Raw genomic sequence first — 144,179 nt, forward strand, 5'->3', positions numbered from 1 at the left:
TCAGGTAATTTGTTAGGAAGTACTTGTAGACACAAAGGGTGAATGTTGAGAACTCTCTTCCATAAACGGATTAGGGAGAACTCAAAGGCATTTTACACTTATGTGAGAAATAAGAGAATGGTTAAAGAAAGAGTAGGGCCGATCAGGGATAGCATAGGGAACTTGTGTGTGGAGTCTGAGGAGGTAGGGGAAGCCCTTAATGAGATTTCTTGCTTCTGTCTTCACGAAAGAAACGAACTTTGTAGTGAATGAAACCTTTGAAGAGCAGGTGTGCATGCTGGAATGGATAGAGATAGAGGAAGCTGATGTGCTGAAAATTTTGTCAAACATTAAGATTGACAAGTCACCAGGCCCGGACCAGATTTGTCCTCGGCTGCTTTGGGAAGCGAGAAATGCAATTGCTTCGCCACTTGTGAAGATCTTTGCATCCTCGCTCTCCACTGGAGTCGTACCTGAGGACTGGAGAGAGGCAAATGTAATTCCTCTCTTCAAGAAAGGAAATAGAGAAATCCCTGCCAATTACAGACCAGTAAGTCTCACGTCTGTCGTCTGCAAGGTGTTAGAAAGGATTCTGAGGGATAGGATTTATGACCATCTGGAAGAGCATGGCTTGATTAAATGCAGTCAACATGGCTTTGTGAGGGGCAGGTCATGCCTCACAAACCTTATCAAGTTCTTTGAGGATGTGACTAGAAAAGTTGATGAGGGTCGAGCTGTGGATGTGGTGTATATGGACTTCAGCAAGGCATTTGATAAGGTTCCCCATGGTAGGCTCATTCAGAAGGTCAGGAGGAATGGGATACAGGGGAACTTAGCTGCCTGGATACAGAATTGGGTGGCTAACAGAAGACAGTGAGTGGTAGTAGAAGGAAAATATTCTGCCTGGAAGTCAGTGGTGAGTGGTGTTCCACAGGGCTCTGTCCTTGGGCCTCTACTGTTTGTAATTTTTATTAATGACTTGGATGAGGGGATTGAAGGATGGGTCAGCAAGTTTGCAGACGACACAAAGGTTGGAGGTGTCATTGACAGTGTAGAGGGCTGTTGTAGGCTGCAGCAGGACATTGACAGGATGCAGAGATGGGGTGAGAGGTGGCAGATGGAGTTCAACCTGGATAAATGTGAGGTGATGCATTTTGGAAGGTCGAATTTGAAAGCTGAGTACAGGATTAAGGATAGGATTCTTGGCAGTGTGGAGGAACAGAGGGATCTTGGTGTGCAGATACATAGATCCCTTAAAATGGCCACCCAAATGGATAGGGTTGTTAAGAAAGCATATAGTGTTTTGGCTTTCATTAACAGGGGGATTGAGTTTAAGAGTTGTGAGATCTTGTTGCAGCTCTATAAAACTTTGGTTAGACCACACTTGGAATACAGCGTCCCGTTCTGGTCACCCTATTATAGGAAAGATGTGGATGCTTTGGAGAGGGTTCAGAGGAGGTTTACCAGGATGCTGCCTGGACTGGAGGGCTTATCTTATGAAGAGGGGTTGACTGAGCTCGGACTTTTTTGATTGGAGAAAAGGAGGAGGAGAGGGGACCTAATTGAGGTGTACAAGATAATGGGAGACATAGATAGAGTTGATAGCCAGAGACTATTTCTCAGGGCAGAAAAGGCTAACACGAGGGGTCATAGTTTTAAGCTGGTTGGAGGAAAGTATAGAGGGGATGTCAGAGGCAGGTTCTTTACGCAGAGAGTTGTGAGAGCATGGAATGCGTTGCCAGCAGAAGTTGTGGAAGCAAGGTCATTGGGGACATTTAAGAGACTGCTGGACGTGCATATGGTCACAGAAATTTGAGGGTGCATACATGAGGATCAATGGTCAGCACAACATCGTGGGCTGAAGGGCCTGTTCTGTGCTGTACTGTTCTATGTTCTATAAACAGCAGTTGGTGCCAGATCAGTTGTTTCTTATAAATTTGAGAGAGATAAACATTTGTTAAGCAACGGTATTAAGAATATGGGCCAGAGGTAGCGTTATGGAGTTCGACCACAGAACGGCCATGAGCTCACTGAATAGTGGAACAGGCTTGAGGGGCTGAAGGACCTACTCCTGTTCCTGTGTAAAAGGGATGAGTGTGCTCGGTCAATGATCCTTTCCCTAAGGAAATCAAGAGGCTATGAGGTTCGCCAGGAAAGTGACATTGGTCAGCAATGTCTAACTGAACAACACAACAGACCTAAGGGCCATGTCGACACTATTTAGGAACATAGAAGTGGGAATGGGTCATTCAGCCTGGTGAGGCTTTATCACCATTTAGTATGATCATGGCTGATCAGACATTTCGGACATCTTTTTCCTATATCTTATGGTGTTACAGCTTCACTATTCCCCATAATCTTTTGTGCCATTGGTAATCAGAAATTGATTTATCAATCTTGACATTAAACATACTCAAAAACTACTCAAGGACTCCGATTCACAACCCTCAAGTAAAAAAAATTCTCATCTTACTCTAAAGTGGCGATTTATTTTGTGCCCCTGAATCTAGGCTCCCTAACCAGGGCAAACATCTGCATCTACCTTTGTATGCCTTTCAGTATTTTGTAGGTTTCAATTAGATCACCACTTATTTTTCAAACACTAGAGAACACAAGCCTAACTTGCTCAATCTTTCTTGAGTCAACTTGTATTGCACTCCTTCTAAGGAATTAATTCTATCGTTAACCGAAGAGGAACCAGATTAAGAGTCTTGAATATACTTTGGCTTTAGCGAGAGTTGAGTCCTGAAACAATGACCATTAAGTCCTTTGTGCAAGAGGAAATTAAGCTTCCTGTTGCAAATTTTAACAATTAGAAGATGCAAGTTACATTTGGAAGAGGAAGAGAGTCAGGTACAAAACAGGAAGATGCAAAGGTGGTGCAAAGGATCTGAAATTCTCAGTTCACCATATAAGGGACCGGAAGATACTAGTTTTTAGAAATGGATAAGCATTCCTGACATTATCTGTCAAAAAAAACATGGAGATAGAGAGCAGAATCAGCCATTACAGTCTTAAGCATGTTGGGATATGCAAACAAAAGGAAGCTTATGAACATAGATCTGAATTAGCAAGAGAGAATCAGGATTGGGGCTGGCGGGCGAAAGAGATTGAAATGATCAGCAAGAAGACTAACTTCCTCAATGGTTAACTTCAGCAAGTTTTTGGTGAAGTATTAATTCACAGCTCTTAACCCCTTTGACATGGAGTGCTGAGGTTGCAAATGTTTCTTGATCAATTGGGCCAATGGGCTGAGGAGTGGAAGATGGAGCTTAATTTGGATATGTGTGAGATGTTGCATTTTGGTGAAACAAAGAAGTTTCACACAGTTAATGATAGGGCCCTGGGTGGTGGTGTTGTCATTGAACAGAGAGAACTAGGGGTTCAGGTTCAGATTTCTTTGAAGATGGCAAGACAGGTAGATGGGAAGATGTTTAGTATGCTTGCCTTCATTGCTCAGAATTTTGAATATAAAAGTTAGGACATCATGTTGAGGTTGTACAGGTCATTGTTGAGGCCTCTTCTGGAGTACTGTGCACAGTTCTGGTCATCCTGCTTTGGAAGGATATTATTAAATTGGAGAGGGTTCAGAAACGATTGACAAGGATGTTGCTGGGACAGAAGGTTTGAGTTATAAGAGGCAGCTGTTAGGCTTGGACTTTTTTTTCCCCTGGAGTGTAGGAGGTTGAGCGGTGAACTTATGGAGGTTTATAAAATCATGAAGGGCGTAGATAAGGTGAATAGCAAGGGCCTTTTCCCTAGGGTGGGAATCATTCAAAACTAGGCGTCATATTTTTAAGATGAGATGACAAAGACTTAAGAAAGACCTAAGGGGCAACATTTTCCACACAGAGGGTGGTTCGAATGTAGAATAAACTTCCAGAGGAAGTGGTAGGTGCAGGTACAGTTACAACATTAAAAGTTACTTGGACAAGTAAATGAATCGAAAAGGTTGAGGGGGGATATGGGCCAAACACAGGAAAGTGGGACTAGTTTAGTTTTGCGAAACTTGGTTGAGTTGGGGCAAAGGGCCTATTTCCATACTGTATGACTCAATGGCTTCCATGGGAAAGTGTTTTTAAACCAATCAGTTGCTTTTGCAATTACAAATGAAGCATCTCTCATCACTTTCTTTTATCTCCTGCCTCCTCCTTCCAAGCCCAATTCCTACTGGCTTCTGTATCTGGTGCTTTAAAAAACTCAATTCACTGCCAACTGCACCTTCAATATTCTAACCATTTAGGTCCCTGTGTGCCACATTTCATCAGCAACTGATCAGCTGAAATGTACCCTCAAATTCACCTTGCAGGTAGAAAGATTAGCTTTCTAGTCCCTGCTAAAACTATTACATTCTCTCCTGGTAGGACCCTTATCTTCATTCACTTACATCAAAAGGACACAGATTTTAAAGGATCCAGCAGGCAATACTGTCCACCACCAGATCTGGCTGGATCAAAGTATTCTTGGATCTTGTTTTCATATTTTAGAGCTGATCAGTATACCAGGATTATTCTGGAATTAGATTTAACTTTGAATGTAGGAGGGTTAAATCAGTAAAAGCACAGATGATATGAAAATGGGTGTCTTGGTGCATAGTGAGCAGGTCAGCCCTAAATTACAGGAGGATAAAAAGATGGTCAGAAGGAAACGGAATTCAATTCAGATAAATGTGAGGTGATGCAGTTGAGCAGGACAAACAAAGCAAGGGAACGATGAACAGTGGGACTCTGGGAAGCATCGAGGATCAGAGGAAACATGGAATGCATATCCACCAGACCTCTAAGATGGCAGGACAGGTAGATACAGCAGTTAAGAAAACACATGGGATACCTACCTTTTTTAACTGAGACAAAGATTTTAGAGCAGGGAAGTGATGCTGGAACTATATAACGTCAGTTAGGACACAGCTAGAGTGTAGTATTACTTGAGAGGCTGCAGAAGAGATTTACCAAGACGTTGTCTGGGCTGGAGAGTTTCAATTCTGAACAGAGAATGGATAGATCAGGATTGCTTTCCAGGATTGCTTTCCTTGCAGCACATCTGGTAGAGTAGGGAAGAGATGCAGAAACATGATTGCAGGGGCATAGGCAGGAAGAAATTTTGCCCTTGATGGAGGGATCAATGAACAGGGGCATAGATTTATGGTAAGGGGCAAGAGTGTGAGAGGATGAGGAAAATCATTTTTCACCTAGAAGGTGGTGGGTATCTGGAACTTACTGCCCAAGACCTTCATCCTATTTAAATATTTAGATATATACTTGTGTTGCCATAGCTATGGGCTAAGTGCAAGCAAGTGGGATTAGAATAGTTAGGTGCCTGTTTATGACCAGTGCAAACACAATGGGTCAAAGGTCCTTTTTGTATAGACCTCTATGCTATACAAAGCTAAGACCCTGCTTACTCTCTTGATTGATAGCTGTCTTATGCTGCCCTTCTCCCTCCCAGGAAGAAGTGCAAGCACCTCATGGATAACTTTGTTGCCCAAACCAAGACAATCTGATCAGCTGCTTCTGTTGGATCCCTCTCTTCCACTAGTCCACCTCCCCAAACTTCTCATTAGGACCTCCATGCCACATTCCCAAACTCTCATTTCTTCTCCTGCACTGCCTTAGCTCATCTCACCTACCAGACCCATAATCCTAATCCCTCAAACTTAAATCTCTCAGAACAGATCAATCCAATGACCCCTCCCATCCCCCATGTTGCCTGATAAACCATTCTCTTCAGATGCTGCCTTTTTTTCCTTTAATCTGCTGTCATTACTACTCTCCAAAACAACCAAACCTTGAAACCATTCCTCCAACCTCTTGGATCTTCTAAGTCCTTAGAAGATCTGTCACCTAAATACATTCCAATCCTGCCCCGAATTCCATATTAGAGTCCTTCAAATAGGATTCAGACAACATTCACAATGCCAAATCACTTCTCAAAGTTAAAAATGGTGAACTGTGTTCTTTTTTGGGTTGGGAGGAGCGGAAGGAGTCTACTCTTGCCTAGCTCCATTCTTACAAAATTATAGACAATCACTTGCAATGGCTTCTCTTCCTACTCTTACTGTGTAATCTCTGAGAATACACAGTCAGCCTCCTCCCATTTCTCATCTACACATCACCCCTTTGTAAAATCATCTGAATGCAATTTTGGTATATAGCAACGATACCCAGCTATGGTGCACCATGACCTCACTCAACAGGAAAGTGGTATTGAGGACCACCAGATCAGCCCTGATGTTACTTTAAGGAGTAAAAAACTCTAGCTGAATGGCCTACTTCTGCTTCTTTTATGATCTTAACTTCTCCAATCTGTTGTTAGACCATCCAGCAGATGTATAGAAATTTCTTCCCATTAAACATTGAGAATCCATTATTTTCTACCTCTCAATCCAAACTCTATAAGCTGCTGACATCATCCCTCTCTCTGGCAAATAATTCAACCTACGTGCAACCATGCTGTCACAACCTTCATTTGCACTCTTACTACAACCTCTGAAATTACCTGACTTCATCCTGCTCATCAGTGACTGAAACCTTCATGTCTTTGTTACTCCACTACTGAAATGAACTCTTGGCTAGTCACCTAAATTGTACCCTCAAACTCCAGCCATGCAAAATTCTGCAGCCTGTGCCTAAACTCACACCAAGTGCTCCCCAACCCATACTGGCTCTCAGTCAAGCAAAATCAACTTTTAAATACACATCTTCGTTGTCAGATCCCTCACTATCTATTTCTGTCACCTCTGCCAGCATCCCTACCTTTGGGGATATCTGCACTCCTCTAATCCTGGCCACTTGCATATTTAATAGTGGTCGCAGCTTCAGCTGCTTAGGGCCTACGTTCTGGAACAAACCGTCTCCCAACCTTTTCTACATTGTTTTTGAGCCTTAAAGTACTTAAAATCTACCTCTTGAACCAAACTATTGGTAATCTGATCTCCTGATAAGGTTGCGTTTCACTTTATTTGAACATGCTCCTGTGAAGTATCTTGAGACCTTTAATTACATGAAGGACATTACATAAAATCGATCGCTTTCTAAAATCTTTAAAAGATTGTTGAGAAAAACAAACAAGTAGATGAGGGAAAACAAACAAAATGCCTGCATTCCTAACCAGGAAGCATGTGATGGCAGCAAATTGACCAGCTGCTCCAGTCTTGTGCTCCAGACGTCACAAAAATCGATAGCAAGGTTTTGGTCTACAAACAAGCAACTCAAAGTTTGAACCAAACAGCATCTGGATTAAATTAAATAGCATTAGATATAGATGGGATGGAATGGTTTGTTTTAAGCTGATACAGCAAGTTTCCTATTCCTCACCACTCCTACTCAGAATAATCGTAACCTGCCTGAGTGAATTATCTGATAAAATTAGATGTGTTGCCTTTTTTAATGTTATTCCAAAGTCAGAGCTGAGCATCATCACAGCTCTTGCACTCTAGTTTTCCTGTTCTTGCCCTCCAAAGTCAGTCTATAGAAGTTTCTTATAATATCTGATTTATCCCAAGATTAGAAGACTACAATAAGCATAAAGACGCGAGGAAAATTAGGCCAATCAGCCCATTCAGTCATGGCGGATATATTTCTTAACCCCATTCTCCTGCATCTTCCATGTAGCACTTGATCCTCTTACCAAAGACCTGCCTTAAATACACTCAATGATTTGGCGTCCACAGCCTTCCTTGGCAATAAGTTAGGCCTCCTCATCTCAGTCCTAATGTTTCATTCCCATAGTCATCAATTTCAGCCCTGCTTAAACGAAGTTGGGCACAATGAGGGCAAGGTTTCTTTTAACTACTTTTGCAGTAAACACACAAGACAAATAGCGCATCTGAATCGGCACGTTGCATTTATTAAATACAATAAAATCTGCAATGTAACAAAACTTTATGCATATGAAATTCAAAACACCATTTAAATGAACAAAAGATGGCTCACTCCATTTTTTTTCCGACTAGCACTTAACACTAGCTTGAATCCAACAGCTGTTTTTATAGTTTAATTGGACATTGTTCACAGACTAAACTTTTACAGTAAGAGTGCTCAGTAAAAACATGAGGTAAGAAACTGGTTTGATAAAGGGGTCATGCAGAACATGCGAAGAGTGTAAAGGAAAAAATGTTCATTAAAGCTTGAAAGAAAAATGTAATCTAAAATAATGCATATAGAACAGCCGTAAAAAATAAATGAATTCAGATACATAGCTTAGCTTCTTTGGTTACAAAGTAGTTTGAACAATTTCACAGCTTTTTATTATCCTCCCCTCCCTCAAAAACTCGAGGGAAAAAGAAAAAAAAACAGAAAAATCATGGCAATTCTTTTTTTCCACAAAAATCAGCAACAGAAATGAGCACAGTTTATTTTTCTTCATCAAAAAAAAAGCCCAAATATCCTTTCAAGGTGTTAGGTCACAATGTCCGGTGCCTACTTTTACAAGTCTTCTATGTTCTTCCTTATAATACTTACACTCTATACAAAATTTACATTCAAACCAGGATTCGACTATCGCAGAAGAAAATCCCCATGGTAAAACTGCCATTAGTGTTAGAACTCTTAAGCCAGGATTTTTTTTTTGCAATTTTATTATTGCCTATATTTTTAAACTAATATACGCAATCCCAACTATCACTTGCTTTTACCAGTAATCTTATAATCTTTAATTTCAAACTTACAAAACAAAAGATTCTATGACATTGTTCATTTACATATGAAAATAGCAGCCCCATAATAAATAAAAACAAACAGTAAATGAAAATTCATGTATGCAAAAAGTTACTATAATGGTGGCTCCTTTCAGACAGAGCTGCTAACCAGGTCTTAATATTAGACAGGTGCAATGACCCAGAGATTCCTATTTTTCATATATGTATGTGTGTATATATACATATATAATTATGTATAAAACCTTGGTAAGCCAGAAAGATGTAGGTACCCACTTGTCCATAAACCTGATGAAAATCAGCTTTCCTCCTACAAGATACAAATCCTTCAACCACTTCTCGTGCTGTCACACACTTGCGGATGCCAACTGCAACATCGCACGTAGAAAGCTCTTGCGGGTGATTGTCTAATACTGAGAAGGCCAAAGAGCAAAAAACACATTTAAGCATGGCTATTTGCTGTTCACTGTAGAGTGGTAAGAACACCAGTGGCACACACACTTTATTTATTTTTTTGAAGATTTCTTTTCCTATGCAGGCGAGCAAGTTTCATGCAGAAGGGACATTAGGCTGCGGTGGAGGCGGTGTCTGTTGTGCGCTCTGTTGAGGTTGTGCTACTGTTGCCGGCTGCTGTGCTTGCGAAGTGCTACTGGGATTGGTCACCTGGGTCTGAAGCTGAGATAGCTGGTCATTGTTCGCTAGTGATTTTAACAACGAATTCTCTCGTTCTAGTATACAGTTCTTTTCAATCAGCTCTTTGATCTGTTCCTTCAAGACTTCCACTTCTTCTCTTACTGCATACATCAGATGACTTTTTACCAAATCCTGCATTAAATGAAAACATAACCAATGACTTGCGCTTTCAAACAGATTTCACATCAGAATTGTCCCATTCACTTATTCTGCTAACAAGAGAAAGTGATGTCAACCCTAGAGCATTTGTTGTTCAATGTACCTTGATTAAAACCAAAAAAGGGCTCATATTAAATGTATTTGTTTTAAATCGAAAAGCCAATTTACCCAGCAGCATGGAGACATCTCATCAGGCATCTACTGTTGCCAAGTACTGAATTATGGGAATAACTTGGAGAAAATAGGGGATATGATTGTCAGTTAGCAAGGAAACTCTTTGCAATTTGTAGTATTCTAAAAATCATAAAGCCAGCATGTAGACTTGGTAAGTGGCAGTTCAGTGAAAGAAGGGAAGCTGCTCCTTTCAAGTAAGCTAGGCGAGCAACTCACGAGATGATCATTTTCTGCTACAGAACATCTTTCAAATGCGCAGCCTAATTTCCAAAATATGAGTGTAATGATAAATTACATAGAGGTGTTCTGAAATGAAATGTTGATTCTAATGGCAACAACTACTTCCAAACCGGTTTTACCAAATTTACTTAGACGGTGTCTTTTCAAGAATAATGATAGTTGGCAATGCAAACACAAACATGTGACTGGAAGGAGAATTAAAAGTGCTTCAGTTCAAACCATCAGCAGCCATATAATGGTACGGGAAAGAGTGCAAATCAGGGTGACGGCACATAGTGTCACTCAATTCATCATTCCTTGCTGTTCTGTCAGAGTTGACCTAAACTAATGTCACTAACTCTTGGGGTTCCATATCATCACCTGATTCAAGTATTTCTACTCTCTTCCCTCACCAGATACAATTATTTCTAATTCAATTGCTCCCAATGATGATAAGGTCCATTCAACTATGGTTTTTTGGTGGGGGAAGGGGGCTGCTGGTGGAAAAGAAAGAGACTGTTTTTGTTCTTTGATGGAAGAACAGCACAGACCATTTACAAAAATGGTCAGATTGATTTGTTTGCTCCCGTATAGTTCTATCCAGTTTTGCTTCTGTCAGAAAATAATTTGAGATGCAAATCAACACTTAGATAACGTTTGGGCCAGTCTACAATCAGTTGTAGATATCCTTCCATTTGACTACCTTAGTGATGACTATGACAACCTACTGGACAAACCCTGTGTTGCATTCAGCTCCATGTAGGTGCACAATGAAAGTAGCCGCTTCTTAACAGGCATGGCATGGCAAAACTCCAGAAAAAATAAAATGCTGTTTGGTAGCAGGATTATAAATCACTCACTACAAGAACTTGTAATGGAATCATCCCATCTAGTCAGCAGAATGCAATGACATTCAGATATTTATTCAACATAAGATATGACTGCTTCTAATAGAGACAGAAGTCAAAGTGATTGTATAGAAGGCTGTTAAATCTGTACAGGCGAGGAAAACTCCAGGTTCTATATTCCTGTTTTGCAACAGACTAACTGCTGAGTTTTGTTGAGTTGAAAATAGTGGGGGGGCAACCATGGACACAGTTGGGGACAGGAGAGGGAGAAAATGCACTTGAATGTTATACTAGAGTGGAGACCCAGACTAGAACATCCATTTCAGTGAAGGCACAACAGTTGAAGAGGATTTTGTGTTTTTGAAAGTGAATACTGGAGCAGAGATTGTCAAATTGTTTATTAATTTCCAACAATAAATTCACAAGTAATTTTTCCAGATGATGAAATAGCATTTTAAAAATCCTATTGGGCTCTTATTGATGTTAAGTGCATACACATGATGAGCACGGGGTTATATACAGAATGACTCTGGAGCATTCGAGAAATGACAACTTTCAGCAAGAAATGAAATTATTTAATCTAGAATATTTGTTATGTTGACACCCACCCCACTCCAACCCCTAGTCCCAAGTTTATGAGCTGTAATACATTCGTCACATTTATTGCAGTTCAGTTAAATTTTCTAAAATGCCCTCTGTGGGAACATGATGGCACAGTGGTATTATCATTAGATTATTAGTCCAGAGACCCTAGGTAGTGTTCTGGAGATATAGGTTCAAATCCTTGTATAATAGATGAAGAAATTTGAATTCATTAACAAAAAAATCTAGAATTAAAAGTTTAATGATGACCATGAAATATTGTCAGTTGTCAGAAAGACCCATCTGGCTCAATATTGTTCTTTAGGGAAGGAAGCTGCTATGCTTCCCTAGTCTGGTCTACGTTTTGACTCCAGACCCAGTACAATGTGGCTGACTCTTAACTGCCTTCTGGGCAATTAGGGAGTGGCAACAGATACTGGTTTAGTCAGCAATGCCCACATCCAGTGAATGGATACAAAAAGCCCAATACATCATGACTAAAATTCAAATTGATAAACCAATTTGATCTGTTCCACCTTGTGACAAGTTGATCTCTCCTGAGGATGGGCAAATTGGACATGCAAGTAAAATTTGCATATTAGTATTGCAAATAAGTTAGAAAATATTTAAGAAACTCATTGCTAACCTGAAGAGGGAGCAAACTGATTATTAAGGATTCATTGCACTTACCATTGCCTGTTCTATTTTGTTGTCAATTGCTACCACACTGGCTCCAGAAGCACTGTAATAGAAACAAGAAGCACCATGAAATATAAAGTACATTTTAGAATATCCTGAATTAAGAACCACAAAATTCTGATTAGTTGTGACGTTTAAAAGCTTAAGATGCTGGTGAAACATTTCACAGTACACCTCCTCAGCCTTCAGTAGCAGCACACACTAGAATATAAAGTATTGAGACTGCTTATTCATTTAAAATTGAAGCAACCAGCACATGCTGTAAAATAAGCAAAAAAAAAATCAATCCCAATAGGATTGCAAATTAAGTTTTAATGCCAGTTTCCTCCAGAAGGACAGCTTCAGTTTTACTAAAAGTCCTCCAATTCAATGTAATGTAGTTATCAAATTCAGAGGAATTTATTTCTTTTTAATTTTTGTTGCACTTTTGCATCTTTTGGGATGATAAAAGTAGGGAAGTTGATACAGTGCAATGGAGAAACTGTATGTGGAGTGGTATAGTTTTGGTCACCTTAAGTAGTGACATACTTAATTTAACAAATTCAAGAAAGGACCATTTCGGAGAGACCTGGAACAGAAGGTTTGCATTCTGAGGAAAGACTACTGAACACAGGAGTTTAGAAGAACTAGGAGCAATTTTATTGAAATGAGATTCTGGGGATCTAACAAGGGAATACTGAGAGGATGTTTCCCCTTAAGAGAAACTGAGAATGGGCGGGGAAAGAGTGAGGGAGCAAGCGAGCAATTTAAAAATAAGGTCTCTTCCACTTAAGGCAAGGATGAGGAAGTGGTACTACTTCAGCATTCTCTTCCGCTGAGAGCAGCAGATGCTGGGTCATCGAATAAATCCCACGTTGAGTGACGCAAAATTCCACCTAAAAGGGAGTCGAGCACACTATCCAAAATACTCTTGTATTTCAGGCACTTTGTTTTCTTTGGTATAGCATTTAAGAAACAACAAACCACATTATATATTGTAAAGGCAAAATACTGCAGAGGCTGGAAATTGGAACAGAGAATGGAGAAACTCAGCAGGTCAGGCAGAATCTGAGAAGAGGGGAATACATTTAGACCTTCAAGTCTGACTTCTTCAGAACCATTGCGTCGTATTGGACTCGAAACGTTAGCTTTATTTTCCACTCCACAAATGCTGCCAGACCTACTGAGTTTCTCCACCATTCTCTGTTTGTATTTGGTAACAGAGAGTCTGGCCAAGTTGCTTAGAATTTGTCAGAATCTATTATTCTCAGCATTATGCTAGATGCATCTTTCCACACTTAGTTTCCAATGCATGGAAGACAGTAGGCAATAATTTGACTGGAGCAGCCATTACATGGGCAAAGCTACAGCAGTAGTGTCACAACAGAAAGACCATAAAACCTCCTGAGGATCATGTGCATTGAAAATACTGTAGAAGGTATTTAACAAGTTTAAACTGAAGAGAGGCTTTAATTGGATCTTAGCACCACTGGCTTCTGAAACACAATGCACTTGTAACCCACATCATGAGTAAACTTAGCATACTGAGAAAGCTGCAGGCTAGGAGCACTTCCTTTTTTGATTTTAAAGTGTCACCAGCTGTGCATTGACATTATCACCAATGAGAACATGAAAATTAAAGGTGTTACATGTTTAAAGGCATCACCACAGTGCCAGTTTCTTCCTCAATCTGTCTGGAACCAAGGCATATAGAACAACTGTGCATAATTACAGTACCTAAAGAACCAGTTTGCACATTCGCAGTCTGAATATGGTATTTTTGAATCTCACGTTCAAGTGTTCCAGTCACATATGCTGGTCAAGCAGTAATAAATTAGATTTAGACTGGAAAAACTCCAATCTGATCAGGTTGTTCTCAACATATTTTAAATCTTCTACGCAAGAGGAAATTTATTGTGACAGCAATTCATGCTGGTTTCCTGACATTGCTGGAGCATGACGTATCGCATACTGTGGACAGGGGAACTCTGGAAGGAGGTTAAAACTTAACACACTCTGAAGGTATTCACATTACTGCATCTAATAATAAGTTGAAATATTTAAGAATCTGAACTCTTGACTGCTCAAATCACTGCGACATAATATATTGTCCAAGTGAAACTGGATAATGCTTGTACATTTGGCTTCATTCTTCACCTCTCCTCATATCATTCAAAACCTAGGATCAACAAGGACAAATACAAAGAAAAAGGCAGTTACTAAGGAATGGCCAAGCATATCCCTAAAGGTTGGAATGTTTTCAAAAACCTATTAGTCACGATGCTCCAGACATCCTGTTCTCAAAATCTGCAATTTACCTAGATTCATTAGATTGAATCACCTCAAAAGCACTTAATTATTATTAATTATACACTTAATAAAGTGCATGCGTATTGGGAATATTGTGCAGCCAAATGCACAAAGCATTCTGTGTAACATGAACACATGACTAGACTAAAAATTAATACACATAGGTGACATGAGGATATGAACTTAGTAAGATGTGCTGCTGAGAGTTGGAATGGACTGTCTGAAAGGGGTGATGGAAGTAGATTTAATAGCAACTGTCGAAAGGGGAATTTGGTAAGTATTTTCACACGGACATACAGGGTGGAAAAGTCTCTTTCTCTGTACTCAGTCTATGATTTTATTGTTGCAACTTAATTGGTCACAAGGAAAATGTTGGCCAGGGCATCAAACATTCTTGGATAATGCCATGGGATTTTCAACACCGTAGCTAGAGGAAGCAGATGGCCACAGTATTAACGTAATTCCAGGTTACCAAATGGAAGAAACCCGATCCAGTAAAGACACCAAGCATAAATCACAGGACATCAAACATGTTGAAAATTTTGGTAGTGACTTCCACTTTCTCTGAGGTTCAAATATTATGAGCACATTAATTGCTGGAAGCTGTAATGTTCCCCTCAAAATTTGTGTTATAATCTTTAAAATAAGCTGCAGCTAATTCACCTAGATTGACAGCTGTAAAACTTTGCCCTGTAAGTGAAATCAGAACTGCTCCATTCACCCTCAGCACTAAAAATAAAGTGCATCTGTTAAACCAAACTGAGCTCAACTGATTCCTCTGGGTAAACTAGTCCAGAGTTTGCCAGAAACGCAATTCAAAACAGAATTAATCAACTGTCATTTTAAACTAGTCAGATAGGAACACTGCCATTTGAATAGGACCAAAATCTGAGATGAAGGTAAGCTCTACAAACCTTTTAAATATTCACTCAAACTGGCTTACTTTTACCAATGCATTTCAGTTCTTTGTCATTTCAACCATCATGTTCCTCTGTGCCAGGGCAACTTTCACTATTTACCATATGCAGGGGAACTCTCATCAACAGACTCCATTTGCTCATGTTACCAATTTTATAAAAACCAAAAGAACTGTGGATGCTGTAAATCAGGAACAAAAACAAAGTTGCTGGAAAAGCCCTGCTGGTCTGGCAGCATCTGTGAAGGAGAAAACAGTGAACGTTTCGGGTCCAGTGACCCTTCCTCAGAAGGGTCACCGGACCCAAAACATTAACTGTTTTCTTGTTTAGCTGTCTCTGGTTTGAACCAAACAGGAACCTCATCTGGATTCAAAATATCACTTGTACAATGCAGCTGCTGGGTACAGCCCTCACCGGCAACTACTTTGCTAGCAGGCCATCCAGCCAGGTAGGAAAAGCCAAGCAAGATTCTCAGTGGTATTTTGAAAAGCCACCCTGTAATTTTTGTCTCAAATAAAAAATTAAATTTTCCAAACTTATGGATAGTCTGATTTCTCTCCCATAGTTTAAAAAAAATCTGCTGAAAAGTATGGATTAATTAACAAAATGTCATGAATCTTTTCCTGAATTTAGTGGTAATAGATGGTGGAATTTGTCACACAATAGTGATCATGAATACAGCAAAATACTTTAGAGAATCTATGACAAACATTCATTTTCTTCGTTCACCTCTTATCATCCCTGCCAACCAGACAGTATTAGCACGATACATCTCAACGTAATCAATTTCTACATTTTTTTCTTTCTAAGTTTTAATGAATTCTGTTATTAGAAAGTTCCTTGTACACAAACTTGCCTCAAATCTTTCCATAGCTCCAGTTCAATTAACATGAAGTACGCCAGGTACCGAAACCTCAAATTGAATTACTTTGCCAATCCTCAATTCGTTAAATTAAACGCTTTAATGGTCATAAACTGGAATCTTAAAACAAACACAATCTCAAACGCCTTTAAGACACAAGTGGAAGGGGTCCTCACATACAAGTCACAATTATTATGCTGACAACAGGGCCCCAATAACAAAATAATTACCTCGCAGTCCATTTTTTTAATCTGTGAGAATTCTGACTTCTGTACATTGTGCGCAACTTCTTCATGCTCAAGCTCCAAATTAATGAGAACAGCAAAAGCTGTCTGTTAATATATACTGCACACATCCTGTTACTGAAGCCGGAAGCATCACAAAGACAAAAATGGTAATATCATAACTAGTAAAAGGCAAGTAGAGACAAACCCAGGCATTATATTTGCATTGGCACTCATGACGAGGCGACACAAACCACAGTGCAGGCTAAACCATCATACTTCAGCTAATAACATCCAGAAAGACATGCAAAAAGCAATACTTATCTACACACAATAGTAATTTCAGTCACCTTCACAGAAAGCAAGTCTAGCTGGTTGCTATTTAAAATGTTAGAAGCATTGAACATTACTTTAGGAGCATCTCCTACTACCTTTGTAAAATAATGATTTAATTACCTGCAAGTTTCATGTCTAAGCTCACACCCACCTCCTCCAGGTGACTCCAGTACCATGGCTAGAACTAATGATTATAGAATTATTCAAGTGGCTGCACATAGCTCAAGTCTTCCATTATGAATTTTATGAAAGCATTTTTTCCACTCCTGTTATAGCAGAGCAGCTAAAAAGCACTGCATGCATTGCACTTTTGTCAATTTGCATGTTCACAATTACTGTTTCTTCCAATTATAATGCAATTAACAGAAGTAAAAATCACAAATGGTGACAAAGTTTAGTCATAATTGATCAGATCAAAAGCAATTTGTACAGGTCACTTCCAGATGCACTGCTATAAAGTATGAGACTAAAATTAAAAGACTTCTTTTCTTAAAAAAAACTTATTTATGCAGCAACTTATTTCCTGAGGTTGTCCCAAGGTCTCCAAGAGTTTTATTTTACATGAAGTGTACTAAGTCAGTTTTGCACATAGAAAGCTCCCACAAGTAGCAATGAGAAAAAGGATCAGATAAGTGGCATTGGATAAAATGTTGACAGAATGCAAGAACATCTGTTTGCAAATAATGCCATGGTATCCCTTGTGCAGAAGAGCAAAATGATACCTTGATCTAAGATCTCAGTAAAAGATGGGCATTCTGATACCCATTCAATCCTGCATGGGAGTGTCAAGCTAGATTATTTTCTCATGTTTTTAGAACAGGGGCTTGAGACCATAACCTTCTGACCTATAAAGGCCTTGTTTAAAAGGCATTTTGGCAGGTGGGGAATAGAGAGATATGACCATGTTCAGGCAGATGTGATTAGTTTAGAATGGCGTAATGGCTAATACAGTCATGATAAGCCTGTTCCCGTGTTGTTCTACATTCTATGACTCAGCCGAGACTGCAAGCACACACCAAGACCGGCAGCTGACGTGAAAATGGAATTTCCCCAGCTGTACTCTTGCAGTTCAGTTCCATTAACTATTACATTTCAGCCAAGGGCTTTCTATGGTATGAAAAGATTGCCAAAAAAAACTTGAAATTTTAGTGAGGGAGCGGTTCTTCTGCATGGTTAGAACAAGAAAATAACGAGAAAATAAGGTAAAAGCAGACAACTCAGGAAAATTAAAACTCCAGAGATGTTGGAAGATCAAATCACGTTAGCATGTGAAAAAGCAGTTTTGAAATCAACTGGTTAGTCGTATTTTAAAATAAAGTGGGTTCTACTAACCCATTTGGGCCACTGCCAATGGGATCACTTGTTTAGAGACATGAATTCCCACTAATTCTCATTTGTTTCCTGATCCCATGGAGCTATCATAGACATGCTATTTATTACCAAGGTCAGCCGGTAGTACACATAAGGATATTGGTTCAAGCCCACTCCAGAGACTTGAGCACTTCATCAAAGCTGATAGCCCAGTGTAGTATTGAGGGTAGTCTTCAATTGTCAGAAGTGCTATCTTTCAGATTAGACACAGAGCTGTTGAGGATAGGTCTTTGAATATATTCAAGGTTGAGTTGGGTTAATTTTTAAACTAGAAAGGGAATATCAAAAATTTATACGGATAAGACAGGAAAGTGGAGTTCAGGGTGCAAGAACAACTATAATCTTGTTGAATGTCAAAGCAGACTTGATGGACCAAATGGTCTACTACTTCTCCTACGCCCACCTGAGGGCCCTAAAACATGAAAGCACTGTTCCAAAGAATAATAGAAGCGCTCTCCCTGGGACCGCGATCAATGTTCATCTCCTTAACTATCATTCAAAACTGATGATCTGGTCATGGGATCACAGAATTCCTACAGTGTGGAATCAGACCATTTGGTCCATCAAGCAGCACGATGGCTCAGTGGTTAGCACTGCTGCTTCACAGTGCCAGGGACTCGGGTTTGATTCCACCCTCGGATGACTGTCTGATGTGTGGAGTTTGCACGTTCTCCCCGTGCCTGTGTGGGTTTCCTCCGGGTGCTCCAGTTTTCTCCCTCAGTCCAAAAATATGCAGGCTAGGTGGATTAGCCATGCTAACTTGTCCATAGTGTTCAGAGACGTGTAGGTTAGATGGGTTATAGAGGGATGGGTCTGGGTGGGATGTTCCGAGGGTCAGTGTGGACTTGTTGAGCCGAAGGGCCTGCTTCCACACTGTAGGGATTCTAATAAAAAAATTCACACTGACCCTCTGAAGAACAGCCCACCCAGATCCACCCTTATCTTGTAATCCTGCATTTCCCACGACCAATCTGCCCAGCCTGTACATCTTTGGACTGTGGGAGGAAATCGGAGCACACGGAGGAAACGTGCAAACTCCACACATGCAGTTACCCAATGCTGGAAGTAAACCTGGGTCCCTGGCGCTCTGAGGCAGCAGTGCTATACACTGAACAACCATGCCTGCTGTTATCACAATGGCTTGAGAGCTTGTTGTGTGCAAATTGAGTGTCTTGTGTCCTACATCTCAACAGTGTCAGAGTACTTTGGTGATTGTAAAGCATTTTGGACATTTGGTACTCATGGCAGGTGCTAGAAAAATACACGTCTTCCTTTCTCTATTATAATTTGCAAAGGTGACAGGAAAGACACTGCATAAACCAAAAATAACAACTATAACACTTAGCCTGTACTGACTAAAATGCTTTGTCTTTAGAAAGAAAGTTCAGCTGATCTGAAACTATATTTTAAATATGGGCCTGCACCATAAAATTGAGGCTACAATTAATAGAAAAGGAAAAGAAAGATACGCAAACTAAACCAGATGGAATAATGTCAAAATGAAGTGTGCATCTTACAAAAACAAAGGGAATTTAGTTACAGTTCAACTATAAAAACTATTTATCCTGTCTTTAATGTAAATAAACTTCCCAAGCAGTTTGCAGGTATGTAAGGGAAAAGTGGATCACAAACTGAAGTTGCAAATAATAAACCAAATTTTTGCAGGTGTCAGCATTAACCATCATTACTTCATGAAAGTGACAGCAACTCCTGGCCTTTGAACTCTGCGGTTAGATACAGAAATGCTAAAACTGCACTCAGTGCTTCCAATCTCCTGCTTAGGGTGCACTGAAGCTTGACACCTGCAAAGCCATTCAAAAATCACTGATTTGATAGAAGCGCCTTTTTTTTTTAAACTCTAAATTTATGCCTTGCCAAATGAGTTTCAACTGAGATTTTTAAGCAGCTGATCCAAGTAATATTTCTGTTGCATAACCGTTCTGGCAATAAAAATTAACTTTTTATTATGCAATGTCAAATTTTTCCTTCCATTCTAAAAGCTTCCTATTTTAATAAAAATTATGTTAAGGTTCATTTTATATTTCATCTATCTTACTTCCCTACATGTGCCCTAATTTATTTGTCATGAAAACTTAATTTAAAACATGGGCAAAAAATCTGGTTACTTTCTGCACACTATGTTCTGAGAGAGATTTTCAATATCGTACACTCATACAGCATAGAATCAAGTCCTTCAGTCCACTGTGTCTATGACAGCCAAAAAGCAAACTATACCAATCTGTTGAACTGCACTTGGTCCACAGGCTGCTACGCCCTAGCTCCTTCACCTGTTTTTTCTATATGTATGGCTGGTGACTTGGGCACAGAGAGGGCAGATGGAGCTTAATCCAGAACAATGTGATAATGCATTTTGGAAAGTCTAATCTAGATGGGAAATATACAGTAAATGGCAGAACCCTTAAGAGTACTGATAGGCAGAGGGATTTAGGTGTACAGGTACACAGGTCACAAAGCGGCAACACAGGTGGAGAAGATAGTCAAAAAGGCATATGGCACACTTGTCTTCATTGGCTGGGACACAGAGTTTAAAAATTGTCAGGTAATGTTGCAGCTTATAGAACCTTAGTTAGGCTGCATTGGATATATCATGCTCAATCTGGTCACCACACTACCAGAAGGCATGGAGGGCATTAGCTATGAGGAGAGGTTGGAGAAACTAGGGTTGTTCTCACTGGAACTACAGAGGTTGAGGGGCAACCTGACAGAGGTCTACAAAATTATGAAGGATTTGGATAGTCAGAAGACTTTTTCCCCCATGGTGAAAGAAACAGTTACTTAGAGGCCAAAAGTTTAAAGATGTGAGGGGCAAGCGTGAAAGGTGCTGTACAAGGCAAGTTTTTTTGTCTTTACAGAAGGTGGTGGGAGCCTGGAACTTGCTGCTGGGGGAAGTAGTGGGAGCAGATGACAGTGACTTTTGGAGGGAGTCCTGACAAATACATGAATAGGATGGGGATAGACGGGTATGGTTCTTGGAAGGCTAGGGGATTTTAATTATGACAGACATCATGTTGGTGCTGTAATTTTCTTTGTTCAGGGTCAACAGCAACCTTCATCACCACTACCATTTGCAAAATTAGGCCATTAACAAATTATTTGTACAGATCATTGACATGTGCATTGCCATAGAACATGAGATTAAAGTTAAGTCTTCAAATCAAAGGAAGGAAAAGAACTAGCATCTATATAGCACCTTTATATCCTCAGAATGGTTGAGAGCTTTCCAAACTATGAAGCTTTTTTTGAAGTGTACCTGCAGTCAATTTTGCACAAAGCAGGCTCTCACAAGCAGCTGAGAAAAATGACAAGATAATCTGCAAGGGGTACTAGATGAAGGATAAATCTTGACAGAACATCACAAGAACTTGTGTCTTTGAATATTGCTACATCATTTGTGCCCTTGAAACCAGGTGAGACTTTAGACATGAAACCAAAGTCAAAGTGGCACTTCTAAATGTTCATCAGTTCTTCATTGGTGTAAACCTGGATTATGTACTCATCTCTTTGGGGAGCACATGAACTCTCAACCTTCTGACTCAGAGGAATGTATAACCCCATAGCTGACACAAGAGGTAGGACCTCCCAAAAATACTCAGTTCAGTATTGTCCAGCAATTCAAGTAGTTTTCCTAGTACTGTAGGACTCAGAATTAACATGGGAATTGGAGTATTAAAAAGAAGAGACAGATTATTGTATGGCAAGAAAAGTTCAGCTGGAAAGTAGACGTAAAAACTGACTATTCAGGGAAAAAACAGTTTGGAGTCAAAGTGAAAAGTTCCTCCTAGAGAGAGGCTGAAAGGAAAGAAAGATGCAGAAATAATCAGGTTTAGAAACTGATTTCCAGAGTGAGGGGCTAAGGGTTGGTGAAAATGGCAAAGCAACAACTTTGTAAATTGTCAGTGAATGAAGAAGCACGAAAGTGTAACTGAAAGCAATAAAGACACAAAACTTTATGTATACAGTACCTATAATATACCAAGGAGATTCACAGCAGCATTATTGGGGGGAGAGAAAGGAGGGGGCGGGGGAGAAAGGGGGGGGGGGAGAAAGGAGGGGGGGGGGAGAAAGGAGGGGGGGGGGAGAGCCAGGAGGGGGGGGGGGAGCCAGGGAGGGGGGGGGGGGGAGCCAGGGAGGGGGGGGGGGGGAGAGACGGGGGGGGGGAGAGAAGAGACGGGGGGGGGGGGAGAAGAGACGGGGGGGGGGGGAGAAGAGACGGGGGGGGGGGGAGAAGAGACGGGGGGGGGGGGAGAAGAGACGGGGGGGGGGAAGAGAGAGACAGGAGGGGGGGGGAGAGAGACAGGAGGGGGGGGGAGAGACAGGAGGGGGGGGAGAGAGACAGGAGGGGGGGGAGAGAGACAGGAGGGGGGGGAGAGAGACAGGAGGGGGGGGAGAGAGACAGGAGGGGGGGGAGAGAGACAGGAGGGGGGGGAGAGAGACAGGAGGGGGGGGAGAGAGACAGGAGGGGGGGGAGAGAGACAGGAGGGGGGGGAGAGAGACAGGAGGGGGGGGAGAGAGACAGGAGGGGGGGGGAGAGAGACAGGAGGGGGGGGAGAGAGACAGGAGGGGGGGGAGAGAGACAGGAGGGGGGGGAGAGAGACAGGAGGGGGGGGAGAGAGACAGGAGGGGGGGGAGAGAGACAGGAGGGGGGGGAGAGAGACAGGAGGGGGGGGAGAGAGACAGGAGGGGGGGGAGAGAGACAGGAGGGGGGGGAGAGAGACAGGAGGGGGGGGGAGAGAGACAGGAGGGGGGGGGAGAGAGACAGGAGGGGGGGGAGAGAGACAGGAGGGGGGGGAGAGAGACAGGAGGGGGGGGAGAGAGACAGGAGGGGGGGGGAGACAGGAGGCGGGGGAGACAGGAGGCGGGGGAGACAGGAGGCGGGGGAGACAGGAGGCGGGGGAGACAGGAGGCGGGGGAGACAGGAGGCGGGGGAGACAGGAGGCGGGGGAGACAGGAGGCGGGGGAGACAGGAGGCGGGGGAGACAGGAGGCGGGGGAGACAGGAGGCGGGGGAGACAGGAGGCGGGGGAGACAGGAGGCGGGGGAGACAGGAGGCGGGGGAGACAGGAGGCGGGGAAGACAGGAGGCGGGGGAGACAGGAGGCGGGGGAGACAGGAGGCGGGGGAGACAGGAGGCGGGGGAGACAGGAGGCGGGGGAGACAGGAGGCGGGGGAGACAGGAGGCGGGGGAGACAGGAGGCGGGGGAGACAGGAGGCGGGGGAGACAGGAGGCGGGGGAGACAGGAGGCGGGGGAGACAGGAGGCGGGGGAGACAGGAGGCGGGGGAGACAGGAGGCGGGGGAGACAGGAGGCGGGGGAGACAGGAGGCGGGGGAGACAGGAGGCGGGGGAGACAGGAGGCGGGGGAGACAGGAGGCGGGGGAGACAGGAGGCGGGGGAGACAGGAGGCGGGGGAGACAGGAGGCGGGGGAGACAGGAGGCGGGGGAGACAGGAGGCGGGGGAGACAGGAGGCGGGGGGGGAGACAGAGGGTTTATATGGTGGGCATTTCATCAAGCTTCAGGCTGAGACAATTGAAGACATGTCCATAAATTCTAGTCCTATCACAGCCAGGTTTCTTGTTCATGATCTGCACGTATAAACCTCTGTTGGAAAGTGCAAAAATGGGGTAATGTGAATCAGATTCAACTGCTATAGTTTTCACTTAAATAATCTGACAACATTCATGGTCTGGACAGCTAAGGACACTAATTTCAAATGAAGTATTAGAACAGTCCCAGCACACAAGCAGCCATACTTCACAAGTTGGCAATTTCATGGGAGTAGGAAACAGGGACCACAACAGGTAAAGGGCTGCTTAAAAACAGGAGTGTGGAGCAGGAAAGATAATGAAGATTGGTTAAACAACTCGTTTCATCCTAACAGTGCTCAGAGGCCAACTACAGACGTGACAACCCCAATGCACCAACCCTTACATTCATTCCTCCGTATCATTTTTTTGTTTCTATATCTCCCCAAACCAGAAGGTTACAGAGCTGTGTCTTCTTACAGTTCCTGCACTCTCTCCTAAAGTCAGTTAAAAATATTACACAAACCAGAACTGTGCACCTTAGAATATTACAGGGCATTTCACAAAGTTTTTAAGATATTAAAAAGAAACAGACGGGTCGAGATAGAAACTATTTCTGTTGGTTAGGGCATATATGACTAGTGGACTTAGATTGGGCTCTATTCTATAGGTTTTTAAAGGAGTGGAGTTCAGGAAAACTTTCTACATTAAGAGGTTTAGAACTTGCTTCCACAAATAGTATTTGAAGCTTGGTTAATTGTTCATTTTAATCTGACATTAATAGATGCTTATTGAACAAAGGCATTAGGGGGCATTCATGAACTAATTGAATGGCAGAATGGGCTCAGAGTTAAACAACCACCTCCTGTTACAGTATGCTCCTCTTACCACCGAGCCTATATGTTTTTGTTGGTAAAGTGCCCCAAGCTTAATCACAGGATTACCCGCTACCATTGGCCTGGTTTTATTGCTGGTGGAGAAATGAAGCTGAGGGCAGGTCACCAGTCATCATACTCTAATGGTAGAGCAAACTGAAGAGGACATTTTGCCTACTCCTACCCTGATCTCTTTATGTCCTGACTCTGTAGCTGCTATTTTCTTTCAAGTACAGCATGTGCACAATGAGCTGCCCATCATGCATACACAAATACATATGAATCAGAGACAGCAGCAAGCCACTCAGCCCCTCAAAGTTCTCCACCTTTCAGCAAGATCAAAGCTAGTCAAAATATTCCACATTCACACCTGCTCCGGATAACCTTTCACTCCCTTGCTCATCAAGAATTTATTCACCTCAGTCTTAAAATTATTCAAACTCTGCTTCCACTGCCTTTTCAGGAAGAGAGAGTTCCAAAGACACACGACCCTCAAAAACAAAACTTTTATCTTTATCTTAAATACAACAACTCATTTTTCATGTAAGATTGCTAGTTTTATTTCAGGGAAAATATCCTTCCCATATCCATCCCTTAGGATTTTATTTTTTCAAAGTTGTCTATTACTCCTCTGAACTGTGGTGGATACAAGTCTAGATTGACTAACTTTTCCTCAAGACAACACTTACATTCAGCCACAGGACGAGCAAAATCTTTTCTGAATTTCTTCCAACATATTTATAATCGCTTCTTAAATAAGATGACTGATACGGTTTCGTGTATTCTCAATATGACCTCTCCAATGCCCTGTATAACAACAACCATAAATTCACTATTTTTGTATTAAATTCTCCTAACAACCAATTCTACTAGCCTCTCACAACTGCTTGCTCTGCATCTCAGAGCTCTGCAGTCACCCATAATTTAGATTTTATTCTTTCTGTTGAAATAACATTTTGAATTTTCCCTAAATTATACTCCATTTACTAGATCTTTATCTACGCACTTCATCTATAATCCCACTGTGGCTTCAATGTGTCCTTTTCACAGCTTAATTTCCTACCCATTGTTGTATAATCAGCAAATTCAGCAACCATGCCTTTGGTCCCTTCATCCTTGTATTGTATAGAAATTGCAAACCGTTGAGACCCCAGCACTAATCCCAATGGCCCACCACTCATTACTTCTTGCCAATCAGGCAAGGTACTGCATACCTTTACTATATAGATAGAAACTTTCATGTCTTACAGCACTTATCAACTAGCATCACCTCGTCACAAAATCAGAAATTTCTGTAGAAAGACAGCAGGACCAGCAGCCTCTGTGGGAAGAAACCAGTTAACATTTCAAGTCTGGTGATTCTTCATTTATGTTTTTCTTTCATATTTCCAGCACCTGTAGTTCTTGGTTTTATTTTAGCATCACCAAGAGCCAGGGTGAACTAATACCAGTGGAATAATAAGCCTGTTGGCCACTAAATGAAATTCAAGGATTATTTTAATATGTTCACTAGAATGCTTGACTAAATTGAATGCTAGGATTGAAAGAGATGTACTGTGAACAGTGATTAACCCCAAAATGAATTGGAATTGGAAAAAAATGAGATGATCACACTGAAGTGTAGAAAGTTCTTACAGGGCTCAACACTGGAAATTCTAAGAGGCTGTACCCCCAACAAGGAAGTCTAGAACTAATACAAGATAAAAAGTTAACGATATGGGATTGAGATGAAGTGAACTTTCTTTGCTGGGAGCTTGCAAATCTTTGGATTTTCTACTGTGCACTCTGGCTACTTGGTTGGTAAGTATGTTCAAGCATGAACATGATAGATTTTGGAGCACCAGGGAATTGAGAAATATGGGCACAGGGCAGGAAAGTGAGTTGATGTAGAGCTTACCGAATGATAAAGCAGTTTCAAAAGAGTTGCACAGTCCATTTCCATTTCTTACGTTCTTGCAATCAACTGAAGACTGACTGGTGAATACACTGCATAGCAGCATGCACATATCCATACTAATGTATGAGCTAGAACCTTAGAAAGGCCACTCCCAAGCTGTTACCCATTTTCTTCAATGCAAACGGCTATCCATTTTAAAGCAACTTGCTCTTTCATACAATTCACTCCACTTCACTCAATCTTATGGAACACCCCTATTTACCATATCGTACACATGATTTTTGTAAAATTCACTTTATCTAAATTGAGGTTTACCCACATCTAAGGTTAGAATTTATTTTGCACTATAGATCTGAGCTGAACAAGAAGTAGTGAAGTTTCTTTAGGGAGCAAAGAAAAAAAGAAATAGTTTACAATGATCTGCAACTAAAAATAAACTAATCAGGAACATATTTTTCTCTACATTTGCAAACCAAGGACTGGAATTAGTAACAGTTATACAAACCAAAACCTGTAAGATAGACATACATCTGTCTGAAATGTTCGTGAGAATATGTAAAACCAAATCATTAACTTTAGTCAAACTAGATCACTAGGCATTAAGTAATCAAATAGGTAATTCAGAAGGAACATCTTTTATATAAAGTATTGAAAATAACAACTCACTGCAAGAAAAGTATTGACGAAGTTAAGGGGTAAGGGATACAGGACAAAAAGAAAGAATCTAGAAGATTATCCTGATAGAGCTGGAAGAGAGGCTCAATTGGATAAACATCACTATGAACTGGTTGTGTAGAGTGGCCTGTCCCCGTAAAATAACTAGCTTAACATTATCTAACAGCAAGCTTCTGGATGTTGAAGTACATTGCCACTCTAACATGATACATCATAGCTGGTACAATTTAGAATCTTACTAAATGCCAAAGCATGAATGCGTGACTGTACCTATGTCATCTACGACAGAGAACTATCATGCAATGTACTTTTCCCTAAGGATAGAAATGCTCAGTCACACAAACTGCAGACCTCCAGGGTGTTTGATATGACGTACCAGCATCTCAATGTAAAATGTTGTCCTCAAATCCCTCCTTGTTCTATAACCTTCAGATCAACAAAACTGAGAACTTTCATGTTCTAACTCTAGTCTTTTCTTCTGTGACTTCATCTCATCATGGCTGACCATAATTTCAACTGTCTTGGCCTCAAAGTTTAAGATTCTCACATCTTAGATTTTTACTTCTTTCTCCACCTTTTAAAGAAAATGCTTGGAATCTTTGACCAGCCATTTGGTTACTGTTCTAAAGCTCCTTCAAGCCATCAAGCCAAAGGCCTGATATAAAAGTGTATGTTTCAGCTACATAGACCATTTCAACTATCATGTTGATTTACATACACTGTTAACATAAGACCTCCATGTGAATATTATAAAATGAAACAATAGTATACTGGCAGGTATTAGATTAGGCGACCAATGATTTGGTTGATGAGGTCGATTTTTAAGCTCACATTTGATGAAAGCAAGGTAAAGAAGTACAGCATCTGTGAATGACCTTGAGTGTGCAGAGGGCATGTAGGAAATAGGCCAGGAGTAGACACTGGAATCAAATTTAGAGGGGGCAAAGCATTGATGAAGGTTTCAGCAGATGAACTGAGACAGGGCCAATTTGGCTTGTGATATTAAAGTGGAAATGGTGATCTCAACAATATCATGAAAACAGCTGATAGGAATGGTTTTGAAGAGCAGCCTTATTTATCTTGATTTATTCTTATTTCTCTCTCCACAAATGCTGCTGGAGATTCCCAGCACATTGTTTTTATTCCGGCTGAGAATCTTCTGAACAGCTAATCACCTTCTCAGGGCAGCTATGGTAGGCAAAAAAATCCTTGAGTGTGTCATTCGTGTACCAAAACCTCTCCTCCCCAAGAACATCAATCTGATTCACTAATGCCTTTTACGGAAGGAAACTGCCAACTTTGCCTGGTCTGGCCTACATGTAATTCTACAGCCATCTGGTCAAATTAGGGATGGGAAATAAATGCTGGCCTAGACAACACCCAAAACCCATTAAAACAACTTTGGATGGCTGCAGGTCAGTCACTAATCATTAACAAGACCAAAAGCAAGTTAATGCATGACACAGTCAGAAAACCTTTGAGCATTCATTTTCAAATGCAAGGATTTTGGTGATGCTCAAGGCCATGTACGTTGCCTAACATTAATTGCCCCGAGTGCGCTACAATGACACAAATACATTGGGAACTCTGGGATACAGGTCCAAGACAAATCAGACAATGGCAATGCATTCCCAAATCAGGACAGTGGCTGATTATGCCATACCATTACCATCACCATTAGGACTCAAAAGCATGACCAGATGCACAATACTGCACGTGCTGGAAATTTGAAACAAAACCCCAAAACTCAGTGGGCCTAGCAGTCTTTGTGGACAGAAACAGAAGGGTGATCTGACTTGTGACTGAAAGATACCCTGCACTAATATCATCTAATATTATGATCTTATTACACGGAGCACAGAAAGGTTAAAAAAATGTCCACAAAATTCATCACTATAATTTTAAATTATTTTTTAATGGCTCTGTGCTAAATTTTCTTGGTCGTACAATACAGTCTACCTAACTTCATTGAAATTAAAAGTGTAAACATGCTTAATTTATCCGATTTTAAAATAAGCATTACATGCAAGTTGGGATCTCAATATTCAAATCTTTAAGTTGTATACAGCATTTTGGATTTTTGGCGTCAATCCATAATAAACCTCCATTGTATGTTTATGCTAAACTATCTGCATAGACATACAGTTCTTCATACTAAATGCACATTATGGGCTTCCATTTTTACAAAAATTACATCATAGTCCTATTTCAAGCTAAAGTGAATTTGAGGGGGTATTCTTAGTATTGATTCACAGTAATAGTCATACTAGGTTAGTATTTTAGGTCTATTTATTTTCTCTAATGCTCATTACTGTCGAGAATACAATTTACAGCTTAGTGTAAGTACAGATATTTTAAAGTCCTTTAAAGAGGAAATTTTTAAATTTCCAACAGACAAGAGTAGGGACAGTGTAGGCTAGTAAAGTTTGTCCAGAAATGTTCTTAAAAGCAGCCCAACAGCTATCAGCATCATTAGCGATTGGCTTAAGGTTTAGACATTTTTTAGATGGGAAGAGGGGAATTAGTGGAAAAGTGGTGGTTCTTCATATTTGCATTTAATTGCTCAATCCCATCAAAACTTTCACATGTTGAAACTGAAGACAATTTACATCTATTGTATTCACAACAGCAAAAAACACATGATCTCATCAAAGTTATCAGCAAAAACACTGCTGAGAAAGTTAATTATAATACTCATGCATACTATCCAGGCCAACCACCCAATGAGTGCATCTGAGAGCTAATATGCGGACAGGGAATAAAAATGAGATGATGATTTAGTTTATGCCTCCACTGCCCCACCCCAACCCAGGGAAGATAGCTAGGAATCACGAAGTAAGAACTGTAAAGACAATGACAAAACAAACTCTCAGTTTGGGTGCATGGTTGAACACTATAATTTGTCACACAGCTGCTGAAAACTGGACTGTTCAGGCTGGACAACACAGTCATTGTTGAATGATGAAAGACAGCTCAATAATCTGAAGCTAGAAGCTATTTTTGGGCACGTTGCTTCATAATCAGCAAAAGCATCACTATCAAACTGTGGTCAGCTGTGCACTTGGATAGTGTTGTCTAGAATGTCACACAAGATGGAGGATCCAAGAAATCTACCAAATCTCCATTCTAACCATTTCTGTACAGTGCAGGCACTACTTATACTGAATAAATGGCACGCATTCACATTAAACAAGCATGACATGATAGAAAGAACAACTTTAGGATGCAATTTTGCATTAGCAGGAGCCACATCCAGCTCCTATTACATGCAGTTTCAGAAAATCAATATGCTTGAACCGTCAGCACCACTTATACAGGAAAGATTTTCACATCACATACACACTGCAGTATCTCTTCTGCACTGCAGAATGTGGTTAGCTCAGTGCTGTTTGAGCTATCTTCATGGACTCACCAGATGGAATTAGGAAGTAATAGTCATGATCTGGAGATCTCCTCTCACTTCCTACCCCATCCCTTTCACTCCCACTTACCTCAGGGGTTGATTGCATAGTGGAAAAGCATAGTAACCCAAAAGCCAGGGCAAATGATTTGGGGACATGTTCAAATCTCACTAAGACAGCTGGGAATTTTAATTTAGTTAATTAAATAAAATCTGGAATGGCATCAATAATTATGCCCAGTCCATAATACTAACAGATTGTTATCTGGTCCACTAAGGTTATGATTAGGAGGTGCCGGTGTTGTACAGGGGTGTACAAAGTGAGAAATCACAGGACAGGTTATAGTCCAAGAGATTATTTGAAAACAAGCTTTCGGAGATTCAGGCCTTCTTTCGATGCAAGTGAGAGGGGTAGTATCAGACACAGAATTTATAAGTAAAAGATCAAAGCTTCACACCATTAATAAGGATGTACTAAACTTTTAGAATCTGTTTGTGTTTTAGTTTGGAGTCAGACTGGTTTTATTTCTAATGTAGGAATTTATAAAACACCATATTGACTTAGCGTCTATAAACTGTGCTTTTTTGAATAAAATGAAATGTATCTGCAAATACAAATTCACCTCATAGATGGGAGTGCACGTAAGAATGAGGGGGAAAGAGAGGGACCTCGTGTGCACGTGCGCACAGGGGGAACAACATTCTATGTCTGATACTACCCCTCTCTAACATCAGAAAGAGGATGAGACTGCGAAAACTTGACAAATAAACCTGATAGACTATAACCTGGTGTTGAGATTTCTGGCACTGTCCACTAAAGTTAATTAGAGAAGTAAATTTATCAACTTTACCCAACTTATGACTCCAGATCTGTAGCAATGTGTTTAAGTCTTAAACGATCTCTGAAAAAGCCTAACAAGCAGGAAGCCCATCATCACCTGTTCAAGGTTTCGTGAAGATGAGTGACTGTCCAACTCTGTGCATAGCCTTCAGAAGCATTCTTCATGAGATACTGTGGTCAAACTTTCCACTTTGAGAGTGTGAACAACGATATAGAGTAAGAGACACAGTAAAAGAACAGTAAAGGACTAACAGACACTCACCTCTCCCTCAAGCATACACCAATAGTCAATTTGGGATTTACAAAGATACTGAAGAAACATATTTAAAGAACAAATTCTAGAAGGTGGATGAAGAGATGTCAGTTTAATAGAACAACAATTCTGTGCTTAAGACCAATCATTTTGTCTTTCTATAGTCGAGATTAGAAGTTAAACTTGATTATCTACCAGTCGATGCTTAAATTAGCTGAAAAATGTCTACAGTTAGGGCGCTGATTCCCCAGTTTTACCACCTCATTTACATTTGTAGTAATAAAAGATAAATGCTCTTGGCTCATCTTTTAATGTTGGCTGGGCATTTTTACAACTTATGATAAGTGGTGAAATATTATTTTGTAGCCAATACTGTCAATCATAATTTACCATCCTATCACTGGCCTCAAAAATACCTCAAATTGCAGTGCTGACTATGGATCAAAAGGATGCATATTGCACAATGGTGTAATACCAGACACTGATTTCAAGGAATGCTCTTTGTACAATATTAACTTTTCTCTATTCTGCAATAAACAAGCACAAGTTATGCAAAATGTGACTTTTTGCAAGGTGGTCTACTAATCCAAACTCTGTTCTCAGAATACCCCAAACCGCCTCATAAGAATAACATTCCAGAGCACTGCAAACCAACAGTACATAGCCAACAACACTGCAAAATGCACAGATGCTGCCTCACCTGCTGAATATTTCCAGCATAATCTGTTTTTACTGCATAAGACAAGTTTGGCAAAACATCAGCTGAGTCAGAACAGCAGCAGCCTCTAGTGGACGTAGCTTGTAAATCTGTCTCTACATGAGCATATGCGACAATTGTGAAGGGTAAAATTTAAGCTGGTAAAATATTATTATTTAGCTCTTGCTCATGCATTAGCTCTTTTTTGAGAAATAGACACAATACAGTTTACCCTGTGTTTAACACAAAGTTACAGAAATGTTACTATTGCATAACTTCCAGAAATGGATTCTCTTCCATAAAGAATTTTTAAAAGCTGGAAGTACTCAACAGTTTTGTTCTAGAAGATCGATTTCAAATTCGAATATGTAATTTTAGACTATTTATACATTATTTCAAAAAAATAGTTTCTACATACAAATTAAGGCTGTAACGAATATAAATTATTACATTATTTTGTTCACCAACGATTAGATCTGGGAAGATCAGCCTTGACCCAGCAAATACTGAAAAGACAGACCTTGCATATTTGTACTAGATCATTAGCAAGTATTACTAAAATTAGGACTACTCGCAGAACGTCTACAGACACAAAAGACAACAAAAAGCAAAGAAGCAAGTGTACCTCGTCTTTCCCAAATACTAACTCAGATAGTAAATCTTGAACCATTTTAAAAAAACTATATTGGGACATCGTTATACATACCATACCAACTATTGCATTTCATCAGCATTCTCCAAATACGCAAAACCATGAATAAATATTAAACAAGGAGGGCCAACATACAAGTTAATACACAGAATTTTTGAAGGTTTCAGTGTGTCAATAAAATGTGGAGTGCCTTTTCAATACTGCATTTACCTCAGCTGCTTGTCATCAAGAGCACCCTAATCGTGACATCAATTGTTAAAGCAAAGATTTGCAACCTGTGATGGAGTGGATCACTAAAATTTGTGATTTAGGTCCAGTCTCACCCATCAGCATTATGCTTCATATTGGCCGCTTAAGCTATAAGCCGAAGCTCTTTTGCAGAGGTGTATGGGGATTTTGGGCAATGGGCAATTTTACGTCTGCACTTTAGCAGTCAGCAAAGCAATTCCTCACTTGCTGTTCCTGCATAGACTGTTGCCCAGCCACTTGAACTGGTTACCATCCTTTGACAGATAATTATAAATAGATGAGTTGTTTTAATGTTGTTCTTTAGAAGCTGCTGAGGTCCTCTTGTGGTGCAGCGATAGTGTCCCTACCCCTGGACAAGTTGCACTTGCTCCAGAGATGTGTAATAACATCTGTAGACAGGTTGATTTAGAAGAAAATGCTGTGGGCTCTAGCCTGGAATGTAAATTGACAACTTCTGCAGTAACAAAATAAAGAGTAATTTTGAACTCAATTTCAAACACATTTAGATAAAAAGAACACAAAAGCAGGGTTAGGTCACTTTGCACATCGAGGCTGCTCTGCCACTTTTTAACAGTTATGGCAACTTCAACTGCTTAAATCACAGATGTTACTATATTACAAGATACAGCAACCAAAGTGTTAGGTTTGTATTCAATGACAAAGGACAATCCCACAATAAGTTTCAAAGACCAGATTCCATTAAAAATGGGGGAGGGGGAACTTCTCCAATTTCTTTTTCCAGTGAAGTGACAATTCTTAGCAGCTGCACTGTAACCAAATACAACAGATTAGAAAGCACTTCGAAGGATTTTTACTAATACATTTTTGCAATGCCAGCAATGAATTTTCCCCAAATTGACCTCCACACCAAATAATCTGACTTTCATTAATAAAAGAACTTTTTACCAATGTATTCATAAAATTTGGCTCAGTGCTAGCACTTGTCACAAAGTTTAGCACGTTCTGCATTCAAATCCCACTGTTGAGACTTCAGTATACAATCCTGGAAGACAGTCTGGCATTAGTCTCTCTCAGAGGGAGAGAAAGAAAGGCCATCCTTCTTAAGAGACATGAAACTAAGACCACAGCTGCCTTATCAAATGGACAGAAAAGATCCCTAGTCATGTCTGATAGTCGAAGAATTCTCCTCCCTTGTGTCCTGGCCACTATTTCTCAAGCAAAACTGAAAGAGATTGTCTCTGCGTATCACTTGTTTGAGATTTTGCAGCTTGCAAATTGCCGATATTTATATTGTATGAACTAGATGTAAAGCACTTTGAAATGCCCTGTAGTTGCGAAAGGCTCTACCTAAAGCTATGTCTTACTTTTTAAAAAGTGATAGAAACCTCCATTCTGTGCAGAGGGCACAAATAGGTTCAACTTTCTACGAATTACTTGTAACATTTTCAACACTGCAACTTTTTCAGGATGCTAAATTAGTAACAATTCTTGTTTTTGTTTCTAGATTTAGCAACATTTTTAGATTAAAAATGCCAAATTGCTCGTGAACATTAGTTGTTTATCATCTCTGGCCAGGTTTATCTATGTAGTCCAAGCCTGTATTTGTTGATATGGCTTCAGTATTTTCAAGAGTAAATTGCACGCATCTCTTTCCAAAAAGAGTAGTTTTTTGACAAGTAAAGTATTAAGACATGCCAGAACAATTTATTAGTTAATTTCAGAGAAGACAGAGGAATATTAGAAAGCTGAGCGTGCATAGAAGTTTATAAATAAAGTATTCTATGTTTGGCTACTGTTAGCTTTTGTCAGCTTGTCAATAATATATAATTTTTTTAAGTTATGTAACAAAGGGGAAAAAAAGATAGAAAGGGCATCATCTACGAGCAATGAGACTCAACCCAGTTTAGATTTTTCGGGAAGAATGAGGCAATGAAGGTAAATTCTGAAAGACTTAGGCTTACTAGTTTTGAGCTATAGATGTCAACCTTACCTCAGCTACTGTTTGCACTTTCAAGTTAGACTGCTTAAAAGACTTGAGCACATTACTTTGGGCAGTGTTTCAACAAGTGAGGCCCTAGGACTGGATTCTGACATGTACTCTACAACAACAATGGCTGCCATGGAGTACCAATTATGGGTTTTTAAATCTACACGGCTCCTTTAAAATGCTCTTTTCTTTCCCCCCCCAAAACTAGGCAGAGTAAAACTGGCTGAAAGAGTTATAGAGGGAAACCACAAGGAAACAGGCCCTTCAGCCGAACTCATCCATGCTGACCAGGTTTCCTAAACTGAACTGGTCCCATTTACGTTTGTTTGATCCATATCCCCTCAAAACCTTTCTTATCCATGTACTTGTTCGAACATCTTTAAAATGCTGTCACTATATCTGCCATCACCACATCCTCTGGCAGCTTGTTCCACATATGCAACACCACTTGTGTAAAGAAGTTGTCCCTCAGATCCCATTTAAATCTTTCCATCTCACCTTAAATCTATGCACTCTAGTTTTGGACCCCACCACCCAGGGTAAAAGTTCTTGGCAAAATTTACTATCAATGCCTCGATTTTAGAAACCTCAAAAAAGGTTATCCTTCAGCCTCCTGTGCTACAGGGGAACAAAAAGAAGTCCCATCTTATTCAGCTTCCCCTTCAAACTGAAAATCCTCCAGACCAACATCCTTGTGAATCATTTTTGCACCCTTCCTAGTTTAATAGGATCTGTCCTATAGTTGGGAAACCCCATCTGTACACAGTACTTTAAAGTGGCCTACTAAAGTCTTAATCAGCTATAACATGACGTCCCAACTCTTGTACTTAATGCTCGGACCAATGAGGACAAGTACACTAATCATCTTGTCTTCTTGTGATGCCACTTTCAAGGAACCATGAACCAGCGCATCTAGGTCTCTGTTCAACAACACTCCCAGGTGAGAGGCCTGCTCTGATTTGCATTACCAAAATGCAACACTTGGCATTTATCTAAATTAAGCTCCATCTGCCATTCCTTTTCCCAATGGACCAGCTGATCAAGCTCCTGGACAACCTTCTTCACTGTCTACTATACCACCAATTTTGGAGTCATCTGTAAACTTACTAACCGTGACTATGTTCTCATCAAAGTCATTTATATAAACAACAAACAGCGATCTTTGAGACCCAATTACTGTTCCAAAAAGGTCAAAGAATAGTTAGATTTTTAAAAGACCTCTAAAGATTAAACACTGCCTCCCTAACCTGACATCAACCCAGCACCAAAACATGCATCCTACCACCTACTTAACATCCCCGTCACTGTGCTGTTATGGCAATTTTTAAGTCGTGTACTGAGGTTACAACAGGAAAATGTTCGGGAAGAACTGATCAAGGGCAATAATCTCAATGCAGTATCTAGAGGATGCTCACTGTTCGAAGTGCTGACTTTCAGATAAGTCAATAAACTGAAGTATGACTACTCCCACAACTGGATCAGATAGGTTTCAGATGTTATTCAAAAAGGACCAGAAGTCTCCATTATGCTGTTGTTAGTACTTATCCCTCAACCAACTAATAGATTATTTGGGCATTATCCCACTGCTGTTTGTGTAATCCAGTCACGCTCAAGGTGCTCCATTTCTACGAATACAATGATCACAGTTTGAAATTATTTCATTCATCAAGGAACAATGAAATTTGAAAGGTGTTGTATAAAAAAAAACTTGTGATAGTTCAGGCCTATGATCACGTAACAAACCTTTACAGTGTTTCTTTAATCTCGATGAGAATCCACTTTCCCAGACAGTGATCACTGAGTCAATGAACGATTCAAAGCAAACAAAGACATCTTACTCGTGTACAGGAAAAGGAGGGGCCAGAATGAGCCAACGTGCAATGAGTCAGTTCATTAACATTTGGGAAACCTCCCTCCCTCCCTCCACATTCTTTAAGAAGAACAGTCATGCATCAAAGAAAAATAATTTAACCCCTTTGCGTTAACCACCAGCCACAACACTTCCTTTCTATTTGACATTTAAGGATATAGCTCCAACTTATGGCTAGTGCATATTAACAATTTCCAAACGCTACTGAACAGAATTAAATAGCTGTAAAGAAGGCCAAAATTGTACCCAACTGACATGAGAAACAAATTTTGCTGCAAATATGGAAATAACCTGCTGGCATATAGGCACCTCGTGGTATTATTGCTGGACTATTAATCCAGAGACCCAGGTAATGGTTCTGGGGACCTGGGCTCAAATCCCACCATGGTAGATGGTGGAATTTGAATTCAATAATAATCTGGAAGTAAGAGTTTAATGATCATGAAACCACTGCTGATTATGAGGGAAAATCATCTGATTCAGTCATGTTCTTTAGGGAAAGAAATCTGTCACCCTTATCTAATCCAGCCTACACAGGACTCCAGACCCATGGCAATGTGGCTGGCACTTAACTGCTCTCTGGGGAATAAATGCTGGTCTAGCCAGCTACGCCCATATCCCATGAATGAATAAAAAGAATTTCATGTTTAAAAGAATACAACGGCACGTGGCTTTAGCGAAGTATTTTGATTGTATGCATTTTCTGCCTTAAAAGCACTATAAAAACTGCCAGTTCTTGAAGCAAACAGAATTTGGAAAAAAAAGGCACACTCTTCTGGAAGCAGTGTTAATGTCTTCACAATTTTAGGTGTAAGTGGCAATGCAGATAGCCATTAGCAGAATGCTACCTTCCTGAGTTGGCAATGCATTATTTGAATTTCAGTATCCCGAAAGTACTTGGGTAACTATATTTAATAGCCCTGGGTTACTGCGATGAGGAGGACACGGGGTTTGGGGAGAACGATAAGCCAGAGTTCCCACTGCTAATTACAAAGTCAGATTTTGCCCAACAAACAAATTGTCTCTTGGTGCTTCACTATTTTAAGCTTCTCACAAATTATGGAAATTTAAGCAAATTCATAGAACATGAGTAGCTTCAGTGAAATCATGTTCAGGCAAAGTTGATGACTTCAGAAGAATGGCATGGCAGGGAGAAAAAGCAAAGATGATTTTGTGGAATGCACATGTGGCGCAGATGTGGATTTAGGAGGAAGGAGGAAAAGAAAAAAATAGGTCATAAAAAAAAGGCCCAAAACAGAACCGAAATGAACCAAGTACCTCTCCTTTCTCACACCAACTTGGTTATTTCCTTCAATAGGGGGTGCTTGGATGTTGCTAAGTTTGAGGCCCAGCATAACAAAAATCAGGGTACAATCAAACAAGTGAGCATAACTCAGTATTCACAGGTCACAAATTTAAGGACTGCTTCTAGTGCTGTCAACGTTTGAGAAAGAAAATCCTTCAAGGTATTCTTAGCTGATGTGGGAATTGGACCCACACGGTTGGCATCGCACTGCATCACAAACTGCCAAAATGACCTAAACTCATTTATCAATTAATCTCAATTGGTATCTTATGATAAAGGATTATTTGGGAAAGTGTAACCGCAATACTCAATATGATTTCAAATTAAGTTTGAAAATGAAATCTGAAATTAGGAGTTTAAATTCAAACAAAGCCAATTCTGGAAGTATGGGGCAGGAGTTGGGTGAGGTAGTTTCAGATATTAGATTAAACAACACAATGCTAGATAAGTAAAGGAGGCATTTAAATTAGTAATTCAAAAGCTTTTATAAAAATGCATAGCTGTGATGAATAAAAACTCCATTTGAAAATTTGTACAGCCCTGAACACTGGAAAAGTTAAGCATAGCAATAGATTTTAAAAAAAGGCTTGCAACATTGCCACAAACAGTAGGATTGAGGATTTTAAAAATAAAAAGCTGATCAAAAGTGGAGAGAAACAAAGAATGAGCGTCAATTACCAATATGAAGAGAGTGCCAAGAGCTCATAAATGTATGTAAAATTGAAAAAAAGTTAGCTAAAGTAAATACGGATTCCTTATAGACAGAAGTAGGATGCAATTTAACAGTTAATAATGAAATAGCAGACGTGTGAAACAAGTATTTTGTATTTTCAGAGTAGAAGCGGAGACCAAAATTCAAAAGGTTTAGAGAGGGTTGAGATACTTAAAATAATCAATTAGGAAAGAACAAACACAAGGCAATTTCACAATGGCAAAGTGCAACAAGTGGAATGCTGTAAGGATCAGCACTTAGATCTCAGCTACATACAACTTACACCATTGACTCATGCAGCAAAAAGTAATGAATCTCAGTTTGCTGATCATGTAAAGCCAAGTGGGAAAAGTGAGCCATGAGAACACAAGAGGATGCAAAAGGATATCGTCTGGTTATGCGAGTAAGAAAGGTGGTGGCAATAAAACATAATATAGGCTGAAATATGAAATTATTCCCCTTGGTAGGAAGAATAGAAAAACCAAAAAAATTATACAAAAAGTAGAGTATTAAATACTGATATGTAGATGAGCGTGGGTCTCCTTGTAAATGAATTACAGATTCATCAACTAATGTACAATTGAGTTGAAACTGAGTAAGAATATTTTGATGCAATTTTAGTGCGTTTCGGTGAGACCACAACAGAGTACTGCGTGGAGTTTTAAATCTCCTTACCCAAGGATCTATTGCCTTTGAAAAGGAAATGTCACTAGACCGATTCTTGGAATGCAGGTGATGCCCCATGAAGACAGATTCAGGAGAGTTCTCTAGGAGGCTGTGGTGGTCAAAAACCAAAAAATCCATTCAAAACCAAGATTGACATATTTTTGGGGAGAATCAAGGATCCTGGGGTTAGGATAGGAAAATGAGTTTATGTAGACCTATTAAATTGGACAATAAGTTCAAAGGACCAAATGACCCATCCTATTGTTTGGTTCTCACATCAAAGCTTTTGGCCACCTAGCTAATATCTCCGACATTAGCTTGGTTAATTTTAGTCCATTTATGTTGTTCTGGAATGCCTTGTTGCATTTTCCTACAGTTAAGCTGCTATATAAACGCTGGCTGTGATTGACTCCAATTCTTTATCCGAGTTGCTACTAATCAGAATCTGAGCTCAGGAGCAGATGTTCAGTCAAACAAAATGTAAGCACAAAGTTTGATATCCGATAGCATGCAGACTTCCTGACTTACAGTGAGAATTTCACGGTAACTGCAGCGTACAAAATTTTGAAATAATTTGGGAAAAACTGTCACATATCCAGAAATGACTCCAGCCTTTTGGAACACTGAGCTAGCCCACAATTGGAAGAGGTTACGAACTTTTAAATTGCATTCCAATTTCCCACTACCCTGAGCTGAAATAAATATCCAGCAAGTATTGATATAGCTTTTCTATCACAATGTAAAAGGAACTGCAGTTTTGAAATGTGGAGAAAATATTGTCAAGAATGAAAACTAAAAATTTCTTCTGTAGGAATGCCTGTTTCAAATTGAAAAATCATGTGTTAGGGCAAATGGTTTTACTGAATTCCATAGGATTGCAAAAATATCTCTCTAGATAACTCTTTCCCCTACCATTGTGGTTAGTGAGTAACAATTTGAGAATGCAATAGTAGGCATTGAAATATGGAATTAACAGCCTTACTTTGCCCCTGCATGACAAGTAACAGGAATGTTGCATACCACTGCAAACATTTGATAAAGTTCTTCTCATTGGGTTATTAACCCTTTGGGAGCAACTGACAACTTTTTACATCATTTCCTCTTTTACTTTAGGCATGTAAAAATTGTGTGGGCATAGAGGGGAGAAGCAAAACAGATACATGTAAGCAACTGAATGCAGTAGACAAAGGAAACACAAAGGGTAATATTATTGGACTATGCAATTTGTATTAATAGCAGAATTTCTTATTTAGCATCTTTACAAAATTAGAGGAAAGGTTATCACTTATTAATTAACAGCACAGTTCAACACTTAATCCTACATTCACTGCTACTTACTGAACAACTTATGGGAAAATGAAGGGGTACTGGCGAGGGCAAATGCATTGACTTCTGCGATAGTGCAATATTTTAAGGTAACTTGCACTCTTTGCTCAAATATTTAAAAACCGCTGCAGATTTTTAATTATGCAAGTTAACAATACTTAGTAGACATATTGTGAATGTGGCTTATTCATGAGCTGAGGGGAAAGAATTGAGAAACTAAGGATCTACAGTATATAGTGTAATTAGATTATGAGCACACTGAGGAATTATTTGGAGTCACATGTACATTTATCAATATTATGTTGAAAAAATTAAATAAAAACATAAATTGTATTATTACAAACTAAATCTTATGAAATAGGACAGCTCAATGGATGTAATTGGTTGGAAAACAGCTAACAGAGGAAATCCAAGCTGAAAGCGGAGTTCAAGATGAAAGGCTGAATGAACCAAATTACTAAGGGCCAAGGTCAGTGGCCCGAATGGCCCTTTCTCACATCCTTTTTACCAAGCAGGTTTATTGATAGGAAATCCTTCACATTAAACTGACCAAGTATTTGATTACTAATCATGCCTCTTAATCTGGTAATGTCTGAAACTGCACTATTCTGATCAAAAAAAATCTAAATTTTAATACATACAAATTATGATGCACTAATTTCAGAATTTTACTGATTCAGTTGACATTTAATACCATGAAGCTCGAAAGTTGTGTGCCTATGCATTCATAGGATCATACAGGACAGAAATACATCCAATCCATGCTGGCCATAATCCCAAACTAAACAGGTCCAACCTGCTGGCACTTAGCCAATATCCCACCAAACATTTCTTTTTCATGTACTTACCCAAATCTCTTGAATATTGCAACTCTACCTGCATCCACCACTTCCTCTAGAAGTTCATTCCACATGAATCACTAAAAAAGTTGCACCTGTCTTTTCTCATTCTTTCTCCTCTCACCTTAAAATACGGCCCCTAGTCTAGAAATTCCCCAACCTACGGATAAGACATATGCTATTCCCCTTATTTGTGTCTCTCATGATTTTATAGACCTCTATAAGATCACCCTCAAACTCCTGCACTTCAGCGAAAAAAGACCCAGCCTATCCAGCCTCTCCTTATAACTTAAGCTCTCCATTCCTGTCAACAACCCGGTAGTGTGTTTCGGAACCCTCTCCAATTTAACGATATATTTTCTCTAACAGGGTGACCAGAACTGCAGGCTTCACCAATGTCCTGTACAACCTCAACAGGAATCCCAACTCCTATACTCAAAGGTCTGAGCAATGAAGGCAAGAGTGCTAAGCGCCTTAACCACCTTGTCCATGTGACACAAGCTTCAAAAGAATTATGTACCTGAACCCCTAAGTCTCTCTGTTCTACACTACTACCCAGGGCACTACCATTAATTGGACATGGTCCTGTCCTTGTTTGTATTATAAAAATGCAATACTTGCATTTGTCCAAACTAAACCCAATTGATCAAGATTTCTTAGTAATCTTATACAACCTTCTTTTACTATTTTACCACCAATCTGGTGTCATCTGCAAACTTACTAAAGGCTTTACTGAAGCTCAAGTAAATAACCTTTGCTGATCTGCCCACATAAATCTTGATTACTTCCTCAATCAAGTTTGAGACATTACTTTCCTCGCACAAAATCATGCTGACTATCCCAAATGCATACAAATCCTATCTTTCAGAATCACCTCCAACACCTTACCCTACTGCTGCAGAGACACACGGGTCAATAGCTCCCAGGCCTCTTCTTTCATCCCTTCTTAAGCAAAGGCGCGACATCAGCTACTCTCCAGTGATCTGGCACATCATCCATACTCAGACAATACAAATATTTCTGCAAGAGGCCCCGTAATTTCTTCCCTAAATTCTCACAATGTCCTGAAATGCACCAGATCAGGTCCTGGAGATTTATCCACTTTTATATTTTCTAAAACTTGCCGACTTCCTTTTTTATAACGAGAGCTGTCTGAAAAACATCAATATTTACAGTTTCTTTCTCCACAGTAAAAACTGACACGAAATATTCTTTACTACCTCTCCCATCTCCTGAGATTAACAAAAGGCAATAGCTTTTATCTTTAAGTCGTCCTACCCTCTTACTCTTAATGTACTTGCAATATCTTTGGATTTTCCTTTCCCTGAACTGCCAACGCACTTTCATACATCCTCTCTGCATTCCTGATCTCCCTCTTAGGAGCATCCCGATACTCTTTATACTGTCCAAGAGATTCACTTGAACCCAGCTGTCTTTATTGAATACGTGACTTTTTTGTTCATTTTTTATTCATCCACTGTTCGCTAATTCTATCAGGCTTATCTTCCACTCTTAAGAACATCATGACTCTGAACTCTCATTATCACACTTTTGAAAGCCTCCTACTTATCAGACGTTCCTTTACCTGTGAGCAGTCTGCTCTAATCAACTTTTCAAAGTTCTTGTTTCATACCCTTAAAATTTGCATTATGCCAATTAAAAACTAACTTCTACAGAAGGCTTATTCTTTTCCATAACTATTTTAAAACTCGAGACTTGTGATCACTGGACCCAATGTGCTCCTGCACTATGACATCAGTCACTTGTCCTGTCTTATTACCCATGAGAAGGTCACATTTTGCTCCTTCTCCAGCAGGAATATTTACATGTTGATGGAGACCATTTTAACTTATGGTGGCCTCAATCAATGTCTGGAAAATTAAAATCACTTATTACAATCTTATTATTCTTACATCTGAGATCTCTCTACATATTTGTTCCTCAATTTCCTTCTATGTGAGGACCTATAGTACAATCCCATCAAGGTGATCATTCCATTATTTCTAATTTCAACCCATACACATTTAGTGGATTATTTTTCAGAAATATCTTGCCTAGTTAAAATAGTAATGTATTCCTTAATCAAATACACCACTCCCCCTCCACTTTTGCCTGCCCCTCTATCCTTTCTATAACATCTGAAATCCAGAACAGTCAACATCCAGTCCTGTCTATGCCTCAGATAAGTGTCTGTAATAGCTACAACATCCCAATCCCACGTTGCCAAATGTGCTGAATTCAGCCTTACCTGCAAGACACCTTGCACTGAAATATGTTTAATTCTTCAGAGTTGCTTCATGCTCTGACTTGGTCTTGTCTGTCTGCCTGCCCTTTTCAGATTAGTGACTACACTAACTTTCTATTTACTTTGCTAAATATTCATACAGTGCGACATTAAATCACTGAAAAAGTATAAATATTATAAAAATTTTTTAATGATTTGCAATTAATAACCATAATTTATCCAGACCCGCTGCCCCCTCCATCCAAGAGAGGAACTAAAGATCAACACAAGTTCAGAAACTGAGGAATGGTCACGTGAATTGAGCCTTGATGCACATTTGGAGAATTATGTCAAGTTCTGTGTGCCGTATTGTAAAAAAAAATTCAAAGGCACTGAGGTAAAAAGGATTTACATCATAATACTGGAAATGTAAGAATATTCCCATCAGCAAATGATGGGCAGGCAGGGGTTGTTTTTCTGTGGATAAAAACTGATACGAAACCTAATAGAGGCTTTTAGGATAAGAGGTCATGATATGAGCAAACATGGAATGTTTCCGCTCACGGAGAAGAACAAAAACTAGAGGGCATCAACACAAGATGGTAATTAATAAAACAAGTAGGTGGCACGATGGCTCAGTGGTTAGCACTGCGGCCTCACTGCATCAGGGACACAAGTTTGATTCCACTCTTGGGCAACTACGTGCATGGAGTTGGCCTATTGGCCCCATTCTTTGTGGGTTTCACCAGGTGCTTCAGTTTTCTCCACAGTCCACAGATGTGCAAATTAGGTGGATTGGCCATGCTAAACTACCCACAGGTGTTCAGAAATGTGTAGGTTAGGTGAGTTAGCCAGGGGAAGCGCAGAATTGCAGGGAAAGGTTAGGGGGAGCGGTCTGGATGGGACGCTCTTCAGAGGGTTGGTGTCGACTTGCTCGGCTGAATGGCCTGTATCTCACTAAGGATTCTATGGAAGTAGAGAATTTAGAATAAACCTCTTTTTGTGAGGCAGTGTGTGTGGAGCTCATTACCATAGGGAGTAGCAGAGGCATTTTGCGTGAAAGGGTACAGGGATGGGAGAGGGCTGGATGGAGTGTGATTATTTGTAAGGGCTGAATTGTCTGTTTCAGTTCTGCACATTCTATTTAATTACATCTTCATGAAGCACAAACAGCCCCTCAACATTTTGTTTTAAGAACAGCAGTGGTCCAAAAGGAAGAGAGTCTGGAGAACTGACAGTAGAAAATAAAGAGATGGCAGATGAATTGAACAGATATTTAGCATGTAAAGGATACCAGCAATGCCACAGAATCAGATATAAAACAGGAAATGGAAGAGGGGGGGGTAATCTCAGGAAAATTAGAGAAGTAATACAGAGTAGATTGTTAGTGCTGCAGCTGACCAATGCCCAGAATATTTTTCTTCTTCATTCATTCACAGGATGAAGGGATCACTGGCCAGGCAGCATTTATTGCAAATCCATAATTGCCCAGAGGGCAGTAAAGTGTCAACCACAATGTTGTGGGCCTGGAGTCAAATGTAGGCCAGATCAGGTAAGGACAGCAGTTTCCTTCCCTAAAGGACATCAGTGAACCAGATGGTTTTTTTCTGACAATCGGCAATGGATTTACGATCATTGTTAGATTCTTAATTCCAGATATTTTATTGAATTCAAATTCCACTGTTGGCTGTGATGGAATTTGAACATGGGTCCCCAGAACGTTATCTGGGTCTCCTGTTTAACAGGCCAATGATAATACCACTAGGCCATTGCCACCTTACTGATTTAATCCTAGGATCTTAAAAAGAAGTGGAAAGAAAGATAGATGATGCATTGGCTTTAAATTTTCCAAAACTCCCACATTTAGGGATGGACCCTTTAGGCTGAATGATAACAAATGTAACTGCTTTATTCAGAAACAGAAAGCAGGAAAACAACTGGCCATCTAGTTTAATTTGTGTCACAGGGAACACGTATTTAGCCACAACAGAAATTGTTTGATAAGACATTTGGATAAGTTCAAAGGAATCAGGTCGATCAACATGGTTTTGTAAAAGGGAAATTCTGTCTCACCAATTTCTTGAAGTTCTTTAAGGAAGTACCACAAAGAGAAGAGTAATTAGGGATGTACAGCACTTAGGTTGCCAGAAAGATTTTGATAAAATGCCACAAAGATCATCATTGAAAATAAAAGCTCACAGAATTTTAACAGCACTGGAGGTCATTCAACTCATGTCCATACTGGTTCCTGAAAGAGTTACCCAGTTATTGCCAATCCCTCTAAATTCATCACCTTCCAATACATATCCAGCTCTTTTGAAGCCTCACATAGAACTCACCTCCACCATGCTCCCAAACAGAATATTCCAAAACGAACACTAAAGTAACGAAATACCTCATCTTAATCCTAGCTCTCTTGCTAACAATCTTGAAATTGTAACACTTAGTTATTGACATACCAATTAGTGGAAACAGAACAGCATTCTTTACTGTCCAAATTGTTCATAATTTTGAACATCTCCATAAAGTCACCTTTTAATCTCTGGTCCAATGAAAATAAGACGAATTTCTCTACTCTTTCCTTGTATCTAAAGCACAAAGTGAATCTCTATTGCACTCTCTCCAGGGCTTTAACATCCTTCCTTAAATAAAGTTCCCAGATCTGAACACGATACTCTAAATGAGGTCTGACTAATGATTTGTAGAGTTGCAGCATCACTTCCTTGCTTTTATTCTCTATGCATAAACCCAAGTATCCTTTAAGCCTTAACATGCTTCAGCTTGCTAGGCCATCTTCAGAGTTAAGCACAAACCCCAAGGTCCTTTGGCTCTTGCATTCCCCTCAAAAACGTACCCTTGGTTCTGTATGTCTTTTATGCATTGACATGATGATTGATAATTTAACAGGAAGTGGGGGTAGGTATAAATGGGTCTTTTGTTGCTTGCTAAGATGTAATAAGCATGTGCCACAGGGATCAGTGTTGGGACCTTAAATGTTTACAATTTATATGAATGGCTTGGTTTGAATAACAGATGGTATAGTTGCCAAATTTGCAGAAGACACAAGATGGGAAGGACATGCAAGGAAGGACATTATTTCATTGGAGACAGTTCAGAGAAGGTTCACTAGGATGATCCTGGTATAGAGGGACTGTCTTATGAGCAAAGGGTAAACACGTTGCAACTCATTGGAGTTTAGAAACGAGATGTCATCTCACTGAAATACAGCATTATAACAGTGAGAGGTTGTTTCCCCTTATGGGGCAGTCTAGGACCACAGGGCACAGTCTCAGAAAAAAAGGAGGCACCAATATAAGACTAAGAAAAATAGGAACTTATTTTCCTGGAGGATTGTATCTCTTTGGAACACCTTGTCACATAGAGCTGCAGAGGCAGAGTGCTCATGAATATTTAAGGGATAAATTGATTCTTGACCAAGTAGGGGCTTCAAGGGTTATAGGGAAAAGGCAGAAAACTGATGAGAGGAGGGTCAGATCAGCCACAATTCTACTGATTTAACAGATCAGACTTGAGGGGCCAAATGCCTACTCCTATTATACAGTCATACAGCATGGAAACAGACCTTTTGGTCCACGCTGGCCATGTTCCCAAAGTAAAATAGTTGCACCTGCTTGCGTCTGGCTCATATCATCCAAGCCATTCCTATTTATGAATTTATCCAAATTTAATTTGAATGATATAAGTGCAACAGCTCCACACATGAGCCACACTGTGAAAATAAAAGATGCCCTCATTGTTTTTCAACCTTTCTCCTCTCGCCTTAAAAATAGGTCCTGTGGTTTTACACTTTCTGACCCTTATCATTCACCTTATCTATTGTCTCCCATGATTGGAAGAAACTCAATTAAGGTTAACCCTCAACCCCCTATGCTCCAATGGCAAAAAGCCTCAGCCTATCAGCCTTTCCTTATAACTCAAACCCTTCATTCTTGGCCACATCCTGGTAAACCTTTTCTGAACTCTGAGTTTAATAATAGCTTTCCTATAACAGGGTTACCAGAACTGGACCTCAATACTCCAGAAAAGGCCTCACCAACATCCTGTACAACTTCAACATGACATCCCAACTCCTATACTCAAAAGAACTGAGCAGTGAAGACAAGCATACAAAATGCCTTCTGAACTACCCTATCTACCTGTGACCCAAATTTCAAGAGAACTACATCCCCGAACCCCTAGGGTCTCTGTTCTACAGCACTACCTAGGGCCTCATCCTTAAGTGTAGCTCTGTCCTTGTTTGCTATCAAAATCCAACATCTCACATTTATCCAAATTAAACTCCATCTGCCATTCCTCAGGCCATTGCCCCACGGGTCAAGATCCCTTTGTAATTTTATGTCACCATCCTCACTGTTCACTATACCACCAACTTTGGTGTCATTTGCAAACTTGCAAATCATTTATATAAATGACAAAAGTGTTTGCAGTATCGATCCCTGTGGAACACTGCTGGTCACAGGCCTCCAGTCTGAAAAACACCCCTTCATCAGCATCCACTGTATCTAATTGGCAAGCTCACCATAAAGCCCATATAATCTAACTTTTCTAATTAGTCTATCATGTGGAACCTTGTCAATGGCTTTACTAAAACCCAAATTAGCATTCACCACTCTGCCTCTGCCTTCATCAACCCTGTTGGCTACTTTATTAAAAAACTCAATCAAGTTTGGGAGACACGATTTTCCTTGCACAAAATCATACTGACTATCCCTAATTAAACCTTGCCTCTCCAAATGCATGTTAATCTCCTCCAACAACTTACCCACTGATATCAGACTCTCAGGTCTGTCGTTTCCAGGTTTCTCCTTACAACCTTTCTTAACAATGGCACAAAATTAGTCACTCTCCAGTCCTCCAGTACTTCACTTGTGTTTATGGATGATACAAATATTTCAGCTAGGGGCCTCGCAATTTCCTCCCTAACTTCCCATAATGTCCTGAGATACAATTGATCAGGTACTGAAGATTTATCCACCTTTAATGGTTTCTAAGACCTCCAGTACTTCCCTCTTCTGTAACGTGAACCGTTTTCAAAAACTCAATATTTATTTCGCTGAGTTTGAAGGTAAGTTCTGAAGTGGACTTAAGGAGGTTTCAAGAGAGATACAGGCAGTTTAAGTGACTGGAAAAGGAACCAACAAAAGGAATATAATGTGGAAATAAGCAAAACCACTCGTTTTAAGAATATAAAAAACACAATCTAAATGATAAGAGACTCCAATTCAATTTGAGTTTCCTAGTGAATGGATTGCAAAAGGCAAGTATCCACATTCAACAATTAGGAAAACTAATAGAACGTAATCATTTAGTGCAAGGTGAACTGATTACAAAAGCAGAGAGTTATGCTTTTCAGCTGTACAAGACACTAGTAAGACCACACATGGAGTACTGTCAGCACCCTCAGAATTTTGTATGCTTGAATAAGATAACTTCTTATTCTTTTAAATTCCAATGGATCAAGGTGAAACTTGTTAGAAGTTTCTTGATAACGTAAGCCCATTGTGATTGGTAGGGTCAGGTCAACCTTCTCCGAACCACTTCCAACTTCAATTTTACCCTTTTGAAATAAGGCGATCAAGACTGCATACAATACTCCAGATATGTACTCACCAATGCTCTGTACAGTGGCAGTAAAAATTTCCCTACCCTTGTATTCCATTCCTCTTGCAATGATTGACAACATTCCATTTTCAGGAAACAGGTCTTACGAGAAAGAATTGTAGTGAAAGGCCTTATGTGACCAGCTGTACACAAGAAATAAATGTACTACTTTTAACCTTTATTTCAGTTACTGCCTTCTCAAAACATAAAAGGTGAACTACCAGAGTGACAACACCTACATTTTGAGTTGCTATTTTAGTTCCACCTCATTTTAAAGTTTTTAAAAACTTTAGTATTGTTAAACACTGCTAAACAGGGAGAGTGTGGCTTCAAAGCAAGCATTACTTTTACAAATCAGCTAATTTACTGAAAAGCAAGCACCCATGAATCATATGCTGCTCCATTCACATTATTTCTATTGCGTTTTATCTGTGATTTATCATGGAGGACTTTTCTCCCTTTCTCATCAATAAAGCAGAACGGTCAGTGAAATTAACCGCGTATGCAATTGACTAAACTCAATTTTAATAATAAAACCTCGAGTGGAGTTTAGGTAGACACCTTATGAATAGGACACTAGATTGCTTGTTCATTGCAAAAACTGCTTTTATTGATTTAAATTGGCATCAGTAAGCCAGTCAGCCCCGATCTTGTTTGGTCATTCAACATGAACTTAGCTGATCTGTGGCCTGAATCCACATACCTGCCTTTGGTCCACATCCTATAAGTTTGCTTAACAAAAAATTCTCAAATTTTAATCTAACTGATGTAGCAACCATTCGTGTTTGAGAGAGCAACAAATCTCTACCACTCTGTGTGTAGAACTACTTCCTAATATCTCTCATGAATGGATTAGCCCTAATTTTTAGAACATGCCTTAGTTCTAGAATTTCTGTGCATTAGAAATAGTTTATCTTTGTTTAACCTGCATTTTCCTGTTAACACCTTGAAGACTTTGATCAGATCACCCTATAAACTTTCTAAATTCTACAGAAAACAGCCCTAACCTGTATAATCACTCCTGACAACTTAACTCTTTCAGTTCAGGTATCACTCCTGTAAAACCATTATGCACTCCGCTCCAAGGCCAATAGATCCTTACAAAAGTGTGGTGTGCAGATATGCTTACGGTACTCTAAGTGGGGTCTAACTAGGGTTTTATATAAGTGCAGCATAACTTCTGCATTGTTGTACTCCAATCCTCGAGACATAAAGGCCTGCATTCCATCAGTTTTCTTAATTATTTCTGCACCTGTTTGTGTCATTTTAAAGATCTATGCAATTGAACCAATACCCCCTCTCCCTAAAGTCCCTTTGGATATTGACTATATTTAACTTCATGCCATCCAGAAAGTACCCCGATCTATCCCTTTTTGGTCCAAAAGGATAATCTCACACATGCTTACCCTGAACTCCATCTGCCACAGTTTTGCTCATTCATCTAGTCTTTCAATACGCCTTTTTAAATTTTATGCTATCATCTACTATTTAGAATGCCACCTAACTTTGTGTCATCAGCAAATTTGGATTAACATTAATTTCAATGTCATTATTCAAGTTGTTAATAAATAACATGAATAACTGAGGCCCTAACAGATCATGAAATAACAAGGTGTACAGCTGGATGAACACTGCAGGCCAAGCAGCAGAGGAGCAGGAAAGCTAACATTTTGGGTCTAGGCTCGAAACGGCAGCTTTCCTGCTCCTCTGATGCTGCTTGGCCTGCTGTGTTCATTCAGCTCGACACCCCGTTATCGCAGATTCTCCAGCATCTGCAGTTCCTACTACCCCTAACAGACCCGTATAGGGCACCACTGGTCACACCCTATTGTTGTGATTACATACTCATTATCTCTACTTTGTCAACTGCCACTCAGCCTATTTTCCAACCATGTCAGTAATTTTCCCTCAATTCCATGGCCCTCTACCTTAGTAGTGTTTTGTTTGTTTATATAAACAAACAATCTCCTTAGGCATTTCCCTATCCACTATATTAGTCACCATGTCAAAAAATTCAATAAGTTTTGCCAGGCACAACCTGTCATTAATCCTGGTACAACTGATGAACTAAAAGTTTGAGGTGTTCAGTTATCCCATCCTGATTACAGACACCAACAATTTCCCAGGTGTTAGGCTAAATGGTCTATTATTCTTGGTTTTCCTCTTTTGCCCTTCTAAGAAGTGGTATTTGCAACTTTCCAACCCAGAGGGACAATTCGTGCATCTAGGAAACTGCCAATTTGCCCAGTCATTGACAATATCCCACTTTCAGTCTTTAGTTGACCAACACTGCTCCTGACCACCCGCTTTCCGTTTATGGAACTATAGAAGTTGTTACTCATTTTGACATCCCATAAGTTTCCTTTCATAATCCCTTTTAGTAGCTCTTATATGCTGCTTAGTGGCCTTTGTATCTTTCTGATTTGGCAAGATCTGCACTGTTTTCTGCATTTTTCTAAGCCCTTTCTTTTAGTTTTATGCTGTCTCTTAACTATGTAGCTGTCCCTGGTGGGTTTTTTTTTAAAACCATGAATTCATGTGTTTCCCTCACAGAGATATCACATATAGTATGACTGCTGAAATTACAATTAAATAACTTATATAAATGGAAATTTTAAATTAGCTGAGAAGACACTGCATCCCCATTTAACCACATACTAAGATAGCGAAAGTTTATTAAAATAATCACTTAGTCAACAAAACAATCAACTAGAAAGTCAGCTTCCAATGGCATATCTAGTATATATTAGAAGATGCATATTCATAGACAGTAGAAAACTCAGGATTTGAAAATTATTGACAAAACAATATTGGTGTTCAAAAACTGCGAAGACAAATCACGTTTCCACATTAACTCTCAGCAAAGCAATTTTCAAACCAATTGCAACCACCCTCATCCAAATAATTCACTAAGTTTAAGAATCTTTTCGTGTACAATGAACATTTTCCTCTGTTTAACAGGGGCATGCTTCTCACATGAAGAGATGCCATACAAATAGAAATTGCTACTTTGTCATCAAAGGAGAAGGGGGGATAACTGGATAATTATTCATGACATGTATGTTCTACAGTTCCCTCTAAAATTGGTAGTTATATTACACTCTGCCCACAACTCAAGTGGCTATTCCAATCGTAAAATACAAAGTTGCTGAGTTCTTGTTTCTGACCACTATTATGGGATCTGGTAATACTCTGATCACACAATTAACTGCGGTACCATTCTTCAGATCTGACTGTTCATTTCTTCTGGTTTCCATGTTTGCGTACAAAAAAAGTGATGATTGATGAAAACTCCTCAATCCTGCAGTGGACCTTGGAAAAATAAATCAGGGTAGGTTCGTTTACTGTAACTGCATTTACAAAATAGTTTGGAGCTACCCATTTATAAATCACAAGTTACACCTAGGAGGAAAAAGATGCAAGATGATAAAATACACAAGTGGACTGCACATAATCTGCTTAAAAGGACAATGTCAAATAGCTTAAGCCAAACAATATATTTTCAAAAACGTGACCTTTAAAAGGCTAAACAGATGGTGCTGACTGTAGGATATCAGCTGGAACAGTGGTGTAGCAGAATTCTAGTAGCATTTGAAGTGTTTGCACTACTCTGTGCCCCACACAAGCATTACCAGGCTGTGGAAAAAAGCAACATTTGCAGAGGTACAGTTATTTTTTTATGGTATAGCTTTGATGCAGAACAAAGCAAGAGAAGGAAGCCACAATGTAAGAATTAGTAATGCAGTTTTTCAATGGCCATCTCAAACAACAGATTAGCTAATGTGAAAGTAACACCAAATAAGAATGTTTCTCGCCAATCTTTTTTTAAAAAAAGTTACAAATTTATCACTTTCTACTGCACGATCAGTGCTAACAGTGACTACAGCACAGAGCAGTAACACCAGGTATGCTAGCATTGGCTCCATCACGTAACAAGTTATCATAGTCCAGAAGACCATTCAGCTATTCTCTCAGACAGCAAAGGAGGGTGTTGGTTTAATAGGAGGGGAGGGTCATCAGTGAGTACAGGCTGAGGAGGGGCATTAATGGTGACCCCAGCCAGCATCAGAAATGAGCTGTAGCAAGTAAACGATGCCTATTACAATCTGCAGGTATCCACTGTCTCCTAAGACTGCGTAATAAAATGTATTTTGTTTTACATGGTTCCCCCTCGGACGTTCAGCATGAATATTAAAGTTCTTACTTGAGACACATATGGCACTTTTCAGCAGACTGCCAGCAATAACAATACGGTGAACCGTAGAATGATGGGAGATAACAAGGTGTACGGCTGGATGAACACAGCAGGTCAAGCAACATCCTAGGAGCAGGAAAGCTGACGTTTCAGGTCAAGACCCTTCATCAGAGAGGGGGGGGAGGGGAAGAGGGTTCTGAAATAAATAGGGAGACAGGGGGAGGCAGATCGAAGATGGATAGAGGAGAAGATAGGTGGAGAGGAGACAGGCAAGTTAAAGAGGCAGGGATGGAGCCAGTAAAGGTGAGTAATAGGTGGAGAGATAGGAAGAAGATACGTCAGTCAAGGGAGGACAGACAGGTCAAGGGAGCGGGATGAGGTTAGTAGGTAGGAAATGGGGGTGCAGCTTGAGGTGGGAGGAGAGGATAGGTGATAGGAAGAACAGGTTGGGAGGGCGGGGAGAGACGAGATGAGCTGGGCTGGCTTTGGGATACAGGTGGTGGTGGGGGGTGGATTTTGAAGCTTGTGAAATCCACATTGATACCATTGGGCTGCAGGGTTCCCAAGCAGAATATGAGTTGCTGTTCCTGCGACCTTTGGTGGCAGCATTATGGCACTGCAGGAGGCCCAGGATGGACATGTGGTCTGAGGAATTGGAGGAAGTTGAAATAGTTTGTGACTGGGAGGTGCAGTTGTTTATTGACTAGGTGTTCTGCAAAGCAGTCCCCAAGCTTCCACTTGGTTTCCCCCATGTAGAGGCCACAACGGGTACAGCGGATGCAGTATACCACATTAGCAGATGTGCAGGTGAACATCTGCTTGCTGTGGAAAGTCATCTTGGGGGCTGGGATGGGGGTGAGGGAGGTGGTGTAGGGGCAGGTGTAGCACTTCCTGTGGTTGCAGGGAAAGTGCCAGGCGTGGTGGGGCTGGAGGGGAGTGTGGAGCGGACAAGGGAGTCACGGAGTATGGTCCCTCCGGAAAGTAGAAAAGGGTGGGGAGGGAAAAATGTCTTTGATGGTGGGGTCGGATTGCAGATGGCAGAAGTGTCAGAGGTTGATGCGTTGTACCCGGGAGGTTGGTGGGGTGGTACATGAGGACGAGGGGGATTCTTTTTTGGTTGTTAATTGGGGGATGGGGTGTGAGGGATGAGTTGCGGGAAATATGGGAGACATGGTTGAGGGCGTTCTCGACCACTGCGGGGGAGAAGCTGCGGTCCTTGAAAAACGAGGACATCTGCGATGAACAGGAGTGGAATGTATCATCCTGGGAGACATGGCAAAGGCAAAGGAATTGGGAATAGGGGATGGCATTTTTGCAGGAAAGCGGGTGGGAGGCGGTGTATTCTCAGTAGCTGTGGGAGTCAGTGGGCTTGAAATGGATATCGGTTTCTCGGTGGTTGCCTGGGATGGAGACAGAGGGGTCCAGGAAGGTGAGGGAGGTGTTAGAGATAGCCCAGGTGAACTTGAGGTTAGAGTGGAAGGTGTCGATGAAGTGGATGAACTGTTCAAACTCCTTGTGGGAGCACAAGGCGGCACCGATAAAGCCATCAATGTAACGGAGGAAGAGGTGGGGTTTAGGGCCAGTGTAGGTACGGATGAGGGATTGTTCCACGTAACCTACAAAAAGGAAGACATAGCTTGGGCCCATGCGGGTACCCATGACCACCCCCTTTGTCAGTAGGAAGTGGGAGGAATTGAAAGAGAAGTTGTTGAGGGTGAGGACGAGTTCGGCTAAGCAGCTGAGGGAGTCAGTGGAGGGGGACTGGTCAGGCCTGCCGGACAGGAAGAAGCAGAGGGCGTTTAGGCCATCTGCATGGGGAATGCAGGTGTATAGGGACTAGATGTCCAAAGTAAAAATGAGGTGTTGGGGACCGGGGAATTGCTTTCCAGAGGGACCACTCCCTCCGTGACTCACCTGTCCACTCCACACTCCCCTCCAGCCCCAGCACACCCAGCACTTTTCCCTGCAACCGCAGGAAGTGCTACACCTGGCCCAGACCTCCTCCCTCACCCCCATCCCAGGCCCCAAGACAACTTTCCACATCAAGCAGATGTTCACCTGCACATCCGCCAATGTGGTATACTGCATCCACTGTACCCAGTGTGGCATCCTCTACACCGGGGAAACCAAGCGGAAGCTTGGGGACGGCTTTGCAGAACACCTACGCTCTGTTCGCAATAAAAAAACTGCACCTCCCAGTCGCGAACCATTTCAACTCACCCTCCCGTTCCTCAGACCACATGTCCAACCTGGGCCTCCTGCGGTGCCACAACATTGCCACCCGAAGGTTGCAGGAACAGCAACTCATATTCCGCTTGGGAACCCTGCAGCCCAATGGTATCAATGCGGATTCCACAAGCTTCAAAATCTCCCCTCCTATCACATCGCAAAACCAGCCCAGCTCATACCCCACTCCCCAACCTGTTCTTCCTCTCACTTATACCCTCCTCCCACCTCAAGCTGCACCCCCATTTCCTACCTACTAACCTCATCCCACCCGTTTAACCTGTCTGTCCTCCCTTCCTCCCCACCTAAACTCACCTTTACTGGCTCCATCCCTGCCTCTTTAACTTGCCTGTCTCCTCTCCACCTATCTTCTCCTCTATCCATCTTCTATGCGCCTCCCCCACTCTCCCTATTTATTTCAGAACCCTCTTCCCCTCCTCCATTTCTGAAGAAGGGTCTTGGCCCGAAACGTTAGCTATCCTGCTCGGCCCGCTGTGTTCATGCGGCTCTACGCCTTGTTATCTCAGATTCTCTAGCATCTGCAGTTCCTATTATCTCTCAGAATAACGGTACATGTTCCTGCTCAATTTTTCAAATGCTTTTACAAATCTTTAAATGGGCCCTTAAGGGAGAAAACCTTCCTTGTAGTGAAAAGAGAGAAAAAAATTCTAAAATGCTCACACACTTTCTTGATGTCGAAACAGAATTTGGCAACTGAACAAATGCAAAATGAAAGGTGTGCTTCTTCAACTTTAGAATGATCCACCATCAGATTAGGAGGAAATGGTGTAGTGCTAATGTCACTAGGCTAGTAACCCAGAACCTCAGGCTAATGTTATCATGGCAAATAGTGAAATATGAATTCAATAAAATATGGTTTTAAAAAGCCAGCCTAATGACGACGATGTAGCCATAGTCAACTCTCACAAAAAAGCATCTTTATTTACTAACTCCTTTTAATGAAGGCAATCTGCCATCCTTACCCAGTCTGACTTACAGTTGACTCAGATCCATTATGGTTGGCTCTTAAATGCGTCTGGACAATTAGGAATGAGCAATAAACACTGGCTTAGCCTGCAGCTTCTACGTTCCTAGAATAAATTTTAAAAACTTGAAACACTGCTTTTAAATTGTGCCAACATCAAACCTCACACCTGCCACCTCTGGGGGGACAGAGACCTTGCAGGACAAGCGTGTTTTCTTCTCTTTGCTCCCATGTAGTTGGGCATAACTGTGCTTGAAAAGCTGCCTAGACAAGCAAAAGTTTTGAGTAGCTTCTGGCACTAGTTTGAGGGCCCTTGCTGTAATGCCAGTGCCCTGAAAGTATTTGAAATGACTGCACGTGTGGATCAAACTGCACTTATTCTTGTAGCTAAGTGGTTGACGAGAAACCAGAACAGTGCGAAGCAAACACATGCATACTACTGCCTGTATGCACTTCATGTACAGTCATACCTATCGTAGAAGTTCTTTGCATCCCGAGACTTGTTTACAGGGAAAGCTCGGTAGAAAGCAGCAGATGGATTCCTGTATCTTCCAAGAATCAAAGATGGAAACAAAAGAACAGTAAATAAAACAAAAGTAATCAGAATATAGATCAGATAAATTATACCCAGAATTAAATTGAATAGCATATTTGACAGAGCAGAAAGTATTACTAGGATATGACAACACAAATGATTGGGAGAGGAGGGTGGGAGCAGTAGGAAATCATTAAATTCTAGGTCGGACTGTTACCCCAAACGTTAAGCTATTTTAGTAATAGGGTATTAGAGCATTATGCCACACAGCATTTCAACAGTAATTGATGTCACAAATGTCTGTAGCGACCTTTTTCATATTTGAGAACAATACTTACTTCATTGCATCAAACATTTGCGTGCAGCTAAGAAAAGCATTGGTAGTGCCTCTGCCTCTGGACCAAGAGGCCCATGTTTAAGTCTCACCTGCTCCAGAGGTGTGTAATAATATTTCTAAACAAATTGAACAGAACGTATCTATAAACAATGAGTTATGTTGTATTACTTGACAGCGCAACAGATTCAACCTTTTAGCAAGTGCTGGAGCCAAATGCTCTGAAGATGTGTGACTGGCATGATTCAAAATAATCTTTTTACATAACATATCATATCCAGGTGTATCTTATAATACATGGGTAAGATATAAGTGGATCATTCCTTACAACTGGATGCCCCACTAGTTTTCTATATTTCAGGCAGTGGTCTCCAAACTAAAAACTGGAAGGAAACCTGTATGACTAGCATAAATGAAATTGTACAAATTGCAACCTCCCTTGCATACACAACCAGAATTATGGAAAACAGCCAAGTTCATTTCAAGACAACTTAAGCTATGGAGTTTTCTAAAGCTGCAATCAATGGTGACGTTACTGCCAAAAAGAAATAAACTGGTCTTGCAGAAAGCATGAACTCCAACAGTTAAATCCTCACCCCACCGACAAGGAAATGGTGACCTACACGCATCAAAAAAATTGAGCTAAATGTTTAAAATTGGGAAGTTATTGTTGACATTAGGTCACTTTGGCTCCACATAAAGCTATATCACTTCTGCTTTTGGGAAATCGATCATGGTCCAAATTTTCTTCATTTAAGCTTACTGAAAGTGTAATACAATTTAACATTACTACTTAGGATTATATGGATCACATGAAGCAATTCCTAATAATAAAATAAAAACTGAAAGAACTGAGGATGCTGTTTTAAAGGGCAGTGAAAAATGTGTGTTTTTCTCAACAGTCAACAATAGTTTCATGGTTGTCATCAGACTATCGATGGTCTGCATGGGCCCTACTTATGCCCGTCTCTTCATGAGGTAAATGGAACATTTCTTGTTGCAAGTTTTGAGAAGATTTGTAGCTCAGGTTGAGGTTCTGGATGTGAGTTTGTTCGCTGAGCTGGAAGGTTAGTTTTCAGACGTTTCGTCACCATTCTAGGTAACATCATCAGTGAGCCTCCGACGAAGCGCTGGTGTTATGTCCCGCTTTCTATTTATCTGGTTAGGTTTCCTTGGGTTGGTGATGTCATTTCCTGTTCTAGGAAATGTCCTAGGAAACCTAACCAGATAAATAGAAAGCGGGACATAACACCAGCGCTTCGTCGGAGGCTCACTGATGATGTTACCTAGAATGGTGACGAAACGTCTGAAAACTAACCTTCCAGCTCAGCTAGCAAACTCACATCCAGATTTCTTGTTGCAGTCCTGTTCCGGCTCCCACTCAACTCCTTCTTTGATAGCTCAATGATATCATCGGTGCTGCTTCCCTCACTTGTCCAGGATTGGAGAAGTTTAATTTCAATTCCAATTTCCACAATGCCTTCACTTTCACCTGGTCTCTCTGACTTTTCCCTTCCCTTCCTCAACATTTGTTTCCATTTCTGGGGATAGACCGGCCACTAATGACCACTATAAACCCACCGACTCCCACAAGTGCCTGGACTATACATCCTCGCACCCTGTTTCCTGTAAAGGCTCCATTCCATTCTCAGTTCCTCCATCTCGATCACATGATCAGATGAGGCCAACTTTGACAAGGTAATGTCTGAAACGTTCAGCTTCTTCGTCAACCGAGTGTCCCCAGCACTACCGTCAGCAGGGCCCTCAACTGGGTCCAACCCATTTCTTGTAATTCTGCCCTCACCCCTTCGCTTTCCTCCCACAGTGATAGAGTTCCCCTTATCTATCCTAGCATCCCACCAGCACAGACATCCAGAAAATTGTTAACCGCCATTTCCGCCACCTCCAGACACATACCCCACCCCATCCTTCCACCACCGCAAACTCCCTTGTCTGGCTTCTGCAGGGACCATTCCCTCTGGGGCGCCCTGGTCCACTCTTCACTCCCAACACCTCCCCACAGCACTGTCCCCTGCACCTGGAGGCATAATACCTGCCCAATTGCCTCGCCCTTCACCAGTATCCAAAGGGCCCAAGCATTCCTTCCAGGTGAAACAACACCACCTGCACTTCGCACAATCTAGTCTCCTGCAGTTGTTGCTCACAGCGTGGTCTCTTCTACATTGAGGAAACGAAGTGTAGACTGGATGACAGCTTCGCAGAACATCTACATTCTACTCAAACAAAAAAAAAAGACCCTGAGCTACCTCTTGCCTGCCAGTTCAGCACACCACCCTGCTCCCTGGCCAATACCTCTATCTCAGGCTTGCTGCTGTGTTCCAACAAAGCTCAGTGCAAACTGGAAGAACACCCCATTTTCCACTTGGGTACCCTGCAGCCCTCCGGACTCGATATTGAGTTCAATAATCTTAAGGCCTAAATTCTCCCACGTCCTAGCCCCCTTACCCCACACACCAGGCCTTGTTATCACAGTCTACCATTGCACACTACTTATTGTTAGTCACTAACAGTTCCCATTAATAGTTATTCACCCTTCTGGCCAGATCGTTGTCAACTCCTTTGTCTATCCAACTGCTCTTCTCTCTCTTTGGGTTCTATCCCCAACTATTGTTTACTCCTTACCCCCTCCTCCTCCCTGTCTTCTTGAAATAAACCAACATTTTTCTATCTACCATCAATTCTGAGGAAGGGTTACTGGACCCAAAATGGTAACACTGACTTTTTGTCCTTCACAGGTGCTGCCAGACCTACTGAACTTTTCCAGCAATTTTTTTTGCCCAAATAATAAAGCTGTGTCAAAGTCTCCTGTGTCAAAGGCTCTGATGAAGGGTCTAGGCCCGAAACGTCAGCTTTTGTGCTCCTGGAGATGCTGCTTGGCCTGCTGTGTTCATCCAGCTTCACACTTTATTATCAAAATCACCTATACCCAGTTTAGCATCTGACAAGTTTTTATTCTGTAATGCAGTTTTGTTGTGGGCATGGTGATTCTATACATCCTATATATGAAAGCCAGATGTTATCTTGATCTAGTGTCAAAATCTTAGAACAGTATAAACCATTATGGTAAATTGCATCAACAAATAGTGACTGTGTTGCAAGATGAGATTTGGTAGGATGCCAGGCACCTGCAGTTATCTACTTACAGCTAACATTGCTTTCTACATTTAATGGTTCCTCTAACTTTCAAAACTTAAGGTTTGAATTGCTGATCAAAATTTAAACTTGTATTTAAAAGACCAACCAAAAGAGAATCATAGAATCCCTACAGTATGAAAACATGCCCTTCAGCCCAACAAGTCCACACTCACTCTTGGGCAGCCCACCCACACCCTATAACCCACCTAATCGACACATCTCTAAACACTGAACCGTCCAGGCTAACATTCATTTGTCCCTGAGGAGGAGTTGATGAGGTCCTTTCTTGATTCACTGCAGTCCTTGGGAGGTCAGTCAATCCAAAATGTGGTTAGGAAGGGAGCTGAATTGATAAATCCAGATCTTTAACTAATATTGTTTAATTGAAATCATTGGGTAATTCAAATTATTTTAGTGTGAAAAGCATTCATATGAGAAATATATTATGCAAAACGGACTGCTTTTCACTATATCTAGACTACAGCTAAACATGAGGTTAAATTAGTTTTCCATCTGCACATTCGTGGCTCCCAAACCATCCTCCCTCTTTCATGCCTTCTCCATCCCTTGCCATTCCATCCTTCCTGCAAAACATTTTCAGTTAACCTGGTATACACAAATTTCATCCTAAACTACCTCATCCCACGTAATCTTTACTAGGTCAGATTAATCTAGCTACCTTTCAAATATGATGCAATTAAAGCTTTTATCCTCTCCCCCCCCCCCCCTCCCCCACACTTCTCATTAAGACTGGGTCACAAAGTAACAGTTACAGAACTGCGCCAACTCAAGAATGGCTTGGCAATCCTTGGTGACAGATGTTTGACTGTGAATGCCAGGTGGTCTTCTACAAGATGTTAAACTTTGGATGACCAAGAGGAGGTGTAACTAAAGGTGCCTGACAATCATCACAAGGAGAAACACAGATCTACCAGTCATGTCACTGCAAGTAATCCAGTGGCTCCGGTTAATGCTCTGAAATTTCATCTGAAAAAGGATGTAAGCTTGTTACGTCAGTGATGGTTGCTGTCATGGCCACCATGACTAGTTTTCAATTTACTGAATGAATCTAAATTCCACCAGTTGTGGAATTTGAATCCCTTTCCTTAAATGGCCTACCAAACATCTCACTAACTCGGGATGCAACAAATACTAGCCTTGCCAGAAGTGTCCACAACCCATGAAAATATAAAGAAAAAAATCTGCAAGTATCAAAGCACTTCAGTATTTTGGGAATCATGACTCAAATTCAGCACTGCCATCAAAAAGCAGTTAAATGTGTTTTTATTGATTACTAAGAATTTGCTTTCGGCTGAGGTTATTTTTACCATTCTAATATGCTAGCAGCTAGCACCCATGACAGGAACAAGTTACATTCGTACTTGATCTTTTGATAAGCAAACTGATGAGTAATACAAAGGCAAAGGAGGTCACCAGGACATTCCTGAATACTCACCGACCAACACGATTTTGCACAATTACATTTGCAAATAACCACATAGGTCATGTCTTTTGACAATTCATTCTTGAAAGACAAAAACCTCACACAATGCCTCTCAAAGGCAATACTTAGAAATTATTCTTGCCACCAACCAATTGAAAAACTTACAAGGGGAAATAAAATCTCGTAATAACCACGAACCAGCACAAAAACTGAAAGACCAGCAAGATCAGCTGCACTCTTCTGGTTCTAATCGTTTAAGGTCACGGGCAGTGGAAGGGAACAGCTGTACAGTTATAACAAAACCTAATCTAAGCTACTTAACCCCTGGTAACTTTTAAAATGGTCATTTTACTGCTTTTGGGGCAGATCCTGGATCACCTGAAAATACAAAGTTACTACATTTGGAAACTATAGCAAAATTTTGTTACACATTAACTGAAGCAAATTAACTGAAAGATTTGCACTCTTCTCCCAGTTCACAATTTCATGACTAAGGAAAAAGCTAAGCTAATTGCAGTAATTACTCATTTTCCTGTAAACAAGATTCAGCTACTTTTATTAGATTCAACGGAGTTAATCACTCTCAGAAGGGTCAGTGTCACACTGTCCGATATCATTTTGCACAATAATGTAAGACGGGGAGGGTGGTGCGGTACCAACAGCAGCATCCCTTTGTGATATGGACTGGGTATTGGTATTTGCTGTTACCAATGCCTTGAATCCGAGGAGACCTACTGAACACTTGGTGAAACAAACCTATAAATAAAATGATAACTGCTTTGTACGCACCTCAAAGCAGTTTAAGACCTAATGCACACATTTTCGAACCATGTACATTCATTAAGATGTACAGCCACAGTCAATCATAGGAACGTAACAGAATAACTGCCATTAGGTCCTTGTTCAGACTTCTACCTGTTGCAAGAGCAGCTCAGCTAGTCCCATACACTTTCCCTTTCCCAGTAGTCATGCATTTTTTTTTCTTCAGATAATTATAGAATAGTCTTTTAGAAGCCAAGATTGAAACTGCCTACACTATTCAGTCAGATATTCCTGAAAATAACCACTCACTACTTAAAGTTTTTCGTCATGTCACATTGCTTTTTACAAATCACCTTAAATAGTTATCCTCCAGTTCTTCACCAATGAAAACTACCCATTTTGTTCAGGCCCCTCAATTTTGAACACCTCTATCAAATCTCCTCTCAACTTTCTCCACTTCCAAGCAAACAACCCCTGCTTCAATCCACAAAAGAAGTTCCACAGTTCTGGACCCATTCTCATAACTCTTTTCTGAACTACCTATAAAATCTTCCAATTATTCTTACCCCAAAATGAAGTGCTCAGAATTGAACTAAGGTCCAGTTGAGGTTGAACAAATCTTTTATAAAGGTTCACCATAGCATCCTTGTTGCACTCTATGCCACTATTTGTAAAACATAGGAACCCATGACCTTACTAGATATTTTCTTAACCTGCCCTGCACTACGAAAGAGGTACATCATATCCTCAGGCTCATGGGGAAATGCAAGAAAGTGGACATGAGTATTGAATCAACCGTGATCCTACTAAATGGTGGAGCAGGCTTGAGAGGGCAAATGGCCTACTCCTGTTCCTGACCCTGAGTCAACCAGGTGAGGGAAGTTGGAATGGTTCTCTTCCTACTCATTTCGAACTTAAAAAGGAAACACTATGGAGTGAAGCAGTTAACTTGCTAAGTATAAATAACTGGTCAGAGGTTTTCCTGAGTTTAACAAATATGGGGTCAGTTTCATTATCATAGAAGATCATAAATCCCACCAGTGTGGAAACAAGTCCTGCAACCCAATAAGTCCACACTGACCCTGAGAGCATCCCACTTAAACTGATCCACCTAATCTACACATCCCTGAACACTTATGAGCATTTCAGCATGACCAATCCACCTAGCCTGCACATCTTTGGACTGAGGGAGGAAACCGGAGCACCCAGAGGAAGCCCATGCAGGCACAAGGAGAATGTGCAAACTCCACACAGACAGAGACCCGAGGGTGGAATCGAACCAGAGTCCCTGGCACAGTGAAGCAGCAGTGCTAGCCACTCTGCAGCCCATTAGGCTGAACCAGTCCAGATCAAAAAGCATTAAAAGACATATCCTGACATCTTGCAACTCATGCACATGCATACAGTTGATCCACACTTGCGAAAATACAAATTACAGACTAGAGGTAGTTAAGTGTGGCTAAATGATAGCCCAGGGTAAAAAAAAAAGGCGGGGGGGAGCAAGGAAGGAATCAAGAAAGCGTGTTCTCGGTCTATTCTTGGATGTTTTATCCAATTGTTGACATCCAAAGAGTTGGGTTCTCAAGTGACAGTTGAAATTTGAAACTGGTTTCCTCTTTTTCTGCAAAGGCCAGTGCAGAAAAAGAAAAGTTATTTGGCTGACTGCAGAAATAGCAAGCAAGGCACACAATCTTAAATAAATAAGGAGACAGAGCGAAGCAAGTGACAAGCTAACTATCCATCACAGCTGCTGGTTCTCTTCTGCTAAAACCAATGTACTATGAACACAAAGTTTGCCTTATCTTGCCACTATCCTGAGAGGAGGTTCCAAATCAAGGTGTTCCTCACATATTCCAAAAGGTAGCTCAATTAGCTCATGTGAATACTTACCTTGACTATTATTATGAATAAAACACAAAATATGGTGGATGCTGGGAGTCTGAAACAGTGCTAGAGAAACTCACGTCTGGCATCTGTGGGGAATGACCCAAAGTTAACATTGAGTCTTTGTTGACTCTTCTTCAGAACTGAATTAAAGTAGTATTACCCATTCCTCTCCACAGAGAGGGTGAGAACTACAGATGCTGGAGTCAGGGATGACAGTTTGGAGCTGGAGGAACAAAACAGGCCAGGCAGCATCAGAAGAGCAGAAAAGTTGACATTTGGGTCCCAACCCAAAACACCACTTTTCCTGCTCGTCTGATGCTGCCTGGCCTGCTGCATTTCTCCAGCTCCACACTGTTATCTGTTTCTCTCCACAGATGCTGCCAGACGCGAGTATCTCCAGTATTCTCGGTAATTAAATTAAAATGTCCTACTTCCAACAGCAGAATCTTGGGTGCTCATTTCCCTATTAATAACCCAGGAGCTGGAGTCTTGCATATTGGTCAAGGATTCATTGTCTCTGCTCAAGTTTTATAGACTTTTCATCGCCATCCCAAATTAAGCTGAACGCAGGGTAATCTAAATTGTGGCAGCCCATCTTCATTTAAATAGTCCTTGTTTCAATAAAACAGCTTTCTTTTCAAAAAAGCTCAAGTACAAATTTAGCTATTGAGTTAAACATTAATAATTGACATAACTGTTTTTGTAACAGCTTTTTACATTGCTTCTCTCCATTCCTTCTACCACGTACCATTTCACACTTCTCTGTATTAAGTTTTATCTGCCACTTGTCTCCTCACCAGTCTCTCTGGCCCGAAGTATATCACTAGCTTTTCCTTTAATAATACTCCCATCATAATCACCAAATTTTGCAATACTGCCCTCCAAACCCAAGTCTAGGCCATGAATAAAATCAGTGGTTCAGATACACTCCTCACTACTCCTCCCCCCATCTTTGAAATGCCACTATCTATATTCCCTTTGCCCACACTTGTGTTCTTTTCAATACCTCAAATCTTTCACTTTGTTAGTGTCTTTTCCAGTTAATACATTATCTTGTTCCAACCCTCTTGCATGCCCTTGAAAATCTTAAACTCTGCATTTAGTGGTACAGCATATCAGCTTTTCACCTTGCTTTCTACCTTCAGCACCTGCACTTAGTAACTCCTTGTACGATGTGATTTTAAGCATCTTAGAAATTCAACTTCACTTCTGATTTCACTTTCCTTCTATCCTCTCCACATCTCTCCTTTCATACAAGGCTCCTTTACTTATTTTTAGGGTTACCATCTTGGCACTGTCTACTTGACATTCTCTACTCCTATTAACCTCGTATAAGAACATCTGCAACCATGTCCTGATGTAATATTTTCTATCCAACCTGTTCAGAGATGTTATTAGATATTTCTGGAGCAGATGGGACTTGAATCTGGGTCTCCTGGCTCAGAGGAAGGGACACTGTTCTATAAAGCCTTAAGCACATCCTTATGACAAACGTACTGCAAACGAAATACCTGACTCTCTTCCAAATCATCAAATACAGCCCTTGTGTTGCAGTTACCCTACCTCTCAGCATAAGGATGGAATCAAGTCCCACCAGCTCCAAAGTTTTTACCATCATCTGTCAACAGACTTTGGAAAATTTCTGCAGCATGGCCAAGATAAAATATATGCAGGAGCTTAAGTGATTTGCAAGACAGTGACAACATGTAGTTTTACTTCAATTTTAAACAATTCATGGCTTCAATCTACCAATTTAATTTATTTCTAAATATATTGAAATTTGATCATAATCTCATTTCGGGAAACGTTGATGCCATTTTTCTACATTGAAAGAATTTTGGAAGTCAAGTATGGTTGAAAATTGTTTTCAGACAAATTCAGTTTATGCAGGTTTTAAAAAAAAACTAAGGAATTGAATATGTGTGTTAAAACCAGCTAAGCTAGTTTGTGGAATGTCACTGCCTGTTTCAAGCTAGGAGACATCATCATGAAGAGTCTACCCAATTCATTCTGAGAGCAGGCCTTTTTGTCATTGTCCTTCCACTTTGCACTATAGGCCTAGGATGTCAACTCAATTGGACAAGCCAGTTGGCAATTATCTGCCTGGATGGAAGAAGTCAGCGTCAGCCACCCCTTGTGCGGGTTCAGGTGCCATCAAGTTCTACAGACCAGACTGATGCAGTCCTGATGTCCAGATGTGAAGTTAAAATGTAGGCAATGCTTGCAGATAAGAAAAGCTGTTACCATACATGGTCTGCAGGTTACACATTTAAGGTTTCAGATGGGGCGGGGGAGGCATAATCTAGTAACGAGTCATAATGACTGAATGATCTGACTACGGAGGATAGTGGGAGCAACAATTACTTTGAAATGAATTTAGGCATGCACTGGAGTAAAATAAACTTGCAGGATAGACCAGGGTCAGGGAAAGGAAGATGGGATTAACAGGACTGCTCTACCGAGAGCTATCATTGACTTGATAGTCAGAATGACCTCCTTCTGAGATAAAGATTCCAAGTACAGTTCACCAAGTATTATTTCAAGTTTACTTGCCAGTTGTGAAATAAAGCAACTTAATCATACATGGCATTACCTCACCAAGCATTTCAATCCAGGTACAGAAAAATTGGAAAAGCATAACACAGTGGACAAAAAGAAAGACACGATATCTATTCTGTATCACTTGGAGATCCTGTTGTTGCACCTCTGCACTACATAACTATTTAGGCAATACACAGGCAAACACCTGAAAATGAGATTGTCAGATTACATATGGGAGCATCCACATTTTTGTCAGATGTCCAAAGCTAACTTGAAACTTTGTGACAATCATTTGACAAAGCAGAAGTTTCAAAATGTAACCCTGTTACAGCCATTCAATTTCCTTACACAGCTTTATTACCGTCAGTAATATTTTCATGTGACTTGGTCAGAAATGTTCTATTCTGCAAATTCAAACTATGAAACTTTAGGAAGCCGAAACCAAACAAAGCGGTGGCAGTTTGGGCGGGGGTGGGTACTATTTAAAAGTCTATATGGCCATTTGGATTGAAACAAATGCACAAATTGAATAGCATACAGGAAACTAGACACCGTGTTATCAGTCAAAAAAATGTAGCATCAGTTCTCAACAGAGGTTTTTAAAAAAAGCAAAAGCCTCTTGCCTAGGAAAACATTCAAAACGAACATACACTATAATGTCCTCTTGTCATCCCAATCATTTTGCTTAACTGCAATACATAAATAAGTATAATAACTGATCTAAAAAGTGAAAATAAAAACTGCAGACTCCGAAACAAACTGAGGGAAGAATACAAAATGGTAAGAACACAAAGTCTGGCAGCAACTGTGGATGGAACAGCTCACATCCCCCAGAGTGCAGAGGCCATTCAGCCCAAAGTCTGCACCAACCCTCTGAATCCCATCCAAACCCAGCCGATCCCTGTAAACCCATACCTACAATGGCTAATCCACCTAAGCTGCACAGCATTGTTGGACCGCAGGAGGAATCCAGAGCATCCAGGTGAAACCTGTGCAGACATGGGAAAAACATGTAAATTCTACACAATCTGCCACCCAAGGCTGGAACTGAACCTGGTTCCCTGGCACTGCGAGGCCACAGTGCTAACTATGCTGCCCCTTTATCATTTAATTTGCTATTTAATTTTGCTTTTTAAAGATCATTTAATAATACAGATACACAACAGATCACTGAAACATTCCACACATTTTCTTCACAGATGCTGCCAGACCTGCTGAGCTTTTCCAGCAACTTCTGTTTTTGTTCCCGATTTACAACATCCACCATTCTTTGGTTTTTATTGAATCATTCCAGTTCAGTTTCCTCAGGCACTCAGCTTGAGTCTGACATCTCTCTATCTCGCTCTCACCAGAAATTCTTAAATGTAAAAAAATTGCACAATAAACTAGTGACCGACATTTGTCAGTGAAAATACGTGCGCTCAAATTGTGTAGCTGCAATGACAGCAAAAAATATCAGCATTCATTGTCATTATTCTATGAAACCGATGAGGACTTCTGCCAGTCACAGATATGCAGTTAATGTGGCTATCCAGATGTAGATGTTTATTTCACCTTCTACAAAATTAATGAAGTGACTGATAAAAGTTGTTTCTCACTTCCGAGCTTGCTGCCTGAAAATTCTTCAATATGACTGGCTATTGAGCCTATTTGATGGTATAACTGTTGCTGGGCAACTGACTGCACTGTAAACAATGAAGTGAACATTGGAAAGAGTTAAATTCATGGAACTCACTCGCTCTTTGTGATAGCTTTCTGAGATTGGTGACAAGCCATTACTTCATTTGATCCTAAAACCTGGGTCAAGATGTAAATCAGGCTTCAGTTATTTTATATTATGTCCCAGATAATGCTTGCTGGGAAGGTGTTCAAACGTTAACTGAAATCATCCATTATAAAATTTTCAAAAATATACACACTTGATATAATTAGAATTGATTAGGCAGCTGTGTAAGCTGTACAATAATTTAAAAACTGAACGAATTGAGGACGCTGGAAAAGCTTAGCAGTTCTGGCAGCATCTGTGGAGAGAAATCAGAATTAACATTTTGGGTCCAGGCACCCTTCCTCAGAACATAGTACAATATCTATTATCATGCATACAAATTATGCAACTGCAGCATGCAATTCTGCCATTATTAGGAAATATCTCATGGGATATTAGGTCAAGATTTTGACTCAGATGACAATCATGCCATTTTCACCAGTTACTGACAAAATGCCAAAACTAATAATACAAAAAAAGATTTTGCACATTGTACATAAAGTGCTGGCCAGTACAGTCAGATTTAGGATACCATACACTACACAAACTTATCAGAATTCACTTTCTCTTGTATAATGGACTTAAGAATTACAGAAAATATCAGGCACCTTTACATAGCTCCAAACTTCATTTAATCAATAGCTTCAGATTTCAAACTGCAAATAATGTTCAGCTTTATAAATGCAATTTTTAAACATCAGAAATGGAAAATCATTTAAACAGTAACAAAGTATAAAAGAATAAAAAGTGCTGGAGAAACTCAACAGGTCTGGTGGCACTGTTTTTATTTCAGAGTTCCCATGTCTGCAGTATTTTGCTTTTGCTATTTAGAGAACAAGTTGTCTCCAATGTAATATAGCCTACAAAAATCTTCACACATTAATAAGTTCACAATCCGTTTTAATATTTTTGTGCTACCTTACAGCCTTGTAACCCACACCAGCATATGGCCAATTCATGTCGTTCCGTATATTATAAACAACTTTTCGTTGTGCTCAATCTATTGATCTTTCATTGCAGCATAAGTTCTAAGCAACCTTCACAAACCTGTAGGGAAATCTAGGTATTAATGAAACTGATGCCTTTTCAAATGATTAACTTACATAAACTTTTATTCAAAATTGCTGTCCTCTTGTGGGGTGGTTACACGGTTAGGCAGCCATAAAGAACGATGCTAACAGCATGGGTCTGATCCATGGTAGTTCATGAAAGTCTGCCTCTTTGCCGTGCCCAACATTTGGATGTGGAGATTCCTTCAGGGAGAGCAGAGGTAGCCTGTGGAGAAGGGTGAACTATTTTCTCAGGCAGACAAGTCCTGAAGAGGCGGCCAAAATTTTAAGGGCGGAATCACAAATTGTACAAAAGGATAGTGAATATCAGAAATTCTACCACAACATAAACTGTGGATGATCGGTCACCAGAAATGAGACCAGTAGAGTTTTGCCAGAATATGATGCAATAATCAGTAAATGAAGTAGAGGCACTAATCATTCATCCACGATCTGACTAAAGAGCAGAATAGGCCCAAACCTTATTCTCATTTAACAGGAGACATTTGTTTTTTCCTTCAAAGCATTTGCAATATTCACAGTTTGCAAACAGAGTTTTAAGTATTCTTTTGCCTGGAACCAAACCTTTCAACAGGGCATGAATCACACTTACTGCATACCAAAGATTCAGAGGAAGGATTTTACAATACATTCAATAAATCTAAATATGCCTTCAAAAGCAGATACTAAAGCTGCTGCTTGGTTATTTACAAGTTAAAGTTTTAAAAATGGATTGGTTCCACATATACTCATTTAACTGTACCCACCGTGCATAAAACATTACATCTACAAAGACATTAATGGCTAACTTAAGCATGCAGTCTTTTGTATGAAAATCTGTATAATGAAGGGCTGGCAAAAGCCAATGGAGAAAGTAGAAATATTTTAAAAATTGGTCTTTCGCCCACTGCTTAGTAAGAACAAGTACTCTAAGTAGAGAACTTGCAACAGAAAAGGCCTTAATGTTCAGATTTTTATAAAAGTGTCCCATATTGCTAGATTTGATATGATCAAGTATTAAACCTCAACCTAGTTGTGTCTGGCGTCGTCATTTCACAACTTTGGCAAGAAATAATCCCAGTAGATCTGCAAGCAGTGCACAACTACAGAGGATACCAAGCATTTTTATACTGTGATCTAATGCTGTAATGTGAATACCGCAACTGACATTTGAAGCGAGATAAAAGAGGACATAACATCCCAGCTCCAGAGGTGGGTCCAGTTTACTCTAGTGTACAGTCAAAGCACAGGGTCAGCCAGTTTTATAATTGTGAAAGGCCCATAAATTTCATGAAAGATTCAACAGCTTCTCCTTAAAAATCAGGACGTTAGATAAGATCAGGGCTCTGCCACTGCTCAAGCATATTATTCTTAAGTGTGCAGCAAGTCAAATTTAAGATTTTAGGCCTCCAGAGAATGGGGTAAGCTCAAAAGTAGTTTCCAGAATAGTCATGCTAAAACACCGATGGTTCATTTTAGCTGTTACGTACAAGCTTGACATTAACACTTTTTCGTGGTGTATTCAACCAGTATGGTTATTCTATCCTATTTGCACCACAATCATTGAAAAGTGCTACTCAAATGTGGAAGTCAAGCTCATTTGCCTGATAATAAAATGTGAGGCTGGATGAACACAGCAGGCCAAGCAGCATCTCAGGAGCACAAAAGCTGACGTTTCGGGCCTAGACCCTTCATCAGAGAGGGGGATGGGGAGAGGGAACTGGAATAAATAGGGAGAGAGGGGGAGGCGGACCGAAGATGGAGAGTAAAGAAGATAGGTGGACAGAGTGTAGGTGGGGAGGTAGGGAGGGGATAGGTCAGTCCAGGGAAGACGGACAGGTCAAGGAGGTGGGATGAGGTTAGTAGGTAGCTGGGGGTGTGGCTTGGGGTGGGAGGAAGGGATGGGTGAGAGGAAGAACCGGTTAGGGAGGCAGAGACAGGTTGGACTGGTTTTGGGATGCACTGGGTGGGGGCGAAGAGCTGGGCTGGTTGTGTGGTGCAGTGGGGGGAGGGGACGAACTGGGCTGGTTTAGGGATGCAGTAGGGGAAGGGGAGATTTTGAAACTGGTGAAGTCCACATTGATACCATATGGCTGCAGGGTTCCCAGGCGGAATATGAGTTGCTGTTCCTGCAACCTTCGGGTGGCATCATTGTGGCACTGCAGGAGGCCCATGATGGACATGTCATCTAGAGAATGGGAGGGGGAGTGGAAATGGTTTGCGACTGGGAGGTGCAGTTGTTTGTTGCCAACTGAGCGGAGGTGTTCTGCAAAGCGGTCCCCAAGCCTCCGCTTGGTTTCCCCAATGTAGAGGAAGCCACACCGGGTACAGTGGATGCAGTATACCACATTGGCAGATGTGCAGGTGAACCTCTGCTTAATGTGGAATGTCATCTTGGGGCCTGGGATGGGGGTGAGGGAGGAGGTGTGGGGACAAGTGTAGCATTTCCTGTGGTTGCAGGGGAAGGTGCCGGGTGTGGTGGGGTTGGAGGGCAGTGTGGAGCGAACAAGGGAGTCACGGAGAGAGTGGTCTCTCCGGAAAGCTGACAGGGGTGGGGATGGAAAAATGTCTTGGGTGGTGGGGTCGGATTGTAAATGGCGGAAGTGTCGGAGGATAATGCGTTGTATCCGGAGGTTGGTAGGGTGGTGTGTGAGAACGAGGGGGATCCTCTTGGGGCGGTTGTGGCGGGGGCGGGGTGTGAGGGATGTGCTGTAGGAAATAGGGGAGACGCGGTCAAGGGCGTTCTTGACCACTGTGGGGGGAAAGTTGCGGTCCTTAAAGAACTTGGACATCTGGGATGTGCGGGAGTGGAATGTCTTATCGTGAGAGCAGATGCGGCGGAGGCGGAGGAATTGGGAATATGGGATGGAATTTTTGCAGGAGGGTGGGTGGGAGGAGGTGTATTCTAGGTAGCTGTGGGAGTCGGTGGGCTTGAAATGGACATCAGTTACAAGCTGGTTGCCTGAGATGGAGACTGAGAGGTCCAGGAAGGTGAGGGATGTGCTGGAGATGGCCCAGGTGAACTGAAGGTTGGGGTGGAAGGTGTGGGTGAAGTGGATGAACTGTTCGAGCTCCTCTGGGGAGCAAGAGGTGGCGCCGATGCAGTCATCAATGTACCGGAGGAAGAGGTGGGGTTTGGGGCCTGTGTAGGTGCGGAAGAGGGACTGTTCCACGTAACCTACAAAGAGGCAGGCATAGCTGGGGCCCATGCGGGTGCCCATGGCCACCCCCTTAGTCTGTAGGAGGTGGGAGGAGTCAAAAGAGAAGTTGTTGAGTGTGAGGACGAGTTCAGCTAGGCGGATGAGAGTGTCAGTGGAGGGGGACTGGTCGGGCCTGCGGGACAGGAAGAAGCGGAGGGCCTTGAGGCCATCACCATGCGGAATGCAGGTGTACAGGAACTGGACGTCCATGGTGAATATGAGGTGTTGGGGGCCAGGGAATTGGAAGTCCTGGAGGAGGTGGAGGGCGTGGGTGGTGTCACGGACGTAGGTGGGGAGTTCCTGGACCAAAGGGGAGAAAATGGAGTCCAGATAGGTGGAGATGAGTTCGGTGGGGCAGGAGCAGGCCGAGACGATGGGTCGACCAGGGCAGGCAGGTTTGTGGATTTTGGGAAGGAGATAGAAACGGGCCGTGCGGGGTTGGGGAACAATGAGGTTGGAGGCTGTGGGTGGGATGTCCCCTGTGGTGATGAGGTTGTGAATGGTGTTGCCTCGTTCTCACACACCACCCTACCAACCTCCGGATACAACGCATTATCCTCCGACACATCCGCCATTTACAATCCAACCCCACCACCCAAGACATTTTTCCATCCCCTCCCCTGTCAGCTTTCCGGAGAGACCACTCTCTCCGTGACTCCCTGGTTCGCTCCACACTGCCCTCCAACCCCACCACACCCGGCACCTTCCCCTGCAACCACAGGAACTGCTACACTTGTCCCCACACCTCCTCCCTCACCCCCATCCCAGGCCCCAAGATGACATTCCACATTAAGCAGAGGTTCACCTGCACATCTGCCAATGTGGTATACTGCATCCACTGTACCCGGTGTGGCTTCCTCTACATTGGGGAAACCAAGCGGAGGCTTGGGGACCGCTTTGCAGAACACCTCCGCTCAGTCCGCAACAAACAACTGCACCTCCCAGTCGCAAACCATTTCCACTCCCCCTCCCATTCTCTAGATGACATGTCCATCATGGGCCTCCTGCAGTGCCACAATGATGCCACCTGAAGGTTGCAGGAACAGCAGCTCATATTCCGCCTGGGAACCCTGCAGCCAAATGGTATCAATGTGGACTTCACCAGTTTCAAAATCTCCCCTTCCCCTACTGCATCCCTAAACCAGCCCAGTTCGTCCCCTCCCCCCACTGCACCACACAACCAGCCCAGCTCTTCCCCCCCACCCAGTGCATCCCAAAACCAGTCCAACCTGTCTCTGCCTCCCTAACCGGTTCTTCCTCTCACCCATCCCTTCCTCCCACCCCAAGCCACACCCCCAGCTACCTACTAACCTCATCCCACCTCCTTGACCTGTCCGTCTTCCCTGGACTGACCTATCCCCTCCCTACCTCCCCACCTACACTCTCTCCACCTATCTTCTTTACTCTCCATCTTCGGTCCGCCTCCCCCTCTCTCCCTATTTATTCCAGTTCCCTCTCCCCATCCCCCTCTCTGATGAAGGGTCTAGGCCCGAAACGTCAGCTTTTGTGCTCTTGAGATGCTGCTTGGCCTGCTGTGTTCATCCAGCCTCACATTTTATTATCTTGGAATTCTCCAGCATCTGCAGTTCCCATTATCTCTGAAGCTCATTTGCCTCCTTGGTTTGTTTTTGCTAGAGGAACCCGATAAGTTACCAGCTTTTATTTTCCCACTTTCACAAATTTGGCAATCACTTGAAGTTTACTTTTAACTTTTGAAGTTTAACGTTCACCTGAACTTCTCAATGAAGTTTTGTTGCAGTGGTACTATCCATAGGAGAGGCTGAACACAAAAGGGTCAGCAGCTTATCTAGCAACCTGTTCTCGTTACATGTGAGCGTACAAAATTGGCAGGGGTTATGGAGTTGAAATAGATAACAAATCAGCAGCAGAATCTGTGAATATTTTCCTTCCTCAGTTAAAAGGACCTAATCAGAACACCTCAGTATTTAGCTCATTGTGCCTGTCCAGCTGTTTGGTTAAGCTATCCAAATAGTCCCACTCCATTTTAAGTAGGGCAAAGCTAAATCAATGTATGATTATCTCCTGCAGGTACCAAGCTGCTAGGTAAGCATCACTGTTATGCTTGTTTGGGCAAAGGTACTGCTCTGGGACAAATTTTTTTTTAAAAATCACAATATAACAAAGAAGCTTGTAAAATATGATCACTCGCCTTGACAAATGAAAGCAAGGGAAATTAAAACTGTCTCACTTGATCATGTAAAATGGCAACTCCTGCAAGAACAGTTCAAGGTCAGCATTCAGTACATGACATCTTGGCCCAAATGATTAACTTGCACAGATATATGAGCCTTAGGAGTTATCAGAAAGTCACTGGAATGGGAGTGTGGAGTAGGAGCAAAGGCTGAATATTTGAACACACCTAATTTGAATGCAGTGAAATATAAGCAAAGGCAAGACATGTGGTGAATATGTAAAGTTTTTAAATTGGTGGGTAGAGGATGCCTGAATCAAACCACCTGTGCTCAAAGACATCAGTCAATTAAGAACGGACAAAGTCTTAGTTTGCAGGGTTCGGCTAGTTACTCTCGACTTTCTGGTCAATCATGGACACGTGCAAGCAGAAGATTAAGATTAAGTGGGGGGGGGGGGGTAAAAGCATATTTTTCAAGGCCTATCATAAGAAATCTACACATCGCTGAAGAAGCCAAGTGGTGTTTCAAAGGCACGAAATATACAGCACTTAACATAAAAAGGTCAAAAAAAAAGTTATTTTGCTCTCTATCTCCACTATCATAACTATACACATGGCAAAAATGCTCTCTGAGAAGGCTTTTAAGCAGAAAGTTCACAGGGGGAAGTACCGAGGAAAATTTCTAATGTGATGTTGAAACCCAATGACTAAGACACATCCTGCCTTTGCTTAAAATATAAACAGAGCACTTAGATTGCTGGGACACCCAGGGAATGAAAGTCTTCCTGGGTCAAATATTACTCTAGCTTTTCAGTTCATGTAGTATGAAACAAATCAAGTTCTCTAACTCAAAATGACTGTCATAATTAACCCCAAAGCTGCAATATATTAAAAAGCTAAATTAATTCTGCCCACTCGATTAAACAAGTCCTTCACGTCTAAGTTTCAATTTTATTTTTTGTCATCTTAACTTCTCTATTTTATCCTATATACAGGACTTCTTCAAAATGGTGCACAGGACCTTTTACATTCATCTGGGGGAGGAAACGGGTAAATTTTCATCCGTAAAGGAGCCATGTCCATAGCATGCACTCAGTACGATAATTAAGTGTAAAGCCTTGACTTTTTGTTTTTAAAATTCTAGCCAACTGTTCAGAGACGTTATGACACACCTCTGAAGCAGGTGGAACTTGAACACAGCCACCTGGCTCAATCCTGGAGTGGAACCTGAACACACAGCTTTCTGACTCTGAGGCACAACGGTCTATATTAGGACTAGATTATATTCAGAAAAAGTACATTTTTCAAAACAGACAGTATAACTAACATTGAGAAAAACGCAGTTTCAATTTTCCTTTGGAGGATCTTTACCTCATTCATGACCCTGTTAGACAAGCATGCAGCATATAGCTGCTTGAAGGTGGCAACTGAAAGCAAACGGTGGTTGTCAACACTGTGTACAATAAACATGAAGTACGTCATTAATTACGGTTAGTAAACATCAGCAGCATGTAGACAAGGAAGAGTATGGGGTAAAACAAGAACGGATCCCTAGGGAACTCAAGGGTGTAGTACAGGGTGGAGGCAAAAAGTCACTGTTCATGCTTTGTCCATATCTGGACAAACGTGAGCAGGTCCACAGAGCTGGACAATGGAAGGGTGATAATAATAGACAAATGGATAATCAATACGGATTAAATATTACAGTGATGTTAAAGGTAAGATAATATCGTGCAGCCAGAATTACAAACCTGTTTGAGATTTTGGATGTAATTAATGCCATTGGTCAGAGCAGTCTTGGCGTTATGAGAAAGTAAAAGTTGGATTAAAATTATTCAAGCAGACAAATTTAAACAGGTCCTCTCTACCCATATAAGTGAGTGACTGAAAAGGTTCTGCGAAATTTATTCTAAGCTGGGGAGTTCTGTCCAGCATGCGATATTATCCCTTAATCAACACAAAAACAGAGTGGTCATTCATCTCATTATAGTCAGTTGGACCTGAAAGTGATTGCTGTGTACAAAATAGATTGAGGCATTTAAGCAACGGGAGAAGCCATTGCATAAATGCAAGAATTAATTTTTAAAATTTTCACCATATTCAGTGCAGAAGCTAGAGGACTGATTAAACTTGAACTATTCAATTAAACTAAGCTGCGAAAGGACAGTAAATCAAGACGATGGTAAACACAGCCATTTCAACATCAGCATATGGGCCAAACAACTTAAGAAACAAACTGGTCTCAGGTCCATTCACTCTGCAGCATGGATATTTATAAAAGGTTCAAAGAAAGATAACATATAGATTTAGCATGAAATATCTGAGGATAAAAGCAGAGTACACCAAACATGAGAAATACCAGAACATGTTCTTCCCATTCATAGATTCAAATGGAGCATTTTAACACATTTGAGGACCTAACAATAACAGGTGGTGGTGCAGGTTTTGCCCAACATTCCCACAAGGTTAGAACTCCCGAACTTAGCAATGGCACCTGAATAGGCCCCTTCAAAGGAACCCGTTTAGCAAGTTCTCAGAGCCAATGTCCCATATCTCCAGAAGTCCTCTGATCTAGTATGCTATTTTATTTCTCCCGTGGGAGCAAAATGGTGTGCAAGGAAGATGGAAAAAGAAATGCAACAGGTTATGGTGGTTTTCTGGATAGTTAGTACAGCCAATCAAGTTTTGTTGAATGTTTTCAATTAAAGTGTAACACATCATTTTACGGTCAAATGTCGATGACTTAATCTGGGAGTGGAGAATGGGTGGAACAAAGTTTTACTACATGTGAAATGAGGGTGAATCAATGTTAAGGGGTAGTCATCAATCCTGATGCGTCAGTTTCAGCTCAGGATAGCAATTCCAAATCTTCACCCTGCTGGACTGAAACACCAGCTCGTTTCATACAGCTAAAGCATTTTGATTACAATGAAACATAAATAACGTTAAAATCTGATTTTCTTTTGCAATCATTTGATATTTTAATAATGGCAAGAATCTTAAAAATAATCAGGTGCTGGATTGTGCGTATGCAAGATGTGGAAGCCCATCAGCATCTCTACAAAATCAAAAAAAATCATCAGATCCTCTTTAAAACAGGCTGCCAGCTCCAAAATACAGCCAAGAATGGAGTTTGAGCTGCATTGCGGATGAAACTGGGAGGCTGAGGACAGCAAGTACTGCAGAGCATGAGAAAACCTTGAATTAACTGATTCATCTCCAACTCTGACATTATCACAAAGTTCTACAAGATAACAACGGATACGAAATGTTGTGCAAAACCCTACTCCTTCAAATCAGTGCATCCAAAATGACTTCACTTTGTAAAACTAAACGCTTCTCAGGCATGGATTATGACTTTCAAAGAACCACAGACCCAGCCTCAAATAAACTGTTAATCTCAGATGCACCTGTAAAAACATGTCCTCTGGTTACCCGCTTTCATGCGTTAAAAGCACAATTTTTTTCTAGTATATTTATAGAACAATCATGTAACAATTAATTATATACAAGATTCTTCACTGTACACTTTCTAGACAAGAAACTTTGCTTGGATCTTAGTGGCTAATGCAGGGCAGCATATTTAGGTCTTATATGATCAAATAGCTATACAGGGACAGCACAACATCCAATTAAAAACATTACTTTTTCACATTACTATGATACAGCTTACTAACCATCCACTCCTACCATGACTCTACTTATGTCCAGGTTGGCTATACATTTCTCACTTGCCTTTATCCTTTCCAATTCAACTGAAGTGGGAAATAAAGCCCCTGTCAATTCACTACCTTTGAAAATTCTACTGGATTACGAGAATTCGCAATTACAAAAAGACCATGATATGCAAATGTAATTGTCAAACGGAACTGACTCTTTTACTCTGTTCACAGCAAAGTTCGCTATCAAATGATATTGTGTTAAATGAGTAGCTAAATTAAGAGCCTGTTAAAATTCATAGTCAACTGATAGTTTCCTTGCATTCAATTGAGGGTGACAAAACCCCAAAAGACTTCAAAACCAAACAACCTTCCGACAAATGCTCTAGTTCAGTGCTAATTGTAACCAAACAGTAAATTCTGCACTTTGATTCTTTGAAATTATACATTAACGGATGACCACATAACCAGCAATATTTCAAAGGTTATAAGTGAAATATAGAAGTTGCCAGGTTGATCGTTCAAACAAGGATGGTTAGGAGAACACAGTGAAGGGCCACCAAAATTGTTATTGATCAAGAACTGAACCACTGTAAAAAAAAGCCAGTTAGTCTGTAAAACCGTCAATAAAACAAACTACACAGTTACACTACCAGATAGTTATATTTTAATTTAGAGAATCACAAATTTGTACATTCGTGTAAGCTATTTTCATAGACTGAAACTTTTCTGCTTCCCAAGGATCTGAGCAGTTCTGAAAGTTTAAAAACTTCTAAGAAGCACAACTTCAGAAGAAAATGCACTTCAACATAATCAGCACAGCAGCTGTCCTGCAAATATACTTTATAACTACATGGAAACATACTGATTTTATGGAGCTCAAACTTTAGTGGTCAACCAGACTCCAACCAATTTTTTAAGTCAAGACTAATGAATGTTTAGGCGTCAGATCACTGGAACCAATTTATGGTAAAATGATTCATGTAGCTAGTTCTCAGTTTCTACTGCAGAACAGCCTAACAATGATGTTCTGCATGCTAAATTCAAAGATTGTTATTCTTTTGAAGTGTTCCTTCAGATTTAGCTTGATTAAATACCTTGGCTGCTGAAATGAATAAGTAGTAAACAAGACAATATGGTATAGTGCCCAAGTTACAAAGATCAAAGATACATATTTGTACAAACATACGTATGGACAAGTAGACAATTCAACCTTGAGATTGCGCTGCCATTTAACAAGATCACAGCTGGTCCGTTATAACCACAAAGCCACATTACTGCCTACCCGCAATAATGTCATCCCCTTGCTCAAGCAGAATTTATCGACATCTAAAGGATATTCAAAGAGTAGAATTCCAAAGATACAATCTTCTGAAAGAAAAAGAAATTGCCTCAATGTTTTAAATGGGTGATTCTTTATTTTTAAATTGTGATCCTTTGGTTTAGATTCTCTCACCAAGGAAAACATGGTTTTCACATCTACCTTGTCAAGGCACCTCAGAATCTTCAAAAGTTTCAAACAAATTATCTTGTACCCTTCTAAATGCCAGCAGGTAATGCCTATACAGTCCAACTTTTCCTCATAAGGCATCAAATCCAGGCCCAGCATTACTCTGGTAAACCTTCTCTCAACTGCTTACAATGTAATTACATCCTTCCTCAAATAAGGTTACCAACACTGTATGCAGTACTCCCAAAGTGGTCTCACTTTGACTGATGCATATCCTTCCTACTTTTGCATTCAATCTCCCTCACATTAAATGATAACATTCTATTAGTCCTCCTAATTACCTGCTGCACTCGCATTCAAGTCTTTTGCAATTAAAGCATAAGCACTCAGGTCCCTCTGTATTCAGAACTCCGCAATCTCTTAACGCACTGCTTTATTACTCAATCTTTCTCATGTGGAATAGATGGAGTGCAATTGATTTCAGAATCCCATAGCGAAGGACCAAGGTTTTGGGAAATTTTAAATATATTATTGCATTCTGCAAGCTCGACTTAAGGAAATATTTCAAACAAAACCTGCGGCAAGGCTGCCAAAATATCAGTTTCAAGTCTGCCTGGCACATGCAATTTTTTAAAACAGCAAATATCAAAACTATATACTCAGGTCAAGCAACATCAGGGAGAGGGAAACAGATTAATTGTATGTCTATGACCTTTCATCAAAACAAATATCCATACCCAGGAATTAATCTTATGAAAGTTTTGATGGAATGAGAAAGACCAAGAACAATACTGTTCCACTCACCACAGATGCTGCCTGACTGGAGTACATCAACATTTTCTGTTTTTATTTCAGCATAGGTATTTTACTTTAGAATTAGTGCTTAACTCATTGTCACTTCTCTTCCAGGAACATCTATCTTGAAGTTCAGTTTGTGCACATCAGGATTGTCATTGGTGTCTCCCACTTCATTTACCATCTCAGCCACATCACTTTTAGTAAATGTCTCTGGCTATGTTCGAATACAAGCTCACTGTTGGAATGAGCAATACAGGATTACTGGAAATGCCTGGAGACTGCTGAATAGAAACTGGACGGGTAATCGACAGGACTCTGCAGTGCAACATATTCCCCTGAGATTATTGTAGTAGGGTGGATATCTGTCCACAAACCCCGAAATCCTATTGATCAATGGGCGTACTTTATTGGAATACTACTAAACTAGATGGGCATCTGACAGAAATAAACTTCCAATGGCTACAAGGGTTAAGTGGCAGAGTAGAACTGACTGTTTGCTCCCAAGGATTTGACATGGACTCAGTTGGCCTATGTTCTCCCCCTGTGTCTTCAACTCCAACATGTGAAACATTATCTGTCTCACTCTTCACAGCTGCTGCTGCACTTTAGTATTTAGAGCCAATGTACGCCCAGGAACTGCCATTTTCAGTGAACAAAGTAAAACTGATCAACTTGCACTCCAATAACTTTCAATGTTTAAGAGCTTCAATAGTTTAAACTAAATTTACTGAATGCAGGAACAAGAATCTGCATTAAGAATGCCTGAGGATCATATTTCACTATACATGTTAATGTGGAAATAAATTCTTCTTTCACTTACATCAGTATAACTGGTGCAAACAGTCTAAAAACTGATCATATTGGCCAGATAAAGGTGAAAATACATTATCCAAAAATGAGTTTTGTAGAACTGTATTTTGTTGTTAATAATGATCAAGTGTTTCCAAGTATGTTAAGCTTAGTGAACTCAATAAGAGTGCATTGCAGACTTTTTTTTTCTGTGTCTCAACTCCTACCATCTCAATCCCAAATTCTGCAATTAAGTGGTTTGTATTATTCCGGGAATTTAGGACTAGAAAAGCTGACACCATTGTTTCAGATTGTTCTGTCCACAATTCAGTGTATAATGCACAATAATTTATTCAAGCCAGTTTCTGCTACCCATCAATTCTGAAAAGCAGTTTTCAACAGTCGTTAAGGTTTAAAGGATCAGCAAAAAACCCTGCAATGTTATGGAGGTAATGGAAGCAATCTGATAGCAGCTTGTCTAGCACTGATACAGCACAGGCTGCTAATTAAGGTGAATTTTAATATGTTACAACCCATAGAACAGTACAACACAAGAAACAGGCCCTTCAGCCCACCATAATGTCATTCTAAATTAATCCCATCTGCCTGCACATGGTGAAGTTCCTGCTAGTTCATTAGTCTGCTCAAATGCTCCTTAATAACTTCTACTGTATCTGCTACCACTTTCCCTAGCAGCACATTCCAAGCAGCTAGCCCCACATTAAAATAAAACATCACACATCTCCTTTCAACTTTCCCCCCTCACCTTAAACCTATGCTCCCTTCACCTCAACCCCCCACCCCAGTATTTCACATTTTCACCCTGGGAAAAACAGTGGCAATTCATAACTCTCACTTTTATATCCTTCTATTAGACAACCTCTCAGCCTGACTTGCCAGCAAAAACAATTCAAGTTTGTCCAACCTATCCTTACAGCTAATACAATCTTATCCTGAAAAAACCACTTATGCATCTTCAAAACCTCAACATCCTTCCTACAGTGTGCCAACCAGAACTGCACTCAATACTCCAAATGTGGCCTAAAGTCTTAGACACCTGCAACATGACTTGCCAACTTTTATACTTGATGCCCAAATGTTGAAAGCAAGCACGCCATATGCCTTCTTTATCACCTTGTCCACTTGTGGCACCACTTTCAAGGGATGAGTCTGTAGCTCCAAGGTCCCTCTGCATATCAGTGTTCCTAACAGTCCTGCCATTTACTGTGTACTTTCCTTTTGAATTTGACCTCCCAAAATGCACCATTTCACAGCTGCCCAGATTAAACTCTATCTGCCATTTCTCTGTCAACTTTCCAACTGATCTATATCCTATTGGATTTTCTGACAATCTTCCTCACTATCTACAATTCCACCAATTTTCATTCCATCAGCAAACTGATCAGACCTCCAACATTTTCATCCAAATCATTTATATATATTAAATAACACGAGATCTCAGCACTGATCCGTGTGGGACACCACTGGTCACAGACCTCCAGTCAAAAAAAATACCTCAACTGAGCTGAGCTATCTACAATCAAGCCAGTTTTGCATCCAACTCACTATGGATCCCAGTGAATTAATCTGATCAGCCTAACTTGAGAGATCTTGTCAAAAGCTTCAGTAAAGTCCATGTAAACAACATCCACTGCCCTATACGCGATCATCTTCATGGCTTCTTCAAAAAACGCACCCAAATTTGAGACACAAGATATCGCCTGCATAAAGCCATGCTGACTATCCCTAATAAGTCCACTGATTTCCAAATACAAATAACTCCTGACCAAGATTCTTCAATAATTTCTCTAATGATGTAGGCTGGTGAGCCTTAATTTCCTGGATTATCCTCGTTTCCCTTCTTAAAAGGAACACAGGCTATTCTCCGGACCTTACCTGTGGCTAAAGAGAATACAAAGGTCTCCGTCAAGGCCCCAGCAATCTCCTCCTTCCTGAGATGCTGCTTGGCCTGCTGTGTTCAGCCAGCTTCACACTTTGTTATCTTGGATTCTCCAGCATCTGCAGTTCCCATTATCTCTGACTTATCTACCTTAATGTTTTTACATACAGCAAACACTGCATCCTTCTTAAAATCAAGAAACCACAGAATATCAACATACCCCTCCCTGATTTTACTATATAGATTACTACAGCAGTGATTTTCCAATACACAAAATCCTCTGCTGTAATATTTTCACTTGCCTACCTTCTCAGTCCTCGCAAATTTTAGAAATTTGTTCACAAGATACGGGCAGTAATTCCCATCACTAGTTGCCCTCAAGAAAGTGATAGTAATTTCTTCAACCACTGCAGTCCAGAGTAGGAGGTGAGCAAAGTACTACTAGCAAGAGAGTTCCAAGATTTCAACATAACAACATAGGAATAGCAACTTAGTTTCAAGTTAGGATGATGTGTGGCCAAACTACAACCGGAATGGATTAGGAAAGGAGTTTGACAGAAAAGACAGTTGAGAAACAATGGCAGATTTTGAAAATAATTCATGGCTCACAAAGATATATCAGAGTGAAGAGGAAGGATTCTGCAAAGGTGATAAACCAAACAAGCTTAAAAACAGAAAGTTAAGGATAATATCAAATTGATATTTGGCAGAGATTACTGGTAAATCAGAGCATTAGGGAAGTTTGAAAAGCAAACAAAAGATGCCCAAATAAAGTTAAGGAGATTAAAAAAAAGTGAGGGTAAGTTGGCAAGTAATAGTAAAATGGACAGTAAGAGGTTCTTTCTATATAAAAACTAAACAGTGAGGCCTAAGTAGACATAGGCTCCTTGGAGAATAAGATTGGAGAAATATTAACGGGGAACTAGGAAACAGCAGAGGAACTGAACAAATACTTTGCATCAGTCTTCACCATCCACTAATAGTATTCCAAAAGTACTTAAAAATCAAAAGACTTTTTGAGAAGTGGGGGGCAAGAGGAAGAGAGAAAGCAAATACAATAATGACCACGAGAGACCAAGTACTAGGAAACTAATGAGGCTAACAGCTGTTGAGTCCTGTGGACCTATTAGGATTGTAAAGAAAGTTGAGACAGTGGATATCCTAGTGGTAACCTTCCAATAATCCTCAGATTCTGGTAAAATCTCAAAAAAGTAAAAAATTGGAAAACTGCAAATACAATACCCTGCGTTTAGAAAGGGAGACAAAAACAAGCTAACTAGCCTATCATCACCAAATATCTGCCATCGGGAAAATGCTGGGAGTCTACTACATAAGTAGTAACAGCAGAGCAATTAGAAATACAAGTCATAACCAAGCAGTCATAAAGGCTTCATGTAGGGGAAATTCATACCAAATAAGATTTATTAGAATTCTTTAAAGGAGATAACAATTAAGATGGATCAAGGGAGCTAATGGATGTAATATATTTGGATTACCAAAAGGCATTCTAGATACCACACATATGGCTCTTATCTTTAGTAGCCTATGGCGTTAAGGTAGTATATTAGCATGAATAGAGGCATGGTTAACAAATAGAAGGAAAACAGGGTCAGGATAAGGGAGATATTGTCAAGTTGACATCCTGTAACTAGTGGAGTGCAACAGGGATCAACGCTGGGGACATTACCTATATTGTATATTAAATGACATGGTTGACAAAATGTGAATGTAGCATCAGGTCTATGGTTTGCAAAAATAGATGGTCAGACAAACAATGAGAATGACGCAAAGAGCTACAGAGGGACGTGACTGAGTTAAGTGAGTGGGCAAAAAAACTTTCAGATTGAATATTGTGATTAGACAAGCGTTATTTAAATAGAGACACCATTAAAAAAAGCTGCAGCACATTTTGATTCATACATGAGGAACCCTAAGAACTGACATCCAAGTTCACCAGGTAATAGGTAAGGCAAAATAAAAACTAAAAGTATATCACATTGGCGAATGTGCAGGTGAATATCCTTTCCCAACCATGTACTTATCCAAATGATTTTTAGATGATGCCACTGTACCAGCCTCAACCACTTTCTCTGGCAGCCCATTCCATTTATGCACCATTCTCTGCATGAAGAAGTTGTCCCTCAGGTCCTTCTTAAATCTATTCCCTTTCACCTTAAGCCTACACCCTCTAATTTTCAATTTCCTATCCCTGGTAAAAAGACCATATGCATTCATCCTATCTATGCCCCTCATGATTCTGTACACCTCAATAAGGTCACCAGACATTCTCCTACATTCCAAATGATAAAGTCCTATCCAGGCCAAATCTCTCCCTATAACTCACACCTACTAGTCCTGACAACATGCTTGTGAATCTTTGCACATTTTCCAGTTTAACTGTGTCTTTCCTTTAATAGAGTGACCAAAACTGCATACAATACTCCAAGTGAAGTCTCATTAATTACTTACACAACTGTAAAAGTGTCCCAGCTCCTCTGCTCAATGCCCTCAAACGATGAAGGCCTGCATGCTAAGTGCCTTCTTTACCACCCGGTACACCTGTGATGCCACTTTCATTGAACTACATACTTGTACTCCTAGGTCCCTCTGTTCCACAACACTCCTCAGGATTTTACCATTCACTATACAAGTCCTACCTTGGCTTGACTTTCCAAAGTGCAAAACCTCACACTTAATTGTATTGAATTGCATTTGCCAATCCTCTGCCCACTTACGCATCTGATCAAGATCGCTCTATAATTTTTGGTAACCTTCACTATTAATGGTATCTCAATTTTGTATTATCCGCAAACTTACTATTATGTTTTTCAGATTCACATCCCTTTCATCTATGTAAATAATAAATAAAAGGTCATTGAGGATGTTCAAGGCTGAGAGATTTTTAATCAGTAAGGGAATCAAGGATATTGGAAATAAGATGGAAAAGTGGAGCTGCAAATTATCAAACTGACCACAATATAATGGAACTGTGTAGCAGACTTGATGGTCAAAATGGCCTACTTCTGCTCTATCTTACGGTCTTACAATGGCACAAAGTCTCATCAATACATTGAATTTAAAATAATTTTCCTTCCAATCTCTCAATGGTTTTGTACAACCCTATCTCTAGGCCATCCTATGGCCTGAAAGCATAACTCTTTCCTTCTGCTCTGACTCAAGCTTTTGTGCATTCCAACCTTCATCCAACATTAGTGGAAAAGTCACCTCATCTGTTCTACCTGGGTTTCCTGCTTGAAAACCAGTCACTTCTTGCCAAATCTGAAAATCCTACTCAAAATTAAACTTTTGGATCACCTCCCCTGACTAAGTTCTCTCAGCTTGATAACTGTTCTTGTCAATTTTATATGTTTTTACTTTTGACACACTGCATCAGGTGTCTCCAAGACAGGGAAATGAATACACCTGCTGAAATCTCGAGCCCCAAAAGGTACTTCACAAACAGAGCATAAAATATAATTTTATCTCCCTTTTGCAGGCTCCAGGTTCAAACCCAAAGGTTCCAATACTCAAAGTTATGGACATGTCCCTACAAGATTGGCAGAAAAAACATGCTGCCATCATTGGAGATGCATCCAAATTGTTCATGAGCAATGCCCCAAAAAGTCTGCTAGTTTACAGAGTCTACACAGAAACAGTAAATCATTTTGAACATCATAAATGCTAGCCATGGGTTCCAGAGCAGAACTTGAATATTACTGAAAAAAAGAGGTATATTGCTAAAAAGTTTGTTGACTGGTTGAGGTGCTGCGTCAAATATTTTCCTATGTCTGCATTCAATAGGCAGAATACAAATTGTGCTCAACCAACATAAGATAACAAAGTGTGGGGCTGCATGAACACAGCAGGCCAAGCAGCATCTTCAGAGCACAAAAGCTGACGTGCTCGACCAACCTTCACTTATAAACCTTAAACAAAAATCTATTTTAGATTTGAATCTGCAATTGATCAATACTTGTCGAACAATCGTAAGTGTTCTAATTGCTACATAACCAATTTAAGATCATCAATGGACCTTGTATTATGGCCCAATTATGCTTGGTAATTGGGTAACAGCTCCCCGTTAGTTGATCTATAGCAATGTTTCAGCCAGAGCTGACTTGCCAAGCAAACAGCACAACTTTCCACTGTTGTGTAAATTGTTGAGATGGTCTGAAGTTTGGTATTTTTGTTTTTTGTCTTTATGAATTCAAGACAAAAATTTCAGTAATGTGAAAGGTATCATTTCTAAACTGAAAAGAGATGTAATAAAAAGAAGTTTAAAAAAGCTACAAACATGTGAATTTTGAGGCAACACAGTAGCTTCATATGAATGACAGTTGCACATTTCATTTTTACGGCAAACAAATTTAATGCATCAAAATCAGCAAAAAGACATTTTGACTAGGCAAAGTGATAGCCAATGTAATTTTGTTAAATCCATGCCATAATTAACTATAAAGAACCAGCTTTCTTGGCTTATGATGAATGGGAGGATACATCATTGGAGTGCCTAAGAGAAAAAAAACTGAACAAAATTAGTTCATTGCTTGGTGCAATAATGCAAGTTTTTTTGTCAGCTTTTGTGCTCCGAAGATGCTGCTTCGCCTGCTGTATTCATGCAGCCCCACACTTAGTTATCTTATGTTGGTTGAGCACAATTTGTATTCTGCCTATTGAATGCAGACATAGGAAAATATTTGACGCTGCACCTCAACCAGTCAACAAACTTTAGCAATTTACCTCTTTCCTTCAGTAACATTTTTAAAGATTTCTATGACCTTTACAGAGGTTGTACACGTTTGCTTAAGATATTTAAACAAGATTGCTCCACAATGAGATTTTACTATCCAAAATCTAGTTAAGCGCAGAACACAATTCATATTCCCAATCCAGGCAACACTTATTTCACTGGAATCCACTTGCCCCAAGTATCAAGTTAAGCTGAGCCAAATCAATTCTGCAACTGCTGTCTGGGAATTTTCAATGTTGGAGTCAAACAAAAGCTGTTTGAAAAGGGTGTAACAAACTCAAGCATGATGCTACTTGTAGAACAGTCAGCCCAGCATCCACCAGCTAGGCAAGATATCAGAGGGCTAGCAGTCCTGAAAGACAACACCAACTCAGTACCTTTAAAGGAGAGTGAAAACAACTGGGAAAGAGGACAGGGTGAAGAATGACTAAGTGAGAACCAAGATTTCTACAAGAAATGTCTAGCAAAATACTAACCAAGTTGTTGAAAAAAGAGACAGCTTGCTAAAATATGCGGTTGTCCAATCATTAGAACAAGAGCACCAAATGTCTTTACGAGGACAAGACCAAAAGCTTAGTACACATCTCCTTCAGCAACGTTCAAGTTCTGTGCAACCAGGCAAATAACCATACATTTGTTCATCTAAGGCACGACCAAAAGCAGCTCACACATCAACGCAATAGATTGAGAAAAAGGACATCATACAGTCAAATGCATAACGCATCCTGGGGACTCAGAGTTAACTGCAGATTATTTGCAGAGAAGTTACACACTAATGTTTACATTCCTTCTTTGATATAACATCTCAAAGATTCCTAACCAACCACCAAACATCAGGTTACAAAAAGTGACCCATCTACTCAAAAGAATTATAAACATACCCTCTGCCATTAGAGTTGGTCATCAACAACACTAGCAAAGTATTTTTCATTTTATTAGTGACACAAATACAAACTACACCTCTCATTTTACAGTTAACTGAAGAATATACATAGGACACAGGACTCCAATTGCTGCTCTGCAAGGTTCACAATTGCAACCACTTTGATCCTGGAATGCAATCCAGAGTATTTACAGAGGTTAGTCATCTCTCGAAAATTATCTATACTATGTCTTCAACGTCATGTGGATGGTGACTGTCAGCTGGCACTTAAACAAGGTCCACATACTCGCAATTGAAATATACAGCTCACATGCAGAGAAACAGTGTGCACAAGTGGACATGTACATATAAGCATGCTCTTTATGTCACTTGAATTAGTTATGAACATACATTTTGAAAGGCGCACTTTATATTGGATAAGAACAAAAGTGGTTCAACATCCAGCCACTCCAAACAAAAAAAACAAGTATTAGCATTCTGCACAAATTCCGTTTAGATCAGTACATATCCAGAGAGTTCTCATCAATAAATCACTGAAGGCCAACATTAAGGCGCAGCAACTGGGAAGCCCAATAGCCTTTACCACAAGAGGGTTTGAGTACAGGAATAGCAAAGTCTTGCTTCAGTTGTACAGAACCTTGGTTGGACTGCACCTAGAGTGCTGTATGCCATGTGGTCTGCTTACCTTGTGAAGGATATTACTATCATTGAGATAAGCAGAAATTTCTTCAAACAGCTGTAAACCTTTGGAAATCTCTACAAGAGAAAGCTGCAAATGTTCAATCTTTGAGAACATTCATTTGAGTATCTGCTGTTCCTCAAAAAGACAACAGATTTGGGGATAATGCAGCATTGTGTGGCTGAGGTAGATCAATCAAGATCTCATTCAATAATAGGCTTAAGGCCTGAAATGAGTTACACTCCATTCTATACGCAGGTGCTGCCTCTCTCCAAGAACCCCAAGTTTCCATCGGAATATTTGGCAAATGCGGCACAAACACCAAACGGCCACAATTGATTTAGAAATCCTGGGACAATACTAGGATCAAGCCAAACATTTAACGTCTATGTAAACACAGAATATAGTGGTGGCCCTTAAGGACCTATTAGGGAATTTGAGTAATTAAAAAAGTTAATTGGAATGTTGTTTTATAATCAGCTGGCTGTTCCTTAGTTTTAAAAATAGCAGTTACAAAATATTGTGGATTTAGTGCAAAATGGCCACTGAAAGGAGTTCGGAGTTAGAAGGCACAAATTGCACCCAATCAGATCCAATGTAACAATTATTTTATCCTAATGTGTGTAAGCTTTAAACTGAGAAAGATGAAATTCACAGTTCTGACAGCCTTTTCAACAGGAACAGACAATTACATCAATATAACTAGATATGCAATCATTGACCAATAACAGTCAATTCTTTTCATTTACCACTAATTATTTTGGCACAGGTTAGGGCCTGCTGCAATCAAAGTCAGCTGTACTCTGGTTCATCCTGCTTTGAATGAGCTCGAGTTTGATATACAATTTTATTCAGTGGAAATAATACTATTGCTAAACCACATAATCCACTGGCTACACTTTGGGAAGATCGACTAAATATCATGACACATTTCCGCACATGCACATCACAAGCAGTGAAAGGCAGCAATGTTCAATTTGAATGCACAAAGTGAATAACTACGGATGCTAACAAACTGACAATCCAACAGTGACTAGAAATGCATTATGGTTGAAGATAGCCTTGTGGAAGTGATAACTGCCCCAACAAACAGCAAAGCTGAATGTTGTATAAGGGTTGCTGATGTGCAAAACTCTATTGTTTTGATTTTCCATTATTAATTGTCCTGAGACATTATTAAAGTAGGAACCAGTTCTACCAAGTAGTAATTATAGGAAATATTACTACTTACTTACAGTAAAATGTACATTAGAACTGTGCGGGTATATGAAGTTCAAGGTATTTGAAGTGGTTAGTCAATGAGGAAAAATAAAAGTTTCATGTGAGTTAGTGTAATAAAATCATCTGGTATTGTACACACAAAAGTCTATAAACAGTGAAAAAGTAAAGTATACCATTTAACTCTAGATTTCTTGGCATTCCAATTGAGTAAGAATTGTTTGGAGTAATCCGTAATTAAATAATGTAAAAAAAAAGTAACCATGTTTCAGAGATAGTAGGAACTGCAGATGCTGGAGAATCTGAGATAAAAAAAGATGTTGAGCTGGAGGAACACAGCAGGCCAAGCAGCATCACAGGAGCAGGAAGGCTGACGTTTCGGGCCTAGACCCTTCTTCAGAAATGGGGTAGGGGAAGGGGGATCTGAAATAAATAGGGAGAGAGGGTGGGGCAGATAGAAGATGGATAGAGGAGACCAACCGGTCAAAGAGGCGGGGATGGAGCCAGTAAAGGGAGTGTAGGTGGGGAGGTAGGGAGGGGATGGGTGAGTCCAGGGAAGACGGACAGGTCAAGGGGGTGGGACGAAGTTAGTAGGTAGGAGAGATAATGGGAACTGCAGATGCTGGAGAATCCAAGATAACAAAGTGTGGAGCTGGATGAACACAGCAAGGCCAAACAGCGTCTTAGGAGCACAAAAGCTGGCCCTAAACATCAGCTTTTGTGTTCCTAAGATGCTGCTTGGCCGACAGGGTTCATCCAGCTCCACACTTTGTTATCTTAGCAGGTAGGAAATGGGGGTGGGGCTTGAGGTGGGAGGAGGGGATAGGTGGGAGGAAGGACAGGTTAGGGAGGAGGGGACGAGCTGGGCTGGTTTTGGGATGCGGTGGGGGGAGGGGAGATTTTGAAGCTTGTGAAATCCACATTTATACCATTGGGCTGCAGGGCTCCCAAGCAGAATAGGAATTGCTGTTCCTGCAACCTTCAGGTGGCATCATTGTGGTACTGCAGGAGGCCCAGAATGGACTTGTTGTCTGCCAAATGGGAGTTGAAATGGTTCGCGACTGGGAGGTGCAGTTGTTTCGTGTGAACCAAGCATAGGTGTTCTGCAAAGCGGAACCCAAGTCTCCACCCCGTTTTCCCCAATGTAGAGGAGGCCACAATGGGAACAGCGGATGCAGTGTATCACATTAGCAGATGTGCAGGTGAACATCTGCTTGATGTGGAAAGGCTTCTTGGGAGCTGGGATGTGGGTGAGGGGGGAGGTTTAGCAGGTGTAGCACTTTCTGCGGCTGCAGGGAAAAGTGCTGGGTGAGGTGGTGCTGGAGGGGAATGTGGAGCGGACAACAGAGTCACACTGAGAGCGGTCCCCCTGGAAGGCAGACAAAGGGTGGGGAGGGAAAAATGTCTTTGGCGGTGGGGTCGGATTGCAGATGTCAGAGGATAACGCATTGGATCCAGACGTTGGTGGGGTGGTACGTGAGGACGAGGGGGAAATACGAGAGACACGGTAGAGGGTGTTCTCTATCACAGTGGTTGGGGGGTTGGGAGTTGCAGTCCTTGAAAAACGAGGACATCTGAGCTGTCTGGGAGTGGAATGCATCATCCTGGGAGCAGATGTGGCACAAGCGAAGGAATTGGGAATACGGGATGGCATTTTTGCAAGAAGGTGGATGGTAGGTGGTGTTTTCTAGGTAGCTGTGGGTGTTGGCAGGCTTGAAATGGATATCTGTTTCTAGGTGGTTGCCAGAGATGGAGACAGAAGGATCTAGGAAGGAGAGACAGATATTAGAGATGGTAGAGGTGAACGGTGCTGGTGAAGTGGATGAACTATTGGGGCTCATGGGTGCACGAGGCAGTGCTGATACAGTGAGTGTAACGGAGGAAGAGGTGAGGTTTAGGGCCAGTGTAGGTACGGAAGAGGAACTGTTCCACGTCACCCACAGAGGCAGGTATAGCTTGGTCCCATGCAGGTACCCCTGGCCCCCCCCCCCCTTTGTCTGTAGGAAGTGCGAGGAATTGAAAGACAAGTTGTTGAGGGTGAGGACGAGTTCGGCTACGCAGATGAGGGTGTCGATGGAGGGGGACTGGTCAGGCCTGCAGGACAGGAAAAAGCAGACGGCCTTTAGGTCAGCTGTATGGGGAACGCAGGTATATAGGGACTGGACATCCATGATAAAGGTGAGGTGTTGGGGGCTGGGGAATTGGAAATTCTGGAGGAGGTGGAGAGCATGGGTGGTGTCATGGGCATAGGTAAGGAGTTCCTGGACCAAGGGGCAGAAAATGGAGTTGAGTTCAGTGGGGCAGGAGTAGGTGGAGACAATGGGTCGACCAGGGCAGTAAGGTTTGTGGATTTTGGGAAGGATATAGAAGCAGGTGGGGTTGAGGAACGATGAGGTTGGAGGCTGTGGGTGGGAGGTTACCTGAAGTGTGGATGGTTTGGTGGTCGGGTCATGATCAAGGGGGCAGTAGGAGGTGGTGTTGCAGAACTGGCGCCTGCCCTCAGTGACGTAGAGATCAGTGCGCCAAACTACAACTGCGCCTCACTTCTCCCTTGTTTCATGGTGAGGTTGGGACTGGAGTGGAGAGCTGCATGTTCTAACCATTTTCAGTTTTGCCACACCATAACAAAGCTCTCTTGTAAGAGATAGTTCCACCAAGTGAAACGAGAAATTGCTCCAGATTGATTTTATATGCTCTTGTTACAGCAACAAAAACCATGCAGAAAGTAGTTTAAAATCAGAACATATGGACAGTTACAATAGATTTAGTAATTTTCTTCAGCGAATCAGTATTGAGAAAATTAACAGACATGAATATTGAATGAGAGGGCTTCCAGGGATAATTCAAAATAGATCAAAATCAATACATTATCACTTCCAAAGTTCAACTGAGTGCAAAAGAATTAAAACACATCTGTGGGAATTAATTTACTGGACTGTTAAATTAGTTGAGTATAGCATTTCAAATGCAGTTAAGGCTGAATTTTAAAAATGCATTTAAACTTTATTGGCAGATTTGTTAACTGAATAGTTTAATAGAGTTTTCAATTAGCATGCATTAGAAGCTTGGAAATTAGGCCATTCAGCCCTTCACACGTTCTCCACTATTCGTTATGACCATGACTGACCAGCCAACTCAGTACCCTGTCCCCGCTTTCTCCCCATACTCTTCGATCCTTTAGTCCCAAAGATTATATCTAACTCCTTCTTCAAAAACATTCAATGTTTTGGCTTCAACCCATTTCTCTGGCAGGGAATTCCACAGTATATTCAACAATTAAGGCTGGGAAAATTTTAATTTGGATTGTTTAATGGAACATAACAGTCACAATAAACTAAAACAAAAATTCACTTTCTGCTGCTCAGTTTCAACTGTATGGAGTATAGATAATAAAAACACTTTCTCGATCTATCCTTGAAGTTTAAAAATGGTAACTATTTATTATAGATGTTTTCCAGTTGAAAAAAGTTTACAAAAAAGGTATTATATCTAATAATTACATTGTAATTTTAAACCATAAATGAAAGATTTTGCCAAGGAACTGTTACAGATCGCCATTTACTCATTCAGGCCATTGATGGCAGTTCCAATGTCATGATCAAATTTCCTGGCTGCCTCTTCAATCAGCACACACAAAAACTGTTAGTTCATTTTAGAATAGTTATATGTGATCCCTTGTCTTTGCTGTGTCAATAAAACGGCAAAGAAGTTACTAAATTTGCTTCAGCACCTCCCACTCCCATGAGGAAAACATTGTTCCCACTCCAACAAAGGCTATTAGCAGTCCATGCTGGAAAGTACCCACATGGTCATGACTGGGCTCAGCTGTGATGGCTCCCAGAGCCCATTAGATTTACTGTTCAAGGCCACATGAGCTACTGCTTAAAAAGATATCAACAAGTCTGGTGGTCACTTTTGAAACCATACTAGAGCACACGTTGCCTACTTTTGAGAAAAGTACAAGAAAATACAAAGTTAGAGGTATACCATTTTCAATACCATATAACCTGTACATCCATAAGACATAGGAGTGGAAGTAAGGCCATTCGGCCCATCAAGTCCACTCTGCCATTTAAATCATGGCTGATGGGCATTTCACCACCACTTCCCTGCACTCTCCCCATAGCCCTTGATTCCTTTTGAGATCAAGAATCCACAGAACGAAAATGGCAAATTTATTCAATACATTTAAAAAATAAATCATACCTGTCTTCATCTCCATCTATCGGTATAGGTATAGAGAACACAGAATTTGAGAGGCTGTTCATTGGGCTAGAGACTTGCAAATGCAGAGGGTTACCAAGAATTTCAGGAATAAGAGGCTTCATAGAGGGCCTGCTTTCACTGGACTGTGATGTCTGAGGTATAAGCTGCTCCGAATTTCGCCTCTCCTCCAGCTGGCCTGTACCTTGCTGTGGCTGGAAGAGGTTGGTCTGCGACACGTTTGAAGATACATTGAGGGAACTTTGCATTAGGCCGCTACTCCCGGCCATTGGTGCCTGGCCACTTAGCTGTGATTGACCCATGGTCACTGGAACACTTGGCATAGTAACTGAAGTGGCTGGCACACTGGGCACACCAGCAGACACACTTGAAACACCAGTACTAGGCACATTTTGGATGCCAGCTGCCACACTGGTCAATCCAGACACCTGACTAACCATCCCAGACTGGAGACCAGAAGCTTGGTGCTGTTGGGTTAAAAGTTGTTGCTGAACACCAGATGACCCCAAGCCTTGCTGCTGCAACATCAGCCCCTGCGTAGGACCCGTCTGGATATTCTGTATCCCTTGACTGACCAAATCACAGCTCTGAGCCGACACTTGGACTCCACTGACAGAAGACTGCAACACTGGCGAAGGACCATGACTCGTCGCTTGCCCGGCAGGTAGGATTGTCGTTGCAGCGCTGTGAGCTACTGCTCCCGGTGAAGCTCCTGGACCCTGCATGACAGGCAGATGTTGCATGTACTCTGTGTGGCTATTCGCCACGGTGGATTGAGACGGCAGCAAGTGTGGAGCCTGGCTCGGAGAAAACTGGAATTGCTGAGACTGGGAAGCGGGGATGTGAGCAGTCTGCTGAGGAAGTGGGCCGCCAGGGGCAAGCAGGGCCTTGCCATTGAGGCCGGCGTGCAGGTTCACCTGTGACTGATGGTGCTGGCCAGCCACAGCGGGGGTGCTGTAAATTTGAGTGGAGGAGGCAGCCTGTGAGACCGGCAGGCCGCCTGCTGGTTGCAGTCCTTTGGAGAAACTTTGGTGCTGGGCGATCAGCTCGGCTTGGGCCAACTGCGTGACAGTGGAGCCGAGGGAAGCGTCTGCCAGGGACTCTGTGGCGTGCAGGGTGGGGAGGATGAGCGAGCTGTTGGTGGCTCCGAGGCCGCTGTCCCTATCTCCGGCCTGTTGTTGCTGCTGCTGCTCCAAGGCGGTGGTGCTGTTGTGTCGGATGGTGTCGGCCGACCGGGCCAGGACGGTACCGTCAGAGTCTCGGTCGTAAAACTCGGTACAGGTCCAGCGGCCTCTGCGGAAGGGCTCGCCCGAGCCGTGGTCCAGTTTGATGACCCTGAAGCGGGAGGTGCAAGCCACCGCCGGCTGCATGGTGAGCGGGCCGCCGCTGGAAGTGCCGCTGCCGGAGCTGGACGGAGGAGGGGTGGCTCCCGGAGGCTGTCCGGGGCTCGCCACCGTCCCCCCGGCCGCCGGCAGCCGCCCTCCGAAAGCCTGAGCCACCACGTCCCGATCGTGAGGGATATTGGGCGAGGTGGCGCCGGGGGTGTCGGCATCGCCCACGTTGTTGAGGGTCTCGTCCGAAGAGCTACGGTCACAGACCTCGGCGCCGTGCTCGTAGTCGGTGGCCCGGGAGGACACGTCGAATATCTCCGAGGAGATGTCCTCGGTGCGGGACTCGTCCGGGTCGTCCAGGCTCTCTGTGTCCTCAGTGATGCTGCTAGCCGCTACCTGAGCCGTGGTCACGCTGGTGATCTGGAAACCGCTCTTCTTTTTAACCGGCATTTTGAACAATTCACAAAAATATAGATATATGTATATACATAGAGAGAGAGGGGGGGAGGGAGGGAGGAAAGAGCGTCGAACCTTTTTTTACCTTCACGCCTCTCTCCTTCCCTTCGCCGCCGCAGCAAGTCTGTAGTTTGTAATTCAGTTCACAAGTTCTTTTTAAAAAAAAGCTAACCTTTTTTCTGACAATTCACAGTTCGAATAGATCATTTTCTCGTTGCGTTGGTAATATCCGTGCAATGAGAGAAAAAATTAAGTTCTCTTTTTCTTTTGAATTAAGGAAATAAAAGTAAATCTTCAGAGTTCGTAGATTGTTCTGTAAAGAGGTTCTTTCTTTCTTTCCTTCCTTCCTTTTCAACACCTCACACCCAGGAAAAACGATGAATTAACACCGTTGGGAACAACGTTTGAAGCAAGCCATGTCTGCTTCGATTACAACCTAAACATCCTTTCGAAGAGAAGATATGAAGAATTCTACTTCTTTCCTCCCACTCTGGCACTTCAGTCGTTATCCTCGCTTTACTTTTCCTCCTTCTGCAGGGAACGGTCGCACTTTTAGCAACGTGTGGATGACTCCGAGCTCCTTCTCATTAGTCACCACGACACACCATCTTCCTTCTAGTTATAAGCACTGCGGGCTGCTCACCCAGGTCCTCTTGTTCATAGAAGGGAAGAGAGAAAAAAACCCTCCCTCCCCTCAAAAACTCAACTCCCAATTATATCCTTCAGATTCTTTTCTTCTGACTCTTTGCACACAGGTCGATGAAATGCAGAGAGTGAGTGAGAAGAGGGGGAGGAGAGAGGAGCTGCTTCTGGTCGAATGGAGAAAGCAAAAGCCCCGGGGTTTTGAGAGCCCAGTCAGGTCCTGTCCAGAACAAGCAGCAGTGACACTCTCGCCCTTTCTTTCTCTTCCTTCCTCCTCTCGTTCGTCTTGCCCTCCCTCCCCTACAAGAAGGGAGGGGGGGGGGGGAGTGGGGGTGACCGGCCCAAGGCCCGTGTCGCAGATCCAGCGGCGAATTTGTCTGGTCCCTGAGCAAACCCCGCACCCCCTTCCCCAGACACCCCCCCCCCGCCTACTCTTCGCCGCACCTCCTCAGGCTGGGGTGGGGGGGGGGGTAGGAGAGGGAAAGGGGAGGAGGCGGAGGATGGGGGTGCCTACCCCTCCTCGGGATGAAAAGACGGGTGGAAAAGAGGGCGGGATGTGTTCACAAGCCGGAGCTGCCGAGCGCTGCCATTCGCCTTCTTCCCTTCGCAGGAGGTTAGGGAGGGAGGGAGCTGCCTTTGGACCCGGGGCCTTCAGCACAGCAGCAAGTGGGCCCCTTTCCCTTCACCACCACAAGATGGGGGAGAGTTGGGGAGGGGGTAGCGGGATGGAGGAGGATTACAGGCTCGGTTATTTTCTCCTTTATTTATGATGGGGGGTCGGGTCACGGTTGCCTGCGTGTCTCAGACACACGCAGCCCCAGCAGCTTCTCTCTCTCTCTCTCTCTCTGTGACTGCACTCAAACCAAGATGGCAGCCGCGCCACCGCACGGCATCCTGGGAACGTGCTCACGCATCACACAGCGCGCTGACGTCGACTTCCCTCGCCCCACTGTATCAACTTTGTGTATCAGGCATTAGGGTTGTCTGTCGGGGTAGTGCATTCCCTGCACCGAGGAACTAATTGCTTCAGCCCAGTCCCAGTGGGAGGTTTAATGAACTGGACTATGGGTTACAGTTTGCAGATGGCAATAAACTTGGGGTAGTTGTGGACTGTGAGGAGAGCATTAAGAGTGAGGTTAAAATTGTATCAGTGATAATGGGAACTGCAGATGTTGGAGAATCCCAGATAATAAAATATGAGGCTGGATGAACACAGCAGGCCCAGCAGCTCCTGAGATGCTGCTTGGCCTGCTGTGTTCATCCAGCTTCACACTTTGTTATTAAGAGTGAGGAGCAGGAGGAGGCAATTCAGCTCGCACCACCATACCATAAGAATCATGGCAGATCTCCTTACTTGGCTTTAACTTCATTTTCCTGCGTGCTCCCCACAACCCTTCAACTTGCTGCCAATTAAAAATCATAGTGCAGGAAGAGGCCATTCAATCCATGAAGTCTGAACCAACCCTGCAAAGAGCATCCCACTCAGGCCCACCCCCATCCCAGTACCCCTGCATTTTCTATAGCTAATACAGATAAGCTGTTGTTTCTGTGCATATCCCCGGACTCTATAAGGCCATTTCGCATAGCCAATCTACTTAACCTGCACATCTTTGGACAGTGGGAGAGAAACCGAGGCACCTGGCAAAAACCCATACAGACACGGAGAATGCGCAAACTACACACAGAAAATCATCCAAGGCTGAAATTGAACCCGGGTTCCTGGTGCTGTGAGGTTGCAACGCTAACGACCGAGCAACCATGCAGCCCAAAATCTGTCTATCTCCTTAAATTTATTCAATACGACATTCTCGTGGTGAATTCCACAGATTCACAACTCTCTGAGAGAAGTAATTCCCCCTTAATTGTTATCCTAAAACTATGACCTCTCATTCTAGATTGCCCTACTTAAGAAAACATCCCAACTACATCTGCTTTGTGAACCTCTTTAGCGTTTTGTGCACTTTAATTAGATCCGCACTCATTCTTCTAAACTCCAGAGTAAAGGCCTAAACTGCTCAGTCTCATGCGATTAAACCTCTCATTTCTGGAATCAGTCTAATGAACCTCCTCTGAATTGCCTCCAATACAAGTACGTCCCTCCTAGGCCATTCTGAAGAAGGATCACCAGACCCAAAATATTAACCCTGTTTTCTCTCTCCACAGATACTGCCAGACCTGCAGAATTCCTCCAGCAATTTCTGTTTTTGTTTCTTCCTCAGATAAATGGACAAAAATTGTATGAATACTTTATAAATGCCTTGCTAATTTCTCACAACTGCCTTGTGCAATTGCAGTAACAGTTTCCTGATTGTATATTCTCTAACTTTAGCAATAAATTCCATTTGCCTTCCTTATTGCCTGCATGCTAGTCTCCTGTGACTCATGAGTAAGGACACCTGCATCCATCTGTACTGAAGCGCCTCTCTATTTATAATAAATTCTCTTTCCTCTCCGCTGACCAAACATCACTTATGAGGATAGATCGAAGAAGTTCGGACTGTGGGAGAGAAGAAGGCTGAGAGAAAATTTGATAGAGAAATTGATAGTATAGACAGGGAGAAATTGTTCCCACACAAAGGGAAAAAGAATGAGAGAGCAAACTGATTTAAAGTGATATGCAAATGAATGCTCAGCCTGGAAATATGATGGAAGCAGGTTGAATTAAGATAATGAAGGGAAGCATTGGAAAATTATTTGAATGGAAATGATGTGCAGGGATATGAGGGAAAGCAAGAGATTGGCATGAGGGGATAGAATCAGTGTAGGCTCAAAGGGTGAATGGCTTCCCTTAGTGCCATAACAATTCTGTTATTCTGAGATTCTGAGATGGTGGCATAGTGGTAATGTCACTGCGCTGGTAATGGAGAGGCTCAGGCTAAAGATCTGCAGACATAGTCATAGAGAGATTTTACAACCCAGAGAAGAGACCTTTCAGCCCATCTTGTCTATGCCATTCATCAAACATTTATTTTAATCCCATTTTCCACCATTTAGCCCATAACCTTGTAGATACTTCCTATATCAATCCAATTAGACAACTCTGGAGCAGGTGAGACTTGAAGCCAGGCCTCCTGACACAAACGCAAGGGACACTACCATTGCACCAGAATTATCCATCTCGTGCTTCGATACTTCTTAAATGCCTTGAGGGTTTCTGTTTCTACCACGGTTTTAGGCAGTCCCTTCTAAACTTTTTTTAATTAATCAACAGGGAGTGGGCAACACTGGCTAGGCCAGCATTCATTGCCCATTCTTACTTGTTAAGAGTCATCACGCATCGAGGTGGGTCGGGTGTCACTTGGAAGACAGACCAGGTAAGAACAGCGGATTTCCTTCCCTAATGGGCATTAGAGATTTAGGTGATTTTTTTTATTTTCGACTATGTGTTCATGATCGTCATCAGACTCTTAATTCGATATTTTTAATTGAATCTAAATTCCACAATCTGCCATGGCAGATTCACACCTGGACATTACTAGGCTCTCTGGTTCAATAGACTAGCAGATGTACCACTAGGCCATCTCTTTCTCCTGCTCCGTACCTTAAAACTGTGCCCTCTGGATACTGATTTCTCTATTAATGGGAACTGTTTCTCCCTATCTAGCCCAGCTATGCCTCTCACATCTCACAATGGCAGCTGTTATAAGTTATTTTCAATATACAGAACATTGGTTAGGCCACTTTTTGAAGACTGCATTCAATTCTGGTCTCCCTCATGTAGGAAGGACGTTGTTAAACTTGAAATAATGCAGAAAAGATTTACAAGGATGTTGTTGAAATTGGGGGGGTGTGGTTGGAGCTATAGGGAAAGGCTAAGTAGACTGGGGCAGTTTCCGTTAAGTGTCGGAGATTGAGGGGTGACCTTGTAGAAGTTCATATAATCATGAGGGGCATGGGTAGAGGGGATTGCCAAAGACTTTTTCTCAGCAGAGGGGAGCCCAAAACTAGAGGGCATTGATTTACGGTGAGAAGGGTAAGATTAGAAGGGATCTAAGGGGAAACTTTTCCACACAGAGGGTGATGCGTGTATGGAATGAGCTGCCAGAGGAAGTGGTGTAAGTTGGTACAATTACAACATTTAACAGGCATCTGGATGGGTACGTTAATAGGAAATGTTTAGAGGGATATGGGCCACAAGCTGGAAAATAGGACGAGATTAATTTGGGATATCTGATCGGCATGAACGAGTAGGACCAAAGGACCTGTTTCCATCCTGCACAACTCTATGACTACAATAAATCTGGAATTGAAAGCTAGTTTCATTGATGGTGACTATGGCCATGATAATTGATTGTTGTAATAAAATAAGTCTTGTTCACAAATGCTGTTTAGGAAAGGAAATCTGCCATCGTCCACTGATCTGGCCTACATGTGACTACAGACTGATAACAATGTGATTGACTGTTTTGTAATGGCCTAATAAGCTACTCAGCTCAAGGCCAATTAGGGACCGGTAACAAATACGGAAATTTCTAGTGATGCTCATACCCCATGAAAGATTAAAGGAACAAAAACATTCTTTTATTCTTCATTTGTGAAACTCTGCATCTGCTCCGAAAAAAAGTCTCAAATTTCCATAGCTCTTTTCATGACCACTAAATGTCCCAAAGCTCTTTACTGTAAATAAAGTACTTTAGAAATGTAGTCATTGTTGTAATGTCAAAAACACAACAACTGTTTTGCACGCAGATATTTACATATAAATAAATGCTGACATGCTTTACAATAGTGCAGATGCAGGTGTTCTGAAATCAAAACAGAAAGAGCCAGAGAATCTCAGCAGGTCTAGCAGCAACTTTTGAGAGAGAAACAAAGGTATTGCTCTGCATCCAATATGTATTCCTCAGAACTGAAAAGAAGAGGAAATGTGATTATTGGTGATAATGAAATGTGAGGCTGGATGAACACAGCAGGCCAAGCAGCATCTCAGGAGCACAAAAGCTGACGTTTCGGGCCTAGACCCTTCACCAGAGAGGATGTGATTATTCCTAAGTTGTGGAAAAGTGGGGACAGGAAAGGAATAGAATAGGATAGAATAGCGAAAGGCCAGAGGGCAAGAGATTTCAATGAAAGTGAACATGATGAAGGAGCCTAACAGAGAAAAACAACTTCTTCAAGATGGGCACTCCTGGAAGAGAAATGGTAGTGAATTAAACACTGAAAATAAAAGCAAACTACAGTAACAGGTTTTGAAGACCTGAAATAAATCTCCCAGCAACTTCAGCTTCGTACTGGGAGATAGTAAGGGCTGCAGATACTGGAGGTGAGGGTCAGAGGATGCTGTCTGACCTGCTGTGCTTCTCCAGCTCTATATTTATTGCATCTGTTTCATGCTGATTCATCCATAAATGTCATGACTGTCGGCATAACACCATTTCATATATTGAGTTTCACATAAGCACATTTATGTATAAACCTTGTCACTATGTAATTTGTGGTTCCTGAATTTTAGCGTATAATGATTAGTGTTAGAAATTAAGCTTTGACAGTAGAAAATGGGTTAAATGCAATTGAACACCTTGAAGTCTTCCATACTAGAATGGAGGAATAGGACTTTTGGAGAGTATTTGGGGGAAAAAATATCACCCAGAGGTTAATGGGATCTAGAACTCACTACCCAAAATGACGGTAGAGGCAAGAATCCTCCAGACACTTAAGAAGTAAAATCCTGATAAGGAAGTAAGTTAATGTTAAGATTCTGGGGAGTGTTGCTAACAGACAGACCTTTGAGTGCAGGTTCATAGTACCTTGAAAGTAGAGTCGCAAGTAGACAGGATAGTGAAGAAAGTGTTTGATATCCTTGCCTTTACTGGTCAGTGCATTGTGTATAGGAGTTGGGAGGTCATATTGCAGCTGTACAGGACATTGGTTAGGCCACTTTTGGAAGACTGTGTTCAATTCTAGCCTCCCTGCTATAGGAAGGATGTTGTGAAACTTGAAAGAGCTCAGAAAAGACTTTCAAGGAGGTTGGCAGCATTGGAGGGTTTGAGCTACAGGGGGAGGCTGAATAGGCTGGGCCTACTTTCCCTAGAGGCTCAGAGGCTGAGGAGTAATTTTGTAGAAGTTTATAAAATAATGAGAAGGATAGATAGGGTGAATAGCCAAGGCTTTCTCCCCAAGGTACCAGAGTCCAAAACAAAAGGGCATAGGTTTAAAATGAGAGGGGAAAGATTTACAAGGGACCGAAGGAGCAACTTTTATACGCAGAGGGTGGTGCGTGTATGGAATGAGCTTCCAGAGGAAGTGGTGGACACTGGTACAATTACAACATTTAAAAGTCATCAGGATGGGTACATGAAAAGGTAGGGTTTAGAAGAATATAGGCCAAATGTTGACAAATGGGACTAGAATAATTTAGAACGTCTGGTCGGCATAGACAAGTTGGACAGAAGGGTCTGTTTCTATGTTGTACAGCTCTATTACTCTATGACTCGCAAGTATTTAAATGAAAACATGAAACACCGTAGCATACAAGACTACAGACCAAGTGCTGGAAAATGGGATCAGAATAAACAGACGTTTGATGATCAGTGCAGACATGATGGGCCAAAAGGCCACTTTCTGTGCTGTAAAATCTCTACGACTCTATGAGACTTAAAAGGTTGGGGTCATGTTGTTATAAGAAGTTAACAGCTGGTAAGGGAGATTAACTAGAATGCTGGGTTTAGTGATTACCAGAACACCAAAACAAATAGCAGTTCTGAAGAAGGGTCACAACCCGAAACGTCAAGTTTCCTGCTCCTCTGACGCTGCCTGGCCTGCTGTGTTCCTCCAGCTCCATGTTGTGTCATCTCTGACTCCAGCATTGGCAGTTCTTCCTATCTCTGAAAGTTACCCATGTTTGATCGAAAATGAATTATAGTTGAAGAGATGGAGCCGCAAAACAGCAGGTGGGCTAACATGGCCGGAGATATGGCATCTGCAAAACTTGCAGTAATTGCCTCCAAAAGGAAGTTAGAGCTTTGGTTAGAAGTATTCAGTAAACTCGAAAAGATGCAAATACTTGGAAGAAATTATTTGCAGTTTAGTGGGTGCTGAAAGTGAATAAGTGGTTCCAGGCAGTAGCTAGCAGTTAGGGCTCAGGAGAACCCTTGGGAAGTGATGCCTATGTTCTGTGGAAATAAGTTTGAGGCTAAACTAAAATCATTCAAGCCATTGATAGTTCAGTGCAACTGAGAATGGCTTGAAGGAAGTCCATGAGCAGCATTTGCTTAATGCAGCTGAGAAAAATTGCAGCCTTGAAAAATTCAGCAGCGGTTCAGTACAGTCGAGTGGTTGATAAATGCTGATAATTAGATGTTTGGGAGCAATCTCAGGCATCCTGGAGAAACCAGTCTTGAGAAGAGAGATTCGTTATCAAGACTGGAGCAGTCATTCAGCCAGTCTGAATGAAAGGTTCAATGTTAAAAAGTAATGCAATCCGTTATGAAAGAGACAGAGTTTTAATTAGATTTAGTGATCTTCAGTGCCACTAATGTTGGGGTGGGAATTATCTTGACCACATCAACCATTTAAAACACAGGCTGTGGGGTGTTCAACCACAGTTTGTCTATTAACTCACATTTACTGCGTGTTAATCATGAATGTTAGAGTGTAAGGTGTATCGTTAGTGAGGTTAGGAATTGTTATTCTGTACTGTTCACTGTACCTCTTGAGCCATTATTGCTTATGTTTGCATTATTCATGATTGCACATTAAAAATAAGAGCAAAGTACTGTAAATGCTGAAAAATCTAAAATAAAAACAGCAAGTGCTTGAGAAACTCAGTAGGTCTGACAGCACCTGTGGAGAGAAGAAATAGAGTTAACATTTTGAGTCTGACATGACTCTTCTCCATCTCCATAGACACTGCTAAACATGTTGAGTTTCTCCGGCACTTTCAGTTTTTATTATGCAATCAAAACTTCTTTTTGATATTTCAGTCCAACCCTGGAACCCTGCTGCTTTTTTTAAAAAAAAATCCTTCCATACATTCTATTCTTCAAAAGACTGTGGTCTGCCAAGTCAGATCAAAACAAGGATCTAGCTTGTTCAGTATTCTCAAAGCTGGGATCATAACAATATGGTGTTCACCTATGCCTGCACAAATAGAGGTATGTGTATCTATATTTACACATCAGTATGCATTAATATATACATTCACAAACATGATTAAACATGTACACACACACTGCTAGTTTTATTTTAATTTCAATAATATACTTTATTCATTTTTTTAATATGCATTCATAGTCACTAAAGCAGTTCGGGTCAGTATAGTAGCATATAAAGACACAAATAAATACTGGAGTTTATCTCTATCCAACCAACGAGCCAAAGGCATACCCTGCAAGAAGTAGGATTACATCAGATAAATGTCACAGAAACAGACCATTTGACCCAACAGTTTAGGCTTGAGCCTTTCCACCTAGTTTCTCTTAAATCCACCATTGTAACTATCCATTTCCTTCTCCCTCACGTGCTTATCTAGAGTTTCCCTTAATGTATCTATACCATTTACTTTGACTGTGGGTCAAACAGGTGTATTAAATGTATGCACAAATATTAGCTAAGGATGTCTAGAACTATGTAACAGCTGTTACACTGAAACATATTTCTGAAGACCAGTGACAAATTATTGTTTAAATTACAGAACTCAAAGAACGCGAGTCTCCCTCAGTATCCTCCGGTTCTTCAACACAAATTTGGTGACCACAGCTATCTATTGTAGTGATAATTGTTACAGTCAATTCAATCAAATCTACATTTACGTTCAAAATTTAACTTTAATGTCCTATTCACTGTTCTGTGCAGGTTAATAGATGCTCCACATGGGGCAAAGACCTTTATTTGCAAGATTTGGCATATGCTGCTCATACCATTAAGTTTGTTTTGTTGGATAAAATGGGAAATGGTAGGATTGCACTGTCTTTCTCTTGTTCTACCATATCTTGGGTTATTATGTAAATTTAATCATTTTACCTGGTTTCCAAAATGACAGATTGTATGCTATCTCTATATTGTATTAAGCATAAAGAGATCCATCAAACACATTTCTTTAATAAATATAATATTATTAATTTATTATAAAATAAAAGTTACTCTTTGACCCGATTAACACACACAGTTAATAAGATAACAACTTAAATGCATATCCCGCTAACCCACAATATGCAGCGCGAAACATTGATTTGTTTCTGCAGAGTTTCACTTTTGGCCAATATGATTAGTTCTTGAAGACATAAAAAGTAAGGTTGAAAGCTTAGATGGCTCTCAGTCTGGTGTCCTGGAGCACAAAGATGGATGTTGCTGAAAAAATGTATGGTACAAAAAGGACGCAATTGTTTGGGAAATATCAACAAACTCTTTCAGAGGCTTTTCATGTGAGAACGGTTGGACCAGGCATCCAAGCACCACACTATACTGACGGTAAATGTTTATTGTCCAGAAAAAGGGGAGCTAAATTGGACAGCTCTTTTTCTTCAGCAAGATGGCCCCCCCCAACTATTCTATCCAAAACAGATACTGCAACCTGACCCTGGCAGGAATATCCAGCAAACAATCAGCTCTCATAAGACACATGACTACCAAGAAATACCTTGTTTAAAAAAAAGTTCCAATGTCTTTTTATAGGCCTCATAAAATTATCCAGGTATCCACAATCCTTCAGACTCAAGTCCACTCGAAACATTTAATAGGAAGACTTTTTAAATTGTCAGCTATTGACTTGCTACCAGACTTCCACCACACCAGATTTTATGTCCCAATACCAAAGACAAATATTTATCTTTTGCAATCATGTTTAAATATATGTACATTAGTTAGAAATGCCCTACCTTGTACAAATCTATAACTCTTTTTGATCAACCATATCTATCCAAATCCTCATGTCCTTGATAATAGATTCTAATAGCTTCCCCACTGTGACATACCTCTAGTTTATCCTGCCTTCCTTTTTAATAAGCAATGTTAATTTTCCATCCAAAGATACAATTCTTGTATCTAAAAAGCATTGGAAAATTAGGTCTAATGCACTTGTTCTTTCTTTTAATACCCTACAAGTGCAAACTATTGATTCCTGGGAACATCTCTATCTTAAGTACCATTATTTTCTCCATTACCTTTTTCTCAAAGATCAACTCACAAAAATTTCACCTCTCTGTAATTATTTTTGAGTACATATGTACGTATTTTTGACAGAATTTTGAATTAATCAAATGACAATATCAGCAATGATGTATAAATACCGCAAAATGTTATTATCTGTGTCAGCATCCAACACACTTTTTTACTTCATTCGCAGGATGTGGGCATTGCAACTGGGCCAGCATTTATTGCTCATCCCTCGTTGCCCTTTAGAAGGCGGTGGTGAGCTCCATTCTTGAACTGTTGCAGTGCAACTATATAAATAATTTGGTGGTGAACACACAAGGTATGGTTAGTAAGTTTGCAGATGACACCAAAATTGGAGGTGTAGTGGACAGTGAAGAAGGCTACATCAGAGTTCAACGGGATCTTGATCAGATGGCTAATGGGCCGAGGATTGGCAGATGGAGTTTAATTTACATAAAATGTGAGGTGCTGCATTTTGGAAAGGCAAACCAGGGCAGAACTTATATGCTTAATGGTAAGGTCCTGGGGAGTGTTGATGAACAAAGAGACCTTGGAATGCAAGTTCATAGTTCCTTGAAAGTGGAGTTGCGGGTAGAGCGGACAGTGAAGAAGGCACTTGGTATGCTTGCCTTTACTGGTCAGTGCACTGAGTGTAGGAGTTGGGATGTCATGTTGCAACTGTACAGGACATCAGTAAGACCACTTTTAGAATACTGTGTGCAGTTCTGATTGCCCTGGTGTATGAAAGATGTTGTGAAACTTGAACGGGTTCAGAAAAGATTCACAAGGAGGCTGCCAGCTTAGGGCGTTTAAACTAAAGCGAGAGGCTGAATAGACTGGAGCTATTTTCCTTGGAGTGTCAAAGGCTGAGGGGTGACGTTATAGATATTGATAAATTCATGAGGAGCATGGATAGAGTAAATAGATGAGGCTCTTTCTCCCTGGGGTGGGAGTGATAAAATCTAGAGGGCATAGCGTGAGAAGGGAAAGGTTCAGAAGGGACAACCTTTCACACAAGCATGGTGCATGTATGGAATGAGATATGAGAGGAAGTGGTGGAGGCTGGTACAATTACAACATTGAAAAAGCATCTGGATGGGTCAATGAAGAGGAAAGGTTTAGAAGGATATGGAACAAATGTTAGAAAGTGGGATTAGATTAGTTTAGGATATCTGGTTGGCATGGACGAGTTGACCGAAGGGTCTGTTTCTGTGCTGTACTTCTCTATGACTCTACGATTGTTAGTGCTGTTGAGGAAGGAATTCCAGGATTTTGATCCAGTGACGCTGAAGGAACAACAATATGTCTCCAGGTCAGGATGGTGAGAGGCTTGGAGGGGTGCTTGGAGGAGTGGTGTTCTCATTTATTTGGTTGCCCTTGTTCTTCTAGATGGCAGGGGTTTTAAAAATTACTGACAGCAAAGCAAGGCCAAAATAAATCTCTCACCACATTCCAGCAACAATTTACTGTGAAGCCAAGTTCTGAAATCTAAACCATATATTCTAATAGTCTGAATATATGTACTTCCCACATCAGTCATCATTATGGCATTTTTGAATGAGACTGTCAATTTGTGCTACATTGTGGTTGGTTTTATGCTCAGGACCACACCCAATGAGAATTGGGTTGTGAGTGCAAAAGCTTATTTTAAACTATTATTCTGCACAGGAGAGGTTTTCAATCATTCAGTTTTGTATGGAATTTGGACATGGAGAGGCAGTAAAGCTGTTTTAAATCATAAACCCCGAAACCAAACAGGATATATTTAAGATGATGTAGTGAGAAAGAAATGAAAAGTTAAGTAAGAATGAAAAAGTATGAAGGATAGGGCAACCCACCTACGACGGATAAGTCAGAGACACAAGAAGAACCACAGATACCACCACAAAATCTAATTTTTTCATAAGAGCTAAGCGCAATTTCTACATCAGCTTCCAAATACTCCTATGGTTGTCCAAGCTTTTCACATTGCAGACTCCTTTAACTAAATTTACCCAGAATTTGTGGACTGTGGAAATACATAGGTCCATCATCAAAGTATGCAGACACAAGCATCAAAATTCCGCTTTACTTTCAGTGCAGAAACAGTGCCACTCTGGAGGAAATGGAAACCGACTCTGCCCATTTCTTGCCCAGTTCTGATAAAGCTGGAGTATAGCTATATCTTCAGAATTTGGACTGCTCACTACCATATTGCCTCACTCAGCAAGACTGATAGCATTAAAAAAAAACTGGAAGAACTGAAACAAAAACAGAAATTGATGGAAAATCTCGGCAGGTCTGGCAGCATCTATGGAGAGAAATTGGAGTTGAAGTTTTGAGTCCAATGACTACTCTTCAGTTCTGAAGGCCTGAAACATTAACTCAGAAGACTGGTAGCATAGCTGGATTACACGTGAGGCCAGCTAGTAGCTCACGACACAGGCAAGCAGCAAGCATCACAATACGAAGCAAGTGTAATTTGCTATTCAAGTGGCTCCACATGAATCCTATATTATTGCGCCCAATTGATATATAATAATGAAAGTCAATTGCAATTTGGGGCACTATAATGAAGGACCTAGATAAGACACAAAAAAATCGATGTATCAATTAACCAGGATTGTACCATTGGCAGAAAAGCATAATTGCAACATTACATGTTTAGGTAGAGAGTTTCTGTATTTGAATTTATAAGGAAAATATTTTTAAAAAGACTGAATTACATCTGCATGGAACGTTTGATTATACATAGAATCCTTACAATGTGGAAGCACGCCATTTAGCCCATTGAATCACACTGACCCTCTGAAGAGCATCCCACTCCATCCCTTTGGCCCCATATTTCCTATGGCTAACCCACCTAGCCTGCACATCTCTGGACACTGTGGGTAGTTTAGCATGGCCAAACCTGCACATCTTTGGACTGTGGGAGGAAACCAGAGCACCGGGAGGAATCCCATGCAGACACAGGTAGAATGTGCAAATTCCACACAGACAGTTGCCCGAGTGTGGAGTTGAACCCCGGGTTCCTAGTGCTGTGAGATACTCACCACCGAGTCGCCATGCTACCCCAATATTATTTACTGTTCTTTTTCACTGAAGGTCTAAGCTTTTTGGCATTCTCCTTCATGATTCTGCCCAAAGTGAGAGCAGATTTGGGTTAAAGATTAATGGTAGAATAGGTGTTGAAAGATTTTGTAGAGGATGGTGGAGATCTCATTCCTAATTTAAATGATCCACACCAGAGCTATGACCTATCAGAAATGCCATTTGTGAGCAACTCCACGAACAAATAGCTCTCCCTCTGCTTCCATAAAGATCTCACATTCCTCAAGGTCAGAGATGAAGTGGAGAGCAATCTGCAAACCGGGGAAAATGGAGAAGACCTACAGAAATGTTCTCTGGGGAATACCGGTTGACTTGACCCATAGCTTGGTCTGGGAATTACACAGGGTTTCAAGCTGAACCTGAAGGCCAAAAATGGAAATTCCTTTGGAGCAGATGGACAGGTGACACATAGCAGCAGAACACCAGCACAAAGAGAAGAATCTCGACCTTGGTCTTCACCTCCCCCCCATCCACCCCATGAACAACATCAATAGAGATCAACTGAGATATATATAAAACAGCTATTACAGTCGGTTCTCATTGCAGCACTGCTGTACCTGTTGAAAAACCATTTCATTTCAATCAACAGGCCACGGTAAGCTGGAAACAAGGTCATTAAATAACAATGGTTTATTGATTTTGCTGCCAACCACTCTTCGAGGACACGCTGAGATCAGTATCATAAATGCAGCAACATAATTCTCCCTCAGCCAAAGCTTTATTAATTTTGTAGAGGTGATGTTGAGCTTTCATTCTGTTAAACTAGCATTACCTTAAGAATGAATCACAGGCTTCATGGTGTTCCTGAATACTTTGCTTATGTGTCAGGGCAGTGCTGAGGAAGTGCTGTTTTGTTGGAGAAGGAGCTTTTCAGGTGAGACATTAAAAGGCAGGACCCCTTGCATTTCCTGATGCATTGTTGAAGAAACACAAAGGGTTTTCCCAGTGACCTGGCTAATATTTTTCCAACAACTCCAAAAAATTTGTCAAGCCACCCCAGGACTGCTCTCTCCTTAGAGACCTGAAAGTCATCATACTTTAGGCAATGGGAGAAGTTGAGAAAGAGTCCTTTGTGATAACTTCAGCTGGTGCAGGAATTGAACCCACACTATTGGTATCACTCTGTATTATAAACCAGCTATCCAGTCAACTGAGCTAACTAGCCCTACTCTGATAATGACATCGTGAAGACAACTTATGGCTGCTGTTTGGGGGAGTGTGCAGTTACTTTTCCACTGCCTACAAAAATAATAAAGGCTGAAGTTTTAAACGTATTTAATTGGCTGTGAAGCACTTTGGGACAGAAAAGGCACCATATAAAGGCAAGTTCATTCTTTTTAATGCCAGCTTTCAGAAAATATCTTTCAATATTTCAAAATTCAATATTCTTCCCCTGCTTTTCTGAAAACTAAGGAGTTGGCGACAACCGACTGGCCTATTAAGGCTGACTCACAACACAATGGCAGAGGCATCACAATGAGTCTCTTCCTCGCTCCCAGTCTCCCTCCTTACCTACCCAACAGTCATCTCCTTCCCCACACCTATGTTGAAGGCATCTATAGAATCAGCCCCCATCATGCCATTGGGCACTGTGTTTCAGAAGCTTATAGTTCTCTGCGAAACGATAAACGACCGAATATCCACTCCATTCATCGTCTTGCAGACTTCAAATGCACATTCCCAATCCGCTCTAATCTATTAAACTGGAGCTATCTATCAATGGGGCTACTATGCAAACCTTCAATTAGAACCTTAATTATCATGTTTGCTAGCTCTTTTAAAAAATCATTCATGGGATGTGGGCATTGCTGGCTAGGCTGGCATTTATTGCCCATCCCTAATGGCCCAGAAGTTAGTTAAGAGTCAACTACATTGCTGTGGGTCAGAAGTTAGTTAAGAGTCAACTACTTTGCTGTGATGGTTCCAGACATGCAAATCCAGTGCTTCACCCACTCGTCAATTATTCATGTATCGTCCTTGAACAGCTCATGTGGACTGACTATTCAACTGTACAATGCACCACAACTAAATCCTATGCTATCCCTGACTATTAACTGCACGTGCAACACCTTTAACAGGACTAGAGATAATGGGGACTGCAGATGCTGGAGAATCCAAGTTAACAAAGTGTGAAGCTGGATGAACACAGCAGGCCACGCAGCATCTCAGGAGCACAAAAGCTGATGTTTCGGGCCTAGACCCTTCATCAGAGAGGGCCTGATGAAGGGTCATGGCCCGAAACGTCAGCTTTTGTGCTCCTGAGATGCTGCCTGACCTGCTGTGTTCACCCAGCTTCACACTTTGTTACCTTCAACAGGACTTCCTGGGTAATCATCAAGACTATTGACACTGATTGTTCTAGCTCCTGATGTAGAAGTATAGAAGGCAGCTGCGGCTACCTTTCTGCAGCATTGGTTGAGTTTAATTCTTACAACAATGGCCAGCAGTCAAACCTGTAACTTTCTTGGCTGAAACGGCTCCACCACTCTTTTTATAAACCAGCTGGTTTATCCAGCAATCTTCTGGTTAGACTCCAAACATTGAACTTAGAAATCACCCATGCTACTCTTTACAAAAGTGTAAAGGTTTCCATTTAAATAACAAAGGCAGGAATTTCTGATGAATATATTAAGTGCTCATACTTCTGCCTGCCATGGTGTAATTTGTGACTAGGTTTTTACACACACCAGATGTAATTTTCTGAGGTTTATTCAACTAAAGGCTGGAACTTATTCTTCATTAACTGATTAACAAGGCTTACCATAACCAACATTAGTGCAATTAATGTGCAGAAACGAATCCAGTTCCTGTGTTGGTCACATTTTGTGATAAAGGCCAAGTTTAAAACATATGAAAGCTTTATTGTACAGAGAGGATTTTTTCTACAGCAAAGTAGAGTTTGAGGAGTGACCTAACAGAGCTTTTTTAAGATTATGGAAGGATTTTATGGAGTTTCCACTTCTGTGTGAAACCAAAACTAGGGGACATAATTGTATTAGATAATCACTGATAAGCCAGTTGGGAACTCAGGACAAACAGTAAGTGTAGTAACTGCAGAATTTGCTAGCTCATGGAGGATTTGAAGGCAGTAGCACAGGTAAATTTAAGGATAAGTTATTAAATAAAAACATGAGTGAGAAATCAAATACAGGATATGTTTGAGATTATAAGAATGTTTGCATGGAACATGAAATACCAGCATTGATGTGTTGGATTGAAAGTGTTGTCAATACTTTGTAACATTTTCAGGTTGAAATCAATATACATGGTAAGAGTAACAAGCACAGCGATCAGTTTGATTAAAATTCATATACTTCACTGTTCTGGGAAGGTGTTCGTACAAAGACATTAATAATAAAACACAGTGTAATTTCAGTCTATGAGATTCAGTGAAGACATACTCAGTCTTTAGTTGTGAGAGGATCTCATCCAAAGTGTTAACTGTCTTGTCTCTTTCAAGTGCCGATGACTTGCCAGAATGTTCTGTCTTGATTTCAGATTCTCTATTGTCGTGGTTGTTCTCTCATCCTTGTGACATTCTTACCTCATATTTGCCTGCATGTTTTATGCAAGAATATTAATGTAAAGCCATTGTTCTCTTTCCTTACATTTATGAAGAGAAGGTTTACATTCTAACTTCTGACTACAATACCAACTTCAACAGAGCTGCGAGATATAAGGGAAGAATTAATCAGTCGTTGTTTTGCAACAGATAAAGAGACAGAACAAAAAATGTTAGTTGTTCTTCAGAGTGTAGCCAGAGGGTATAATTGAATGAGTTCTGATAGCTAGTGACATCTTTCAACACATAGGCATGGCAAGTAATGAGAGCTTTCCTGATGTATATAAGAATGGAGACCTTATCTTCGATAATGCTGTTTTCTAAATTAAAGTCATGTGTGTCAGCCAGGGTCATGCTGACATTTATGCAAAAAGAATGATCTGAAGAAAGATAATGCAACAATAGATTTTTTGTTCATATTAGTAACACAAGAGCAGATAGGACCATATCTTATGTCAGATGATGTCCAGGCTAGTAGGTATAGAACTTCATACAACTTGACCAATTTGTAGTGTGGTTTATGAGGTGGCAAATGTGGAGAAATTTGAGGTACAATGAATTTGGAGAGACAGCATAAAATAAAGGGTACTATTCTAAAGGCTGTGCAGAAACAGAAAGACTTGTGCCTGTATGTACATAAATCATTAAATGTGGCAGGGCAGATAAATGAAGCATACAATATTCCAGTTTGTATAAATAGCGACATAAAAGAGTCGGGAGGTTATGTTGAACCCACATAAGACACTGGTTGGGCTTTAGTTGCGGTTTTGTATGCAGTTCTCAGCACCACACTTCAGGAAAGGTACAAATGTTTTGGAGATAGTGCAAAAGAGGTTTACAAGAATGGTTCCAGACATGAGAAACTTCAGACACGAGGATAGATTGGAGAAGGTGGGACTACTTACCTTGGAAAGAAGGAGACTAAGTGAAGATTTGGTAGATAAAAGATTTCAAAATCATGAGGCGTCCTGGACAGGGAACAGTGTATAGTTCCCACTAATAAAAAAACAAATTAAGAACCAGAGGGGATAGTAAGAACTGCTGATGCTGGAGTCAGAGACAATACAGTGTGGGGCTGGAGGAACACAGTCGGCCAGGTGGCATCAGAGGAGCAGGAAAGTTGACGTTTCTGATTTCTGAAGAGGGGTCCCAACTTGAAATGTCAACTTTCCTTCTCCTCTGATGCTGCCTGGCCTGCTGTGTTCCTCCAGCTCCACACTGTGTTATCTAAGAACCAGAGGGTACTGTTTTAGAGCATTTTGCAAAAGAAACAAATGTGAGGTGAAAGAAATCTTTTTCACACAGTGTGTTAGTTAGAGTATGGAATGCCCTGCCTGGAAATATGATGGAGAAAGATTCAGTTGAGGCTGATTGTTTAAATAGGAATGACATGGAGAGTTTTGGGGAAAAGGGAAGAGATTGGTTCTAAGTTAAAATGCTCAGAGAACCCGTACAAATACAATGGGCAGAATGGCATTCATCTGCACCATAATAATTGTGTTTCTTTGACAATGAACCTTTCAACCAAAGTCACCAGCTTGCTGTCAGGGGAGAATTCATTCACTCCTGAACTTGATGGCAACACATGTAATGCACCAAACCTGGGACCAAATTTAGGGAGTTCTGTTTCTATGGAAACTGATGCATCAGAGGAGCTAAAATGGGCCTTCTTGACAATTTATGAATCATAGCTCTAATGTTTCCAATGAACATGTTAAAATTGGCAGCCAATGTGTTTCTTTCAAGGACCATAATGTTTAGCACCTGCTTGTTCAGGTGCCATTTACAAGAATATGTATACTAGGTTCCCAAGCATGGGAAAACAGGATATCATTTCGGTGATATGGCAGCTCAGAGTTTAACATTCCTGCCTCACAGCACTAGGGACCCGGGTTTGATTCCAGCCTCAGGTGACTGTCTGTAGGGAGTTTGCACATTCTTCCAGCTTTTGGAAGTTTCCTCTGGGTGCCCTAGTTTCCTCCAACAGTCCAAAGATGTGTAGGTTAGGTGGATTGGCTATACTAAATAGCCCCATAGTTTACAGGGTAGGTGGGTTAGCCATGAGATATATGGGCTTAAAGAGATTAGGGGGGTGTCCTGGCTCTGGGTGGGATCCCCTTCAGAGGGTCAACTCAGACTTGATGGGCCAAATGGCCTCTTTATCCACTGTAGGGATTCTATGATTCGTAGAAGTGATCAAACTTAATGCAATGCTCCCATTACTTTCTCATCTTACACATCCAGTTTCTTTGTGAAATCTCAGGATGGCGGGTGATGATGCTGAATGCTATGTGGTTGGACAACTAACAGCGTTGAAAGCACCCAGCGGCGTTTTCTAAACAAAGTGGTGACCACAAGAGGAAATTCAGCTTTCCATTTTGGACTGAATTATTGTCTCAAAGCTGAAGAGAACGGCAATACAGTCAGGCCTCCCTGAGTCTGAAGAACTTTAAAGTATCATCACCCGAGAGGAGAGTGCGGGCAGACAGATTTGAGTGAAAACCACAAAGCACCTGGTTTGCCAGGGATGAAAGCTCAAAAAGATTATAACTGTTGGAAAACAGAAATGGAATGTCAAAAATGTGCAAGTGTGTACGAATATAAAAAATCAAAAGCTGAAGAATAAATGTAGTTTGAAGAAAGAAACCCCATCATAACTCACAACTTACAACCCATAAGACCATAACAAACAAAAGGAACTGGAACAGGAGTAGGCCATTCGATCTTTTGATAAAACTCTTTTAATAATACCTTAACTAATCAGCTATCTCAATTTTACCTACCTCCGTTATGTTTTATATTAACAAACCAATTGCAACACATTGCAACTGCGTCTGTGCTTCAGACACACTTCATTGGCCGTCAAACACTTTGGGAGGTTCTGAGGTTGTGAAAAGTTCTCTATAAACATAAATCTTCCTTTCATTACAAGATCTTACTCTGCTGATGCACTGACATAAGGATGTTGTAAAGACTTGTGGCTCATAAACAGGGAATTAATGACTTTATGATCTGAGGTAATGGGAACTGCAGATGCTGGAGAATCCAAGATAACAAAGTGTGGAGCTGGATGAACACAGCAGGCCAAGCAGCATCTCAGGAGCACAAAAGCTGACGTTTCGGGCCTGGACTGCAGGGAGTAGCATTGGTGTGCCAGGAGAGACACAGGCCAGAAATTAAGATTCAGAAGAGAAGTTGTCGTGGAGTGACAGTGAGGACCGGGACTACGGGAAGCATAAATCACTCAGCGATTGAAATGTGATATTCTAATAGAGTAACCTAGATATTCCCATTCCAGCTGTTATGTAACATTACATATTTACATTTGTACAGTTATATTTTGGAGGACACCGTGCTGTAGTGGTAACATCATTAGACTAGTAATTCATAACTCCAGGCCAATATTCTGAGATATGGGCTCAAAGCTGCCATAGAGATTTTGATGCCAAATTCATTAAAATATATGGTCATTATTGGTAGATGAAAATGATTCTCTTCCACACTCACGAGTTTGTAGGTGGTTATACAGACCAATCTATCTACCGCAGGCTCTGTTATGCTTGGGGCAGATGGTGGTCAGGGGAAAGGGTGGGGTGGGGCATTGGTGTGGCAGCCCACTCTTTTTGCTGTTTTTACCTCGCTTCCATTTTTTTCCCCGTGGCAACTCTCGAGGTGCTCAACACCTTTCTGGATGCTCCTCCTCCACTTTGAATGGTCTTCGGCCAGGTATCTGTGGGAACACCGCACTTCACCAGTGAGGCCTTGAGGGTATCACCGAAGCGCATCCTCTGTCCGCTTGGGGCTCGCCTGCTGTTTTGGAGCTGGCAGTGGACTCGGGGAGTCTCATGTCGGTCATTTGGACGACATGCCCAGCCCATCGTAGCCGATAAAGTGTGGTCAATGCCTCGATGCTGGGGATGTTGGACTGATTGAAGACACTGGTGTTAGTGTGTCTTTCTTCCCAGAGGATTCACAGGATCTTGCATAGACAGCAATGGTGGTACTGCTGCAATGTCTTGAGGTGTCTGCTGTAGATAGTCCACATCTCAAAGCCATATAGCAGGGTGGGAACCACCACAGCTCTGTAAACCATGATCTTGCTGCTGGATATGATATTGTTGTCCTCAAACACTCAAAAAGGCTGTACTAGCACACGGGAGTTGATGCTGGATGTCTCCATCAATAACTGCTTTGGCCAACACGACAACCATGTAACTGTTGTTGATGGTTGTAAACATCCATCTGGTTCACTAATGCTCCATAGGGAAGGATATCTGTCATCCCTACCTGAAAGTGGTTATGAAATTGCCTAGCAAGACAATCAGTTCAAAGACAACTTTTTCACGCAGAAGGTGGTGCATGTGTGGAATAAACTGTCAGAGGAGGTAGTGGAGGCTGGTACAATTACAATATTTAAAAGGCATCTGGATGGGTATATAAAGAAGATGGTCTTAGAGGGGTTTGGGCCAAATTCTGGCAAATAGGACTAGATTAATTTAGGATATCTGGTCAGCATGGATGAGTTGAATCGAAGGATCTATTTCCATGCTGGGCAACTTTATGACTCAATTAAGACAATTCTTAAAACATTAAAATTGAAATTGTACTTCCTTTTACACTTTATTTCTCATACTCAACGTGTTCTTTCATTAAAAAGCATTCCATTATTAGGTATTTCTCACTATTTGTTTAACTACATTCACAAGTGTTATCACTGCAAGCATGCATGTTCTTGTGTGTAAGTAAGCACAGCCTTCCTTTCACAATAATAAAACAAAGAACGGCTGGAGATCTGAAACAAACAAAAACAGAAATTGATAGAGAAACTCAGCAGGCCTGGAGTGCATCTATAGAGAGAACACTGGAGTTAATGTTTGCGATCCAATGACTTTTCTTCTGTTCTGAAGCTCTCCACAAATGCTGCCAGACCTTATAAGCCTGTGTTATTGCTTTTAGAGATTTATGTATCCTTATCCGTAGAAACATTTGCTACCTTACCACATTTCGATACTCTGGGCTGGATTTTTCCGTTTGTGTGTCGGACACAGAAGTCTGGATTGTTTCCAAGTCCTCAATGTTCCCATTGGGGGAACGGTATTTGGGATTTTCACAGGGCATGTCCCTTAATTGACATGTAGACAGGGTCTCTGTCCAACTAAGCAGGGGTGGGTGGACTCTCAATGCTAGAGGTCCGGTCAGCGACCTTGCAGCTTGCTGAAGACCCGCAAATGTAATGGAAGGTTAGAGTATGCTTCAATATGAAGATTTTTTACCTTACAATAGAACAGAACGAAATGGAAAATTACAATTGAAAATCTTGCTTCATTCAAATCTTCCAAAGTACTGACACGTCAAAGCATTGGAATGCAGCATGGTTACTTACCAATGCTCAAAAGGAGTTTCTGGCTGGGCACAAGTCAGGCGTGTGATGGAATACACCCCACTTGCCTGGATGAGTGCAGCTGTAACAGCCCTCAAGAAGCTTGACACTATCCAGGACAAGGCAGTTCATTTGATTGGCACCATATCCACAAGTATCCACTCCCTCCACCATTGACACACAGTAGCAGCAGCAATGCATACTGTCTGCAAGATGCACTGCAGAAATTCATCAAAGCTCCTGAGGCAACACCTTCCCAAATCCGTGACGACTTCCATCTAGTAGGACAAAGGCAGCAAATACATGGGAACATCACCACCTCCATGTTCCCTCAAAGTCACTCACCATCCTGACTTGGGAATTAATAGTTCTGTCAAAATCCTGGAATTAACTCCCTAGCATTATGGGTCAACCTACAGCACATGGATTTCTGTGGTTCTAAGAGGCCGCCTATCTTAAGGGCAAATAGAGAAGGGCAATATATACTGGCCCGACCATTGATGCCCATATCTCATGAGTGAATATAAAAAAATCTTCCCCAATCCTCCAACTGTAAATGTAGGAACGTAGGGACATAGGAATAGGAATAGGTCATTCATCCCCTCCAGCATGTATGACTATTCAAGGAGATCATGGCTGATCTCTGGCCAAACTCCATATACCTGCCTTTAGTCTATACCCTTTATCTTCACTGAACAAAAATTGGTTTATCTCAGACTTAAAATTAACAACTGATCTAGCATCCACTGCCATGTATGGAAGAGAGTTCCAAACCCTTATACCCTTCATGTGTAGAAATGCTTCCTAACATCTCACCTGAACATTCCGGCCTAATTCTCAAACTACGTCCCTAGTTCTAGAACCCCAAACCAGTGGAAATAGTTTATCTTTATCTACCCTGTCTTTTCCAGTTAATTCCTTGAACACTTTGATCATATCTCCCCTTAACCTTCTAATCTCTCCTCTTAACTCAACCCTGAAGTCCGGGTATCACCCTTGTAAACCTACATTGTACGCCCTCCCACACCAATATATCCTTCCTACGATGTGGTGCCCTAATCTGCTCACAATGCTTTCAGGGTTTATTATAACTGCAGCATAACTTCTGTGTCCTTGTGCTCCCATTCACTTGACATAAAGGCCTGCATTCTATAAGCTTTTTTTATTATTCTCTTCACCAGATTGTGACATTTTAAAGATCTATGCACCTGATCTCCCAAGTCTCTTTGGACGTCCACTGTATTTAACTTCATAACATTTAGAAAGTTCCCTGATTAATCCTTTCTCGGTCCAAAATGGATAGCCTCATATTTGTTTACATTGAATTTCATTTGTCACAATGAACATTCACTTATTCTATCAACATCCCTTTGTAATTCTTTGCTATCATCGACACTGTCTACAATAACACCTTATTTTGTGTCATTAGCAAATTTGGATATTGGCTTTCTGTGCCATTATCCAACTCATTCATAAATAACGTGAATAATTGAGGTACTAACACAGATCCACAGACACCAAGATAATAAAGTGTGAAGCTGGATAAACACAGCAGACCAAGCAGCATCTCAGGAACACAAAAGCTGACGTTTCGGGCCTAGACCCTTTATCAGAGAGGAGGATGGGGAGAGGGTTCTGGAATAAATAGGGAGAGGGGGGAGGCGAACCGAAGATGGAGAGAAAAGAAGATAGGTGGAGCGGAGAGTATAGGTGGGGAGGCAGGGAGGGGGTAGGTCAGTCCAGGGAAGACGGACAGGTCAAGGAGGTGGGATGAGGTTAGTAGGTAGGAAACGGAAGTGCGGCTTGGGGTGGGAGGAAGGGATGGGTGAGAGGAAGAACAGGTTAGGGAGGCAGAGACAGGCTGGGCTGGTTTTGGGATGCAGTGGGTGGAGGGGAAGAGCTGGGCTGGTTGTGTGATGCAGTGGGGGGAGGGGATGAACTGGGCTGGTTTTGGGATGCAGTGTGGGAAGGGGAGATTTTGAAGCTTGTGAAGTCCACATTGATACCATTGGGCTGCAGGGTTCCCAAGCGGAATATGAGTTGCTGTTCCTGCAACCTTCGGGTGGCATCATTGTGGCACTGCAGGAGGCCCATTATGGACATGTCATCTAAAGAATGGGAGGGGGAGTTGAAATGGTTCGTGACTGGGAGGTGCAGTTGTTTGTTGCGAACCGAGCGGAGGTGTTCTGCAAAGCAGTCCCCAAGCCTCCACTTGGTTTCCCCAATGTAGAGGAGGCCACACCGGGTACAATGGATACTGTATACCACATTGGCAGATGTGCAGGTGAACCTCTGCTTAATATGGAAAGTCATCTTGGGGTCTGGGATAGGGGTGAGGGAGGAGGTGTGGGGGCAAGTGTAGCACTTCCTGCGGTTGCAGGGGAAGGTGCCGGGTGTGGTGGGGTTAGAGGTCAGTGTGGAGCGAACAAGGGAGTCACGGAGAGAGTGGTCTCTCCGGAAAGCTGACAGGGGTGGGGATGGAAAAATGTCTTGGGTGGTGGGGTCAGATTGTAGATGGCGGAAGTGTGGAAGAATGATGCGTTGATCCGGAGATTGGTAGGGTGGTGTGTGAGAACGAGGGAGATCCTCTTTGGACGGTTGTGGCAGGGGCAGGGTGTGAGGGATGTGTTGAGGGAAATGCAGGAGACGTGGTCAAGGGCGTTCTCGACCACTGTGGGGGGAAAGTTGCGGTCCTTGAAGAACTTGGACATCTGGGATGTGCAGGAGTGGAATGCCTCATCCTGGGAGCAGATGCGGCGGAGGCGGAGGAATTGGGAATAGGGGATGGAATTTTTGCAGGAGGGTGGGTGGGAGGAGGTGTATTCTAGGTAGCTGTGGGAGTTGGTGGGCTTGAAATGGACATCAGTTCCAAGCTGGTTGCCTGAGATGGAGACTGAGAGGTCCAGGAAGGTGAGGGGTGTGTTGGAGATGGCCCAGGTGAACTTGAGGTTGGGGTGGAAGGTGTTGGTGAAGTGGATGAACTGTTTGAGCTCCTCTGGGGAGCAAGAGGCGGCGCCGATACAGTCGTCAATGTAACGGAGGAAGAAGTGGGGTTTGGGGCCTGTGTAGATGCGGAAGAGGACACCACTTGCCACGTCCTGCTAATTTGAGTTCCTACCCATTACATCTACTGACTTTCTGTCACATGTCACTTGACTAATTTCTCGGTAATTCCCCCAATCCCTTAGTCACCTCTACAAATAAATCAGTGAGTATTGTCAGTCATGACCCACCTAGCATGAATCCTTGTTGGATCTACCTGACTGACTGAAAAATTTCCAAAGTGTTCAGTTATTCTATTCTTCATATACACCGTGGCATTTTCAATCGTAAATGCTTGAAATTCATCTGCAGACATCAATACAACATGTTTCTGTGATGTGTTTTGTTTCAGAAATATATTAACTGAGGGAGGCGTTAGCTTAATATTGACGTTACTGGACCAGTAATCATAACTCTAGGTTAATATTCTACAGATATGGTTTCTTAATCCCACCATGGCAGATGGTAAGTATTTTAGTGTCATTGAGCCATAAAGATGTACAGCAAGGAAATAGACCCTTTGGTCCAACTCATCCATGCTCACCCTAGGCCATTCTTCAGACATGCCATCTGGTTCTCTGAATCTGATTCAATAATGTCCTTTAGGGAAGGAAACTGTCATCATTACCTAGTCTGGCCTACATGTGACTCCAGACCCACAGCAATGTGGTTGGCTCTTAACTGCCCTCTGCACAATTAGGGATGGGCAATAAATGTTGGCCTACCCAGGGATGACCTCAACCTATGAATGCATAAAGGGAACAAAGATCCTAGTCTGGCCTACATGTGACTCCATATCCACAGTAATGGGATTGACTCTAAACTGCTCTCTAGGTAATTAGGAGTAGGTAATAAATATCGGCCTAGCCAGTGACGGTCATCGTGTGGAAAAACTTTTTTAAAAAACTCACGAGCCTAAGCTGATGAAAATATTGCTCTTTGGTAGAGTCTGAAGGAAAACTATCTATCTCAGCAATTTCTACCAACAGAAAGTTGTTTGGTATGTAGGATGTCAAGAAAAGTTGCACTTTGAGGGAAAAAAGGACCAAAGAACAATGCAGCATAGCAATATCCACGACTCTCATAATTGAGGAAACCTCTACCAGGTCACCCCTCAGCCTCTGATGTTCAAACGAAAACAAACCAAGTTTGTCTGGTGTCTTCTCATAGTTATTGCCCTATTTTACAAATAGGGCCTGTTCTGCGCTGTATTGTTCTATGTTCTAAACCAGGCAAAGCATGGTGATATTCAGCAGGGATCTGTATGGAAGCTTTATTGTTTCACCCTGTCTATCAATGAATTGAATAAAGAAACAGTGGATTGCATGCAGCATTCCACATTTGGAAAGGAAACTAAATTAGGCAACAGAGTAAGTTCTGTGGTTAGGAGCAGGAAATTATAAAGGGATGTGGATAGATTAAGTAAGTTGGCAAAACTACGACAGATGATGCTTTGAATCCAAGGAAGTTAGTTCAGAATACTTTCTTAAAATGTGAATAATTCAGGACTATGGAGGAGCTAATTAATGGTAATGCCTGCTGCTAGGATCAGCCTATTCTCCACGTTTCCAAGCTCACTGAGTTTGCCACCTGCTCTGGGACTCATACATACCATAGACGCCATTGGGGTAATCCTATCCACCAACTTCACTGAACAAATTTGCTGCTAGTTTAAAAGAAAGCAGTAAAATTGTTTTGACAAACTCCAAAGTACACATTCTTCAAAATCAAAAGTTGCCAGTGAGTGATTTAGAACTATAATCATTGCAATCTCCGTTTCTGATGCAATCTGACCACTGCAAAAGTTACAACACTATATCGGCAGCTGGATTTTCATTATTCTATATTTGTTCTTTGGGGCCTCATCAGTAATTGCACTGGCCAAAAGATCAATATTTCAAAGTTGACAAGCGCCCAAAGAGTGCACAGTATAATTCAGTGTTAAATGACAATATTGACAAGAACAGAATTCAATAAAAGAATCCCAACAGGTGTTCAAGTTCATCACAATTCGTAACAGCCACAGTTCTCACACTGACAATGTTTCCTCACAAAAGATTTTTCTATTTTACAAATAGGCATTGCATTGTCTCCAATTAAACATAGTATTGAAACTGTTTAGCCTGTTTAAGCAAAATCCTGTTGCTTGGTAAAGGGTCAGCAAGGCTGGATTTGTTTTAATTAGATTAGATTACCTACAGTGTGGAAACAGGCCCTTCAGCCCAACAAGCCCACACCGCCCCTTGAAGCATCGCACCCAGACCCATCCCCCTATAACGCACACATCCCTGAACACTATGGGCAATTTAGCATGGCCGATCCACCTAGCCTGCGCATCTTTGGACTGTGGGAGGAAACCGGAGCACCCGGAGAAAACCCACACAGACACGGAGAGAATGTGCAAACTCCACACAGACAGTCGCCTGAGCCTGAGCCGGGTCCCTGGTGCTGTGAGGCTGCTGTGCTAACTACTTAGCCACCGTGCCGCCCTTTCAGTCACAGGGTGAGGGCATCGCTGGCTAGCCACCATTTATTGTCCATTCGTAATTGCCCAGAGGACAGTTGGGAGTCAACCACATTGCCGTGGGTCTGGAGTCACATGTAGTCCAGACCAGGTAAGGATAGCAGTTTCTTTCCCTAAAGGACATTAGTGAACCAGATCGTCAGACTCTTGATTCCCGATTTTTATTGAATTCACATTCCACCATCTGCCATGATGGGATTTGAAACTGGGTTCCCAGAACACTACATGGGTCTCTGGATTAATAGTCGTTCACCGTCTTATAGACCTGAAGCTAAGAAACTGTTTCCAATACATCCTTGGCTAATGCAAACCTCAATAAAGTACTAAAAGATGCAATTGTTCTAACTGACCATGGCTAATGTGTAGAAACAGTGACAGAGGAATAACAAAATGTGTATACCTAATTTAAACTAAGTGCATGCTCTCACTTCATTATTTACACACACTAACAGCTCGAAGTTGAATGCAACCATCCAGCTCTTGTTCCTTATGGAATCCATATGTTTTTCTGCATTGGAGCTATTCTACTCTACCTTCTCTAAGTCAAGTTAAAAAGTTATGACTTTGACTTTATTCCAGTTAAATCCTGTATATCCATTAATAGATTTTCTTTAAAACGTGGAAGAAATGCGGATGAAATGCTTTATGTCATAACCTTGAACCAGGTACATTAGCCAATAGGTTGATCATTCCCATTAAATTCAATTTTCTAGGATACCCTATGGATCAGCTCAGGATTGTGGTACATCCAAGACCAGCCCTAACATAGGCTCACTGGGGGATTACAATCTGGAGGCGGAGATATTGAGACCAACGGTTTGAAGAAGATGAAATAACATACACACAGCTGAAACTGCAAGACCTTGAAATGGTGGAGGTGTACAGCATTACTCAGTGTAAAACAATAATATTGAGAAAAACAGAATTCGATAAAATGAACTGAACAGGTGTCCAGGTTCATCACATCTCTTTATAGCAACAAGGTTTGATGGGGGCAATCGACAGCAGAATGAACAGGGATGAAAATTTAATGGCCAAGGATTCGTATGAATGAGCATTTCCATGGGTTCCATGATAAATTTCTCCTCTTAGCATTTACTGTAGAAGCCATAGAAAGAGCCTGTACAGTTAATCGTCTTAGTCTCAATTAGTACACTCAAAGAGCCATAGAGTGATGGAGTCATACAGCATGGAAACAGACCCTTTGGTCCAACCAATCCATGCCAACCATAATCCCAAACTAAACTAGCCCCACCTGCCTGCTCCTGGCCACAACCCTCCAAAACGTTTCCTATTTATGTAATTATCTAAACGTCTTTTAAACATTGTAACTGTAGCCACATCCATCACTTCCTCAGGAAGTTCATTCCACACACGAACCACGCTCTCTGTAAAAAATTGCCCCTCATATCTTTTTTAAATCTCTCCCCTCTCACCTTCAAAATGTGCCCTCTAATCGAGATTTCTCCCAGCCTAGGGAAAAGACAAGTGTCATTAATTCTATACATACTCTTCATTATTTTATAAACTTCTACAAGATCACCTCTCAACCTCCTATGCTCCAATGAAAAAAGTCTCACATTATCCGGCCTTTGTTTATCAATAAATTCTGTTAGGAATTGGAGCTCTTGAAGCGGAGTTTTGAACAAAGAATAACTTTGATGTTGTCTTTCTAACAATCTAATTGGACATTTGGATGTGGCAGGGTAAAAAAAAAACCAATAAGCAGAGTATTTCAAGTTGTACAAATCTTAACATGCAGTAATTAGTTCAACATGATGTCACAGCAGAGTTAAAATCCTCAGAATAGGAAGACTTCCACTTCAATATCATGTGTTCACAACATCAGGGTGATCCAATATGCTTCACAGACAAAGGAATCATCTCAAAGCATTGTCACTATTGTAATGTAGGAAATGAGGCAGCACAGCAAGATCCAACAAGCAGCAAAGATTTTAAAGGACTAGGAAATCTGCTTTAGTGATCTTGACTAAGGGCTAAACATTGGTCAGGATGCTGAGACAATTATCACACTCACTTGTAAATTCTGTGTACATTTACATCCAGTTGGGCAGATGGGAGATAGGGGCCAGGAGTTGCCCTACGAGCTCCTGTCTGGCTGAAATGTAGGTCCTGTGGTTGGAAACAATCAGGGTTGCGATTTTTTCCAGAACAACAAATGAATGGTCAGAAGATGAGGCCTCACCATTGTGTTAGGGATATCAGTTGGGCTCTTGAAGCTGATGGCCCAATTTGATGCCTTGCAGCCGAAAGAAAGTAGCAGGCTGTAAGCAAAGGTAAGTAACAGGAAAGGGCAACATCAACATCATGGAGCCTTCTCTATCCAGCGGAGTCATAGTGAAGCAGGCCATTCAACCCATTGAGCCTATCCCAGCTATCTACAGACTAATCCAGTCAGTTCCAGTTCCCCTTTATCTCAGTGACCTTTCAAGTCTATTTCCCTCAAGTGCCTATCCAATTTTCTTTTTTAAGTCATCGCTCATACCTGCTTCCACCATCCTTCTGGGCAGTGAGATTCAGGTCATTGAGAAACGTTAGCATTCCCTGTCCTAGGCCATAAGGCTACTCTGTCATCCAGAAGAGAGGGCTGTCTGTGTCGAAACCTAAGAATCACTGTGTCTGACGTTGGGGAGAGAAATGCTGAGCCCTTTGTAGTAGCCTCAGCTGGTCTGGAAATTGAACCCATGTTAAAGCCAGCACTTTGTGTTGCAAACCAGCCATTCAACCATCTGAGCTAACCAATCGCCATTCAGGTTGTTGCTACCTTCTGCTTCAACAGGTTTGTCCTCACACTCCCCCTTGCATTCCTTGGCCAAAATCTTCAACTTATTTCCCTTCGTCCCGGAACTGTCAGCAATCATAGAATCCCTACAGTTTGGAAACAGGCAATTTGGTCCAACGAGTACACATTGCTCCGCCAAAGATCTTCCCATGCAGACCCATCTCCCTACCCTTTTTCCCACATCTAATTCACCTAACAGACACACCCCTGAACACTACGGATAATTTAGTGTGGCCAATCCACCTAGCCTGCAGATCTTTGGACTGTAGGAGGAAACCCACACAGACACAGGGAGAATGTGCAAACTCCACACAGACAGTTGCCTGAGGGTGGAATTGAACCCGGGTCCCTGGCGCTGTGATGCAGCAGTGCTAACCACTGAGCCAATGAGAACAGTTTCTCTTTGTTAAATGTATAACCTTGAATACTTATATCAAATGTCCTGTCAGTCTGCTTTACTCCAAGGAAAACACTGCTAACTACTCCTGTGTAACATTGTTGCTAAAACCCTTCATTTGTGGAGCCACTATAGAAAATCATTGTAAGGTGGTATAGTGGCTCAGTGCGTCACAACGCCAGGGACCCGGATTTGATTCCAGCTTTGGGTGACCTACTGTGTGGGGTTCACACATTCTCCTCATGTCAGCATGGGTTTACTTTGGGTGCTCTGGTTTCTTCCTGCAGACCAAAAATGGGCAGGTTAGGTGGATTGTTGATGCTAATTTGCCCCACAGTGTCCAGAGACTTGCAGACAAGGTCGATTGGCCATGGGAAATGCAGGATTGCAGAGGTCGGTCTGGTTGGATGCCCTTTAGAAGGTTGGTGTGGACTTGATGGGCCGAATAGACTGCTTTCACACCATAGCGATTCTATGAACTTCTGCAGCTTGCGAAGGATGCTCTTATCCTTCCTGAAATATATTGACCAGAATGGGACATAATTACTGTGGTTTTGTTCTAATTGCTGCTTCAATAAGATTCTGCCTGGAGTTCTGGTCTCCAGTCTGCTTGCTGGATGTCTATTTCCAGGTAGCCTATGACACCTGCTGCCAGGAGGAGTCTGGAGGCTGACTGAAAAATCCCCGTTGGCCTCCTTTAAGTGGCCTCTTGACCTGGACTGACCACATGTGGGTTAGTAGAGTGACCAGGCCATGGTCCATGGATGAGACAGAGCCTGGGAACCAGCACACAGACCAGCAGGTCTACTTCTAGCAACTGCCCAGCTGCAAAGCAGTCCCCATTCAGGGCTAAAAATCAAGTCCAGAGTCTTGGTTTAATGTAACTTAGTTTAATGTTTCATTCAGAGCAACACCACTTACGACAGTGCGGAACTCTGTCAGGGACTACGCTGTAAGCATCAGCCAGTGTTACAACACTTACATCTCTGCTATGAGGTTTGGCCCCATAACTCAGAACTAATTTCATTGTCTATCAAGACAGGAGCGACACTGCCATTGTTCATATCCACTTTCAACACGTTCAGCATTGGTGGCTGGAGATGGGCTTAGTTCTGGTATAGTCAGACTGCAGAAATGCACTTCCTGCAGCACAAACAATTTAACAGCAGTGATGCCCTTATGTATCCCTTGCACCCAGATTTGCAAATGTGAGACTGTTACTTACTATTGTCATTGTGCTACATCTACACTCTCACCCACTTCTAGGTGGGCATATCATATGTTCACTTCCACGAAGGTCAAGATTTTTGGCAGGTACAGCCCAGTGCCCCTGATTTGGTGTTAATATGCAGAAATGTCAGAAAGATCCGGCTGTGTTATATACATTATAATTCAACTTAGTTGGCCAGCTGGGGATGGACTGTATGGTGAATGTTACTGAGTTATTAAATCACATACAACTCTGAGTCTAAGACTGAAAGCTGATTGAAGGTGTTAGAAACACTACTTAACGTCTTGTGTTAGTGTCATTAGTTTAGGGAAAGCAAAAATCAGTAAAAACTTGCAAACCACCCTTACGGAAGATTCACATTTAAAGGGGACAACCTTGGGATTTGCCCCTGGACACCACATCTCCTAATGTCAAGCAGTTATAGAATGATAGTCATACAGCACAGAAACAAACCCCTTGGTCCAACCAGTCTATGCCAACCATCTTCCCAAACTAAATTAGTCCCACTTCCCTGCACTTGGTCCATATCTGTGTGTTCAAATCCCACCACAACAGCTGGTAGAATTTAAATTCAATTGAATGAGATCTACAGTCTCAGAATGCAGTCCGCGACAACTAACGTTAATGGCTGGAAGGTCTCATTTGGTTCACTAATGTCATTTAGGTGAGGAAATTTGCGACTTTTATCTCATCTGACCTACATATGATTCCCGATCCACTGCCTACTGAGATGGCCTGTATTCAGTTCAATGGCAATTTTGGACAGATAACAAATGCCGATCTTGTCATTTCACACTCCATGAAAGAATGAATAATTTTTTTCAAAAACCATTAGAACTTTTTATTCAGGGCTTGTGTGTGAGATTTGATTGATTGATTGATTTACAAGTACAGTGAAAAGCTTTGCTTATGAGCAGTACAGGCAGATCATAGTAAGCAAAGGATGTACAGATCATAAAGATTTAGACAAAGGCGTATAGGTTACATTGCACAGGCAAGGCAAGATCAACATTAGCAACATCAGCATTATTTGAGGCTAGAGAGTCCATTCATCAGACTGAGATGGCCAGGAACAAGCTTTTGCATGTTTTAAGGCTCTGTATCTTTTGCCTGATGGAAGATGCTGTAGGAGGTCATTACCAGGGTGTGATGGGTCTTTGATGATGTTGGCAGCCTTTCCATGGCAGTGAGCCACATAAATGGAGTCCATGGATGAAAGGTTGACTTTCATGATGGTCAGGGCTGTGCACACTACCTTCTGTAGTTTCATACGGTCCTGGGCAGAGCAGTTAACATAGCAGGCTGTTACTTACCTGGACAGTATGCTTTCAATGGCGCATCTGTGGAAGTTGGTGAGGGTCCCTATAGACATGCCACGTTTCCTGAGCTGCCTGAGGAAGAAAAGGTGTTGATGTTCCTCCTTGACTATTGTTTCTACGTGGGAAGCCCAAGACAGGTCATCGGTTATCGCCACTCTGCAGAACTTGACACTGTTCACCCTCTCAGCCTCAGTTCCGTTAATGTAGAGGGAGGCATGTTCTCCTCCTTTCTTTCTGAAGTCAATGATCATTTCTTTAGTTTTGCCAACATTGACAGACAGGTTGTCTTCACTGCACCAAGTCAACAAATCCCCTATCTCCAAGATTAACTCGTCATTGTCACCTATATGTCCCACAATGGTGGTGTCATCAGTGAACTTGGAGATGGCATTCATTTGGAGTTTGATAACACTGTCATAGGTATACAGTGAGTACAGCTGGGGGCTGAAGACGCATTCTTGGCAGGTCTCCAGTGTTAAGTGTTATTGTGGAGGAGGCGCAGTTACCAATCCTCACTGATTGCAGCCTATGGGTCAGAAAGCTAAGGATCCCGTTGCAGAGAGATCAGCCAAGACCAAAGTCACACAGTTTTGAGATCAGTCTGGAGGGGATAATGGTGTTGAAGGTGGAGCTGTAGTCAACTAGCAGAAGTATGATGTAGGTGTCTGTGTTGTCCAGATGTTCCAGGGATGGGTGCAGGGCTAGGATATAATATTCTCTGTGGACCTGTTCTGGCAGTAGGTAAATTGTAGGGAATTGAGGCAGGATGGGGGACTGGAGTTGATGTGGGCCATGACTGGCCTCTTGAAGTATTTCATGATCATTGAGGTCAGTGCCATTGGGCGAAGGTCATTAAGGCCTTTGATGGCATTTAATTTCTTATATATGAGGATGGTGGTGGTCTTTGTGAAGCAGATAGGGACTTCGGCTTGTAAAAGGGAGAGGTCGAAGGTGTTGTGCAAATTGACTGCTTTTTAGAACATAAGAAGGTAAGAAATAGAATCAGAAGTAGGCCATTTGGCCCATCAAGCCTGCTCCCCCATTCAATAAGATCATGGCTGATCTTTTTGTGGACTCAGCTCCACTTGCATTGCAACATCGTCTACACTTCACCAGCTGCAAAGCTGTATGCCTCCAATGATCGTGACAGGTGCCATATAAATGTATGTCTTTTTTTATTATAACCAAAATACAGCACTGTACCACTTAAGGTGATAAAAAAGATCTGGGTCAAACAGGTAGGTTTTTAGAAATGTCACAGAGGAGGAAATGAAGGTGTGTAACCAAGGTGGGAGGTAGTAAGAACTGCCGATGCTGGAGTCAGAGATGACACAGTGTGGAGCTGGAGGAACACAGCAGGCCAGGCAACATCAAAACATCAGTTACAGAGAAACAAGGTGGTTTTGTTCTAGAAATGAAGGAGTTCCAGAAATCAGACATAAAATTAAGGAAAAAGTGCTGAACGCACTTATATGGAAGAGAATGGCCCTGACAGTAAAAATATCGGGTTGGAAAGCATATGATAATAAGGTGCAAATTTGTCATGGTGTCTCATATTTTAATTAATTATGTTGCTTATAGCATCTAGGTAGTAAATTCTGAAATACTTTCCCTAATCCTCTGCACCTCCTTACCAATCTCTCTCAGTCTTTAAGACGTTTCTCAAAAACTGCCTCCTTGACTAAGCTTTTTGGTCACCTGCCCTAAATCTCATCAGTGTCAGACTTTGTCTGGCAATGCTGCAGTGAAGTGCATTACTTCATTAAAGCTGCCATACGAATGTAGTTCCTTTGTTGTTGCATGGAAACTTCTGCGGCACGCACCAATTTACAAACGTCCAACTTCGAAATGTGATTCCACATTGGGACATAATTTTAAAGGTTCAACATATGCACATTTCCTGAACTTATGAATGGCTCCTTCATATTGTTCTGTATTGTGTTCTGACTTGTATACATATCAACTTGTGAACAGTTTCAAGAATGGAGCCTGTCCGCAACATGGGGACTGCCTGTAATGTTACTAAAAACCATTTCAGGACTGTACAGTAGACAAGAAGTTTTGGAGACCTATGTGGCATTATGAATATTATGAAGCCAGTCCATGGAAGCACTGGAGTCACTTCTACAGCACCAACTTGACAGTTATCAGAGTGAGAAGTGTGCCTGAATAAGAAGATCAGTTTGCTGTTTATATTGAGATTGCACATGTTAAAAGTAACACGCAGCATGAATAAGCCAAGCAATAAAAAAAGGGCACTTATGTGGAACAAACAGGGGAAAGGGAAACAGAAAGCCACGTGCAGTTGCAGAGTCCAGGATATGTATACACAGTGAAACTATGACACATCTGCTGGCAGGGAGCAGGAATGAGATCATCATCATGAGAAGAGGTTAATGGAACAGTGTGTATTATATTATTTTAATTTCTGTTTTGAAGTGCAAGTACAATAAACAGTTATTCATCCAGGAAATTTTTGTATTTAAAGGGCAGCTTTTTGGTCATGCTCAACTTGAGTATTGCGGACAAAAGACATAAATTGTCACAGTTCCCCATCCTGTAGAAATGCCTGTTTGTCTTTAGTTGCCTACATTAGGTTAATGGTGGTTAATGTGAGTTTGAGGAGCATAGACTTAGAAACATAAAAAATAGTGGCTGGTGTAGACCTTTCAGACCTTCGAGCCTGCTCAACCATTCGAGATGGTTGATCACCCAACTCAGCATCCTAATCCTGCTTTCTCTCCGTGTCTTTTGATCCCTTTAGCCCTACAACAGCATCCAGCTCCTTCTTGAAAACATTCAATGCTTCAGGCTCTACTGCTTTCTGTGGCAGAGAATTCCACAGGCTCTGGGTGAAGGCATTTCTTCTCAACATCTTACCTCTCATTTCGGAACTTTCGGATCCAAAACTATGTCCAACAACTTAGTCAGTCCTTTGAGTTGGGTCATCATGTTGAGGTTGCTTAGGATGTTGATAAGGCCGCTTCTGGAGTAATTTGTCCAGTTCTGCTTGTCCTCTTAGAGGAAGGATATTATTAAGCTGGAGAGGGCTCAGAAAAGACTTACCAGAATATTGTCAAGAATGGTGGGCTTGGATTATAAGGAGAGGCTGAATGCGCTGGGACGTTTTTCCACTGGAGTGTAGGACATTGGTGAGGTGATCTTATAGAAGTTTATAAAATCATGAGGGGTATGGATAAGATAAATGGTAGGTGTATTTCCCTCCGATGGCAGGACTTCAAGACTAGGGGGCATATTTCTAATGTGAGAGGAGAAAGATTTTAAAAAGACATGAGGAGCAACTTTTTTATACCAGAAGTGGTTCGTATCCGGAATGAATGCACTGCCAGAAAAAGTGATGGGTGTGAGTACAGTTATGAGGTTTAAAAGACATCTGGTTAAGTTCTTGACTAGGAAAGGTTTGGAGGGAAATGGGCCAAGCACAGGCAGGTGGGACTAGTTTCGTTTGGGATTATGGTCAGAATGGACTGTTTGGACGGAAGGTTCTGTTTCTGTGATGTATGATTCTCTCTGACTCTAATTAAGACCATGACCACTGTACAGAACCCTCCTATCTTTTTCTCTATGGACAGCGATGGTGGTAACTTTCCCCTTGCTATTTGCATCACTTGCCTATTGTATCTTTACTTATATCAGCACCTTTGATTAGGACCAGTGCACCTTCATCATTTAGTTTCTCCCCTCACACATCTCCTGGTTTGCTCTTTCTGCCCATCCCTCCTTTTCCAGCCTCTCTATTTGAAAGATCTCACTTCTCTCACCTTTGCCAATTATGACGAAGGGTCAATGATGTTTGGTGAATGGGCCTTCATGCTGTCTCACTCTCCACAGATGTTGTGTGATCTGAACAGGGTGTTTGGAAATTTCTGTTTTTCTGAAATGTTTAATATTTCATTCAAAGAGCATAATTATCTACACATACCTTGAAAATAATTTTATTTCCATCTTTTTATGTTATTCATATTTTGCCAGTTGATCTGCATGAAATATTCAACACAAGTAACAAAAAACATTCTGGCTTTGGAAGGCTGTTAGGTGTGGAGGAGGTGATTGTTATGTTTTTTTTCTCCTTAGCTGCCAGTTCTGAAAACAGCTCTTGGGCTATGCCAACTAATTTTCACAGTCTGAGGGGAAACAGATGTCATGTTTGATTATAAAACTGACTATCCAGTTCTAATTCCATCCATTATGATTTCTCTCAGGTTGTAGAGGTGAGCCCTGTAAGAGTATGGGACAGAGCAAGGGAGGGGGACTAATTAAGTTGGTTTATCAAAGAGCTATCATCAACACAAGGGACTGAATGGTCTCCTTCTATGACACAGTTCATACTTCCCTATCACCATCCTGCCATTTATCGCATGCACTCGCTTTACTCTGTTAACAACTCTAGAGGAACTTCCAGAACACATATGTACAAGAATAGCAACTTGCACTGACGTAGCGCCTTCAATGTACAAAAATCTTTCAAGATGTTTTACGAAAGCACCATCAAATAACATGTGACACTGTGTCACATTGGGAGATATCAGGACAGATTGGCTACAGAAGGACTGTAATTTATTTCTTTATTTCGCTAATTTATACAATGAAGAGCTTTTAAGCTTTTTTTCTTAATTTTTGTATTTTCGTACCTAACCTATTTTGGGACCTAACATTCGTACCTTGGTATTTTGTACCTAAGACGGCACCATGTGTGGTGACATTGTATTCCTGTACTTCTGCACACAAGACCATAAAACCTAACTCTAATTGTAATTCTAAGATTGCCAAAAATGCATGTTTCAATGAGGAGAAACATGTAGATAGGCAGATGGATTTGATAAGAGTTTAAGGCCTAGACAGCTGAAAGCACCTCTGACAACTGGGAGCGATAATCAATGGGGAGCAAGAGCAGTGAGAATTTAGAAACTGAAACTTTACATCTGCTTTTCTTGAGGTTCAAGCAGCTCATATCTAACTGTTGGAATTCTATGAAGATGTAACTAGTGAGTTGATAGGAGGAGCCAGTCAATGTAATATATTTGGACTTTCAGAAAGCATTTGACAAAATCCCGCAAAAGATATTATTGTGCAAGATTAAAGTGCATGGGATTGGGGGAAGTGTATTGAGATGGATAGGAAAACTGGTTGGCAGAGTGGAAGCAAAGAGTAGGAATTAATGGGTTCTTTTCAAATTGGCAGGCAATAACTAGTGGGGTGCCACAGGAATTGGTGCTGGGACCCCAGCTATTCACAATATATATTAATGATTTGGATGAGGGATTGTCTGTACCTTATTATTTCAGTAAAGCCATGCCATTTGCTTACCCAAGGACAGCATCCAGTGCTTGTTGTGTCAATGTTCAATTATCTGCCGTTGTTTCAGGATATGACACCCGAGTAAATCGTTTCATCCAACTATTTCACATTGAGGGATGTCTAAAATCAACTCTTTCTGTCAAGATTTATTTTCTGCCAGACACGATCACTTCATGTGAGAACTGGCTTTCTGGGACTGAGCTATTCTGCATCCCTGCAGTATCTAGGCACTTCTGTGAGCTGGCCAGATCAGGCGACAGAAGATTTCCTCTTGGGGGGGAATGAGGGTAAGACAACATTTGCTGTTAGACTTTACTGAATTCTGAAAAAATAACAAATTTCTTAAATGTTTCCATTGGGAGCGCAGCTATCCAACTAACTTGATGTTCATTAGCAGCAATTTGCAACCGGCCTACAGCTGAGATTTGTCTTTCAGAGTTGTTAATATAACTTTTATTCACCGAAGTGGTGTTTGTAAATATCAAAATTTGAGACAGTTAGAACTATCCAGTTGTATCCAATGATAAAACATGTTTGCCATGCATAATTTCACCATCAATAAGGTTTTCTGGGAGTTCACTTAAGGGTGGGACATTACTGTATGCACTTTGGAAAAGTGTGCTGTTCTTCTGCATTGGCTTGTCAAGATCTTGGTGAGACATGACCCTTGAAAAACCTAGACACTGGCAACCAGAAAGCTGACCTTAACTGGGGAAGAAATAAGTTGCAATACTATGCTGGATATTTTTTCAATGGTTGATTCAAAGTTCCACCAGATATCGAAACGGGGTGCCTGTTTTTTCCTCCATGAACATTGTCCATTGGCACAAGTTAAATTTAAAATTAAATTGAACGCAAAATAAAAGTTTGCAAAGATCCCTGCTCAGAAAAGTGACTCATCCTACACGGAAAGAAAGTGCTGCAACAAGTGCTGCTCCTTCCATCCCCAGCACTGAGGATGGAACAAAAGTTTACACTGAAGATTGTACCCATGAAATTCAAATCAGAGTGTGGGTTCCACATGCAAAAACTGCTGCTGTGATCCGGCTGATCAGTTGTGCAGTCAATTGGCAGCAGGAGTTATGTAGAAATATAGAAAATAGGAGCAGGATTAGGCCATTCAGGCCTTTGAACAAGCTCCAGCATTTTCTCCCCTATACCCTTTTATCTCTTTATCCCTAATAGCTAAATTTATCTTCTTCTTGAAAGCACTCAGTGTTATCTTTCCCTGGCTCACTTCTCTTTGGATGAATAAAGATTGTTTATGTATTATTTTCAGAATTTATCTTACATGTGTTTTCCCTCTCCCAGTGAAATTACAACACTCAGCAAAGGTTGAGGGAGAAAATAGTTCAGTCCTTTTAAAATTTGCTAGGAAACTTTTAGCACCGTGTATCTGGCTAACCACTAGCCATCACTCATCTTCAAAAACATTTATATCAACATTTCAGAGTCTGCTTTTCAACACTTCATTGCTAACGCTGGGAGAGGCTGCTGAATTGATTTACACTTATATTGAAAGCTGTGACCATAAGGAACATAGGAACTGAAGTAGTCCATTCAGCCCACAGAGTCTGATCCACCATTCAAAGAGATCATGGCTGATCTGGTAATCCCCAACTTCATTTTCCTGCCCTTTCCCCACACCACTTGATTCCCTTACTCATTTAAACCTGTCAAGCTCAATCTCGAATATATTTAACACAACAGTTTTGTGTGCGGTTGTTGTGTGTGTACGCGTGTGTGTGAGAGGGCGTGTGTCCTTGACAGTCCTTCAGGTGAGAAATTCCGCAGACTCACTATCCTCTGAGAGAAGAAATTTCTTCTCATCTTGGTCTTAAGTGGGTCTTTCCTTATTCTGAGATTGTGCGTATCTCGTCTGAGATGCTCCCACAATTGGAAATATCCTCACCACATCCAGTTTGTCAAGCCCCCTTAAGAATCTTACATATTTTAATAAGGTCCCCTCTCATTTTTCCTAATGCCAACAAGCACTACCCCAATCTACTCCATCTCTCCTTGTAAAAGAATCCATCTATGCCTGGGATCAGCCTCCTGAACTGTATCTGGATTACCTCCAATGGCAGTATACCATTATAATCCAAAGCCTATTGCAGCAGCCTATCATAGAGTGTAAAATAGTCATTGCACATGATGGCAGCAGTTAGTTTGCATTGTGGGAACCATCTGCAACCTCTAGTCATTTTGCTGGCGGTAATTAAAATATAATGTTTGGAATTGTCCAATTGCTCATCTGTATCTGATGCTCTCCTGCTTAACAATGACAAGATGCAGACCTACAGTAAGCAGTGATGGCAAGAATACCAGTGACTTAGAGAGAGTGTTCAGACAGGATGGGTCAGGCTAAACTGTGTGGCTTAGTGATGAAACAGCAATGAGGGTGAGAGTATGGGTTTGTATTGGGAGGGAGTATTAGCTAATTCCGGATTCTGAATCATAAAATCATCCAGCATGGAAACAGACCAGTTTTCCCAAATAAAACTAGTCCCACTTGCCTGCATTTGGCCCATATCCCACTAATCCTTTCATAGAACATAGAACATAAAACATTACAGCACAGTACAGGCCTATCCATGTACCTGCCCAAATGTCTTAAAAATGTAATTGTACCCGCCTCTGCCACTTCTTCACATATGCACTACCATCTGTGTGAAAAGGTGTGAAAAAGTTGCCCCTGAGGTCACTTTCAAATTTTTCCCCTATCACCTTAAAGCTATTCCCTCTAGTTTTGGACTCCCCTTCCCTGGGGAAAAGACCTGGGCTATTCACCTTATCAATGCCCCTCATGATTCTATAAACCTCTATAAAGTCACTCCTCAGCCTCCTACACTCCAGGGAGAAAGGTCCCAACCTATCTACTCTCTCTGTTGTTGCGCACAGTGAAATGACAAAGCTACTTCACCATCCTTTCGTTCCTGCCTGTCCTTTCAAAATGTCACATACCCCTGATTGGTGTCAGCGGCAGTCAGCAGTGAGGCAGTGGTAGGAGATATTTCCTTGTGAGTGGCAGTGAAGCCTGGTGTGCCCGATGGAAGTTGGCAGTGACTGTTGAAGGCGAAGGCAACTGGCAAATACATGTGTGTCCTAGCCCAGCATGGGAATGCATGCCCAGTGCAGGAGATGGTGAGACCTCTTGGGGAAAGCCCATCCCTGAGTGCCTGCAGGCTGATAGCTTAAGAAAGGACTGTAATATTTTACTTTTATAAGATAATAAAATGTGAGGCTGGATGAACACAGCAGGCCAAGCAGCATCTCAGGAGCACAAAAGCTGACGTTTCGGGCCTAGACCCTTCATCAGAGATGGGGATGGGGAGGGGGAACTGGGATAAATAGGGAGAGAGGGGGAGGCGGACCGAAGATGGAGAGTAAAGAAGATAGGTGGAGAGAGTATAGGTGGGGAGGTAGGGAGGGGATAGGTCAGTCCAGGGAAGACGGACAGGTCAAGGAGGTGGGATGATGTTAGTAGGTAGATGGGGGTGCGGCTTGGGTTGGGAGGAAGGGATGGGTGAGAGGAAGAACCGGTTAGGGAGGCAGAGACAGGTTGGACTGGTTTTGGGATGCACTGGGTGGGGGGGAAGAGCTGGGCTGGTTGTGTGGTGCAGTGGGGGGAGGGGACGAACTGGGCTGGTTTAGGGATGCAGTTGGGGAAGGGGAGATTTTGAAACTGGTGAAGTCCACATTGATACCATTAGGCTGCAGAGTTCCCAGGCGGAATATGAGTTGCTGTTCCTGCAACCTTCGGGTGGCATCATTGTGGCAGTGCAGGAGGCCCATGATGGACATGTCATCTAAAGAATGGGAGGGGGAGTGGAAATGGTTTGCGACTGGGAGGTGCAGTTGTTTGTTGCGAACTGAGCGGAGGTGTTCTGCAAAGCGGTCTCCAAGCCTCCGCTTGGTTTCCCCAATGTAGAGGAAGCCACACCGGGTACAGTGGATGCAGTATACCACATTGGCAGATGTGCAGGTGAACCTCTGCTTAATGTAGAATGTCATCTTGGGGCCTGGGATAGGGGTGAGGGAGGAGGTGTGGGGGCAAGTGTAGCATTTCCTGCGGTTGCAGGGGAAGGTGCCGGGTGTGGTGGGGTTGGAGGGCAGTGTGGAGCGAACAAGGGAGTCACGGAGAGAGTAGTCTCTCCGGAGAGGATCCCCCTCGTTCTCACACACAACCTTACCAACCTCCGGATACAACGCATCATCCTCTGACACTTCCGCCATTTACAATCCGACCCCACCACTCAAGACATTTTTCCATCCCCACCCCTGTCTGCTTTCGGGAGAGACCACTCTCTCCGTGACTCCCTTGTTCGCTCCACACTGCCCTCCAACCCCACCACACCCGGCACCTTCCCCTGCAACTGCAGGAAATGCTACACTTGCCCCAACACCTCCTCCCTCACCCCTATCCCAGGCCCCAAGATGACATTCCACATTAAGCAGAGGTTCACCTGCACATCTGCGAATGTGGTATACTGCATCCACTGTACTCGGTGTGGCTTCCTCTACATTGGGGAAACCAAGCGGAGGCTTGGAGACCGCTTTGCAGAACACCTCCGCTCAGTTCGCAACAAACAACTGCACCTCCCAGTCGCAAACCATTTCCACTCCCCCTCCCATTCTTTAGATGACATGTCCATCATGGGCCTCCTGCAGTGCCACAATGATGCCACCCGAAGGTTGCAGGAACAGCAACTCATATTCCGCCTGGGAACCCTGCAGCCATATGGTATCAATGTGGACTTCACCAGTTTCAAAATCTCCCCTTCCCCTACTGCATCCCTAAACCAGCCCAGTTCATCCCCTCCCCCCACTGCACCACACAACCAGCCCAGCTCTTCCCCCCCACCCACTGCATCCCAAAACCAGTCCAACCTGTCTCTGCCTCCCTAACCGGTTCTTCCTCTCACCCATCCCTTCCTCCCACCCCAAGCCGCACCCTCATCTACCTACTAACCTCATCCCACCTCCTTGACCTGTCCGTCTTCCCTGGACTGACCTATCCCCTCCCTACCACCCCACCTATACTCTCTCCACCTATCTTCTTTACTCTCCATCTTCGGTCCGCCTCCCCCTCTCTCCCTATTTATTCCAGTTCCCTCTCCCCATCTCCCTCTCTGATGAAGGGTCTAGGCCCGAAACGTCAGCTTTTGTGCTCCTGAGATGCTGCTTCGCCTGCTGTGTTCATCCAGCCTCACATTTTATTATCTTGGAATTCTCCAGCATCTGCAGTTCCCATTATCTCTTTTACTTTTTTAACTTTATTTTCCTCTTTTATACCAGGAGGGCTGTAGTGCTGGACTCATAGAATCCCTCCAGTGTGGAATCAGGCTGTTTGGCCCAACAAGTCCACACACTGACCCTCAGAACATCCTGCCCAGACATATCCCCCTATAACCCACTAATCCTCACATCCCTCAACACCATGGGCAATTTAGCATGGCCGATCCACCTATCCTGCACATCTTTGGACTGTGGGAGGAAGCCGGAGCACCCGGAGGAAACCCATGCAGACAGGGGGAGAACGTGCAAACTCCACGCAGACAGTTGCCCGAGGGTGGAATCGAACCCGGGTCCCTGGTGCTATGAGGCAGCTGTGCTAACCACCGTGCTGGCCCAAAAGCAGAGGCTGCTATGCAAGCCTCCAGTCAGGATGCAGAGTGTGCAACTTGTGGCTAGAATCTGAAGCACTTGGTCATATGGCCTTAGCATTCTTGGCACAATGCTCTAACCAGCTCAGCTAACTAACCACCACTTCCCATCACTGTATTTTTCTACTTCTGTAACTGAGATTTTGTACTTGGTCGTGTTTGGCAACATTGTATATGTTTCACTGTACTTTTGTACTCCGTATGTCGGTACACGTGACAATAAAAGCTCAATTTAAAAATCCAAATCTAGTTCTTCATAATAATTGAATTGGAACTTTTGCAGTGTTGCCGCTACCCACAAATGCAGCCTCTTTCAATTGCTTTGACCTTCAGGAGTTTTTTGGACAGTGTCTCCAATGCATGCGTACAGCATGCAGACATTCTGCTTCTATACTCCCAATCCACCAGGAGGCTGTAACAGGGCTTTCCAGGCTCTTGTTCCTTGACGGGCTTAGTGATTGATTTTACCGCTGTGCAAATGGCTGGATTTTTAATGCCCACATGCAACTCCACGAACCACAGAATAGATACATGGAGAGCATGAGATGGTCCAGGGGTTACAAAGATATCTTTCATTCGCAGCTGGAGCAAATCCCTCCAATCGACAATCAGCTTGATCACATTAAACATCAAAGCTAGAATGCCTGGTAACAATGATGTCAATTCTAGACCACAGTTCACAATGGATTGCCAATTCCCTCCCCATTATACATGTGAAGGGTCATGTGTACCTAGCAGTTAATTTAGAGATAACGTAAGGAAGCCAATAACATTAGTTGCAAACAAGGAATGTTGATTGTGAAATTAGCAGTTAAAATTCCTAGTGGCATCCAAGATAACCTTTAACTTAGCTCATTCTTGATCAAAGTTTCCCAGACTTTGATGTCAAAAACGACCAGAGAACTTCCTGCCCATCTTACAGTTATCATGATGTTACAACGTATAAAATATGCATATCTTTTGAGTCAAAGAATTCTATTTTCTAAACTAAGGTTAATTTTGCTATTTAAACTTCTTTTTAATGGGTTAGGTCTTACTTTGAACAACGTTTAAATTGAATTGAATCATTTATTGTCATATGTATTCAATGTAAAAATACAGTGAAAAATATGAACCTTCACCTCACACACTAGTGTTGTCCTATTC

General features: G+C 41.7%; 1 protein-coding gene across 2 annotated transcripts; it reads right to left on the reverse strand.

Annotated features, from left to right (window-relative positions):
• Positions 1-7,815: 7,815 nt before the first annotated feature.
• Positions 7,816-99,049, reverse strand: tsc22d2 (TSC22 domain family 2). Of its 2 annotated transcripts, XM_059651208.1 has the most exons (4): positions 96,162-99,049; positions 57,475-57,546; positions 11,998-12,049; positions 7,816-9,457 (listed from the first exon to the last, which is right to left on the reverse strand). In XM_059651208.1, the coding sequence occupies exons 1-4, from the start codon at positions 97,958-97,960 to the stop codon at positions 9,182-9,184; spliced, it is 2,199 nt and encodes a 732-aa protein (XP_059507191.1). In that variant the 5' UTR covers positions 97,961-99,049; the 3' UTR covers positions 7,816-9,181. The 2 variants fall into 2 exon arrangements, with proteins under 2 accessions (XP_059507191.1, XP_048397605.2); XM_048541648.2 differs by lacking the exon at positions 57,475-57,546 and having other exon boundaries at positions 96,162-99,047.
• Between the last annotated feature and the right edge of the window lie 45,130 nt (positions 99,050-144,179).

The sequence above is a fragment of the Stegostoma tigrinum genome, chromosome 14, assembly GCF_030684315.1.
Source record: "Stegostoma tigrinum isolate sSteTig4 chromosome 14, sSteTig4.hap1, whole genome shotgun sequence".
NCBI classification, from domain to species: domain Eukaryota; kingdom Metazoa; phylum Chordata; class Chondrichthyes; order Orectolobiformes; family Stegostomatidae; genus Stegostoma; species Stegostoma tigrinum.

Coding starts and splice junctions, on each gene's coding strand:
- tsc22d2 (XM_059651208.1), bottom strand. CDS start 97,960: ATGCCGGTTAAAAAGAAGAGCGGTTTCCAGATCACCAGCGTGACCACG. Junction 12,050..57,474: donor GCAAAGAACTTCTACGATAG/GTATGACTGTAC, acceptor TTTCTATTACAG/TGCTTCTGGAGCCAGTGTGG. Junction 9,458..11,997: donor ACAAAATAGAACAGGCAATG/GTAAGTGCAATG, acceptor CATTTAATGCAG/GATTTGGTAAAAAGTCATCT.